The 144,179-nt window shown below is 43.3% G+C and overlaps 1 protein-coding gene across 3 annotated transcripts; it reads left to right on the top strand.

The window, feature by feature from the left end:
- Nucleotides 1-23,141: 23,141 nt before the first annotated feature.
- LOC139547726 (leucine-rich repeat and fibronectin type III domain-containing protein 1-like protein) lies at nt 23,142-143,001 on the top strand. 3 transcript variants are annotated; one of them, XM_071356746.1, is made up of 7 exons: nt 23,142-24,129; nt 84,347-84,555; nt 97,202-98,606; nt 127,846-128,522; nt 129,580-129,669; nt 130,245-130,672; nt 142,614-143,001. In XM_071356746.1, the coding sequence occupies exons 3-5, from the start codon at nt 97,225-97,227 to the stop codon at nt 129,648-129,650; spliced, it is 2,130 nt and encodes a 709-aa protein (XP_071212847.1). In that variant the 5' UTR covers nt 23,142-24,129; nt 84,347-84,555; nt 97,202-97,224; the 3' UTR covers nt 129,651-129,669; nt 130,245-130,672; nt 142,614-143,001. The 3 variants fall into 3 exon arrangements, with proteins under 3 accessions (XP_071212847.1, XP_071212848.1, XP_071212849.1); XM_071356747.1 differs by having other exon boundaries at nt 129,580-129,696; XM_071356748.1 differs by having other exon boundaries at nt 129,580-129,702.
- Nucleotides 143,002-144,179: the final 1,178 nt, after the last annotated feature.

Here is a 144,179-nt window from a genome sequence, read left to right as displayed (position 1 = left end):
CCCAGCTCGGTGGAGTGTACTGCTTAAAGTGTTCCTATGGGCAGATACTCCAAACTCCGCTGTGGAGCTCTGCAGCTCCTTCAGGGTTATCTTTGGTCTCTTTGTTGCCTCTCTGATTAATGCCCTCCTTGCCTTGGCCCTGAGTTTTGGTGGGCGGCCCTCTCTTGGCAGGTTTGTTGTGGTTCTTTCCATTTTTTAATAATGGTTTTAATGGTGCTTCGTGGGATGTTTTTTTATAACCCAACCCTAATCTGTACTTCTCCACAACTTTATCCCCGCTTGCTTGGTGGTACCCCTTGCTTAGTGGTGTTGCAGACTCTGGAGCCTTTCAGAACAAGATCATGTGACAGATCATGTGACACTTAGATTGCACCCAGGTGGACTTTATTTAACTAATTATGTGACTTATGAAGGTAATTGGTTGCACCAGATCTTATTTAGGGGCTTCATAGCAAAGGGGGTGAATAGATATGCACGCCCCACTTCCCCCCCCAAAAAATGTATATTTTTAAAGTAATTTTTTCTATTTCACTTCACCTATTTGGACTATTACATGAAATCCAAATAAAAATACATTTAAATTACAGGTTGTAATGCAACAAAGTAGGAAAAAAGCCAAGGGGGATGAATACTTTTGCAAGGCACTGTACCAACATTCTTTCTGGTAGTCTTTGATAAAGAAATGTTTTGATTATCCTGACCTGGACACCATGTACAGTATTAGAATAGCCCTCCCGTTTGGCGCAGCGGTCTAAGACGCAAAGCAAAATGCGTTGCTACAGATACAGGTTCAATACCCGTGCTGGCTGCCATTGGGAGACCCATATGTAATTACTGGTGGTCACTATACTGTAGGCCTATCGTAAGCGACATGAGTCTCGCTGGTGTTGAGTAATGTGCTGTTAAAAGTGGTGTTGGTCTTATTTATTTAAAGAGCATATTGAAGTTAGAAGCAATAGGATTTGAAGCAATAGCCTCCCCGCGTGGTCAACTATTTTAGCACCGTTTCATGCTGCTCTGAAACAGGCATGGGGACTGGTCTTGATAAATCAATGAGATTTGTATTTTCACTGAATTTCCGTTTGGGTATTGGTTAGACTTCAATTATACAATTAGGGTGTGGAAATGTTATGCTCTTACTTAGTACTGTAGCCTACTCCCGACTGTCACGTTGTACAGCGCCATTTTCCCCAGTCCATCCTAATGGAAACCCAGAGGGTTTTAATTTTTATTGGAATAGAAACACCATAATATTAATCATATTAACTTCTCTGGGATATGTGGGACGCTAACGTCCCACTTGGCCAAAAGCCAGTAAAAATGCAGAGCGCAAAATTTAAATAAATACATTTATAAATTGAAATACTACAAAAATCTAACTTTCATGAAATCACACATGAAAGACACCAAATTAAAGCTACACTTGTTGTGAATCCAGCCAACATGTCTGATTTCAAAAAGGATTTACGGCGAAAGCACACCTTGCGATTATGTTAGGTCAGTACATAGCCAAAGAAAAACACAGCCATTTTTCCAGCCAAAGAGAGGAGTAACAAAAAGCAGAAAGAGATAAAATGAATCACTAACCTTTGATGATCTTCATCAGATGACACTCATAGGACTTCATGTTACACAATACATGTATGTTTTGTTCGGTAAAGTTCATATTTATATACAAAAATCGGAGTTTAGGCGGTATGCTACTGTCTCACTTGGCCAAAAGCCAGAGAAAATGCAGAGCGCCAAATTCAAATAAATTACTATAAAAATCTAACTTTCATTAAATCACACATGAAAGATACCAAATTAAAGCTACACTGGTTGTGAATCCAGCCAACATGTCAGAATTCAAATAGGCTTTTCGGCGAAAGCAAACAATGCTATTATCTGAGTTGGCACCATAGTAAACAAAGAGAGAGAAGCATATTTCAACCCTGCAGGCGCGACACAAAACGCAGAAATAAAAATATAATTCATGCCTTACCTTTGACGAGCTTCTGTTGTTGGCACTCCAATATGTCCCATAAACATCACAAATGGTCCTTTTGTTCGATTAATTCCGTCTATATATATCCAAAATGTCCATTTATTTGGCGCGTTTGATCCAGAAAAATACCTGTTCCAACTTGTGAAACGTGAATACAAAATATCTCAAAAGTTACCTGGAAACTTTGCCAAAACATTTCAAACTACTTTTGTAATACAACTTTAGGTATTTTTTTACGTAAATAATCGATAAAATTGAAGACGGGATGATCTGTGTTCAATACAGGATTAAAACAAACTGTAGCTAACTTTCTGGTCACGCGCCTCTGACTAACAGGACACTTCCAGTGACCCTCATTCAAGATGCCTGTACTTCTTCATTACACAAAGGAAAAAACCTCAACCAATTTCTAAAGACTGTTGACATCCAGTGGAAGCGGTAGGAACTGCAAGAAGGTCAATTAGAAATCTGTGTTCCCAATGAAAACTCATTGAAATGAGAGTGACCTCAAAAAATAAAATCTGAATGGTTTGTCCTCGGGGTTTCGCCTGCTAAATAAGTTCTGTTATACTCACAGACATGATTCAAACAGTTTTACAAACTTCAGAGTGGTTTCTATCCAAATCTACCAATCATATCTTATCTTCTGGAGATGAGTAGCTGGCAGTTGAATTTGGGTATGCTTTTCATCCAAACGTGAAAATGCTGCCCCCTATCCTAGAGAAGTTAATTAAGAAACATTTCTTAAAATCAGTCCCATATACTTTGTTCTTACAAAAAAAAGTTTTAAATTCTCTAGTACAGCCACTATTGAAGGCTATCAAATGCTTCTCAAAGATGCCCTCTGGTGGTCAAACTAGCACTAGTGGTCAAACTAGCATTAACATTAATGGTTACAATGGCCGACACTTAAATAACATGCCATAGAATTCTGCGGCACCATGCAAGCTGTGCTGCAGTACGCTGCAACTGTTAAAGGATGAACCACTGTAATCATGATCTTCAGTTTAGAATGCAATTTGATTAATCAGCTGTGTTTGCTAGGGATGGAGAAAAAGTGTGACACCAATCAGGCCCTCGAGGACTGGAGTTGCCCACCCCTGGGTTAGAGGGAAAATAGGGCCCTGAGTACCAGGTCAAAAGGACCTGATGGTCGTTAGAAAGTTGGGTACTACCAAAGCATGTCCAGAGTGCATAAAAGGAGATTACTGTGACTCAATGGTCACGTGGGTTTTTACTACTGACATGACTCATGACTGCCAGGGTGGTGGTAATACAGTCACTGCAACAGCACTAACTATAACCTGTTGTTGAGAAAACATATGTTTTACGGCTTTTCAACCTCTGCCATATTGTGGATTCAGAGCTGTCTATATAATAGAACTCAGATTTTTTTTTAATGGAAGCCACTCTTAATGTCAAATATGTAGGGTGTGTTGTACCGCAGGGCAGCTCTCTAGGCCCTTTACTCTTTTCTATTTTTACCATTGACCTTCCACTGGCATTACACAAAGCCTGTGTGTCTATGTATGCTGATGCCTCAACCATATGCACTACCGTTCAAAAGTTTGGTGTCAGTTAGAAATGTCCTTGTTTTTGAAAGAAAAGCACTTTTTTTGTACATGAAAATAACATCAAATTGATCAGAAATACAGTGTAGACATTGGTAATGTTGTAAATGAGTATTGTAGCTGGAAATGGCTGATTTTAATGAATATCTACATAGGCGTACAGAGGCCCATTATCAGCAACCATCACTACTGTGTTCCAATGGCATGTTGTGTTATTTAATACAAGTTTATCATTTTAAAAGGCTAATTTATCATTAGAAAACCCTTTTGCAATTATGTTAGCACAGCTGAAAACTGTTGTACTGATTAAAGAAGCAATAAAACTAGTTGAGTATCTGGAGCATCAGCATTTGTGGGTTTGATTACAGGCTCAAAATGGCCAGAAACGAAGACCTTTCTTCTGAAACTCTCATCAGTCTATTCTTGTTTTAAGAAATTAAGGCTATTCCATGCTGGCTAGACTGGTTCTGGAGCTGGATTACTCATAAGCCTTTAGGGAAAACATGACCACAGATAGAAACCAGTATCTTTGACTTTGCCATATATTGTTAATGTCCAAAGTTTTGGCATCTTTCATTAGAGCCATGCATTTTTGTACATTGTAGGTAGGCTGCTGACAGGCTTTGTCTGTGGTACAGCAAAGCCAAGTCAGCCCCTGCTCATGGTTCTCACAGGGGAAGTGAAATGATAGGCTAAAATGACTTGATGCTCATGATGCATGTTGAAAATGACATGTAAAAACACCCTGAGCACATCGGACACGAAACACCAATACAAATGTAACAACAGCACAAAAAAAATAGATAAACATTAGATACATTATATTTTGTGGGTACCTGTTCATTATAGGATAGACACTTCTAGTTTAGCTGTACCAATAAAAGCAGTGAAGACTTAAATGGTCAAAACCATTCATCTTGGGGTGATGGGGAGCAGAGTTGCAAAATGCAATCATAACATGCAATTATACCATTTATAATATTGTCAGATATACAGTATATATGTTTTAATACAGACTAGCTCAAAATAAGTGAACATTTACAAATTATACAATGGATTATCTTAATTTTCCTGAGAAACAAAAGTGGAGGTGGAAAAACACAAGTTTTGCAACCCCTATTTTAATTTTCTCCATGGCTCAGGTGGCCAAGTCTAAGCTACAGCGAAAAGCTATTTGGCTCAGCTCAGTCGCAACTCGCGAAGCGGAAAGAACTTGCAGATGTTTCTGATTAATTAATAAAAAAACGCCATGCTGATGGGTGGTATCATTCAAATAAGACCCAGCATTGAAAATAAATGTTGACTGGAAATAATTAGCATGTTACAGTATATCACAGTCCCCACTTCGGATTTTCCTCTTCAAGCACAAATATATCTTTGACTTTGACTAAAACGATATTGACTTCAATCGTTGTGCAACATCATGGGTAAACTCTGAGCATTGTTTTTCACCTGAGAAAAAGTTCATTTTTGCTCTTTTGGTACTTTAAAGTAGCCTCTAAATTTTAACTGCCTTGATAACCTTTCTGCTGTTGTTGTTTTTCCCCAAGTATTTTTGATCTTGCTATTATTGTGATGCCATGTTCCTTTTTTTGTAATGCACTTTATTTTAGATATTATATGTTTTACTTTGTAAGTGTCCTTGTGTATCTTGAAAGGCGCAAGTAACATGTATTATTATTCTATTTATATAAAAACATATTCAAATGAGATCCACATGGGTGATTTTCATTTCAAGAGGTGTAATCCTTCTCCTCCACCTCTCTGTTGCTGTCTCTGATTTCAACAGGCACAGTCAATCCCTCTCAGGTGGTGAAGACAAAGTTAAACATCCATAAATCACAATGGTTTGGGGTCAGCATTTTTTTTACTGGCGAGGACGATGTAGTTAATGGCTTGTCATCAGTGGTATGATGGATTTGGAAATGTGTGGGATTTTAAACGAGAGTTTTAATCCGTCATTGGGAGACTTGTGTAACCGATTCTTTTTAATGTAGCTGCTTTCTTTTTGTCTTTATTACCCTCCCCTGACACCCCTCCCTCATTGACCTGTGTCCCCCCTGGCCTGCTCGACACCCTTTTGCCATAGTGTTTGATCCGAGAGTGACGGGCTGTGAAATTAAGAGTCACAATAATGCAGCTGAATGGTTCCCTGTCTAAGAGAGATGAGTGTGGGATAATTCACAGCATTAATTTGTGTCTGCCCTCTTCTAATGGTTCTTTAAATGATGTTCATGGCTTTGAATTAACACAAAAGGAATTTCAGAATGCTTATAGGGACGTGACAAAAACAGAGCAGGGTTGACACCACCAATTTCCTTAGCCGGTGAAGCCTCAGTCAGAAACATGGTTAAGGAGTAATCTGGCATTGATGCGATGATCGATTGTGTTCCGTTTTATTTGTTTTGCCAAATGGATAATGGAATCTTTTTTTTAGTGAGTAAACATGAAATCATTTTCTACACATATAATTAGAATGGCCCGCCTCTTATGCTGCTTGGTGATGCTGATGCCTTTTCTCACCCGTCTCTGTCTTGGCTGAATTTGCATGTCCCCAGCACTAACCCACACTGTCAGAGCTGATACATTACCAAAAGGTCAGCATCGGGAATCTCCCTGGGCACAGCAGTAAGTGCCGCTGACTTTCCCCGGAATGCAAAAAACTGCCAACAATACCCCGGGAAGCCTGGGAGTTACACTAAGACTGCCTTTCTCTGCCACCTAGGCTGCTGACAGCATCACAACATTGCCCCGCAGGCCCCGAAAGAGCCGACTCAGGGATTCCCATTATAAATGTAAATAAAAACAACTTGGGTCATGATTCAGTAAACCCCTGTGTCGGATTCAAATGTTCCTCATTAACATTCCCTGCATGACTGGTTTTTAGCATCCATGGCATTACTGAAATCCAAAGTGAATTCTAAATATTATGTGGGACAAGAGATCATTTCAGATGTGCGGTCAAAGTTGCATTGCTAGTCCTGTGTTCGTTTTCTCTGCTCTTACCTCCTATTTGGGATCCATTCTTTGTTTTAGGTGACAGCACTGGCTTACCCCAACAGACACCAAATTGTGCATTAAATGAAGATGTAAAATCGTGACTCAGTAATTAGAGAAAGCTCAGTTTGTTATCCGATTAGGTGTTTGAGCAGTGCGTTCTCAATTAGCTGAGATAGAGGTGGAGAAGAAGCTTAGACAAAGTGTAATCAGCTGTGGCTGTGTCCATCCCACGTCTGCCTCAGTCCCTTCACTTCCCCCCGGGATTATTCCAGAACAACGCGTGGAGTGTGAACCACGGCAAGACATATCATTGACTGGATGGGAATTTTGATTCAGGTAACAGAACGTTTTATATCTGACATTACTAAAGATTGCAATGGAGTAAAAAGAGAATAGGCTTCTTGATGACGTCCACCAACAATTTTCAGAACCTATTGAACCAATTTTCAGAACCTAACTCCAAATAAAGTGAAGGCCTTTAAAAGTCCAACTAGAGCATAATGCATAAATGAACAGGCTCCCAAAGCAGTCAAAGGTGTACACGAGAACGCTTCCTTATTTGGTTTTAGCATAACATCAAATTTTTATATGTATGTATTTTATATGTATATTAACTGTTTTTATGGAAATGTGTGACCTGTTATCAAAGAAGGTATGCAAATTTGACTAATTAACATTGTTAAAGCCATAATACATACGCATGAAACCTTTGAGCATACCTTGAACCCTCCCAGTGACAGAACTCCCTCTGGTGTTCCCAAGCTCTTAGAGAAAGGATTTAGCCTGACATGCCCACCCCACCCCAACCTATATTTACCTACATTAACTTTGCTAATCAGCCTGTGGTTATTCCTCAACATGGCCACAGAGCGTTTTTGCATCTTGTGCTCATGAACAATAAATCACAAGGGAGGTTGACAACCTTAAATAATAATTTCCACGATCACATTACTGTGAAGGCCCTTGGGGTTTATCTGGTACAATTTTCCTGCTTAAATTACCTGAGATCTTGTCAGTTGTGCATAGTCTGTGAACAAAATACTGATTAACAATGATGTATTAGTATGATGCTATGTCTGGAAATGGATACGATAACTAGATTTGTTATTCCATTCTTGCTAATCCCTGTAACCAATGACTGTGGTGATGCAACCTCCAGTAATGATACCTACTGGAAGAAAAGGTACATTTAGTCAGTGCTACCCCTTCCAGACTCTTGTTTCAACTTGTAGTCTGAACCCTTGAGAGTCCCACATTGAACCATATGGATGATTCCACCCCAGCTTGGCCCGCAAATATTTTTGACAATTCTACAATAGAAACTTCATCAGGCGGAAGGATGTTTGATATGCTTTTTACATTTGTATCACAAACCATTTGTGGAAAAAAATTACCCAAAAACATGATGAATGTGGCTTTTTTAGACTTATACATGCCTCCTGTATGACGCTATGATCCGTAAATCAAGATGATGCAGACAACATCTTGGTATCATTATACTCCTTGTAGTCTGCTCTAAAATATGGAGTAGATTCTGAAGTAAGTAGTGTCTAGACTAGGGTCTGAAATACAATTATTCATATGGATTTATTCAACATTATGAATATGAACTCTAAAGCACCCTTTTCAATGTTTTTTTCATTTTTAGACATATTGTTTAAAACAAAATACTTTACAAGTACATCACATTTCCAGAGTGGGCGCTCTGCTACTTTTGAAGTAATTATCTATTATTTTAGCTCCACCAACACAGTGTGTCACGCCCTGGCCTTAGTTATCTTTGTTTTCTGTATTATTTTAGTTAGGTCAGGGTGTGACAGGGGGGATGTTTGTGTGTATTTGTCTCGTCTTGGGTGGTTGTATTGTATAGGGGGTTTTGTAGAGTTTATGGGGTTGTGTTTAGTGTAGGTGTCTAGGTATGTCTATGGTTGCCTGAGTGGTTCTCAATCAGAGACACCTGTCTTTCATTGTCTCTGATTGGGAGCCATATTTAAGGCAGCCATAGGCATTAGGCTGTTGTGGGTAATTGTCCCTGGGCACAACTGGGAGAATATCGCCGCCCCAAAGCTGAGCTGGAGGCAGCGAAAGCAGAGAGGCGGCACGGAAGCAGGAGAAGGATCTGGGCTATACAACCTGGGAGGAGATCGACAGGTGGGCGATCGACCCAAGGAGAGTGCCGGAGCCCGCCTGGGATTTGATGGAGCAATGTGCGGAGGGATACCGGCGAATGGAGGCAGCACGACGAAGCGGTAGGAAGCCTGTAAATCAAGCCCAAAAATGTCTTGGGGGGGGCTAAAGGGTAGTGTGGCGAAGTCAGGTAGGAGACCTGCGCCAACTTCCCAATCTTACCGTGGAGAGCGCGAGTACGGGCAGACACCGTGTTATGCGGTAGAGCGCACCGTGTCTCCTGTACGTGTGCATAGCCCGGTTCGGTACATTCCAGCTCCACGTATCGGCCGGGCTAGATTGAGCATTGAGCCAGGTGCCATGAAGCCGGCTCAACGCGTCTGGTCTCCAGTGCGTCTCCTCGGGCCGGCATACATGGCACCAGCCTTACGCATGGTGTCCCTGGTTCGCCAACACAGCTCAGTGCGGGTTATTCCACCTCCCCGCACTGGTCGGGCTACGGGGAGCATTCAACCAGGTAAGGTTGGGCAGGCTCAGTGCTCAAGGGAGCCAGTACGCCTGCACGGTCCGGTATATCCAGCGCCACCTCCCCGCCCCAGCCCAGTACCACCAGTGCCAACACCATGCACCAGGCTTCCTGTGCGTCTCCAGAGCCCTGTTCCTCCTCCACGCACTAGCCCTGTGGTGCGTGTCTCCAGCTCGGTACCACCAGTTCCGGCACCACGCACCAAGCCTCCTGTGCGTCTCCAGAGCCCTGTTCCTCCTCCACGCACTAGCCCTGTGGTGCGTGTCTCCAGCCCGGTACCACCAGTTCCGGCACCACGCACCAAGCCTCCTGTGCGTCTCCAGAGTCCTGTGCGTCCTGTTGCTCCTCCCCGCACTAGCCTTAAGGTGCGTGTCCTTAGCCCGGTACCTCCAGTTCCGGCACCACGCACCAGGCCTACAGTGCGCCTCAGCCGGCCAGAGTCTGCCGTCTGCCCAGCGTCGCCTGCACTGCCCGTCTGCCCAACGCCGTCTGAGCTGTCCGTCTGCCAAGCGCTGCCCGTCTGCCTAGCACCGTCTGAGCTGCCCGTCTGTCCCGAGCCTTCAGAGCTGCCCGTCTGTCCCGAGCCGTCAAAGCCGCCCGCCAGACAGGAGCCGCCAGAGCCGTCCGCCAGACAGGAGCCGCCAGAGCCGTCCGCCAGACAGGAGCCGCCAGAGCCGTCCGCCAGACAGGAGCCGCCAGAGCCGCCCGCCAGACAGGAGCAGCCAGAGCCGCCCGCCAGACAGGAGCAGCCAGAGCCGCACGCCAGACAGGAGCAGCCAGAGCCGCCCTTCAGACAGGAGCAGCCAGAGCCGCCCGCCAGACAGGAGCAGCCAGAGCCGCCCGCCAGACAGGAGCAGCCAGAGCCGCCCGCCAGACAGGATCTGCCAGAGCCGCCCGCCAGCCAGGAGCAGCCAGAGCCGCCCGCCAGCCAGGAGCAGCCAGAGCCGCCCGCCAGCCAGGATCTGCCAGAGCCGCCAGCCAGCCAGGATCTGCCAGAGCCGCCAGCCAGCCAGGATCTGCCAGAGCCACCAAAGCGGGTATTAACTATGGTGGAGTGGGGGCCAAGTCCCGCACCCGAGCCGCTGCCGTAGGAAGGCCCACCCGGACCCTCCCCTTCTGTGTCAGGTTTTGCGGCCGGAGTCCGCACCTTTGGGGGGGGGGGGGGGGGTACTGTCACGCCCTGGCCTTAGTTATCTTTGTTTTCTGTATTATTTTAGTTAGGTCAGGGTGTGACAGGGGGGATGTTTGTGTGTATTTGTCTCGTCTTGGGTGGTTGTATTGTATAGGGGGTTTTGTAGAGTTAATGGGGTTGTGTTTAGTGTAGGTGTCTAGGTATGTCTATGGTTGCCTGAGTGGTTCTCAATCAGAGACAGCTGTCTTTCATTGTCTCTGATTGGCAGCCATAGGCATTAGGCTGTTGTGGGTAATTGTCTATGTTGAACGTTAGTAGCTTGTGTGTGCACTTTCGTTTGTAGCTTAACGGTTGTTTTTGTTTAGTTTGTATTAGTGTTCGTGTTTCGTTTTCATCTTCAAAAATAAAAGAAGATGTATAATTATCACGCTGCGCCTTGGTCCACTCTTTCACCTCAAGACGATCGTGACACAGTGAATGGGAAAATGAATTTGTTTAATGTGCAATCCTAAAGTAGGGCTTTGATTGGTTAATGACCTATAATGTCAATTCCTATGTATAAAATTGTTCCAAACACTATGTTTAAAAATAAGCTAAATCAAAAAGGATACTTTTGAGATATGCATATTCATATGTTTAATGTTTAATAAATGTATGTATCTTCTGAATCTAGATATACTCCATAATTTAGAGCACACTTTAAGGAGTATTATGACACCAAGATGTTGTCTGTATCATGTACGGTTCACAAATTATAGGTTCTTACAAGAGGAATGTATGCAGTGCAGTCGGATAGGATTCAGACCCTTTGTAACGATTTTCGTCTGGAGAAGGAGAAGAGGACCAAAATGCAGCGTGGTAAGTGTTCATGATAAAATAATTTAATCACAACTGAACACTACACAAAATAACGAGGAAAAAAACGAAACAGTTCTGCAAGCTGACATACACTAAACAGAAAACAACCACCCACAAACACATGTGGGAACAGGCTACCTAAGTATGATTCACCCTGACCAACCAAAATAGAGACATAAAAAGGATCTCTACAGTCAGGGCGTGACAGTACATCCCCCCCAAAGGTGCAAACTCCGGCCGCAAAACCTGAACCTATAGGGGAGGGTCTGGGTGGGCATTTCCCCGCGGTGGCGGCTCTGGTGCGGGACGTGGACCCCGCTCCACCTTAGTCTTGGCCCACTTATACCCTTGCAGCGGGCCCCGGACAGGAGGGCGACTCTGGCTGCTCCGGACAGGAGGGAGACTCTGGCTGCTCCTGACTGAAGCCCGTCGTTGGAGGCTCCGGAATAGAGGGGGTCGCTGGAGGCTACGGACTAGAGGGCGACGCTGGAGGCTCCGGACTAGAGGGCGTCGCTGGAGGCCTCGTGCCATAACTCCTCACTGGAGGCTTCGTGCCATGGATCTTCACTGGAGGCTTCGTGCCATGGATCTTCACTGGAGGCTTCGTGCCATGGATCCTCACTGGAGGCTTCGTGCCATGGATCCTCACTGGAGGCTTCGTGCTATGGATCATCACTGGAGGCTTCGTGCCATGGATCATCACTGGAGGCTTCGTGCCATGGATCCTCACTGGAGGCTTCGTGCCATGGATCCTCACTGGAGGCTTCGTGCCATGGATCCTCACTGGAGGCTTCGTGCTATGGATCATCACTGGAGGCTTCGTGCCATGGATCATCACTGGAGGCTTCGTGCCATGGATCATCACTGCAGGCTTCGTGCCATGGATCATCACTGGAGACTTCGTGCCATGGATCCTCACTGGAGGCTTCGTGCCATGGATCATCACTGGAGGCTTCGTGCCATGGATCATCACTGGAGGCTTCGTGCCATGGATCATCACTGGAGGCTTCGTGCCATGGATCATCACTGGAGGCTTCGTGCCATGGATTATCACTGGAGGCTTCGTGCCATGGATTATCACTGGAGGCTTCGTGCCATGGATTATCACTGGAGGCTTCTTGCCATGGATCATCACTGGAGGCTTTGTGCCATGGATCATCACTGGAGGCTTTGTGCCATGGATCCTCACAGGAGGCTTCGTGCCATGGATCATCACTGGAATGGAGAGACACACAGGAGGCCTGGCTCTGGGAGAAAGCACAGGACTCACCAGGCTGGAGAGACATGCAGGATGGTTAGAGCTTAGCACAGGCACAGGGCTCACCAGGCTGGGGAGACATGCAGGAGGCCTTGTCCTTGGCCGAGGCACCGGATACACTGGGCCTTGGAGGTGCACTGGAGGTCTCGGGAAAAAAGCCTGCACAACCCGTCCTGGCTGTATGGTGACTTTGGCCCTGCACCTGCGGGGCGCAGGCACAGGACGCACTGGGCTGTGCAGACGCACTGGAGACCAGATGCGCTGAGCCGGCATCATCCCTCCTTGCTCGATGCCCACTCTAGCTCGACAGATGCGAGGAGCTGCGATGTAGCGCACCGGGCTAAGAACACGTACTGGAGACACCGTGCGCTCCACCTCCAAACACGGTGCCTGACCAGTACGACGCTCGCCACGGTAAGCACGGGGTGTTAGCTCAGGTCTCCTACCTGACTCTGCCAATTTCCCCGTGTGCCCCCCCCCACTTCTCCTCGAGCCAACTCCTCATAGCGTCGCCGCTCCGCTCTAGCTGCCTCCAGCTCCTCTTTCGGACGGCGATACTCTCCCGGCTGTGCCCATGGTCCTTTGCCATCCAAATTTTCCTCCCATGTCCAGGAGTCCATGTTCCCACGCTGCTTGGTCCTTTGTTGGTGGGTGGCTCTGTAACGATTTTCGTCTGGAGAAGGAGAAGAGGACCAAAATGCAGCGTGGTAAGTGTTCATGATAAAATAATTTAATCACAAATGAACACTACACAAAATAACGAGGAAAAAATGAAAACGAAACAGTTCTGCAAGGTGACATACACTAAACAGAAAACAACCACCCACAAACACAGGTGGGAACAGGCTACCTAAGTATGATTCTCAATCAGAGACAACGATAGACAGCTGCCTCTGATTGAGAACCATACCAGGCCAAACACACAGAAATACAAAACAAGGACAACATAGAACACCAGACATAGAATGCCCACCCAAACTCACGCCCTGACCAACCAAAATAGGGCGTGACACCCTTTCCTTTTTTCACATTTTATTACGTTACATTATTCTAAAATGCATTAAATAAAAAACAATTATCATTAATCTACACACAATACCCCATAATGACAAAAAGAAAACAAGTTTAGAAAACTATTTACATGGGTATTAAGACTTGGTTGGAGTCCACCTGTGGTAAATTCAATTGATTGGACATAATTGATCAATATAAGGTCCCACAGTTGACAGTGCATGTCAGAGCAAAAACCAAGCCATGAGGTCAAAGGAATTGTCCGTAGAGCTCTGAGACAGGATTGTATCCGGGCACAGATCTGGGGAAGGGTACCAAAATAATTCTGCAGCATTGAAGGTCCAGTGGCCTCCATCATTCTTAAATGGAAGATGTTTGGAACCACCAAGACTCTTCATAGAGCTGGCCACCCGGCCAAACTGAGCAATTGGTGGAGAAAGGACTTGGTCAGGGAGGTGACCAAGTACGCGATGGTCTCACTGACAGAGCTCCAGAGTTCCTCTGTGGAGATGGGAGAAACATCCAGAAGGACAACCATCTCTGCAGCACTCCACCAATCAGGCCTTTAAGGTAGAGAGGCCAGACGGAAGCCACTCCTCATTAAAAGACACATAGATTTGCAAACATTTCTAAAAACCTGTTTTTGCTTTGTTATTATGGGGTATTGTGTGTAGATTGATGAGGGGAAAAATCTATGTAATACATTTTTGAATATGGCTCTAACGTATCAAAATGTGGAAAAAGTCAAGGGGTCTGAAAGCTTTCCAAATGCTCTGTAGCTCTGCAAAATAATTGTGATAAATGTTTTTAAAGAATGTCAAACATCCTTCATCCAATGAAGTTACTATGTGAGAATTGCCAGAACGATCTGAGATACCAAAAATATTTTCGGGCCACTTTGGGATGAAATCGCCCATATGTCCATAATGCTCAAGTAGATGTTTGGCGACAACACATTATAGTTTTCCATGTGTGCATGGTGAATGACTTGACTTCTAGATTACACGTTGGTTTTCAAACCTTCATGCTCACTAGTTAGCGGCCTGGTGCTGAACCATAAAGCTATTTCTGCTATGTACTTTGTCCTTGAGTTTTTTCCTCACCTTGTTGCTGTGATACAAGCTTGGGAAAGGGAAAAGTTTTGCACCTCAGGCTATTATTGTGAGCTTCAAACATCACCAAATATACAAACATGATCTTTTAAAGGCTTTAGGACATTATCATTTAACCTGTACATTTAATTGTTTCAGAATTGTTTTACCTTAGCTCTCAAGCAGAGCATATGTTGCTTGCCTGTTGCCTGTTGCCAGTTTCTTGTTTCATTAAATATACTTGTTGGCAAATCAAGACATTATACTAGTTGTATTCTCTAGTAAATCCTGGAAAGTCTTACTGTACCTCGGTCGACGTGGCCTTATACTTTCAGATCATAGTTTGTTTAATTATGCCAGTTTATTTCTGTCATTGTACATGACTAGAAGCACTGCGGCATTTACAGCTAACCAGAGAATATAGACTGTATTTTCAGTAAAAGACAACACAGATGGTACTTGATAGGGATAGTGTAGCCTTTTCAGCGGGCCTGACAAGTGTTATGGACATTGCTGTAATCAGACGGCAAACCTTGTGCAGGATGCAAAAAGGCAAGCATGCTAATTATCAGTGAAGATGCTGTTGGAGTTGGACAGGTGCAACAGGACTTGAGAACATTGGCATCGAGAGAAAGCAAGCTAACAGCCTCCACAAACGTGTCCCCTTTAATGAATCTGTCTTTCCACCTTACTGGCTCAAACCAAACACTCATCCCTTGTATCTCGAAACAATTGTTTGGAGCCTTGGTACCCTTCCCCAAAGCTCTGCCCTCAGGACATGTTCTCTGGATGCCTCAATAGCTGCGAAAGTGCCTCTCTAAAAATGTAGTAAATTAGCAAAGCTGGGAGATAAGATCAACAATGCCTTTACATTGCTCAGTTGAGAAATCAAGAGCCTTGAGCTGAAAAACAACCAGGAAAATCTACTTTGAATCTAAAGTGTAATACCAGATGAGACTGAAAGGCTAATGCTGTGAAGACATTACACTTATACTCAATTACATTTGGTTACCATATACAGGATCATCTAGCATGCTCTTTAGAGCTGAGTTATGCATTGCTATTTCAGATAATGTTTGGAAAATGTGATTATCAATTAGTTTGTTTTGATTCAGAGTATGACAGTGTGCTATAAGGCTTCACCTGTGCCCTGTATACCATTTTCTTCAAGAGACCACTCATTCAGATAGTTCCTTGTCAGTACTGACAATCACGAGTCTTCTAAGTAGTCCCCCTGATAGACCAGCAGAGACAAACTGGGCTCTATTTTTGACTAGCGTCAAACACACGGTCTTCGACAATTTTTACTTGTAAAAGCAAGCGCTCTACTATTTTCCAACCCTGGCGCCAGGTTTGGTAATTTACCTGCCTTATATCAGCTCACTTGCTCTTAGGTGGGAGGGGTGGACATATTTGAGGTGTGACCCCTTAAAACATGTGCCAATGTTCCAATTTCAGGCAGCACTGCTGATAATGATTAAGACTGGACTTAGCACTAATGCAATTGGTTAAGGCATCGATTTTGCGACTTGAGGCACACAGTAGCTTATTAATAAGTAGCCCATAACCAATGTTTTCTTAATATATCACAAGCAGCAAAACAGTCAACAGACATTCTTATTTTTTCTTTATATTGGACATAAGTTTTGTCTGTGCAGCTTCTGTGAAAAGTTTGGACTCATTAGGCCTATGTGCGATGCCCTATGAATGAAAGGTGTCAGTGACTGTGGGAAGTATGTTTAGGAACAACAAGTTATTACAATAGACTGCTTCTTGTTTTTCCTTTTTCATTTTGTAATTTCCACTTTCTTGTTGGACCTAACTGTCAAATTGCAGGAATTCCAATCGCTGTCCTTGGTGCTTGAATCAACTTGTAGCCTAGGCTATTTGCCTGTTTGTTTACCTTCTACGTGGCAAAGTCGCTAACAGGGCATATCAACAGCGATGATGTTGGACAATGTCCAATTGTCCATGGCTCGAACATGCAGTGCATTTTAGAAATGCGAATCCAATGTTTGTAGACTAATATTTCCATGTTGAAGGTAATAATGAAAAACTAGATTGGCTACAGGTTCGCAATAACTAGGCCTATTGTCGGGTTAGTGTTCTATTTAATAAACTATATTGGTTTAAAAAATAGACAGATTGTTTTCTGTTCAATTTGGTTAAGAAACAAAATTATTACAATGACTCACCATACATGGGTTTATGGTGAGAACGTACATGGCTCAAATGCATTGCAATTTTGTCTGCTATTTCTGGAAATTTGCAAATATGATCTGTAAGGGTTCATGATGTTTTTAAAACATTACATTTGTGAGCAGTATAACGGTGAGGGGACATTCCCACTGTACGATGTGCAATGAGAGTCGGGAAGCAAGTTCAGGGAGTGAATGTTTTAATAAAATAAACGGAACATAATTTAAAAAAACAAGAACCTCGAACAACGCACAGACATGAAACAGAAACACCTGAGGAAAGAACCAAGGGGAGTGACAGATATAGGGAAGGTAATCAGGGAGGTGATGGAGGCCAGGTGGGTCTGAGGACGCGCAGGTGCGTGTAACGATGGAGTGCGCCATAATAAGCAGCCTGGTGACCTAGAGGCCGGAGAGGGAGCACACGCGACAGTACCCCTCCCCGACGCGTGGCTCCATCTGCAGGACGCCAACCAAAAAGCTGATCCAGGGGATCAGGAGCGGACCGTTCACCTCTGCAGAGGCACGGGAAACCCGTCAATCCAGCGGAGACGCAGTTGCATGGTGACCTAGAGCACCGGAGAGAGAGCCTACCTTACGGGTACCCCCTCCCCGGCGCGTTCGGCTCCAGCCACAGTACACCAACCCAAGGGACGATCCCGGGGATCAGGAGCGGACCGGTCACCCCCGCTAATGCGCGGGAACCTGTAGCCGGCTGGGATGCGGGAACCTGACAGACCGTCTGAGGCAGGGGAGCCTGGCGATCCGGCTGAGGCATGAGAGCCTGACGAGCCGGCGAAGGCAAGGGAACCTGGCGATCTGGCTGAGGCATGAAAGCCTGTAGTGGCTCCCGGACCCGACGTCATTCCACCTGACACAAAAAAACAAAAAACACTCCCTGATGCTTCCCTTAGGTGATGCTTCCCTTAGGTGAGGGGAGTGACAGATATAGGGAAGGTAATCAGGGGGGTGATGGAGTCCAGGTGAGTCTGAGGATTCGCAGGTGCGCGTAACGATGGTGACAAGCGTGCGCCATAACAAGCAGCATGGTGACCTAGAGGCCGGAGAGGGAGCACACATCACACCCACTTTCTCATTATATTGGATCTTTATCCAGTTTGGATGTGCGAAAAACCCTCCATAGTCTAAGTTGGCTTGTCTGTATTATACGACCACAGGGAGTAATCATGAAGATTGCAACTGTATTTAAACATAGCCTAAGTTGTTGTTTCGTTTTATTAGAATTTGATTAGAATTATACACTGTTTTTAGTCCTTATCAATAACCTAGTGAATGTAATATTGCTTATTGACTATGTTTGGTATGTACATGTCCAGACTGCAATTTAGAGTAGGACTTTCCATATTGAAGCCACGCAATTAAAACAATGTAAACTGCAAACAGCAGGCAATTTAATGAACTAGGCTATAATGGACTAACATTGAAATTGAAGTTGATGACAATGCAATACATAAAAGACCATAAATACACAACTTGAAGCAAGCACATATTTAGCCATGGAGCATGTTCTGATTGGCCAGTGAGGGGCCAAGCCTTGACACACCCACAACGTGTTTAATCATCAAAACCCAGCCCTTTCGCACCACTGCCAGCTACTGCGCTCATAATTCTGGCTGTGGTGAGACGCCCCATTCACAATAGCTAGAGCTTGCTTGCCATGTATTTATGTGGGTAATCTGCCTTGGAACAGGTTTCTAAATATATGTTGTCATCTAGCCCCAAACCAGAGATTCAGCCAGTGCCCTCAAAGAATATCTGAACGCAGATCCTTCCAGGCATTCAATTAAAATCAGCTGATGATTTGAAGACTGTGGTCTGTTGGTCTCATGAGTAGACCATAAGAAACAGAAAACAGGCCCAAGGGTTGATGGTGTTACAACTGATTAATAACACTACAACGAGCATCTCCAACACACCTGCCCCTCCCTGCCTGGCTGCTGACTCAATAGTAATATAGTCTGTCTCTGCCCTAAGGCTCCTCTCATGACCGATGATCGTCATATGACGGACTCTTTCTCATTAAAGGAATCAATCTTGAATAACCCAGAAAAAAAAACAATTGCTGGTCTCGTGAACGTTGTCTGAATGTTATGCAAGCTAAATGTGGCAAACTCTCAGAAAGAAGCTTGTAAGAAGCTCAGAAGACATTAGCATATTGTTCTTTATGAAACTCTTTCTGTACAAAAAAATATATGTTTACCAAGAGCAGCACTATATTGATATTGTGCACTGTACTGTATAAGCTTCACATTTGTTGTCTGCATATAATGGGTTTAGGTTTGACTGTGTTTCGCTTTAGCAATATCACCTGAGATCTGTAAAGGCACCATTCATGTGCAACATTAGCAGCACTGTTTGTCTTGCTCAGTTTACATGCTCCGCGTTGGTATTGATGGACTGTAGGCTGTGAAACTGGTTTGATTACAACTGGTGCAAACTTCAGCATGTCATTCTGGAAAGCCAATTTCAGCGTGCTGTGGATGATTAGTATTTTATTGCTGCAAGTTCATCATTAACCATGATCCATTCCTCAGCTCATCTGCAGCATGGCAAACACAGGCCTTGGCTGTGACACAAAAGATGCATCTAGATTTGTGTGTGTCTACGTAAATGTAAATGTGTGCTGCATCCATGTCAATCACTCAGCATGTAAGGGGATTTTCCCTGGTACTTCATGGCATAACAAAGTACCAGTCAAAAGTTTGGACACACCTACTCATTCAAAGGTTTTTCTTTATTTTTTTTGTATTTTCCACATTGTAGAATAATAGCAAAGACTTCTAAACTATGAAATAACACATATGGAATTATGTAGGAACCAAAAAAGTGTTAAACAAGTCAAAATATATTTTAAAATCTTAGATTCTTCAAAGTAGCCACCCTTTGCCTTGATGACAGCTTTGCACACTTGGCATTTTCTCAACCAGCTTCACCTTGAATGCTTTTCCGACAGTCTTGAAGGAGTTCCCACATATGCTGAGCACTTGTTGGCTGCTTTTCCTTCACTCTGTAGTCCAACTTATCCCAAACCATCTCAATTGGGTTGAGGTCGGGTGATTGTGGAGGCCAGATCATCTGATGCAGCACTGCACAGTCAAATAGGACTTACACAGCCTGGAGGTGTGTTGGGTCATTGTCCTGTTGAAAAACAAACAGTAGTCCCACTATGCACAAACCAGATGGGATGGTGTATTGCTGCAGAATGCTGTTGTAGCCATGCTGGTTAAGTGTGCCTTGAATTCTAAATAAATCACTGACAGTGTAACCAGCAAAGCACCCCAACACTGTCACACCTTCTCCTCCATGCTTCACGGTGGGAACCATACATGCGGAGATCATCCATTCACCTACTCTGCATCTCACAAAGACATGGCAGTTGGATCCAAAAATCGCAAATTTGGACTCAGAAGACCAAAGGACAGATTTTCACCGGTCTAATGTTCATTGCTCGTGTTTCTTGGCCCAAGCAAGTCTCTTCTTATTTTTGTTGTCCTTTAGTAGTGGTTTCTGTGCAGCAATTTGACCATGAAGGCCTGATTCACGCAGTCTCCTCTGAACAGTTGATGTTGAGATGTGAAGCAACCAGTTTCATCATAGTGCTCGATGGTTTTCACGACTGCACTTTCAAAGTTCTTGAACTGTTCCCTATTGACTGACCTTCATGTCTTAATTAAAGTAATGATGGACTGTTGTTTCTCTTTGCTTCTGCATCTCAGTGCAAGAGGCGTCACTGCAGTCCCTGGTTTGAATCCAGGCTGCATCACATCCGGCCGTGATTGGGAGTCCCATAGGGCGGCGCACAATTGGCCCAGCGCCATCTGGGTTTGGCCGTCATTGTAAATAAGAATTTGTTCGTAACTGACTTGCCTAGTTAAATAAAGGATCAATTTAAAAAATGTAAATACCTTGTCACAACACTACTGATTGGCTCAAAAAATTCCATACTAGGAATTATGTAATCAATGTTTTTATTCTGTATTGAAAAATAATACACTGTATCTTTTTCCCTCATTCGAAATGCATTGTCAATCATCCCACTTTGTTTAAAGTCTGTGCCTTCCTTCTGTCTGTGACATTCATTGGAGTGAAAAGTCCTTTGCGTCTTTGGGAGATGGGGACCAGGTTGAGAAAATGCTTCGAGACAAGGTTAGAAAATGTTCCACAGTCTGTTCTGTAGCTTTGAACTAGGACATCTCATGGGGAGTCTGTGTTAGTAGTAACATTGTGAAGGTAAACAAACAATGACATGAACCGGGCATATCTGAAGGAGACGTTGGCAATGCTGATTTGGTAGCTTCAATTTCATAAACTCAGGTAACCCTGAGAGAACTGTTCTCACTCCTACGGCATCTGCACTTAATTTTTGCTGTGCTTTACCTCATCAATTACAGTACCCTTCTACACACACCCTTGTCTGGTTCTTGGGAATGTTTTACCTTTATCTTTGTAATTCTGTTTTTCCAGGTTTCACCTTATCTTCTATGTTCTCCTGGGATAATACATAATTCAGTTGGGCTAATCTTCCTTTATCTTACTCTGGTACAGAAACAATAGTGCAGTTTCTTTTTGCCACTGTCTTGAGTCTGTCTGGTTATTCACCAGGAAACCTTGTTCCCACTTCCTGATCCCAAGTCCAGTATTGACTTTTCCACACCTTTTTTATCTTCAATCAATCACTCTTTCATGGCCCTCTCTGAGATAGACATCCGCTGGCGGAATATCTCTTCCATCTCTTCGTTCTTCTATTTGCGGATCTCAATCTTTCCCTCTGTCTCTTTTTCAATCCAACGGACTCCTTCCCAGTTCCCCAGTGGTAGAATGAATGACCTGCCTGGTGAGTTATCGAAAGGTCTGCTGAGTTCAACCTCTGTGTCACTGAAGGACACCTTTAAAACAACTATTGGCTTTTCAAAGTTGGCTGATATCCTCAACATTCCCAAAGAACAAAGTTGTCTTGTGATGTATGCAGGTACACTTGCTAAACAAATATCCAGGTGTGATAACAAATCACAATACAGTGAATGAGCCAAAATTATAGACAAGGTATTTTATTCACTACAGACAATTCCTTAAAATGTGTTTGTATAACAAAAAACCTAGCTCCCAAAACTTGTGCAGACTACTGTGTAAATCAATGTGGTCAAACCTAACCTAGGCTAATTCTAAATTGAGTGATTTAAGAAGGGATTGATTGATTGGCATAGAACCTGATGGAGTATGCTAGAGACAATATGCCTGCTACTAGAGACAGATAGTTAAGTAGCTAAGTACTCCATAAGTCCAACTGGGACTTGAACCCATGTCCCTCTGGTTTCTCCCAAGCAAACATGTTCTCCACAAGAGTTAACTCCCTTGGGGGAGCGGGTAATGCCCTTATCTAGGATGGCTACACTACTAATCCCTCTTTCTGGAGCTCATTAATTTCTGCCCGCACGTCAGATGTCCTGGCAGCCTCATCCCACTTTTAACACCAATGTAGCAAATCCAAGGAAAGGACACAAATAAAAACCTCAAGAAAGTAAACTCCATTGGAGGATATTGGAACACACCTATGATGGAGTGCTTGTATGCTTCAACTACACTATACATGAACAAATGTATGTCTCCTGACCAACAATTTGGTCAAATTCCCTAAACAAAATAATCTGATTCATTCTACTGTCCTTTTGAACTTTTGCCCTTGCTCGGACTCAGTGAGTGAAGTTAACCGGCTTACTCGCTACTGACTGTGGTTGCATTTCTGAATCATCATTGTATCATCGTCTGTCGATCAGTCCCTAAAAGCAGTCATCCCTAAAATGACATCAAAATTGTCAGGATCCGCTCTGCCACAGAGGTAGCAAAGAGAAACGTGTCTGAGGGAGTGAGAGCTGTGATCTGATCAGACAGGATTTTCAGACCAAAAGCTTGCTGCTGTCCATGTTACTACTAAGTGAGGCTGAATTTCTATGCGTCCTCGGCGCTGTCCGTGGTGATGAACTGACTAGCGATATGGCGAGTTCGGGCCCTGAAATCACAGTTTTCACTGGTGCGATTGAGTCATTGTGGTATCTAGTCTTAATCAATATTAATTTAAATATAATAGCCTATATTACATGTTCGATCTACATGTATCAGAAAGGATACACACAGCCCCTCTCTGCACGATCCCCATCATATGACTCTGAAAAAAATAGTGGTTTGTGTGCACAACATTTCTTCAAATTAATCCTATAATTGCGCACGTTAAAATAATCCTATGAAATCTCAAACATGTCAATTGAGCACAGTAATCCACTCCCCGCTGTGGGTTGGTTAATGTAGACGCTTCATCAACGCGCACGCATCATCATCCTAAATGGTGAGCTTTTTTTTCTATTTGATAAGGAGTCCTCCGTTTTGCGATGAAGGCTTTAATGTCAATACGACGTATTCTTTGACAGCAGTCAATACACTGTCTCGTGCATGATTTGACAGTCATCGTTACCCTTATTTCCGATTTGTAATCCCATAAACGCAGTACCATTTTGCCAATAGAAGTCGGAGGTGGAAAGAGCTTTTTGGCCGGCTGCGGATTGTAGCTGTGGAGAGAAGGCTATGTTAATAATCAGTGCACAGAGGGGCGCGATGCATGCGTGAACTGGCTCAAACCTCTCCTCAAAACGCCCCTCACTTCGCACCGGGGACCGCTGCCGGCCGCTCACTGCCTGTCAGTGCTGCACCGGACTTGTCTGGCTACCCAGACTCCTTGCTCCGGCCAAACGGTACGCCACGCCCACGGACGTTAGTTTCTTCTCCGCGAACTACAGAGCAGCGGAATAATGTAGTGTGAGTCGTCAGGTTAGCACTGGACACCACCGACTGAACTTCTAGGTCTTCGCACCAAGGATGTATATCTGATACGGATATTCCTGCCTCAACAAGGCTACTAACGATCGAAATTTGGGCGCGGATATGCTGGACTCAGCAGATTAATTTACAATCACTGCCACTATATGGAAGGACGATTGTGTTCTGGAGAAAACATTTGGAAACAAGTCTTTTCTGTCTGGGTCGAGTCATTTGACGCTAAAACGGAAGAAATGTCATACTTGGATATCCCACGCATAGATGCTACTCATTTGTGTGATAATATACGTGGGAACTAATTGCAACGCAACTGCCCTCCGCGGTGCAAGTGAGTGTTCTTTGAGCACCAAGTCCAGAAATATTGTCTGGTTGTGGTGCTTCTTCACTCTGCTACTGGGGAAGCAGACCGGCGGCAAATCGATGCATTTCTTGCTCAAATCTACTCGGGCTATTTACCTCGTTGCATAGCCTACTGGAGATTGACAGACAACGGAGAGGTAACATCGGGCTCAGGAACAGAGGTAACCACCTATCATCATGATTTCATTGTTTTCTCATATGAAAGATTTAGAAATTCGGACAAAACAGAGTAAGAGAAAATTGATAATTGTTTCTACAGATGTACAAGTATTGTCACATTGAGCTGTTGTGTGACAGTGGAGTTCCATGTGTAATTGCATTTTATGGTAGGCTAATACGAGGTGTGGATCAGGTGTGGTTTGTTTGACGTGGTGGGGGTCTACAACAGAATGCTGTGTAATGGTCTATGGATAGGCTATTGCACCATTCAAAAGTAAAACCTCAAATCATGATCCGTTAGCAGAAAGATGACTACTCTAGTCTCGTTTGATTGTCTCACCACAAACAACCACAGGAAATGTAGATGTGGTTATTATCAAGTTTGTTTCCCCATCCAGATATTTACTCTTAACATTATTTTATCTGGTCATTCTTCTCTGTCTTGTTTTGTGACAAATACTGCATGCACTCTTACAGCGCATCAAACTGATTTGAGACTTTGTGAAATATGCGTCTTAAGTCCTGTCCTTTTCTAAATCGATTCGATTGTGTGTCAAGTGCACTATGGCCTATCGGAGATGGTAACCAAAAATGTGAAGACAGTATTGATTATGAAGAATGCATTTGGAAATTATTTTCAACCATGTTGGCCGAACAGATCCTAGCCTACGTGTTTATTTATGTTGATCCTTTTCGAAAAGAAAGAAAAAGGGCGAGACCGTGTCTGTGAAATCGATCTTCAATCACGTTGCAATTCCACAAGACTATACAGGGTTTATGTTGGGACACTTATGTGCCTCACAAAATCAATTGACACCCTGGGAGGAGGAAGTTCAGGAAATGCCTGTGCATATGAGTAATGTGATAAGTAGTGGAACAATTTAACGTCTGGTCTAGCCTTTTTTATTTTCTATTGCACACTGGTGGACCTGTGTTTCTTTAATAATTCTAAATTACTTTTAATCATTCGCTTCCATTGGCATTGCATAACGCAAGACCACTTTTAATGAATCCGTTCCACCTGAGCTAGTTGGCTGTTCGGCTAATGAACGTAGGTGAGCCTGTGCAATTCGGCTTTTGGCCGCGGTCTCTCCTCCTCATTGCCCAATCATGGCAGTGTATTTTTCCACTGATGCAGCACCTAGCACTATATCCCTTGTACCGTAAATCCAGCAAGGAGAATTCTGAATGTCAAGCTGCAGTGCCTGGGAATGTCTTATTTTGTACCGCAGGTAGGGGGCCACGGAGCACCAGCCACAGCTTGCAGGTCCCTCCTCACATGAGCTATGTCCGTTATGCTTCACACGACAATGTTCTTATATCTGTGGGAACAAAGTTAACGTGCTACTAAACAATCTAGGTCAGCTATTACATGCATGTTTGTCTGGCTAGCTACAGGTAACTGCCAAAATAACGGAAACACTTGAGTAACTGAAAGCAGATGGTTCCACAGAGGTGTGGTTCCTGAGTTAATTCATCAATTAGCATCCCATCAGGCTTATGGTCCTGCTACACTACAGCAATTGAGGGAATGCTTCCTTTGAACTTAATGAAAGCTGCGTTACTGACCGTGTTGTGCTCGCGTTGCATCGCGTCCAATGGCAGCGTCCAAGCTCAAGACTTGGCCGAGGTTCCATTCTCGATAGCTGACGCGGCAGTTCATTCCGTCTCGTGAATTGAAATACGGAGAAATAAAGTTGATTTTGGTTTGCGTTATGGCCTCGACTATAAACCACTGGTTATTTTACTAATATTTAGTCAAGAAGCTACTAGCTAACAAACTCTAGCTACCTAGCTACATTGACTATGTTCACAATGTAAACAAAAGCAACTTGTGTAATTAGAAGATCATTTAGTACAACCACTAGCAACCCTTTAATGAGTACTTGCGAAAAGTTGGACCAAAGCTATTGTACTTACACATAATGGATTAATATGGTACAGAACAGTAGGGGAAAATAGAATAAAGTCACTCTTAGCTTCTGCCCCTCTCAGCTCTCAAAACATACTCAGTCTGTGTAGCAGGTAGAACGTCGCATTGACGCGCCGCTGATGGCAAAGCAACGGAATGCATATAGTGTTGCTGATGTGTTATGGTCATGTATAAAAAATGCTGGGCGGGCCATTCATTTAGCTACCATGGCTATGCCCCCATAGGATGACAATGCCCCCATCCACAGGGCACGAGTGGTCACTGAATGGTGTGATGAGCATTAAAGCGATGTAAACCAGACCATGGCCATCTCAGTCACCAGATCTCAACCCAATTGAACACTTACTGGAGTTATCAAGTATGGTTAGTCCTATGGTATACACTGTCCAACGAAATTCTTACTTGCAGGTTCCTTCTTGACAATGCAACAACAATAATAAATAATAAAAGTTAAGACAACATTTTGGCATAAGTATAATACAGGAAGGCACAATTTACACCTGTTTTGGCGAAGGGGGGATTGGGGCGAAAGTGTTTTAAATTATGCCGTTTTTAGCAATCATAATAAGAGCGGCAGTTGTGATGTGTGTGTAGCATTAGTGATGGGGGGGGGGGGGGACATAGATACAGTTACATATCGGGATATTATTTTGGACAATATATCGTATCCTTTTGACAATTTTGCAATATTATCTTTGCGCTACTTGGCTGTACCTTCACCAAAAACACAGATTGTTTTCCATCTTCTTTTTAAAATAGGGAGCCAATTTGTTTTCCGCACTTTGATTTCCAGCACTGATCCTAACTAGTTTTCTCTTGTCTCTCTGCAGCAGACGTATGGTGACAAAATCTGTTTTTATCATGGAATCCCAATAAAAGTCCAGTATCGAATCGTGAGAATAGCAATGCATATTGCATCGGCACCTAAGTATCGTGATAATATCGTATTGTGAGGTCCCTGGCAATTCCCAGCCCTATGTAGGACGAATGTATATATGTGTGTGTATATATATATATATATGTGTGTGTGAGTGTATGTGTACCAAGGTGTGGAGAATCAGTGCAGGTGGTCAGTCCAGTTCATGTGTTCAGCAGGCTGATGGATTGTAGATAGAAACTGTCTCTGAGCCTGTTGGTATCAGACCTCATGCTCTGATACCCGTCTGCCCCATGGTAAGGGAATGAGGTGGCTGGGGTGTGTGGGGCCCTTCATGTAGATGGGTGGGAGCACGGTCCCAGTGATGATTCTGGAGCGGCGCCTGAGACAGGGTTTTCCACCAACATCAACAAAACCCCAAATTATGGAATTTCTCATGGAAGAAGGGTGTCTCATTCCTCCAATAGAGTTCCAGACACTTGTAGGATCTATACCAAGGTGCTTTGAAGCTGTTCTGGCTCATGGTGGCTCAACACCCTTTTAAGACACTTTATGTTGGTGTTTCCTCTATTTTGGCAGTTACATGTTGCCCTCTGCATTCTTGTATTGATCCCCTCCCTGTGTGTGTTAATGGGTAGGCTGATATTGGCTCTGGGTTGTTTAACAGCTGCCAAGGATCTGTGTGCATGTGTGGACTGTTATCTCCCTCCTTCTATCATGCTGCTGTGCCCTTGAGGTGACAAATAAGACTTGACATCGGAATATTGAGATACACTGACCTCAAATTGACAAAGAGTGTGTGCGCTCCCGAGGTATCTCTCGAGATCTATTAGTGCTGTCTGGCGTTCTTTGTCCCGCGATGATGGATGGATATCTGACTTTCTGCAAGATTCTCTCTCCCCCCTCCATCCCCTCTCCCACCGTCTAACCCTCTGTCTCTAAGACAGGTGACAGGCAGGGACAAATAAAATGACAGTGCCCTCCGCCCATGTAGGACATCATGCCGCCAGTCTGTGGCTGTCAGTGCCAGCATGGCTCTATAATAAGGCACATGGCTGCACCATCTGCTCCTGGTTTCGCTATTTAAATGTGAGAATAGGCCTGGTGGAGCATCCTGGCCTTGGGAGGGTTTGTAAGGATTGTCCTGAAATCAGTTGGATTTTCCAGAAATGAGATTTACAGCTATAATTGTTTTACTCGAAGACCTTAACATGTATGCTTTCATGGAATACAAATCATGTCAAGACAACAAGGAACTGTTGAGTTTTGTTCCTGAAATGTCCCAAAATGTATCTCTCTAAAATGAAGACAGTTTAACAATAGTTCACTCTAATCTGAGATCTACATCAAGATGAAAGGTGCATGCATGTTTCATGATGCATTTTGAAATTCATGTATAGTGTTATATCGCTTCTGTGTGGAGAATTAGCTCAGTCGTCATTCGTGATCGCCTGCCGGAGGGTCTCGCTAACGTTTTGGGAAAAATTGGTTAGTTCTATGTGGAGCAGAGCCTGTAGGCTACAGTAACAATGTCCCCCGAGGTGCTAGATCTCAGCAGTTTTGGACAAATCACATGATCTGTTCATAATGCAGGTGTTGGTTCCTGCTTAGCAAGCGCTTCTTAAACGGGTTTTCTTCCATTCAGTCCGTAAGGCCACGAATCATTTAAAGTCAAACTCAAAGCCATGGGTTTATCAATCAGGATGCCATGTTAGTGAGCACGTCAGGTGGGTAATTAAGTTTCAACTAGTGTGAAACCCCACCTGTCTTCGCCCTAAGGACCCAGGTGCCAGGAAAACCAAATCACGCTTCAAGATGGAGGCAAAAAGACAGAACTTCAGGAGTAGCTGTATGCTAATGTAAAATTTGATAAAGTGATGTTATCCTCAAAATGTGCAAGGGGTTTTCATCACACGTAAAAGTATGTTGAGATGGATGTGTCAGACACTTATTAATACTTTTCCTGTTTTTGTGACGAGAGCTAGGGAAGTGCTAGAGTCTCCCGTGTTTCAGCAGCAGACTGAAGTCTTATCATATACAGTACCTTGATGTAGCTGGCATCTTTGACAACGCTTCGTGCCAGCTACGCCATGAAACCTGGCCTTCATTATCTGCTCCCGTGCTGATTGTTTCACAATGACTATGCTCTTACTAGCGTGTGTTATTGATTCGATCCGTGCATCAGTTCAATGAATCTAATACATTCCTTTTGGACAAGGTTTTTCCAAGTGTGTGTTATGGTAGGGTCTTCCCCAAAAGAAGAAGGCACAGCACCAAATGGGTTTCTTTGAGGACATTTTTTATGCATTTCTCCCTGGGATTGAGACTGAAATCTCTACACTACAGTAGGCTGGTAGTCAGCATGGTGCTTTATGATGACGACAGAAAGTCTTACTCCCTGAGGAGCACAGGGAGCGTGATTGACAGGAAGTGTGTTTTATACATTTATAATTATGTTCTACAAAGACTAACATCCCAGCTAGCAACCAGATCCCTTACTTAATGACACTGCTTTCCCTGTTCGTCACGTATGTCAGCTCCTCAGTGCTCATAGCACCCCTCCCATCACCAGTACCACCCCTTAACCCCCCTCCAATCCATCCAGTACTTAACACCACTAAGCGTAGCTCTCCACAAGCACACTAAGCATTTCCACTATACTGCATCACAATGGACCTTTTTCGCTGTGGATCCACAATCAGCCCAGCATGTAATTTACCAATTGATCCTTATCAAACCCAAATAGACTGCTGTGGAAGTGTATTTGACTAAACTCCCCCATCTCTCTATTACCCCCCACTGTGATGGAACAGATGTGAAGACCAGGCTTATGACTGAAGTGGAGGGTCTGTCGCTCCCCCATCTCACTCGAGAAACCAGCCTTTACGATGGCAGCAGATTGATACTGTGCTTGAAACCTTTTTACACCTCTGAGTCTGAAAAGGCGGGCAGCAATTGCAGTGTCAATTTCTTGGGCTCTATGGTTATTGTTGGACCTGGAGCTGGCGACTGTAGCCTGCATGTTGGCTGTTACCGTGGCTATGCAAGAAAGGAAAGAGACCATGGCATCTCATAGTGTATAATTTTCAAATTTCCCCAAAACTTTTCCATTAGCGAATTCTTATTCCATATATTGTACAACTATTATTATCTCGCTCAGACACGTTCTTTTTAATTATGCCACTTGTCTATTTGACCTTTCTTATTCGTTTGGATGATATCAAAGCGAGAGGATTACGCATCTATGGCACCTCACCATTAAAATGTAACATTGTAATTGCAATCATTTGCTTGCAACCTTTAGGAAGGCTCTCATTTAATTCCTAATTACTAGGTAAGCAAACGAGGGTCTTTCAGTTCCATTGGGTTTGCCATTTTACACTGAGGTAGAGGTTAAGTATGGGAGTAATGACTTTGTGCTACTTATAAATATATGCTTACCTTATCTCATTAGGTCGGCTATAGAATATTAAATATCATTCACTGATGGAATATTGGGATTCAGAAAGTCCCATCCCCTGTTATTACACAAGTCAACCTTAATTTCCTGCTCCTCATTTATCTTATCTCAACAGTTCCTTCCTTTGACTTTATATCCTGGCCTGTATTCTGTGCTCTATTCTTGCCCGACCACCTGTCTCTCTCTCGCTCTCTCTCTCTCTCTCTCGCTTTCCCTCTCTGCTGTAACCACTGGCACAGACAGAACTAATCACTTGCCGAATCCCCTCTGGAGAACAGATCTGGCTCTGTGGGACTACGCCTCCCGGCTGCCGCATTCCGAGGTGACTCAATCCTGCTGCATCCTGCCTATCGAGCGGCCAGAATCTCAATCAGCCTGCTTCTGACCTCTGCTGTCAGGCATCTGGACCGATGCCACTCACTGCCTAGTGAGATGGGGTATTAATGGATTGCTACTGTGCTGTGCCGGGCTGGGCTGAGACAGACCTCACGGCCAGGTCTGTGCACGTCCAAAGTCACATATTTCTGCCTGGACCTTTATATTAGTCCTAGTGGGCACAGCACTTGGCCAGCAAATCAACCATGACACACAGCAAACCCTGTGAATATCAGTGTCCGTCCGTCCGTCCCCCCACCTCCCGCAGCCTAGTGCAGCCTGTCGAGTGGATTATATACAGTAAATAACTATGTTCTCTATAACCATCAGCGTCCTTTCCTATCAGACAGTGGGATCTATACAGACCTATCCGGGTCAATGTCACCAGGCAGTGCTGCCACATCTGGGCCTGTGTACATCCAACCAGCCGCATTAGCATTAGTGCTGCCAAGGTTAGTGTGCCAGTCGAGAGGATTCCTGAGCTGAGACTTTAGTGACACACATCAGGTTGGGATAAGGGCCGGAAAAGGAGGCAGATGGAGGCAGACGTGGTTGTGCCAGGTTCATGATCAGGATTATACAGGCAGGATCACATACCCCAGCTGACTCGCTACAAAGAGCCTCGAGCAGATTGGTCCTGATCTAAATATAAAACAAAAAACAGAGGATCTATTCATGAGGAGAGGATGAGGGATGGACATGCACGACTAAGGAGGAGAGCTGCTGCTGTGGAAATGTCCCATCAAAGAGCAGTACTGTACTTCAGGCTACGTTCTGTACAGTACTGTCTGTATCCCGCTTAACCCCTTCCCCCACAGTGCAACGCTCCAGGACGCTCTCCTCTCTCGTTGTTCTCCCTCCGGCTTTGCATCCAAACAGCTGTAAACATAAACAAAGCGCCTATGATTGACAGAGTCTTTATGGAACAAGATATGGTTACTGAGAGGTTCTTATCGTGACAGTCTTTTGACCCTGGCCCCGGTGAGAAATTACACGTGCTGTGATAGCACACAGGCTGTACACCTTTACAGCAGGTTAAACAACTACACAACCCGCTCCTCAAGCAGTGGTGGAATGCATTAGAGTGGTGGAGCGGCATTGTCCAAGCTGCCTGTTTACGTCTGTTTATGCAGATCTATGTGAGGATGTGGATGCTGCGCTGGCACATTTCCCTGAGTCAGGGGTTCAATGTTCTCCGTAGTATCTCTGCCACATCATCACATTGCTCCAGCGCCCTGCATATGATCCCTGTAACAGCTGTGTGGCTTGGCATGTGTGTGTGGGCACAGGGTGGGTAGACACTAGACCTACGTCAACCTGAGTGCTGTACTGCTCATATTGAGGACAACTGTGGTGAATTATTCCATGCTAAACTATTATACACTAGTTTACGTGGAGTGTGGTGATTCTACTGGGTGCTGTAAATTGCACGTCTGTAATTAGGTCCCTCATGGGCCTTGACTATCAGGCAGCAGATTACTTGTCTAGCTGGTTTGAGAAATACTTTGTCAGCATCTTTTTGTAATTCAAGTCAGTTGAAGCCAATAGCACTTTCTTGTTTTTTTCTTACCATTTGGTAATTGGAGAGAAGATGCAGTCCAGAGCCCTGAATTGAGTTAGGTTAGGTCAAGTTAGGTCAGGGCAACAGAGGTTAGGATGTCAGTAATGTTGATGAAGGCCTCAGGAAGTCATCAGGCTGATCCAGAGTATGAGCATGACTAAGTTTTACTATATAGTGCATTTTTATCCATATTTTTTACTGCATTCAGAATACATTACAGTCAATCACAGATAGTGTCTGCTAACCAAGCACAACTCTAGGTTTCCCCCTGCGAGCTAAGGTGTGAAGTTTGGGGAGACCAACTCCAGGATACATCACAGGCATTGGTATGTACAGCGCGCAGTGAGTTAAGGTACTGTCAAAGTGACAAAGATCTGTTGGCAGATATCGCTCCGCACATCGATATGGGTAATGGGGGCGCATGCTTAAACAGGCTGATTTTCACATGACTTTCATGGCCAGCCTGAATGGAGAAGCCACATTCCTTCTCCCCTTGATGTGTGACAGTATGTAATGTTTTATACTAGTTATGAATCCCACTAGTCTATTTATGTGCCCCATGAAAGCTAGTGGTGTTGTTATTGCAGTGTAAGATGCATTTAAAATAACATAGCATTTAACAAACTGAGAGCAAATAAATATTTTAACTCAGACTTATAAGCCATATTTTTGTAAGGCAAAATGGAATGTTCCTATCACGTAAGGACCTTATTTCACACGTTCACTTTTCATTTTTGTTCCCTCGGCTCAAATTAGCTGTGATAATGTTGATGGTTCATTTAAATAGGTACACCAAGTGCACTCTATCAGAAGAATACCATTTGAATCTCAAACCTTCACATCTCAACTGTAAAAGGTTCCCGCTACCTCTGGGTGGCTGTCTGCCAAGGGTAATATATGTTAATGGAGACAGTGTTACATATTTAATAAGGGCCTTGTTTTATTTATAGGGCCCTTAGATATGCATTGTTCTTGAGCAATAGGAGTGCTATTTTCTACTCGTTCTTTCTAACCCATACATACACTCTTAAAAAAAAGTTGCAATTTCTGTCTGTTGGTTTGTGTTTTTTTGTTTGTCTTGACAACAACAAAAAATATAAAAACTCGATCACAATAAAAAAAAAAAAAAAAAGTGCTATCTAGAACCTAAAAGGGTTCTTCAGCTGTCCCAATAGGATAACCCTTTATGGTTCCAGGTATAACCCGTTTGGGTTCCATCTAGAACCCTTTCCACATATAGTTATAAATGGAACCCAAAAGAGTTCTCCTATGGGGACAGCCGAAGATCCCCTATAGAACCTTTTTTTTCTAAGTATATAGTTTGTTTATTAGGCCTACAGTAGTTTTAACCAACAACATCCGCTCCACTCTCGCTGGCTTAACTCCACTTAGATATAGGTCTCATGCTGTTAACCCCCATACTTGTTTTTTTTCTTCATTTCTTCTTACGTCTCGTGTTTCATGGCCATAAGTGGCTGAATTAGAGCCGGGTCTGTCTGCCATTTTCACCATTTGAACTCTACTCTAAGTGCATGGTAACATATGGTCTATAATATGCCTTCCTGAGTGTGATCAGTGTGTCCTAACTGCTGTTATGTAAGAGTGTGTGTGTGTGTGTGTGTGTGTGTGTGTGTGTGTGTGTGTGTGTGTGTGTGTGTGTGTGTGTGTGTGTGTGTGTGTACATGACAGGCTCTCCCCTTGATGTATTCTGTTGCCTGGCTTCAAGTCCCTTCTCTCAGATGGGCTTGGCACTAACTCAACTGACCTGAGTGTGTGTAGCGGTCACATGACAGTTCTAGTTGTGCTGCTAGACTAGCAGAGATGTGATTCGTTCAGAGGGTGACATCTGTCTGCTCTGCTCCCTAGTGAGAGAGCGGGAGAGGCCGTGGTGAGAGAGGGGAAAGTACACTGTGATTTATTTCTATTTGGGGATATCTCACAGATTTTATTATTCTGTTTAATGCCCTGCCCTTTTCACAGAAATGAAAAGAAGATTGAGAAATGGATGTTGGAATGTACACTGAGTGTACCAAACATGAAGAGCACATTCCTAATATTGAGTTGTAGCCCCCCTGTTGCCCTTAGAGCAGCCTCAATTCGTCAGGGCATGGACAAGGTGTTGAAAGTCTTCCACACACGGGGATGCTGGTCCTTGTTGATTCCAATGCGTCCCACAGTTATCAAGTTGGCTGGATGGCCTTTGGGTGGTGGGCCATTCTTGATACACACAGGAAACTGTTGAATGTGAATAACCCGGCAGCGTTGCAGTTTTTGACACAAACCGGGGCGCCTGGCACCTAATACCATACCCTGTTCAAAGGTACTTAAATATTTTGTCTTGCCCATTAACCCGCTGAATGGCACAGATACATGATCCATGTCTCAATGCTTAAAATCCTTCTTTAACTTGTCTCCTCCCCTTCATCTACACTGAAGTGGATTTAACAAGTGACATCAATAAGGGATCATAGCTTTCACCTGGATTCACCTGGTCAGTCTATGTTATGGAAAGAGCAGGTGTTCTGAATGATTTGTACAGTCAGTTGATGTGTTAATGAGTAGATGATTAAGCGGTGTTGTCAGATGACTGGTTGATCATTCTCCCTAATGCAGCAACCTAGAAATGCTTAACTACCATTAAATGTATAATTTAATGAGTTTGAAGAACCTCTTGACTTTTTCCACATTTTGTTATGTTAGTCTTATTTTAAAATGGATTGAAACAATCTACACACTATACCCTATAATGACCAAACAAAAATAGGTTTTTAGATGTTTTTACAAATGTATTAGACGGAACCCAAACCGGCTGTGCGCATGCTCCATCGTGCGCTATCGTGCATGAATGTATTTTTCCCCCTACACCAAACGCGATCACGACACGCAGGATAAAATATCAAAACAAACCCTGAACCAATGACATTAATTTGGGGACAGGTCGAACAGAATTTAACATGTATGGCAATTTAGCTAGTTAGCTTGCACTTGCTAGCTAATTTGTCCTGGGATAGAAACATTGAGTTGTTATTTTACCTGAAATGCACAAGGTCCTCTACTCCGACAATTAATCCACACATAAAACGGTCAACCGAATCGTTTCTAGTCATCTCTCCTCCTTCCAGGCTTTTTCATCTTTGAACTTATATAGTGATTAGCATCTACACCTTCATAGTATTACCACGACGACAGGCAAAACAGTTCGTCTTTCAATCACCCACGTGGGTATAACCAATGAGGAGATGGCACGTGGGTAATTGCTTCTATAAACCAATGAGGAGATGGGAGAGGCAGGACTTGCAGCGCAATCTGCGTCAGAAATAGGAATGACTTCTATTTTACCCCTTGGCAACGCAGACGCTCGTTGGCGCACGCGAGCAGTGTGGGTGCAATAATTGATTAACATATATTCCTACATTTATTTTTGCAACGCTCGCGCTCGCGTCGCGAGCGGTGTGGTCAGCCTATTAGAAATATTTGCTAATTTAAAAATGAAACTTAAATATCACATTTGCATAAGTGCTTAGGCTCATTGTCCTGTTGGAAGGTGAACCTTTGCCCCAGTCATAAGACCAGAGAATCTTGTTTCTCATGGTCTGAGAGTCCTTTAGGTGCCTTTTGGCAAAATCCAAGTGGGCTGTCATGTGCTTTTTAATGAGGAGTGGCTTCCGTCTGGCCACTACCAAAAAGGCCTGATTGGTGGTGTGCTGCAGAGATGGTTGTCCATCTGGAATGTTCTCCCATCTCAACAGAGGAACTCTGGAGCTCTGTCAGAGTGACCATCGGGTTCTTGGTCACCTCTCTGACTCCCTGACCCCGATTGCTCAGTTTGGCCAGGGGCCCAGCTCTAGGAAGAGTCTTAGTGGTACCAAACTTCTTCCATTTAAGAATGATGGAGGCCACTGTGTTCTTGGGGACCTTCAATGCTAAATCAAAACTAAATCAAAACTTCAGCTGCAGAAAAGGATGCTGGGTAATATGCAAATGTTTGTGCACATGCAAGTAGGTTTTAAATATATTTTGTGGACATTTAAGTTAAATATTTTTTCGGGAAAGTATACTTAAGTATATTTTCTTGAGATATGAAAAAGTATACTCTCAGGAAGCATGTTCCTTAGCTGTGCAGTATTACTTTAGTTCCTTGTTGTATACAAGATGTACTGTATGTTTTGGAAAACATTTTATTCTGCACATTTGTTTTATTCTTTTCACTCGGTCATTTAAATCATTATTGTGGAGTCACTACAATGTTATTGATCCATCGTCAGTTTTCTCCCATCACAGCCATTGAACTCTAACTGTTTTACGTTCACAATGGCCTCATGGTACAAACCCTGAGCAGTTTCACTCCTGTCCTGCAGCTCAGTTCAGAAGGACGACTGGGTCTTTGATATGTTTAATACATAATCCATAGTATAATTATTAACTTGATCATGCTTGAGATATTCAATGTCTGATTTCATATTGTTACCTATCTATCAACCACTTCCCTTTTATGAGGCTTTCAAAAGGCTCCCTAGTCTTTGTAGTTTAATCTGTGCTTGAAATTCAATACTTGACTGACGGACCTTACAGATGTTACATGGGGGACAGAGGACTTGTTAGTCATAAAAAAAGGTGACATTCTGTGATTTGCATAGCTAAATTTTACTCCTGAACTAATTTAGGCTTGCCTAAACAAAGGGGCTGAATGCTTATGCAATGACTATATTTTAGTTATCTAATTTGTATTATACATTTTTTACTTTGACATTAAAGTAAATGACAATACAATTTTAATCCCACTTGTTAACCCAATAAAGGGGTATAAATGATTTTGCAAGGCAATGTATAGAGTTTCATTTAAAAAAAAATTATCCTTCAACTTAAAAACAACTCCAAGTGTATTTTGAATGAATATACTACATTTAAGTACAGTTTTAATTTGTGTTTTTAAGTTTAATGATAATGAGCATATAGTATACTTAAAGACTGAAAAAAACTATCAAATCTAAAGAACACTTTTAATACGTGTATTGAAGTGTGATGATGTTTTTTTAAATATTTTAATATATTATAAATATGCTATGAATATAAAGTTCACGTTTAATAAGTATGTTAAAGTGTAATAATATTACATTTATATTATATCAATGGGGTGGCATAGCCTAGTGGTTAGAGCGGTGGGCCAGTAACCAAAAGGTTGCTAGATCGAATCCCCAAGCTGACAAGGTAAAAATCGGTCGTTCTACCCCTGAACAAGGCAGTTAACCCACTGTTCCTAGGCCGTCATTGTAAATAAGAATTTGTTCTTAACCGACTTGCCTAGTCCTTTAAGACTCGCATAATGTTTCATCTGTAGGTGCTACAAAGAAACAATTGGTTTCATATGGAGCTTTACCACTTGCTATGTAATATGATTGTTGTTTTTTTAATCAATAAAAAAAAAAAGACATTAACTTATGAATATTGAAAAATGTAAACATTAATCAAATGTTTTATTTATTTAGATTTGGTCATTTTATTATATATTGTTGAACATAATACTCTATGGGCATATGAAAGTTCCAGAATGGGATCTCTGCTAGATTAGAGTTATGATTCAATTTGTAAGCGTCTATGCCATTTTGTAAGCACTATGCCAATTTCTCTCTATAAAATGGGTCATAACTTTAACACTAGCAGAGATCCCATTCTGTAACTTTGATATGCCCGTAGAGTATATTATGTTTAGGCTATTTTTTCAATATATTGTTCATCCAAAATGGTGTCTTTCAATATTAATGTTTATATTTTTCAATAGTCATAAATTAATGTGCTTTTTAAAAATCTAAATACTACTCATGTTACAGAGCAAGCAGCAAAGCTTCACACAACATGCATATTTGCTTTGCAGCACCTACAGATGAAACAGTATGGAGTCGACAGGAGGCCTGTGTAAGGCCAAAATGTCATAAATATGCAAATTCGATTACTTATTTCTTAATTATGCCTTTAGATGCAAATGTTTAACATATGTCAATAATTCATCCTCCAAAGAACTATTCTATGGATTATATTTAAGTGAAAATCCCCCAAATCATGGTCTTTTTTTGTCCTGGTTTCGTAATGAATCACTCACATATAAAGGTTAATCTGTCTGATTCAACCATTTTATATGGAGACTCTGTAAAAGGGGCACTCTGTAACTTCTGTAACCTAATTAACACCATATGCGTGTCTAGTAATGGACGCGGACATTAAAGTTTGATGTGCCAATCTACGTGGCCTTTTTTTATTGATGCACTTGATGTGGATTTAGGGTTTAGGCTGTACTTATGATTCTGAGAACTAGAATAAGCTCCGGCTGTATCTAGTTCTGTGATGGTATGACACATTCCCATGAAAAGGAAAACTCTGCTATCGTCTAGATGCTGAGATTGACAGGCAGGTACAGTGTTCCCGTGATATGGTGTAAGATGTTTTTTTTACTGTGTGTATATATACAGTATATATATATATATATATATATATATATATATATATATATATATATATATATATATATATATATATATATTTCTGACACATATATTTTCCTGTATATTTTCCTGTTTGGGTTATATATTTCAGCCACACAGATCCACACCAAATATGAACGTTCATGACACATCAGGAATTACATAAGACACATGACCACAGCTCCACTACATACACCTTAGCCAAATACATTTAAACTCAGTTTTTTACCATTTCTGACATTTAATCCTAGTAAAAATTCCCTGTCTTAGGTCAGTTAGGATCACCACTTTAAGAATGTGAAATGTCAGAATAATAGAAGAGAGAATGATTTCTTTCAGCTTTTATTTCTTTCATCACATTCCCAGTGGGTCAGACGTTTACATACACTCAATTAGTATTTGGTAGCATTGCCTTTAACTGTTTAACTTGGGTCAAATGTTTTAGGTAGCCTTCCGCAAGCTTCCCACAATAAGTTGGGTGACTTTTGGCCCATTCCTCCTGACAGAGCTGGTGTAACTGAGTCAGGTTTGTAGGCCTCCTTGTTCGCACATGCTTTTTCAGTTCTGCCCACAAATTTTCTATGGGATTTAGGTCAGGGCTTTGTAATGGCCACTCCGATACCTTGACTTTGTTGTCATATGCAATTTTGCCACAACTTTGGAAGTATGCTTGGGGTCATTGTCCATTTGGAAGACCCATTTGCGACCAAGCTTAACTTCCTGACTGATGTCGTGAGATGTTGCTTCAATATATCCACATAATTTTCCTCCTCGTGATGCCATCTACTTTGTGAAGTGCACCAGTCCCTCCTGCAGCAAAGCACCCCCATAACATGATGCTGCCACCCCCGTGCTTCACGGTTGGGATGGTGTTCTTCAGCTTGCAAGCTTCCCCCTTTTTCCTCCAAACATAACAATGGTCATTATGGCCAAACAGTAATATTTTTGTTTCATCAGACCAGAGGACATTTCCCCAAAAGTGTCATCTTTGTCCACATGTGCAGTTGCAAACCGTAGTCTGGCTTTTTATGGTGGTTTTGGAGCAGTGGCTTCTTCCTTGCTGAGCGGGCCTTTCAGGTTTTGTCGATATAGGACTCGTTTTACTGTGGATATAGATACTTTTGTACCTGTTTCCTCCAGCATCTTCACAAGGTCCTTTGCTGTTGTTCTGGAATTGATTTACACTTTTCGCACCAAAGTACGTTCATCTCTAGGAGACAGAACGTGTCTCCTTCCTGAGCGGTATGACAGCCGTGTGGTCCCATAGTGTTTCTGCTTGCGTACTATTGTTTGTACAAATGAACGTGGTACCTTCAGGCGTTTGTAAATTGTTCCCAAGGATGAACCAGACCAGGTTTTTTCTGAGGTCTTGGCTGATTTCTTTTGATTTTCCCATGATGTTAAGCAAAGATGCACTGAGTTTGAAGCTAGGCCTTGAAATACATCCAAGGGTACACCTCCATTTGACTCAAATTATGTCAATTAGCCTATCAGAAGTTTCTAAAGCCATGACATTTTCTGGAATTTTCAAGCTGTTTAAAGGCACAGTCAACTTAGTGTATGTAAACTTACTTGTGTCATGCACAAAGTAGATGTCCTAACCGACTTGCCAAAACTATAGTTTGTTAGCAAGAAATTTGTGGAGTGGTTGAAAAACGAGTTTTAATGACTCCAACCTACAGTATATCACAAAAGTGAGTACACCCCTCACATTTTTGTAAATATTTGAGTATATCTTTTCATGTGACAACACTGAAGAAATGACACTTTGCTACAATGTAAAGTAGTGAGTGTACAGCTTGTATAACAGTGTAAATTTGCTGTCCCCTCAAAATAACTCAACACACAGCCAGTAATGTCTAAACCGCTGGCAACAAAAGTGAGTACACCCCTAAGTGAAAATGTCCAAATTGGGCCCAATTAGTCATTTTCCCTCCCCGGTGTAATGTGACTCGTTAGTGTTAGAAGGTCTCAGGAGTGAATGGGGAGCAGGTGTGTTAAATTTGGTGTCATCGCTCTCACACTCCCTCATACTGACTGGTCACTGGAAGTTCAACATGGCACCTCATGGCAAAAAACTCTGAGGATCTGAAAAAAAGAATTGTTGCTCTACATAAAGATGGCCTGGGCTATAAGAAGATTGCCAAGACCCTGAAACTGAGCTGCAGCACGGTGGCCAAGACCATACAGCGGTTTAACTGGACAGGTTCCACTCAGAACAGGCCTCGCCATGGTCGACCAAAGAAGTTGAGTGCACGTGCTCAGCGTCATATCCAGAGGTTGTCTTTGGGAAATAGACGTATGAGTGCTGCCAGCATTGCTGCAGAGGTTGAAGGGGTGGGGGGTCAGCCTGTCAGTGCTCAGACCATACGCCGTACACTGCATCAAATTGGTCTGCATGGCTGTCGTCCCAGAAGGAAGCCTCTTCTAAAGATGATGCACAAGAAAACCCGCAAACAGTTTGCTGAAGACAAGCAGACTAAGGACATGGATTACTGGAACCATGTCCTGTGGTCTGATGAGACCAAGAAACTTATTTGGTTCAGATGGTGTCAAGCGTGTGTGCCGGCAACCAGGTGAGGAGTACAAAGACAAGTGTGTCTTGCCTACAGTCAAGCATGGTGGTGGGAGTGTCATGGTCTGGGGCTGCATGAGTGCTGCCGGCACTGGGGAGCTACAGTTCATTGAGGGAACCATGAATGCCAACATGTACTGTGACATACTGAAGCAGAGCATGATCCCCTCCCTTCGGAGACTGGGCCGCAGGGCAGTATTCCAACATGATAACGACCCCAAACACACCTCCAGGACGACCACTGCCTTGCTAAAGAAGCTGAGGGTAAAGGTGATGGACTGGCCAAGCATGTCTCCAGACCTAAACCCTATTGAGCATCTGTGGGGCATCCTCAAAAGGAAGGTGGAGGAGTGCAAGGTCTCTAACATCCACCAGCTCCGTGATGTCGTCATGGAGGAGTGGAAGAGGACTCCAGTGGCAACCTGTGAAGCTCTGGTGAACTCCATGCCCAAGAGGGTTAAGGCAGTGCTGGAAAATGATGGTAGCCACACAAAATATTGACACTTTGGGCCCAATTTGGACATTTTCACTTAGGGGTGTACTCACTTTTGTTGCCAGCGGTTTAGACATTAATGGCTGTGTGTTGAGTTATTTTGAGGGGACAGCAAATTTACACTGCTGTACACTCACTACTTTACATTGTAGCAAAGTGTCATTTCTTCAGTGTTGTCACATGAAAAGATATACTCAAATATTTACAAAAATGTGAGGGGTGTACTCACTTTTGTGATATACTGTAAGTGCATGTAAACTTCCGACTTCAACTGTATCTCCTCAATGCATCCTCTTTATTGCACTGTTGATCACGACAGTGTTCTTTCTTATTGTAAGCAGGCATGTGCAGAGACAGGGCTCAACCAGTGCCTGAGCGCCTGTCGTTTTGCCCTCCTACAATAAAGTGCCCACACAGCTTGGTGGAGTTTTTGAAATATATGAATTACTTTAGATTTTGTTTGTGTGTCATTTTTGTGTCTTTACATCAATGAGTTGCGCATCAAATTAGCTAATTTCATAAGCTCTTGAATCTCAGGTATGGATATGCGAGACTAGTAAGAGGCTAACCTAATGTAGCAGGGGTAAAAAAAACACTTATGGTCTTGATGAGAAAAATAAACTGTTGGGGTAGGTTTCTTCTGTACTGTTCAACCAATCCAGTAAATGTGGCCTTGTTAACTTCTTACGGCTGAGATCGGCTGAGATTAACGGGATCGACTTGACAACAGCCAGTGACAGTGCAGGGCTCCAAATTCAAACAGAAATCTCATACTAAACATTCCTCAAACATACAAGTATTTTACACCATTTTAAAGATAAACGTGTTGTTAATCCCACCACAGTGTCCAATTTCAAAAAGGCTTTACGACGAAAGCACACCATCTGATTATGTTAGGTCAGTACCTAGTCACAGAAAAACATAGCCATTTTTCCAGCCAAAGAGAGGAGTAACAACAAGCAGAAATAGAGATAAAATGAATTACTAACCTTTGATGATCTTCATCAGATGACACTCATAGGACTTCATCTTACACAATACATGTATGTTTTGTTCGATAAAGTTCATATTTATATCCAAAAATCTGAGTTTACATTGGCGCGTTATGTTAAGTAATGTTTTGCCTCCAAAATATCCAGTGATTTTGCAGAGAGCCACATCAATTTACAGAAATACTCATAATAAACATTGATAAAAGATACAAGTGTTATACATGGAACTTTAGATAAACTTCTCCTTAATGCAACCACTGTGTCAGATTTAAAAAATAATTCACGGAAAAAGCACACCATGCAATAATCTGAGTACGGAGCTCAGACACAAAAACAAGCCATACAGGTACCCGCCATGTTGTGGAGTCAACATAAGTCAGAAATAGCATTATAAATATTCACTTACCTTTGATGATCTTCATCAGAATGCACTCCCAGGAATCTGTTCCACAATAAATGTTTGTTTTGTTCGATAAAGTCCATAATTTATGTCCAAATACCTCCTTTTTGTTCGCGCATTTAGTTCAAAAATCCAAATTCATGACGCGCAGGCCAGACGAAAAGTAAAAAAAATCCATTACAGTTCGTAGAAACATGTCAAAACGATGTATAGAATCAATCTTTAGGATGTTTTTACATAAATCTTCAATAATGTTTCAACCGGAGAATTCCTTTGTCTTTAGAAACGAAAAGGAATGCAGCTACCTCTCATGGGGGCGCGCCTGAGTGAGCTCATGGCACTCTGCCAGACACCTGGTTGAAACAGCTCTCATTCCCTCATCCTTCACAGTAGAATCCTGAAACAAGGTTCTAAAGATAGTAGACATCTAGTGGAAGCCTTAGCAAGTGCAATATGACCCCATAGACACTGTATATTGGATAGGCAAACCTACAAACCTCAGATTTCCCACTTCCTGGCTGGATTTTTTCTCAGGATTTTGCCTGCCATATGAGTTCTGTTATACTCACAGACATCATTCAAACAGTTTTAGAAACTTCAGAGTGTTTTCTATCCAAATCTACTAATACCTTTCATGTCTTAGCTTCTGGGCCTGAGTAGCAGGCAGTTTACTCTGGGCACCTTATTCATCCAAGCTACTCAAGCTATACTGCCACCAGCCATAAGAAATTAATATTCCAGATGGAAACAACTTCAGAGAGTAAGCTAGCAAACGTAACGTGGAAGTCGAGTCGAAAAGCTCAAATCAAATATAAACGTGTCATGGGAAAACTAGGCTTTGTCACGCACTGATCGGTTTCACCTCTCCTTGTGCTTGTCTCCACCCTCCTCCAGGTGTTGCCCATCTCCCTATTATCCCCTGTGTATTTATACCTGTGTTCTCTGTCAGTTTGTTGCCAGAGTGTCTTGTTTGTTCAAGCTTACCAGCGTTGTTCCTTTCAGCTCCTATTGTTTCCCAGCCTCTCTTACCTCGTCTTCCTGGTTTTGACCTTTGCCTGTCCTGACCCTGTTCCCGCCCGCCTGACCACTCAGCCTGACCCTTAGCCTGCCTGCCGTCCTGTACCTTTGCTCCACCTCTGGATTACTGAACTCTGCCTGTCCCTGACCCCGAGTCCGCCTGCCGTCCTGTACCTTTGCCTTACCCTGGATTTTCGACCCCTGCCTGCCTTGACCTGTATTTGTCTGCCCCTGTTGCCACAATAAACATCGTTACTTTGACAGTCTGCATCTGGGTCTTACCTTGATCTCTGATAGTACTGTCACGCCCTGATCTGTTTCGCCTGTTCCTGTGCTTGTCTCTACCCCCCTCCAGGTGTCGCCCATCTCCCCTATTATCCCCTGTGTATTTATACCTGTGTTCTCTGTCTGTTTGTGGCCAGTTCGTACTATCAGAGATCAACAGTTGGTTCTGAGATGAGGACTAACATTCAGCCTGGGCCCCAGCTGAGCCAAGCAGTCTCTTTCTATTAGTGACAGGAGCCTAGCTCTGCACATTGACACTTCTTCTCTGGTGACGTCATCACGCTTATGTACTGTAGTGAAACAACTTAACTTATCCTGAATCAGCTCTTTTCTTTTTTTTCGTTAATGGGCATCACCGAGTGACAGTTGAAAGAGGCTAAGAAAAACTTCAAATGAGATTTGTTGCTCTACAAAGTCTACACACTGCAAACAAAGTGTTTGACATATCTTTTCTAGGTTCTTTTGACACGGCAAACTTTGCAGAGTTCTTACATTTCTCGCTGTCACAGCGTGCCAACTGCCGTAGTCACCGTGTTATTTAAAAGGGTTCCGGGTGTTGGTGGTTGGGTGGGGGACGGGGGGGAGAATGCTTCCATTGGCTGATCAAAGGGGAGGTGTGCGGTGACAGGGCCTCTGTTAGGAACCTGATCTGTTCCTGGATCACAGGGCTAGGAACAGGCTCTGCTTCCCCATGAGCCACATATGTGATTTGGGGCTAGCAGCTTCCACTGCCGTGACAGCAGTGAGGCTCCCAGGGAAGGGGGTCTGTGTAGACATGCTGCTGGGTATGCTTTTTCTCATACCCACTCAGCAGCCTGACAATCTCTCCATTTTACTGGTACGCCGCCTGGGAAAGTGGATAACTTTCACTCGCGTTCATGCTGCTTTGCAAAGCATCATGGGCACACATGCCTTGGTGCAGATAACGTGTTAACAGAGCAATGTGTTAATATTGTATGTGGCTGTACCTTTAACCTATCTCATCATTTTATCTTGCCCAACCAAGAAAAATAAACTGTGGACTGTCCCCGTCCTTCCTTCTCACCGTGTCCAGCCAAGTCAAATTAGATTTTGTGTTTCAGATGCTTTTTATCTGTCCAGTTCGTCCATTACTACTTGCAGCCTAAACCACTCAAGGTTATCTTCCATTGGCTCCTTTTAAAGTAGCACGGTTGCAGGAGAGGCTACAATAGCAGTAGATAGACAACCTGTTTTCTGGTAATATTACCATTATTACCATTATGAGACTGACTGCATCAGTTCTTCTTTTATTATAAGAAACATGAATGTGTTAAATCCCAAATTGTTTGCATAGTCAACTTACACACAGCTCTGACACACACACTTACCCCACAAGACATGCCACCAGGGGTCTTTTCACAGTCCCCAAATCCAGAACAAATTCAAGAAAGCCTACAGTATTATATAGAGCCATCATTGCATGGAACTCTGTTCCATCTCATATTGCTCAAATGAAAAGCAGACCTGGTTTCAAAAAACAGATAAAGCAACATCTCACGGCACAACGCCTCTCCTCTATTTGAACTAGATAGTTTGTGTATGTATTGTTATGTAGGCTACGTGTGCCTTTTTAAAATTAACGTAGTTCTGTCCTTGAGCTGTTCTTGTCTATTTCATGTTCAGTATTATGTCATGTGCCGTGTGGACCCCAGGAAGAGTAGCTGCTGGTTTAGCAACAGCTAATGGAATTCATAATAAAATACCAAAATAGCAAAAACCAAATCATTATTGCCATCAGGAGAACCTATAAGAGCTTGAACATGAATGCAATGAGAAACCAATGTTTTAGTTTCCCATATGCTTCTTGAACCACTGGTAGGGTAGTAGCACTCAGTGGGTGGAAAAGATTGCTCAGAATGGCTGAAATGGTATGCCAGGCACAATCTCCAATTCAAAGGAACTCAAAGGCTGTATCTAACAGTTCTGACTCTTTGTGCTGTCATGCGTATGTCTGTGTGGTCTGATGGAGGCTGTGCATACGTAGTCTGATGTGATGTGTGGACAAGAGGTTGACGTGGGAACAGAATTTTTCAGGATTCCATCAGGAATGGGAGTGAAGCTCTAGAGTCAAGTTTGGGACAGGATCGACGGTTCACAGGAATGGGCAGTACAGGTATGGTTATTTTATTTGGGGGGGATAGAAATATGTAACGTGTGGAGCATTTCTGCCACACCCTGATCTGTTTCACCTGTCTTTGTGCTTGTCTCTACCCCACTACAGATGTCGCCCGTCTTCCTCATTATCCCCAGTGTATTTATACCTGTGTTCTCTGTCTGTTGCCAATTCGTCTTGTCTTGGCAGGTCTAATCTGCGTGTTTTCCCGTCTCCCTGCAATCTCAAGTTTTGTTTCCCCGATTCTGACCATTCTGCCTGCCCTGACCCCGAGCCTGTCTGCCATTCTGTTCCTGCCTCACTCTGACCTGTTTACAAACCTTTGCATGTCCTGACCACGAGCCTGCCTGCTGTTCTGTACCTTATTGACTCTGCCCTGGATTACGGACCTCTGCCTGCCTTTGGCCTGTCTTTTGCCTGCCCCCTGTTTGGGTCAATAATCATATGTGACGCTAGCTGTCTGCATCTGGGTCTGATAGTAGAAGTTCTGATAGTAGAAACTGGCCATGACTGACCCAGTAGACACAAACCAGCTCCACAATGCTGTCTCCCTGCAAGGAGCCACCCTTGGAAGACACGACGAGTTACTGCAATGTCTTATGGAGGGACTCCATACCCTGGCAGAACGTCATAACCAGGCTGTCTATATTGTGGAGTTACGGGCCATTTCGTAACTTCCTGCCCATTAAAATCCCAGGCTCATCAAGAAGGGGCGAGTACTCCGGTGGGCCATACGGAGAACTTTTCCTCTCCCCTTACTCACACCCCTTTCCATGCCATCCTGCTGTGGGGGAACCAGTCAATCTCTCCGGGTACTCATTGACTCTGGGGCCAAGTGTTTTGGACGCTACCCTGGTGTCCGAGCTGGGAATTCCCACTCAGCCCCTCTCAATTCCCATGGACGTTAGAGTGCTGGACGGGCACTCTATAGGCCGGGTCACTCACAATACCACTCCCATCAACCTACGTGTGTCAGGAAACCACAGCGAGGAAATCCAATTTATGCTGATTAAGTCTCCTGGGAGATTTATGCTGATTAAGTCTGCCTGGGAGAAGGTTGTGGTATTGGGATTCTCTTGGCTCCAGCGACACAATCCCATCATAAACGACTGCTGGTGCCATTACGGGCTGTAGCCCATTCTGCCATCCATTGTCTGAGGTCAGCGCAGCCTTTCCCGGGACGTCTTCCTGTGGGCTCGGAAGTTGCCCCAGACCACTCCGCCATTCCCGCGGATTACCAGGACCTCTGGGAGGTTTTTAGTAAGGCTCGGGCCACTTCACTTCCTCCTCACCAACCCTATGACTGCGCGATCAATCTTCTCCCAGGCACCACACCGCCCTGGGGACGACTGTACCCTCTGTTATGTCCGGAGACCAAGGCTATGGAGACCTACATCGAGGACTCCCTAGCTGCAGGATGTATCCATCCTTCTGCCTCCCCCGCCCGTACATCAACTACCGGGGCCTCAATGACATCACGGTGAAGAACCGCTACCCGCTACCACTCGTCGCCTTCAAGCCGCTCCAGGGGGCCACCGTTTTCTCCAAGTTGGACCTGGGAACGCCAACCATCTGGTGCGGATACAGGAAGGGGACGGTTGGAAGACTGCCTTCAACACAGCCAGTGGCCACTATGAACACCTGGTCATGCCATTTGGACTTACCAACGCCCCTGCTGTTTTCCAGGCCCTGGTTAAAGACATTCTCCGCGACATGTTGAACCGTTTCCTTTTTGTCAACCTCGATGACATCTTTGTTTTCTCCCACTCAGCTCAATAACACATGATCCACGTTTGACAGGCCCTCCAGCGCCTCCTGGAGAACCAGCTTTTTGTGAAATGCGAATTCCATCGCTCCACAATCCCCTTCCTTGGCTACGTCATCGCTGCAGGGAATGTACAAATGGATCCTGGAGAGGGGAGAGCGGTGGTGGATTGGCCCCAGCCTACTTCCAGAGTGCAGCTGCAACGTTTCCTGGGATTTGCCAACTTCTATCGCCACTTTATCCGGGGTTACAGCACCCTGGCTTCCCCCGTCTGCACTCCGTTCACATGGTCCCAAGCTGCTAACTGGGCGTTCCGGGACCTCAACCACCTCTTCACGACTGCTTCCATATTGGTTCATCCTGACCCATCCCCTCAGTCTCCCTCTCCTACTGACCAGGATCCAAGAGCATCGAGCCAGATGCGCTGTCACGCCACTATAGTCCCGCGGCTACACCCTCAGACCCCGAGACCAAACTTCCCACCTCGTGTTTGGCAACGGCAATCAGCTGGGGAATATGGAAGCAGGTCCGTGAGGTTGAGCATTCCCAGCCGGATCCCGAGGGGGGGCCCAGATATCCAGATGTTTGTGCCTGACGCTGTCCGCTCCTCGGCTCCCATCGCATCCTGGCCTTTGTGCGACAACGCTTTAGGTGGCCTACCATGGTCCCGGATGTTTCCGCGCTCGTCGCCGCCTGCACAGTCTGTGCGCAGAACAAGACTCCTCGCCAAGCTCCCTCTGGTCTTCTTTAAACATTGCCTGTCCCTCACCATCCCTGGTCTAACATATCACTTGACTTTGTCACGGGTCTTAACTGGTTTTCCAGAGCCGCCTACTTCATTCTTCTCCCCAAGCTATCCTCTGCCAGCACGTCTTCCGGATCCATGGACTCCCGGTGGACATGGTCTCCGACCGGGAACCTCACTTCTCATCCTGGTTCTGCATGCTCATTGGGTCATCGGCCAGCCTGTCCTCCGGGTTCCACCGGCAGCCCATGGCCAGTCGGAGCGAGCCAATCAAGACCTGGAAACGACTCTTCGTTGCCTTGTCTCCACCAACCCCACCACCTGAATCCAGCAACACCCTCCCCTGCTCTGCCACTGGGCTCTCTCCTTTCGAGTGTTCCCTGGGGTGTCAGCCCCCGCTCTTCCCGGAGGAAGAAATTGGCATATCCCCTTGGCCCAGATGTTTGTCCGCCACTGTCGCCATACCTGGAAGAGAGCCTGGTAGGCTCTTCTCAAGTCAACCTCCGGGTATCGACGACAAGCGGACCGCCACCGGACCCTGGTTCCCCGGTATCGTCTCGGGCAGAGGGAGGGTATGGTTGTCCACTCATGACCTGCACCTCCAGGTAGAGTCCCGCAAACTTTCCCCTCGCTTTCAGCCCTTTCCTTATCTCCAAAATCATTAGCCCCTTTGCTGTTTGTCTTCTGTTGCCCCGTACCCTCCGTATTCATCCTCCGTATTCATCCCACTTTTCATGTGTCTAGGATTAAACCTATGTCTCACAGCCCTTTGTCTCCGGTTTCCAGTAGAAGGACTGCCTTCATTGCCAAACTCTCCTAATTTGTTATCAGCTGTGTGTGCAGGCAACTGTCTCATGATCGCTGAGCAGCAGACAAACAGAGCAGTTGCTATGGCTGCTCACACACAGAGCAGACAGACAGATGAACGGCTAATGAAGGAAGTTATTTCTTATATCTGTGTGTAAAAATTTGAACAGGGTGGGACTGCAGGCAGCCTAGCATAAGAGCATTGGGCCAGTAACCGAAAGGTTGCTGGTTCAAATCCCCAAGTGAACTAGGTGAACAATCATCTGTCGATGTATCCTTTAGCTAGGCATTTAACCCTAATTGCTCCTGTAATTCACTCTGGGTAAGAGTGTCTGCTAAATGACAAAACATTTTAAATGACTGGAGTGATTTTTATCAGGACGGGACAGGAAAGTTCCGGGGTTATAGAACTGATGGTTATCAGGACAGTATGGGAAAACATTTCGCAGCAAAAAATAAATAATTAACTCCCGTGGATATAGTGTTGACTAGCTCAGAGGGATTATGTTTCATGTTTTCATCGTGTGTTTACTATTGGCCTCATTTCTCAAACAAAGATATGTTGTTTGCAGTCTGCTGCAGCACTAGCCTAAACAGTTGAAGTCGGAAGTTTACATACACTTAGGTTGGAGTCATTAAAACTCGTTTTTCAACCACTCCCCAAATTTCTTGTTATCCTCTCTGGAATATGTGGGACGGTAGCGTCCCACCTGGCCAACATCCAGTGAAAATGCAGAGCGCCAAATTCAAATAAATTACTATAGAAATTTAACTTTCATGAAATCACACATTCAATATACCAAATGAAAGCTACACTTGTTGTGAATCCAGCCAACGTGTCAGATTTAAAAAATGCTTTACGGCGAAAGCAAACAATGCTATTATCTGAGGATAGCACCCCAGCTAACAATCACAGACCATCATATTTCAACACTCCCGGCGCGACACAAAATGCAGAAATAAAGATATAATTCATGCCTTACCTTTGACGAGCTTCTTCTGTTGGCACTCCAATATGTCCCATAAACATCACAAATGGTCCTTTTGTTCGATTAATTCCGTCGATATTTATCCAAAATGTCCATTTATTTGGCGCGTTTCATACAGAAGAACACCGGTTCCAACTTGCACAACGTGACTACAAAATATCTCAAAAGTTACCTGTAAGCTTTGTCCAAACATTTCAAACTACTTTTGTAATACAACTTTAGGTATTTTTTTACGTAAATATTCGATAAAATTGTAGATGGGATGATCTGTGTTCAATACCGGAGGAAAACAATGTGTAGCATGCTTTCTGGTCACGCGCCTCTCAAACAGTACACTTCACTGGAGCCTCATTCTGAACATGGCTACTTCTTCATTTCTCAAAGGAAAAACTTTAACCAATTTCTAAAGACTGTTGACATCCACTGGAAGCGATAGGAACTGCAGGAAGGTCCCTTAGAAATCTGGATTCCCAATGAAAACACATTGAAAAGAGAGTGACCTCAAAAACAAAAATCTGAATGGTTTGTCCTCTGGGTTTTGCCTGACAAATAAGTTATGTTATAGTCACAGACATGATTCAAACAGTTTTAGAAACTTCAGAGTGTTTTCTATTCAATAATAATATGCATATATTAGCATCTGGGACTGAGTAGGAGGTAGTTTACTTTGGCACACTTTTCATCCAAATGTGAAAATGCTGCCCCCTATCCTAGAGAAGTTAAGAACCTATAGTTTTGGCAAGTCGGTTAGGATATCTACGTTGTGCGTGACAAGTCATTTTTCCAACAATTGTTTACAGACAGATTATTTCACTTATAATTCACTGTATCACAATTCCAGTGAGTCAGAAGTTACATATACTAAGTTGACTCTGCCTTTTAAAAAGCTTGATAATTCCTGAAAATTATGTCATGTCTTTAGAAGCTTCTGATAGGCTAATTGATATAATTTGAGTGAATTGGATGTGTACTTGTGGATGTATTTCAAGGTCTACCTTCAAACTCAGTGCATCTTTGCTTGACATCATGGGAAAATCGAATGAAATCAGCCAAGACCTCAGAAAAAACATTGTAGACCTCCACACGCCTGAAGGTACCATGTTCATCTGTACAAACAATAGTACGCAATTATTAACACCATGGGACCACGCAGCCGTCATACCGCTCAGGAAGGAGACATGTTCTGTCTCCTAAAGAGGAATGTACTTTGGTGCGAAAAGTGCAAATCAATCCCAGAACAACAGCAAAGGACCTTGTGAAGATGCTGTAGAAAAATGGTACAAAAGTATCTATATCCACAGTAAAACGAGTCTTATACTGACATAACCTGAAAGGCCGCTCAGCAAGGAAGAAGCCACTGCTCCAAAACCACCATAAGCAAGCTAGACTACGGTTTGCAACTGCACATGGGGACAAATATTGTACTTTTTGGAGAAATGTCCTCTGGTCTGATGAAACAAAAATAGAACTGTTCGGCCATAATGACCATCGTTATGTTTGGATGAAAAATAGGGAGGCTTGCACCATCCCATTCGTGAAGCACAGGGGTGGCAGCAGCATGTTTTGGGAGTGCTTTTCTGCAGGAGGGACTGGTGCGCTTCACAAAGTAGATGGCATCATGAGTCGGAAAATTATATATTGAAGCAACATCTCACGACATCAGTCAGGAAGTTAAAGCTTGGTCGCAAATGGGTCTTCCAAATGGACAATGACCCCAAGCATACTTCCAAAGTTGTGGCAAAATTGCAAATGACAACAAAGTCAAGGTATTTGAGTGGCCATCACAAAGCCCTGACCTCAATCCTATTGAAAATGTGGGCAGAACTGAAAAAGCTTTTGCGAGCAAGGAGGCCTACTATCCTGACTCAGTTACACCAGCTCTGCCATGAAGAATGGGCCAAAATTCACCCAACTTATTGAGGGAAGCTTGCGGAAGGCTACCCAAAACATTTGACCCAAGTTAACCTGTCCTGGACTGGGGTTCAGGGCGCCAAATTCAATCAACAGAAATCTCATAATTCAATTTTCTCAAACATACAAGTATTAGGCACCATTTTAAAGATAAAATTCTTGTTAATCCACCACAGTGTCCAATTTCAAAAAAGCTTTTCGGCGAAAGCAGAACTTATCATTATGTTAGGTCAGCAACTAGTCACAGAAAGCATACAGAGATTTTCCAAGCAAAGAGAGGAGTCACAAAAAGCAGAAATATTGGTAAAATTAATAGCTAACCTTTGATATTCTTCATCAGATGACACTCCCGGGACAACATGTTACACAATACATGTATGTTATGTTTTATCAAGTTCATATTTATATCCAAAAACCTCAGTTCACATTTGGCTTTGCCTCCAACACATCCAATGAATTTACACAGAGCCACATCAAATCACAGAAATACTCATAATAAACATTAATTAAAGATACAAGTGTTATTCACAGATTTAAAGATATACTTCTCCTTAATGCAACCGCTGTGTCAGATTTCAATTTCTTTTAACGGAAAACGCAAACCATGCAATAATCTGAGTACGGCGCTCAGAGACATACACAACCCAAGAAGATATCCGCCATGTTGGAGTCAACATAAGTCAGATATAGCATTATAAATATTCACTTACCTTTGATGATCTTCATCAGAATGCACTACCAGGAATCCCAGTTCCACAATAAATGTTTGATTTGTTCCATAAAGTCCATCATTTATGTCAATTCCTCATTTTGTTAGGGCGTTTAGTAAACAAATTGAAACTCACGAGGCATTTCGGCATACATTTACACACATACAGTACACATGCTATTATACACACACATGTATGCACACTGACACACATACACTGAGTGTTCAATACATTGCTCTTTCCATGACATAGACTGACCAGGTGAAATCTATCATCCCTTATTGATGTCACCTGTTAAATCCACTTCAGTCTCTGTAAATGAAGGGATGGAGACAGGTTAAAGAAGGATTTTTAAGCCTTGAGACAATTGAGGATTGTGTATGTGAATGGGAAAGACAAACGCTGCTGGGGTTTTCACGCTCAACAGTTTCCCGTGTGTCTCAAGAATGGTCCACCACCCAAAGGTCACCCAGCTAGCTAGACACAAATGTGGGATTGGAGTCAACATGACTCCAATCCCACAGCTTCCCTGTGGAACTCTTTCGACACCTTGTAGAGTCCATGCCCCGACGAATTGAGGCTGTTCTGAGGGCAAAAGGAGGTGCAACTTAATATTAGGAAGATGTGCTTCTACACCTACATTGCTTCCTGTTTGGGGTTTTAGGCTGGGTTACTGTACTTTGACATCAGCTGATGTAAGAAGGGCTTTATAAATACATTTGATTGATTGATGTTCTTAATGTTTTGTACGCTGTGTGTTTATGCAAACAGACTTGCAGAGAGGACCTGCCATCAACACAACACGTGAATTGTTATCAGCTCATGGTAACACCCCAGTCGCATCAAGGTGGTTGTTACTCCCTCAGTACCACAGAGACAAGCAAAAATAGCTTGAATAAATAGCTAGCTACAGGCTATATCCTGTTGTCGAAGGCTTGAAGTATGTTCAAGGTTTCACATGCTTGAATGTTGAAGTGTTCCTGTTGGATACAACATCAAACCTAACAAGTAGAATGGTAGAATACATAGCCCAGTATGGTCTTCTTTTCGCTATCTACCCTATCTTTCTATTACCCTTTTCTCTCTCTTCCAACCATTCACACCTCTATATCAGAGCAGCCCTTGGACGGGAGGGGAGAGGTGTTAGGAGGTAAGGGGGAACGAGGAGTGACAGAGATGGAACAGGAACACTGCTATTGTCTCGAAACATTGTATAATGTTCAAGGCCCTTGTCGCCAACCGGCACTTTGTGTACATCTGTCTGTCATGTGTTCCTTTCATCCTTGCATCTCCTCCCCCTCTCCCCTCTTTATCCCTCCTCTTCCCACTGTGTCTCAGACCCAGAATACCATTAACCTTTCACTAATAGTGCTCCTCCAGAACCTGGAACACATTGTCAAGCCACAGTTATTGTGTCTGAAATACATTTCCACAACACTCTGTAGTCGCTTAAATATTCAGTGCATCTCACATGCCTCTGTTGAAATTGTAGCACACTGTTTCTCCAATGCTTCTGCCATGACAAATTTGGCATGTGGAACATGCATGTGTGGACACAGAGCATTTAAGTCATTCAAAAAAGTAACTAATTGATTCCTTTCAGGTAAGTCAATAATGTGGGATTGAAAAGGTCAAGGTAGCTTAGCCAACCCAATTAAATATAAACCAAATTTGATCACATTTACATTTTCAGAAGTTTATTTATGTATTTATAGCCTATTTATTTGTGTTCCTAACCAGGTATAAATAAATAAAAAATGAATATATGTATATAACATTACCACCTTAGCCTGGCCAAAGGGGACAAGGCACATTGACTGTAGCATAGCAGCTGCGGTGGTAATCAGTAGTCTACAGTTGATCAGACTGAAAAAAATCTTCTTGTTTTCATCCCATACAGCATGTCAGATCGATAATGTTTAGGTGTAGGCTGCTGCAACATTTATTTTGTGGGAGTTGCTGTGCCCTACCTTTCCCCTTTTTGTGAGTCAGACACAAAGAAACAAAAGCCATGGATCCAATTAATAAATCATAGAGGAACAAGGACAAGGACAGCTCAGGGAGATTGCTAGTATTGTTGTTTTGCCATGTCTTGCCGTGGTTGCTGTCTGCATCACCACACCTTTAGTAGCAATCAAACACTTCAAATGTGATTGATCGCACCTTTTCCCACAAGCCCAGAGCTGGAGCCAGAAATATCAAAGAGAAGGAGCTCTCTACTTCAAACAACATGGTCTCCCTTCTTTGTTCAAGGGCATCTGTTGGACATGTAGTTTTAGTCAGAACTAGAAGCACAAGCATTTCGCTACACTCGCAATAACATCTGCATGTGACCAATAAAATTTCATTTGAATAGATTTGAATGTATCTGGTGTAATTTTCGAGCAAATACAAAGGTGATTAATATTCAACACTTGTTTTGGGAGAATGAAGAGGTCTTTTCGTTAGAAAGTAAATGTTAGGAAATGAAAACCGAAGGGAGATATTTATTTTGGCTTAACCAGCACTCAGTTTTCCAGCTCTCTTATAATGTTGATTACAAGCTTATTATACCCACCTAGGGACATGCGAGAGTTGTATTTCACCATGGTCGGTTTTTAATGCTTTAAAAGGAAAGGTTCACCCATTTTGAATGTTATATTATTTTTGTGCATCTCTGAGTGATGTTCTATCAATTCCCTAGGTCATTCCCAGTGGCGATTTTAGCATGTGAATCTTGGTGGGGCAAGCAAACCCCCCAAAATGTGGATGCAGGCTAGCAAAGCCACTACAGATTGCAGACTCCTAAATTGATAGCTGTAACTTCGCCTAAAGAAACTGAACTAACTAGCTACTTTACCTGCTGATATTGTCTTTGGTATTATTGTGTGTAGCTACGTTTGCTAGCTACAGCCAGCTAGCCAGCCCATAGACAGAGAGCATTGCATTGTGTTTGTATTACTTGAGCTGCAACATATTTCCAAAATGATTTTCCATGTTGCTACCAACCTTATTATAACACCAAAATGGAACATTTGTTCACAGAAAATATTGTTATCACATACTGGTGTTATTTAACATTGTCAATTAAAGGTTTGAGTCGTTGTTCGTGGATTTCTCCTTTAAAAGGTACAGTACATTTAATAGGTTTGGAGTGAAGCCGCTAGATTTAAATAAGAAGACTTATCTACCTGAGCTATCAAAGATGGCGGCGGTTATCACGTTGCAGTTCCTCCTAGATTGCCTGTCACCTCACTGATCAGTCCCAGAAATCAGCCGGGCTGGAGGAAGATCAGGTGAGAGCTCTCATTTCCATGAGGCTCCTGTGGCTGATGGATGAGAGGGGGTGAGTAGGTAAGTGCTCCCTAGCACGGGTATCCACAGGAAAATGTTATTTACCCAACTTTTTGTGGCGTCGGTAGGTTCTGTCGCTTTTATTTTCAATCTGGGAAGCATTGCACGTGATGCGTAATATGTCAACTATAATCAAATGTAACCGAATGTAGTCAACTGAAGCACATTCCGTCGCAATCAGCTGGAAGTGTTTGCGGTCCGGTTAGGCTCGGCCATAATGTGCAAGTGTTTGTCACTTGCAAATTGCATCAGTATTAAAGCTAAAAACCGGAAATACAAACGATATACAGACCAGCATACTGAAGGGTGGGTTGCTAACACTACTCTGTGGATATTTTGTCTCACATTCCTACCTGCGAAATGACCAACAATACGGACAACCAGTAAAGTATAATTGTATTCATCATTCTGCCTTGTAGAGCTTGTGAGAGCAAACTTTCCTGACCCAAATGCTCATTTCTGCCCGACGTAGAATTCGATGCAATTCAACGTCAGGTCTTCAAGCTAGGGGATCAAGATGTGGATTGTACTGTTATGGAGGGGATGCTTGGTAGGGGCGAGTAGTGTAGGGGGCAATGGTGAGAGAGAAGAGGTTATCATAGTGTGAGTTCAAGGAGAGCGGGCTCAGCAGTGTATGGTACGTGAAGGTGAGACTGAACAGGAGGCTGCTACTCCTTTGCTGCTGCTACTCTTCCCCGCACATTGACACATTGACTCTGTACCGGTAAACCCTGTATCTAGCCCCACTATTGTTATTTACTGCTACTCTTTATTTATTTGTTATTCTTATCTCTTACTTTATTTTGTGATTTTCTTAAAACTGCATTGTTGTTTAAGGGCTTGTAAGTGAGCATTTCACTGTAAGGTTGTTGTATTCTATTGTATTCGGCACTTGTGACAAATACATTTTTATTTGAAGGGAGGCAAACACACACACACGCAGGCAGTGGAGAGGCTCACTCTGACTAATGATTCTCAGATCACATGTGAATCCAGCCCCTTTGAAAGGAGATCCTATCTCCTCTCCTCTCCCCCATCCCTCACTCACTCTCACTCTCTGGTCCTCTATCATTGTGCCATAAAGGCATGCTGTTCAAACCGGTCTAGATGAGCATTTATGAAATCTCCCAAAAGAGATTGCCACTTTAGTCATTTCGAATAATTGATCCATTGCTGATTACCATAATCACATATCAGTGATATTGATATTGATCGGTATCAATAGATCGGTCCAGAGTACAAGAGGATAAGATCAGACGGATTAACTATTAACATATCCACTAACAGATTACCGATCAATAATTTACTCTGCAGCCCTCATGGTACTGAAGTGGCCAAATCACAATATACAAATGGAAGTGCTTGGAAGACATGTGACGCAACGGATTAGGTAAGCATATTGAGTCAGTAGATGGACCCAAATCTTTCTCGCCTGCCACAGATGTCATGTCTGACAAACTGTTGACAAGTGGTCCAAGAATTAGCTCAGCAAGCTCAAGTCCCGGAGCAGCAAATCGATTAGAGGAGAAAACAGAAACAAACCCAACGTGTCTTCTTTTGTCCCATTTATCCTCTTCTCAGGGGGAAGACAAACTGTAGCCCATTTCTACAATTGATCACAGAGTCGAAATAAAGAGTACAACATCTATTTTTACTTCATATCAGTCAAAAATAATCAAACTCAACTTTTTTTCATCACAAAGGCACAGTTGGGCCTTGGATGCGTACATCTAATACACGCAGGTGTGAGCCATGCCGTAGATCCACAACATTACCGCAGGTGTCACTGTGTAAGTTGCCACAGGCTATGTGTCAGATACATGTGCCTTAGTGATTGATTGCGTCATTACATGTCGTGGATTGATTGGCCCAGGCAGACCCATTGTGCATGTTTTGTCATTGAACATATTGCAGTAAAGGAGTTGCTGGATCATAGCAGGTATGTGATGCTAGCTAGTGAGTCAGGCAGGGGAGAATTTCTAATTAATGACCTGAATTAAAACATCTGTGCCTGCAGCCATCTGTATCCGTGAAGGGACACCGGTGAACCTAATAGCTCAGGAGGATCACACCGCAACTCTTTCAAAATGGTGGACAGGGTGAAGCCAGAAACAAATGATGTACAGTAAATTCACATATGGATGGTATGGGCATGGGGTGGTGAGTCAGATGAGTCAAAAGCCGTCAAATGGCGGCCAATGAGGGATGCAGCGTGCAATATCAACTCCTGTATTCCCATTGGAATTGCTCCGTCATGGATGTCTATTGATTTCTGTAGTCTAATGCTGTATCCAGTTTGTGCAGCCATGGAGGGTCTCCCAGCAGGGTGTATTTCTGTGGTGCAGCAAGGCCCCGAGGACTGCATTAAGGAAGTTGGTGTGAAGGAAAAGAAGACGGCTGTTATGATAAAAATATAAAATAATTGATGGATGAAACAGTCCATTGAGGCTGATGTGCTGCCGCCCTGGTTTCAGGCTTGAATAAGAGAACACGGAGTCATTATACAGTGACTTGAAGAGTCATTGTCTGCTCATTGTCTGTTTTTTTTCAATAACCTCTTACTATGCGGTGGAAGTATGGTCATTAGTAAAAGAAGATGTTGTCTTTAACATGCAGAAGTGTTGCGAGCCTGAGTGCACGGGACATGAACTGTAATTATTTTGTGAATGATGTTAATTATTGTGCTAATCATCTATCACAGGAGACCAGTGTTTACTTAGCACCATTTATAATGCTGTGTGAATTTCAGTACTGTATCTGTTGCATGTATACAGTGGGGTCTGAAATGATTGACACCCTTGATAAAGATGAGCAGCAATTAATGTATAAAGTAAATAATTCAAATACTGAGCTATATTGTGTGCTCCCCAAAAAATGGGAAATTATATTATTTTATACTAATACAATTGCTCAAATGTAGGGGTCAAAATTCACACCCCTGTTTACAATACGTATCAATATCTCACGCTGCGAGGAAAACAGCACGGAACCTTTTTCTTCAATGTTTTCGGAGTTGAGGAACCCATTGGGAGGGATCTTAGCCATTCCTCCATACAAAATCCTTCCAGATCCTTTATCCTTTGTCTCTAATTCAAACCACAGGTTTTTAAAGGGGTTGAAGTCCGGACACAATTTTTTGTTGTTGTTGCTAATTAACCATTTCTTCGTGTATTTCGATGTGTGCTTGGGATTATTGTCTTACTTTACTCTACTGACTTTATTGACCCCAGGGGGAAATTTTGTTGCAGTGTCATGTACACGTTTAAAGTGTTGTTTTAAATACAAAACAAATTGACAATACAACTTTCATAACAGTTACATGCCAATAAAAAGAGACTAGCCCGCTGGCCTTACTGGGTCGGTAGGAACATTAGCCCAAGCTATTTAGGAGGATTATCACACCTGGCACAAATGATTGTCTAGTTCTGTTTTTCCTGCCAAGGGGTGCCCTGTACCTGCGCCCAGAGGGGAGTAGTTCACAGTCCGGGTACAGGGGGTGGCTTGGGTCTAAAATGATTTTGAGCCTTGCAGAGGACACTGACCATAAAGTTCTCATCCAGGCCTGTCTGTTTGATTCCAAGCTCCTTGCTTGCTGTGCTGATAAGCCTTCTCAGCATATTTCTCTGGCTGACAGTGGAATTGCCAAACCAACAATCAATACAAAAAGTTCAAATACTCTCAATGAAAGATTTGTAAAACAGAGTCAGTATAGTGCAATTAACATTAAAAGATCCCAGCTTTTTGAGAGAGTATAGTCTCTGTTGTCCAAGAGGACACCCAGATATTTGTATTCGTCTACAATCTCCATGTTCTGACCTCTGATAGATGTTTCAGAGGTAGGTGTTGTATCCTTCCTGAAGTCTATGCAAATCTATTTGGTCTTATTGGTATTGAGGACCAAGTGTGATTCATCACACCACTCTAAAAAGTCATTTAGGCCCGGGCCATGGTGTTCCTCGTCATCCTGCAACAGGCTGATCAACGCAGTGTCATCAGCGAACTTAACAAATCAGCGAACTTGTCTTGCTGGAAGTTTCAGCCTCCTAGCAGAGGCAACCAGGTTTTTGGCTAAATCCTCATAAGTTCATAATGATGTTGACCTTAACAAGGGCCCCAGGGAATTATCAGGAAAAAGCAAAAGAGACCCATAACATCAAAGATCCATCACCATATTTTACAGTAGGTATGGTGTTATTTTCTTTTCATTGGTGTGTGTGCGTGGCCAAAGAGCTCTATTTTCATCTAACCAAAGCACCGGTTCCAATCCAAGTTCCAATGCCTTTTAGCAGACTCCAGAAGTTTCCATTTGTTGGATGACATGAAAATAGAGCTCTTTGGCTATGCACACCAGTGGTGGGATTGGCGTCTAAATGAGAATGCATGAGCAGAAAAGAACCCCATACCTACTGTAAAATATGATGGTAGATTCTTGATGTTATGGTGCTATTTTTATGTTATGGGACTACATCTAGAAAAATGTATAAGCATGCAGGTGTCATCTCAATATGTAATTTAGAGGAAATTCATGCAAACATATCTTTCCTCTCTGAAAATATCTACTATCATGCAAATGAAGTGGTAAAAGGAGGATAAATATTATATCAGCAGAGGCCAGTCCCATAGAGGCACCACTCATCCTGGAAGCATGTGTTCCTTTGCCAAAGCATTCCCTCCTTCCCTCTCCGCTCTTACTGTAGCTTGTTTGGAAGTGAGTAGCGGAGTTGCAGACTGTCACCGGGATGGGGATTCTCCATTGAGAGCGATCACTTGAGTGGAACACTTTCTCACTACATCTGATTTATCTCTATATCCAGCCCCTACACGCTCCACCCTCCCCACCTCTGCTCATACTTCTTCACCTCCCAGAAGGAAAAGAGGAGCAAAAAAATATTATTAGTCTTGTGGCAGGAAGGTAACAGGACAGATACATAATGCAGGAAGCCTGGAGTTTGCCAGAGAGTCTAACGATGCGGGGCTGCAGTCAAACTAGTGATATTTAAAACTAGCTGGCTGCTGAGAGAGAGTGAGAGCCTGGCTGCTGACAGATGAAAGCTTAACACCGGCCCATCAGATGTTCTGCATGAGCCTCAGATCACCTACTGTTAGAGATGGGGCTCAGTCTCAGCCCACAGAATGGGCAGCACTGTGACTTTTGGGGGGGGGGGGGTCAAGAGATAAGCTTCTGACCATTATAAAAGGTGCAAGGAATACGTATCGCTTCACAGTGAAAGGTTTGAGAAACAAAAGGAGGATAATATGCTCAGAGGTTTTAGTGTTGCCACATCTGATATGTCTCCCGAGCAAGCTTGACCATGGGTTGAAGGTTGAACACACCAGCTAAGAACTAGCCTAAGTCTCACACAGCCTCAACCCCCCCCCCCCCCCCCCCAAGCCATCCTAGCTGATATGTGAATACATCCCTCCAGAAGAGCATAATGGTTCAGTCCTTTCAAAGTGAATGCAGCCCAGCTGTCTGTGATGTGCAGACTGCAGTCGTAATCGAACTCCAGGGGGGGGATTTCTGGTTGCGGATTGTTTCCATCCCCGTCGGGGTCCCTTGATGAAACAGGTTGTTTTCTCTCTGTCTGCTTCACTAATCCCACTGAGAGAAATAGTCTGTCACCTCAGTCATTTTCACAAACAATCTAGAATTTTCTGCCCCTTTTGTCACTGACAGCAAGCAATTCTGTGACATTAGCTAACCTTGTTGTTTTCTAGACATCAGTCTAATATTGCCACTGTCACTTGTGAGCAACAAGAGCAGACAACAAGAGCAGACATGCTCTTATTACATACACCCATACACATGTTTGTGTCTGTAAAAATTGCAAAATGTTCCATCTCTTAAACATATCATTGGGTAGTCTGTAAAATTTTGCTGGGCCAAAATTGCCATTGGGCGTATTGTTGTGATCTATTGAAGCAGTGGTTATATGTGGGAGTCGTAAGAAAATCATTATTTTTCATTGATTGCAGGTAGATGGGGGGTGAAGACCCCTGTAACTGCTTCCCATTACTCTGCTGTTGGATGAGATTTCGTAGGTTTCATGAGTTATTGACAGCTTGTGGGTATAAATATTGTCTAAATTGTGTGTGGTCCCTTACAGCCATTCTCTTAGGCGGGGGTGCTCATGTCATTCCTTTTCCTGAACTGGCTAACAATTATCATGGCCTCAGGCAAGGTAGCAGAACTCCACCGCAAAGCTGCTGAGGCATCACTACAAGTTATGTTTGCTTGTTGATGAATGGCATGTGCTTTAAGGAAATAAGTACAGTCCACCGTATGTGTTCAGTGGGCCTATGATTCAAATTCAAGTGCTGAAATAGATTTTGACATCCACTCTCAGTCCTTTCCCGCCTCCCTCTTTATGTAACAATGTCATCCCCAAGGAGATGGACTATAGTTATGTGTGTGTACGGTAATTGGCCATCTCACAGGGATACTGGATGTAGACACTTTTAGCGTAAGGCATGTTGATAAAGAGCTTTTCAGATGTGACAAGGTTGGAGGGTTTTGGAAGACTGTGCAATTTCAAACGGCATATTCTGTAATAGAGGTTTAGTGGATGTAAATTGTATGTGGCTTTAATGGCTGTTTTATGTATGTTCCAACACCGCAGCCCATTATCGTGTCTGCTCACGTTGCTGGTCTGTAATGATGGGGTGCCTCACCAGGGTGCCCACTCTTCTGCCTGTCAAAGTCCCTATTAGTGGAGCTGATTTTGCTGTACGTGCGGCAGAGGGCACAGAGGCAGGAGGTAGAGAGACACAGGGATGTTCATTAAGCAACCACTTTGTTACACTGTCTAGAGCATGCCGGACTGTGAGCTGAAGTGGTCCATCAGTCAATTTCTTGGGCTACTATACCTATTTTGCCAATTGGCCTGGACCCTTTTACTACACGGACCCCTGCTGATCCACCACGACTGGTCTGCCAACGTAACCGCACGAAGAGGCTACAACAGACGTCTTCCGTCGCAACGTCCCTCTAAGGCCCTTCTGCTAGCCTGCTAGCCCCGGCCCGCTAGCTGTCTGAATCGCCGTGTCTCTAGCCCGTCCAGCTACTCATTGGACCCTATGATCACTCGGCTACGCATGCCTCTCCTTAATGTCAATATGCCTTGCCCATTGCTGTTTTGGTTAGTGATTATTGTCTTATTTCACTGTAGAGCCTCCAGCCCTGCTCAATATGCCTCAGCTAACCCTCTTGTCCCACCTCCCACACATGCAGTGACCTCACTTTTTTTTATTGATGTCTCTAGAGACAGTACCTCTCATCGTCACTCAATGCCTAGGTTTACCTCCACTGTATTCACATCCTACCATACCTTTGTATGTGCATTATGCATTGAATCTATTCTACCGCGCCCAGAAACCTGCTCTTTTTACCCTCTGTTCCGAACGTACTAGACGACCAGTTCATATAGCCCTTAGCCGTACCCTTATCCTACTCCTCCTCTGGTGATGTAGAGGTTAATCCAGGCCCTGCAATGCCTAGCTCCATTCCCATTCCCCAGGCGCTCTCATTTGTTGACTTCTGTAACCGTAAAAGTCTTGGTTTCATGCATGTTAACATTAGAAGCCGCCTCCCTAAGTTTGTTTTATTCACTGTTTTAGCACACTCTGCCAACCCGGATGTTCTAGCCATGTCTGAATCCTGGCTCAGGAAGGCCACGAAAAACCCAGAAATTTCCATCCCTAACTATAACATTATCCGACAAGATAGAACTGCCAAAGGGGGCGGAGTTGCAATCTACTGCAGAGAGAGCCTACAGAGTTCTGTCTTACTATCTAGGTCTGTGCCCAAACAATTTGAGCGTCTGCTTTTAAAAATCTACCTTTCCAGAAACAATTCTCTCACCGTTGCCGCTTGCTATAGACCACCTTCTGCCGCCAGCTGTGCCCTGGACACCATATGTGAATTGATCGCCCCCCATCTTCCGGCGCCGACCGAGATGGCCGCCTCGCTTCGTGTCCCTTGGAAAATATGCAGTATTTTGTTTTTTTACGTGTTATTTCTTACATCGGTACCCCGGGTAATCTTAGGTTTCATTACATACAGTCGGGAGGAACTACTGAATATACGATTAACGTCAACTCATCATCGTTCCTACCAGGAATATGACTTTCCCGAAACGGATCCAGTGTCTTGCCTTCCACACAATACAATGGATCTGATCCCAGCCGGCGACCCTGTGCGACGCCGAAAAAGGGGAAAACGTGGCGGTCTCGTGGTCAGGCTTCGGAGACGGGCACATCGCGCTCCACTCCCTAGCATACTACTCGCCAATGTCCAGTCTCTTGACAATAAGGTTGATGAAATCCGAGCACGGGTAGCATTCCAGAGAGACATCAGGGATTGCAACGTGCTCTGCTTCACGGAAACATGGCTAACTCAAGGGACGCTAACGGAGTCGGTGCAGCCAGCTGGTTTCTTCATGCATCGCGCCGACAGAAACATACATCTTTCTGGTAAGAAGAGGGGCGGGGGGGTATGCCTTATGATTAACGAGACGTGGTGTGATCATCATAACAACACACAGGAACTCAAGTCATTCTGTTCACCTGATCTAGAACTCCTCACAATCAAATGTCGACCGCATTATCTACCAAAGGAATTCTCTTCGATCATAATCACAGCCGTATATATTCCCCCCCAAGCAGACACATCGATGGCCCTGAACGAACTTTATCTGACTCTTTGTAAACTGGAAACCACACACCCTGAGGCTGCATTCATCGTAGCTGGGGATTTTAACAAGGCTAATCTAAAAACAAAACTCCCTAAATTCTATCAGCATATCGATTGTGCTACCAGGGCTGGTAAAACCCTGGATCATTGTTATACTAACTTCCGCGACGCATATAAGGCCCTCCCCCGCCCTCCTTTCGGAAAAGCTGACCACGACTCCATTTTGTTGATTCCAGCCTACAAACAGAAACTAAAACAACAAGCTCCCGCGCTCAGGTCTGTTCAACGCTGGTCCGACCAATCTGATTCCACGCTTCAAGACTGCTTCGATCACGCGGATTGGAATATGTTCCGCATTGCGTCCAACTACAACATTGACGAATATGCTGATTCGGTGAGCGAGTTCATTAGGAAGTGCATTGACGATGTCGTACCCACAGCAACGATTAAAACATTCCCAAACCAGAAACCGTGGATTGACGGCAGCATTCGCGTGAAACTGAAAGCGCGAACCACTGCTTTTAACCAGGGCAAGGTGACCGGAAACATGACCGAATACAAACAGTGTAGCTATTCTCTCCGCAAGGCAATCAAACAGGCTAAGTCCCAGTACAGAGACAAAATAGAGTCGCAATTCAACAGCTCAGACACAAGAGGTATGTGGCAGGGTCTACAGTCAATCACGGATTACAAAAAGAAAACCAGCCCCGTCGCGGACCAGGATGTCTTGCTCCCAGACAGGCTAAATAACTTTTTTGCCCGCTTTGAGGACAATACAGTGCCACTGACACGGCCCGCTACCAAAACCTGCGGGCTCTCCTTCACTGCAGCCGAGGTGAGTAAAACATTTAAACGTGTTAACCCTCGCAAGGCTGCAGGCCCAGACGGCATTCCCAGCCGCGTCCTCAGAGCATGCGCAGACCAGCTGGCTGGTGTGTTTACGGACATATTCAATCAATCCTTATCCCAGTCTGCTGTTCCCACATGCTTCAAGAGGGCCACCATTGTTCCTGTTCCCAAGAAAGCTAAGGTAACTGAGCTAAACGACTACCGCCCCGTAGCACTCACTTCCGTCATCATGAAGTGCTTTGAGAGACTAGTCAAGGACCATATCACCTCCACCCTACCGGACACCCTAGACCCACTCCAATTTGCTTACCGACCCAATAGGTCCACAGACGACGCAATCGCAACCACACTGCACACTGCCCTAACCCATCTGGACAAGAGGAATACCTATGTGAGAATGCTGTTCATCGATTACAGCTCAGCATTTAACACCATAGTACCCTCCAAACTCGTCATCAAGCTCGAGACCCTGGGTCTCGACCCCGCCCTGTGCAACTGGGTCCTGGACTTCCTGACGGGCCGCCCCCAGGTGGTGAGGGTAGGTAACAACATCTCCACCCCGCTGATCCTCAACACTGGGGCCCCACAAGGGTGCGTTCTGAGCCCTCTCCTGTACTCCCTGTTCACCCACGACTGCGTGGCCATGCACGCCTCCAACTCAATCATCAAGTTTGCGGATGACACTACAGTGGTAGGCTTGATTACCAACAACGACGAGACGGCCTACAGGGAGGAGGTGAGGGCCCTCGGAGTGTGGTGTCAGGAAAATAACCTCACACTCAACGTCAACAAAACAAAGGAGATGATTGTGGACTTCAGGAAACAGCAGAGGGAGCACCCCCCTATCCACATCGACGGGTCAGTAGTGGAGAAGGTGGAAAGTTTTAAGTTCCTCGGTGTACACATCACGGACAAACTGAATTGGTCCACCCACACAGACAGCGTTGTGACGAAGGCGCAGCAGCGCCTCTTCAACCTCAGGAGGCTGAAGAAATTCGGCTTGTCACCAAAAGCACTCACAAACTTCTACAGATGCACAATCGAGAGCATCCTGTCGGGCTGTATCACCGCCTGGTACGGCAACTGCTCCGCCCACAACCGTAAGGCTCTCCAGAGGGTAGTGAGGTCTGCAGAACGCATCACCGGGGGCAAACTACCTGCCCTCCAGGACACCTACACCACCCGATGTCACAGGAAGGCCATAAAGATCATCAAGGACAACAACCACCCAAGCCACTGCCTGTTCACCCCGCTATCATCCAGAAGGCGAGGTCAGTACAGGTGCATCAAAGCAGGGACCGAGAGACTGAAAAACAGCTTCTATCTCAAGGCCATCAGACTGTTAAACAGCCACCACTAACATTTAGCGGCCGCTGCCAACATACTGACTCAACTCCAGCCACTTTAAAAATGGGAATTGATGGAAATTATGTAAAAATGTACCACTAGCCACTTTAAACAATGCCACTTAATATAATGTTTACATACCCTACATTACCCATCTCATATGTATATGTATATACTGTACTCTATATCATCTACTGCATCTTGCCATCTTTATGTAATACATGTACCACTAGCCACTTTAAACTATGCCACTTTATGTTTACATACCCTTCAGTACTCATCTCATATGTATATACCGTACTCTATACCATCTACTGCATCTTGCCTATGCCGTTCTGTACCATCACTCATTCATATATCTTTATGTACATATTCTTTATCCCTTTACACTTGTGTGTATAAGGTAGTAGTTGTGGAATTTGTTAGGTTAGATTACTTGTTGTTATTACTGCATTGTCGGAACTAGAAGCACAAGCATTTCGCTACACTCGCATTAACATCTGCTAACCATGTGTATGTGACTAATAAGATTTTATTTGATTTGATTTGATCTATTCTCAGAGCTCGTGCTGTTAGGTGACCTAAACTGGGACATGCTTAACACCCCGGCCATCCTACAATGTAAGCTTGATGCCCTCAATCTCACACAAATTATCAATGAACCTACCAGGTACAATCCCAAATCCGTAAACACAGGCACCCTCATAGATATCATCCTAACCAACCTTCCCTCCAAATACACCTCTGTTGTCTTCAAACAGGATCTCAGCGATCACTGCCTCATTGCTTGCGTCCGTAATGGGTCTGCAGTCAAACGACCACCCCTCATCAATGTCAAACGCTCTCTAAAACACTTCAGCGAGCAGGCATTTCTAATAGACCTGGCCCGGGTATCCTGGAAGGATATTGACCTCATTCTGTCAGTAGAAGATGCCTGGTTATTCTTTAAAAGTGCTTTCCTCACAATCTTAAATAAGCATGCCCCATTCAAAAAATGTAGAACTAGGAACAGATACAGCCCGTGGTTCACTCCACACCTGACTGCCCTTGGCCAGCACAAAAACATCCTTTGGCGTATGGCATTAGCTTTGAATAGCCCCTGTGATATGCAACTTTTCAGGGAAGTTAGGAACCAATATACACAGTCAGTTAGAAAAGCAAAGGCTAGCTTTTTCAAACAGAAATGTGTATCCTGCGGCATAAACTCAAAGTTCTGGAACACTGTAAAGTCCATGGAGAATAAGAGCACCTCCTCCTAGCTGCCCACTGCACTGAGGCTAGGAAACACTGTAACCACCGATAAGTCCACAATTTCAATAAGCATTTTTCTACGGCTGGCCATGCTTTCCACCTGGTCCCCCCTACCCTGGTCAACAGCCCTGCACCCCCCACAGCAACTTGCCCAAGCCTCCCCCATTTCTCCACCCAAATCCAGATAGCTGATGTTCTGAAAGAGCTGCAAAATCTGGACCCCTACAAATCAGCAGGGCTAGACAATCTGGACCCTCTCTTTCTAAAATTATCAGCAGAAAATGTTGCAACCCCTATTGCTAGCCTGTTCAACCTCTCTTTCGTATCGTCTGAGATCCCCAAAGATTGGAAGGCTGCCGCGGTCATCCCCCTCTTCAAAGGTGGAGACACTCTAGACCCAAACTGCTACAGACCTATATCTATCCTACCCTGCCATTCTAAGGTCTTCGAAAGCCAAGTTAACTTCTTTGAGGTACCCCCCTTCTCAATTTCTGCCTAAAGACATACCCTAATCTAACTGCCTGTAGCTCAGGCCCAGAAGCAAGGATATACATATTCTTGGTATAATTTGAAGGGAAACACTCTGAATTTTGTGGAAATGTGAATTGAATGTAGGAGAATATAACACAATAGATCTGCTAGAAGAAAATACAAGGAAATAAACATACGTTTTCTGTTTTTTATTGTTGCTGCATCATCTTTCAAATGACCAAGAACAGCCAAACATACAGATATGATGCTGTGGATGATTTGAATGAAGAACATAAGATGGCAACAATAGCTGAGCAAAGGTTTAGACAGATAACTTCGAAAATGAGCGAGAAACATGTCTTCTGCCTGGGAGTCAAAACTAGCTTCGCTGAAAGATTCATCTTCCTGAAGCAACTCGGTCTCACTGTCTCTATCAATTTCCTCTATAATTTGGGTTAAATCTGTATACCTAGACTTTGTTTTAGCTTTTCCTGATTTATTCGCCATAATTTAAATATATAAACTTGTTGAAAATGCTATTTAATATGTACTGCTATGCGTAACACTCGTGGCTCCGTCAAGTAGGATTTGCAATGGCGAATTAACCTCTTTTACGCCAGAGTTTACGACAAAGGCTGGTCATCGAACGTATAACCATTATATATTGCTGTTTACCTCAGCTCATTGGCTATCTTCCACGCTAGATTTCAATTGATCATTGGGCCAAAATACAGTCAGTCAATGATAGATCGGTTCTACCATTGGTGCGCAATGAGGTCATTGATAGGTGTCTTCAAACTGGTTTGTTTCGGTCAATACTTCCCGGGAAAAGGACCATCAAGTATGGTTGTGTTAGTAACAACCAGAGGATTGCAATGAAACCTACCATGACTGGATAAACGTTTGTTTAGTGTGTGGAATTACCACGAACGCTTCGTCCAAAGTTGAATGAGACGGAAATCACGACGCAAGCGGTTTACAAATGTTTCGTGTTAGGTTATAAAAATTGATTTATCAAACAAAACGAACATTCACTGTGCAGTTAGGACACTTGGCATTGCCACCAGAGGAAGATCTTCAATGGTAAGCAATTTATTTTATTGTTATTTCTGACTTTCGTGACGCTAATGCTTGGTTGGAAAATGCTAGTAATACTTGTGTGTGCGGGGCGCCATCCTCAGAAAATCGCATGTTTGCTTTCGCAGCAAAGCCTTTTTGAAATCTGACACAGCGGCTGGATTAATAAGACGTTCATCTTTTAAATGATGTAAGATACATGTATTTACAAGAATGTTTAATATAACGAATGGTGTATTTAGAATGTTAGCTTTCTGCAGTTTCACCGGATGTTGGCCTGGTGGTACGTTAGCGTCTGTTTCAGGCTTGTATTCTGAAAAATGAGAGCGTAAGACCACTCTGAATGAGTGGACCCTACAGTGTCCCAGAGGTTTTTCATTTGCGCGACCGAGAGCGTGCCTATCTTGTTTACCTTTTATATTGACAACGTTATTGTCCGGTTGAAATATTATCGATTAACTAGGCTAAAAACAACCTGAGGGTTGATTAAAAACATTGTTTGGCATGTCTCTACGAACTTTACGGATACTGTTTGAGCCTGTGGATTACTGAACAAAACGCGCAAACAAAAGGGAGGTTTTTGGAAATAAACAGGGACTTTATTGAACAAAACTAATATTTATTGGGTTAATGGGAGTCTTTTGAGTGCAACCATATGAAGATCATCAAAGGTAAGTGATTAATTTTATCGCTATTTCTGACTTGTGTAACTCTTCTTGGCTGGTAACTGTTTGTAATGATTTGTCTGTTGGGCGCTGTTCTCAGATAATCGCATGGTATGCTTTCGCCGTAAAGCCTTTTTGAAATCTGACACCGTGGTTGGATTAACAAGAAATTAATCTTTAAACCGATGTATAACACTTGTATTTTTTATAATGAGTATTTCTGTTTTTGAATTTGGCGCTCTGCAATTTCACTGGATGTTGGCCAGAAAAACAACGAAGGGCGTGCACTCGGTCACGTGCGCAAAACAGCACTGCATGATTCTACAGTCCACTGACAGAAAGGTCTCATTCTACTTCCTTTTTCATAAAACAAGCCTGAAACAATGTCTAAACACTTTTGACATCTAGTGGAAGCCATAGGAACTGTAATCGGGGTCCTAACCCATTAGATACTCTATAGGCATTCAATTGAAAACTACCCACATCAAAAAAATCCCACTTCTTGGATGGATTTTCCTCAGGTTTTTGCCTGCCATATCAGTTCTGTTATACTCACAGACATTATTTTAACCGTTTTGGAAACTTTAGAGTGTTTTCTATCCACATCTACCAATTATATGCATATCCAAGCTTCCGGGCCTGAGGAACAGGCAGTTTACTTTGGGCACGCTTCTCATCCAGACGTCGAAATACTCCCCCCAAGCCATAAGAAGTTTTAAGCATCTCCAAACCAAAATTAAATCTAGAATTGGCTTCCTATTTCGCAACAAAGCATCCTTCACTCATGCTGCCAAACATACCCTTGTAAAACTGACTATCCTGGTGATCCTTGACTTCGGCGTTGTCATTAACAAAATAGCCTCCAACACTCTACTCAACAAATTGGATGCAGTCTATGTGCCATCGGTTTTGTCACCAAAGCCCCATATACTACCCACCACTGCGACCTGTATGCTCTCGTTGGCTGGCCCTCACTTCATAAGTCTTTGCTAGGTAAATCCCCGCCTATCTCAGCTCACTGGTCACCATAGGTCGCGTTCCTGCAGGTATATTTCACTGGACACCCCCAAAGCCAATTCCTCCTTTAGCCGCCTTTCCTTCCAGTTCTCTGCTGCCAATGACTGGAACGAATTGCAAAAATCACTGAAGCTGGAGACTCATATCTCCCTCACTAACTTTAAGCACCAGCTGTCAGAGCAGCTCACAGATCACTGCACCTTTACATAGCTCATCTGTAAATAGCCCATCCAACTACCTCATCCCCATACTGTTATTATTTGTTTTGCTCCTTTGCACTCCAGTATCTCTACTTGCACATTCATCTTCTGCATATCTATCACTCCAGTGTTTAAATTGTAATTATTTCACTACTATGGCCTATTTATTGCCTGTTATTGACGTTTGTTTATTCCATGTGTAACTCTGTGTTGTTTGTGTCGCTTTGCTTTACCTTATCCAGGTCGCAGTTGTAAATGAGAACTAGTTCTCAACTAGCCTACCTGGTTAAATAAAGGTGAAATTAAAATAAATTAACACCACGATGCCCTACCAGGTGGAGAGGATAGCGGCTCGTCACAAAATAAATAAATGGATAAATGAGTACAGGTGCAGCCAGAGGGGAGGCTGATGCGAGGGATGGAGCGGGTGAGGGAGGGCCAGGATGTCTCAAGGTCAAGCTGTTTGCTGGAATGAGAGACTGGGACCCAGGAGGGAGGGAGAGCGGGAGGGAGGGAGGGAGGGAGAGAGAGAGATGGGGGGCCTGCTTAAAGGAGGAACATTGTTTTGTTGTGCCAACGTTGAGGTGAAGGGGTTTCAGTCCTAATCAGCCTGAGGATGCAGGCTAGCTTAAGTCTTCCACCCTGGTGCACTCGGGCTGTCTCGGAGTGGAGAGAGTGAGGCCAAGTTTCTGGCATCCAGCGGCCACAGAGCTCCCGAAAGGTCAGGAGGATTTGCTATTAAATATAGTCCAGGCTGGAGGACCTTGTGCCCCGTCTGATCGAATTAAGTCAATTTAGTGGAAAAATATCACAACACAATGGCAAAGCACCTCCCCAACAATTTCATGGCAGAGAAACTCAATGAAGAAATATAGTCCTACTTCCAAGTGCCTGAAAAGATAAATGGTTTCAAGAAGTTAAAGCTAGAATTGTTCCCAATCTCTGGTCTGTATTGTACAGATCGACTGAGTTCTCTGTGTCTGGTAGAAGTATAACCTTAATTGATTTCGAAATTGAATCTAGTTCATTCTGCTATTACAACTTAGGCGTGTCTCAACAGTAAGTTGAAAGACCGACTGAGTTCCCCAAAAATGAATTAAAAAAAACCTGGCCTATTGATTATAGCATATAATCATCTGGTTAAAGAGCGACTGCTTTTAAAAAGCAACAAATCCCTTTAAAACTGCCTATGTGGCATCAATATGAGTCAGAAACAGTTATTCTATCATCACAATTGACCAGAAAGTGTAAATGTAATAATTTTTGCCATACATTCAGTCTGATCTAAAACAGAGTTTTGAACATCCGTGATTTGACGATGTCCATTTGCCCACTAACATGGAGTGAACAGCTGCGGAGATTGCACTCTATCCAATATCATAGACAGTGAGACAGACCTGCCCAGCAGCTCTGACTGTTTACATAAGAACACCTCACACATTTTTTTACTTGAACTATTGCACCAAACACCTTAGTTAGATGTAAAATTGCGCAACTAAAACTGAATGAATGCCAGATTTCTTGAGTTATCTTATCATTCTGGGGATTTTGAGGAAATGAAATTGGCTTCCGCATCTACAGTGTCTCATGGAGGACAAACATCATTAACCAAATGCAGAATCGGTCAGGAAACACACCTCCAAGACTGAAACTTTTTTTTCTAATGAGCAACAGAAAAACACGTGCCAATCGCGGTACTCAGTGGCTCTTTAAGGCTAGTTTATACATGGTCTAACAACATGTCTGTAGACAATTAGAATGTGACAAGTGTCGCTGGTCAAAACAAAATGTAATTTATACTCCAGTGGAATGACTGTAGACTGCGACTGATGGTTTTCCATGTCTCAGATGCATAAAAAAAAATTCAAGTTTGACCTTGTCTCAGCGTCTGTTGTCATGGTTACCAGCAACGAGTCAGTGCACACCCATAAAGAATGATAGAGGCCTCGAATGACCAGAAGGCCGTTTTAGCATGGGCAGCGCCATTGAGGGCTTCCACCATGCTTCCGCCATTTTAAAGTAGTCAACTTAGTTTGGATATCTAAGCATTGTAGCCTTAATGGTGCTGCCCATGCTGTCACAGACAGTAAAATACTTGTGTTTCTAACTCCAACAGTGCAGTAATACCTACCAATAATAATAAAAAAAACAATATACCCATAACCCAGATTTTTAAAATCTAGTCTCTAAGGTGCAGGGTAGTGTCCCAGGTGGTAGCTGGCTGGAACAGTGACTAAGGTTCAAGGCAGGGTACTGGGCGGAGGCTGGCTAGTGGTGACGGTTTAACAGTCTGATGGCCTGGAGATAGCTGTTTCTCTGTCTCTTGCTCCCAGCTTTGATGCACCTCTACTGTCTCCATATGCTAGATGGTAGCGCGGTGAACAGGCCCTGGCTCGGTGGTCGAGGTCCTTGATGATCTGTGACACCGGGTCCTGTAAATGTCCTGGAGGGCAGGTGGTGTGCCACTGGTGTTGTGTTGGTCTGAGTGCACCACCCTTTGGAGAGCCCTGCGGTTGCGGACGGTGCAATTGCTGTACGAGGCGGTGATACAGTCTGGCAGGATGCTTTCAATGGTGCAACACTATACGTTTGTGAGGGCCTTAGGTGCCAAGCCACATTTCTTCAGCCTCCTGAGGTTGAAGAGGTGCTGTTGCGCCTTCTTCACCACATTGTCTGTGTGAAGAGACCATTTCCATTCATTATCTATCATTATCATTCGGCTAAATATGTGTATACGACCAACAACATTTGATTTGTTTTGGTTATCTATCATTATCAGGTCATTATCATTACCTTGTAAATGATGACCTTGTTGTGATTTATCTTCCTGTAATAATTAATACAAATTAGTTAAGATGTCAGCTATGCTCTGGTCATTATTTGAACTAGCTAATCTTAGGAGATTCCCTAAAAACACGCCACTTTGATACAGCTGTGACTGGAAGTGACTTTTTTATAACAGGTTAGGATAACTTATGCAGCACATTAGGATAATTAGGTTAGGAAAAGGGTTAGCGAAAATGCTTTCCTAACCTGCTACGAAAAGTCACTTTCGGTCGTAGCTGTATCAAAGTGGCGTGTTTTTAAGGAGGGCTAGCTAGCTAACAAGCTAGAAACTAACCAAACCATTGTTTAGAACGTTGCTTTTAGTTGCCTGGCTTGCTACATTGACATATACTAAATTAAAATCCAGCAATTATGTTAGTTGGACCACCATGCTGTTGACATCATCCAGCCTGTCATATTTGTGTTTGTACTTTTACATAACAACAATGACAAGTTTGATGTTGGATGGCAATAGCATGTTCATGATGTCACTACGACAACTGTATACAGCAGAGATGGGAACGGTGTAACAGGAACACCCAGGTGTTTAGAAGATTACATCTGTCTCCGCCAGACGTTCTGGATTGACTGCAGTAAGACCCAGAGCCCTCTGTACTCTCTAGCAGAAGAACAGAGAAACAGGCAAACGTCTCTTTCTTTTTCAACTCTCTTTATTTTCTCTTTTAATGCACCTCCTGTGCTCACATTTTCCGTTTCTTCCTTGATCTTTGACACAATCGTCAAACTAGCAACCAGCAAAGACTGAGCCTTTCACTCAAACAGCATCAATCTTTTCTCCACACCAAAAGGTCTTATTATTCTGCCTGCTGTGGAGTTTTAATGAAATGGGGTTTAGATACATGGGTCTGGTGTGGGGCTAGAGCAGGAGATGAGAAAAGCAGGCAGGCAGTCCAGGCAGGAAGACAGAGAAAGGGGTTATATATAGACTAAATCATTAGTGGTGCAGTCAGAGTGAGAGGAGAGGCGATCTGGGCCTTGCTACAGCCACTGTTGAGACAGACAGGGAATAAGCTGAGGAGAGAGACAGTCCACTGCTTTGTCTGAAAACAGTCCCGTACCTCATAGAGGTGTCAGAAACCATCCACACATACATCTGGCAAAGGACAGCCACAAGGAGGGAGGACATTAACTTGAAATAATCAGACCTAAAATAGACGCCAATAAGCCTGAAGTTATGCCGCTGGAATGAAGGTGTGTCAAGACCATTTTGCATACTCGTAATGAGGAGCAAATGTGATGCCTTTGCTAAAAACATAGCTAAATTGTCCCCCTGCTTGCAAAGTAGATTATTATCTGTTGGCAGTAATGCCGGGAATTGTTCCCTTGGGATTTAGCTAGGCCCACATCTGCCGGTCAGATATCAGCTGTCTTGCATCTGTCGCCTTGGTACCAAAGCTGGGAAAAAACGGAGAGAAAAGATAAGAACGGACCATTTGCATCGCATGCGTTCGTTCACAGGCTTTTTAGCGTGACTTATTTGAAGGTATTATAGGGAGCACTAACCCATCCGTTTCACACCGAGTGCCTCACTCCTCAGGTTGGTCAGGCGGTAGAGGCGTCAGGGTGGTGTGACTTGGAACGCTGCTGTAATACGAGTGACTGGATTCGCATCACGCTGAGGCCATCGCTCTCCATCCCACCGATCACGAGAGTGAGCTCCAATTACAAAGCCTTCGTTTTGCTCAACACAAAGTAACATCTCTGCATCCATCTCCCCGCAGTGCTTCACAATGCTTCACCCACTGTTCTGGAATATACCATTGGACTGGCTAGAGCCCTCTCCAATCTGCAGACCCGTGTAGGGAGCCTTGATGCACTCAGAATCATAATTGTCTCACTGACTGCCATATCAGAACCAACATGGTTTATCTTTGATGTATTTAAGTGTGTACTATGCATGGACACCAGCATTGCTTTTCAGTAGTATTCATGTGACGGACTGATTCCTTTGTATGTTAAGATCTAAATCTATAATCCTCTCCGCATGATCAGCTGTGTGAGGTCAAAAAATCTGAGTTAATATCAGCACTTTCAGAGGGTTCGATTCTCACACAGCGCTGCATGTCCCTATGGACAGATAGATTAACCTCTGAGAGTGCTGATATATTAACCTTGATTAACCAGGATTGGTGTCCCCCCCGTGGGATGGTTGAGCTAACATAGGCTAATGTGATTAGCATGAGATTGTAAGTAACAAGAACATTACCCAGGACATAGACATATCTGATATGGGCAGAAAGCTTAAATTCTTGTGAATCTAACTACACGGTCCAATTTACAGTAGCTATTACAGAGTAAGAATACCATGCTATTGTTTGAGGAGAGGGCACAGTTATCAACTTGAAAATGTATCAATAAACCAATTAGGCACATTTGGGCCGACTTGATACAACATTTGAACAGAAATGCAATGTTTCATTGGATCAGTCTAAAATGTTGTGCTACCATCTAGTGGCCAACATCTAAATTGCACCTAACTGGAATAATACACTATGGCCATTCTCTTGCATTTCAAAGATGATGAATCCCCCCCCAAAAAACATGTTTTCTTTTCTTTGTATTATCTTTTACCAGATCTATTGTGTCATATTCTCTGATTATTATCTTCACATGGTTCCATTCAAATTGTATCAGGAATATGCATATCCTTGCTTCAGGTCCTGAGCTACAGGCAGTTCGATTTGGGTATGTCATTTTAGGCAACAACAAAAAAGAAGAAAAAAAAGTCAGATCCTTATTAATCATGGCTAGTGAAGAGCCAGTGAGATTGATTGTGAGATGCATACACGTACAGTACCAGTCAAAATTTTGGACACAACTAGTATATATATATTTTTTTAATTGTAGAAAATTAGTGAAGACATCAAAACTATGAAATAACACACATGGAATCATGTAGTAACAAAAAAAGTGTTAAAGTCAATATATTTTATATTTGAGATTTGTCAAAGTAGCCACCCTTTTCCATGATGACAGCTTTGCACACTCTTGCCATTCTCTCAACCAGTTTCCTGAGGTTGTCACCTGGAATGCATTTCAATTAACAGGTGTGCCTTGTTAAAAGTTAATTTGTGGAATTTCTTTCCTTCTTAATGTGACCCAGAGTTACCTCTGCTGCAGAGGATAAGTTCATTAGAGTTAACTGCACCTCCGATTGCAGCCCAAAATAAATGCTTCACAGAGATTAAGTAACAGACACATCTCAACATCAACTGGTCAGAGGAGACGATGTGAATCTGGCCTTCATGGTCGAATTTCTGAAAAGAATCCATTACTAAAGGACACCAATAAGAAGAGACTTGCTTTGGCCAAGAAACACGAGCAATGGACATTAGACCGGTGGAAATCTGTTCTTTGGTCTGATGAGTCGAAATTTGAGATTTTTGGTTCTAACCGCCATTTCTTTGTGAGACGCCGAGTAGGTGAATGGGTGATCTCTGCATGTGTGGTTCCCACCATGAAGCATGGAGGAGGGGGTGTGATGCTGTGGGGGTGCTTTGCTGGTGACACTGCTGGTGATTTATTGAGAATTCAAGGCACACTTACTTAACCAGCATGGCTACCACAGCATTCTGCAGCGATACGCCATCCTGTCTGGTTTACGCTTAGTGGGACTGTAATTTGTTTTTCAACAGGACAATGACCCAAAACACACCCCCAGGCTGTGTAAGGGCTATTTGACCAAGGAGCGTGATGGAGTGCTGCAGATTAACTGGCCTCCAAAATCACCCGAGCTCAAACCAGTTGAGATGGTTTGGGATGAGTTGGACCGCAGAGTGAAGGAAAAGCAGCCAAAAAGTGCTTAGCATATGAGGGAACTCTTTCAAGACTGTTGGAAAAGCATTCCACATGACGCTGGTTGAGAAATATTAAATATATTTGTTTAACACTTTTTGGTTACTACATGATTCCATATGTGTTATTTCATAGTTTTGATGTCTTCACTATTATTCTACAATGTAGAAAATAGTAAAATAAAGAAAAACTCCTGAATGAGTATGTGTGTCCAAACTTTTGACTGGTACTGTATGTGCTTTGTACACGTACCCAGTCATGCGCTCACACACACATGCACGCACACACATTTTAAATACTTTATTTGAATCCACCAAACAAATTTACAAAAAAAGGATCCAATCATTTCAAAGGTCCCTGTATGCATGGCACTCAAGGGTACAGAAAGCACCTCCTTCACCAAAGAGCTAGGCTGCCCACAACAGCTAAAACAGAGCAGTACCGAGCCAATTGCTTTGCCCTAGTTTTTGTCAGGCCTGAAATGTGGAGGCCACACACTGCAAGCCTGTGTACGTGGCCGAGACTGCCGAATATCAGCGCCACCAGCTTGCACCTACACCAGAGGCTGTCCAAGAAAGCCACGAGGGGCTGGTACTTAAGCAGCTTATTGGCAACGGCCTGCTCCATATAGCCGTCAAATGAACAGCCCACTTCCAAAATGAGCACCTCTTCCTGGCCTCCTCCTCAACAACATCTGCCGTATTTGGCACACAGGAAAACACATCATCTTCAACATCGAACCGGCTTCCCCTTCCCCTTATGCATATGTGCGGTTGGTGAGACCACTTTTCCCAACTTGCTGGCTATCAGGTCAACAAGATGGTCATGTTTAGCAATGTACAAATCCTTGTAAGAACAGCAGACATTCACAACATGGGCAATGGACTCCATTACATTTCCCTCATGTAGAATAGAAAATGGGTCATGGTTTGCAGGGTACCAGAGTGCTAGACTATATTTTGTTGGTAGAACTTGCAGCCTCGCTTTAACAGTAAAGGTGAGAATGTCCTTGCCAATGGCAGCATTCTAGTACATGGAATGAGAGACAGAGTGGTCAGCACAGTCCACACACACACAGTCTCCCTTCCCTACTGTGCAGTATCGACCCATGCTGAAAGGCTGCAAGACCGTAATGGAGAATTCGTAGAAAAGAGATGGTCTCGACTGGCTTAGGAGAACCAGCCCACAACCAGAGGTGCTTCTAGAAGCTTACGCTTAGGCATGGGTGGCCAGAAATCCATCAAGGCTTTTTAACCCAGCTTAATGCGGTCTCTATTTACTCAGGATTCTCGTGCCTAAGTGGATATTTTCATACTGTCTCACAGACCCATGACAGGCACGTTTACCCAACACTCTCCACCCACGCTCCTCATCCACGTACAGTAGCTGCCAGTATTTCCTGTCTGATGTTTGTGTTGTTGTTGTGGAAAATGAACATATTTATTGTCTGATCAAAGTAACCCAACGGCATTGTTATTCTGCTGGTTGACAAGGGCTCTTGAGCTGACGGTTACATCTGATGAGCGGGTGATAAATCACTCACAGCTCCACCGTGACAGTGTGCTCATCTGGGCTAGGTGAATGGTCCCAGATTCCTGTGTGTAACGTGTGCCAACGTTAGGCCAGGTCTGTTCAGACAAACAGAGCACATATGGCACAGACACACGGCTAGCCTGGGTATTTTAGTTCACCTGACACATTCAGCTGTTTTCAGCTCCATTAGCTCAGTACATGAAGAATAAAAAATTCAGGAAATGGTAGATCAGGGAAATGTGAGCTATCCCTTTACACATGGCTATAATTATTAGTTATTATGAATAATACTATATGTAGTGTCTTCTCCCTTCCGCTCCTAATTTTGTTGTATCTCCGTAAATGATGGCAATGCTGTTTAATGGCAAACTCCTGTGACGTTGGATTGATTAATGTGACGCCTGCTGTTCATCGAATGATTAACTGTTTATAATTACGTGATTAAATTAATCAGGTAATTATTAACTCATTAACCTGGGGGCTTCATGGGAAAGTTTGGGCTTTGAGTTTCTATTTCCCAAATTAACTCAAAGAATAACAGAATATCGATTTTACAACAGTCGCTAATTAATTAATTTCCTCTACAGTCTCATTCTGAACGTCGCATAATCCGTGAATCTGCACAAATCCGAGATTCACTAAATAAGTCCGTACCACACCAATTGAGTTGATTATTTATTTACTAACAATCTAAAATGATAATATAAGATACGCCTATGTAGATATTCCATAATAAATCAGCCGTTTCCAGCTACTATAGTCATTTACAACATTAACAATGTCTACACTGTATTTCTGATCAATTTGATGTTATTTTAAAGGACCAAAAATTGTCTTTTCTTTCAAAAACAAGGACATTTCTAAGTGACCCCACACCTTTGAACGATAGATTACACAAACACACAGTCTATGATATTGATTAGAACTTAGTACAATGAAACAGGTCCCTAGCGAGCCAACACAATATGACACGTGTTACACAAAATAGGGATTTCAAAAGAGAAAGAAAGAGCGAGAGTGCACGAGAGAAAAGCACACTTTGGTACATTTGTAAACTATGCTTAGTTTAACCCTGACCTTGCCACGAACTGCCACTCTTATGGGTCAGAATATAATGATATAATTACATTTCGAAGGTCTCCGATGGGGTCTCTCCTCGTGGACCAAGTTCCGACCTCTCCTCTGATGGCGACACTTCTGTTGTTACCGGGTGTAACTCTCTGATTGTCCACGCGATGTCAGTGTCCTTTCTCTTAGTGGTCTGCTTCCTCGCCCTTGTTCTGAAAGCGGGGTCTTCTGAGGATGGCTAATCGGCCATATAGGTGGTTCCAGCGTGGGAATGAAAGCAGTGTAGACACACGATTCCTTGGAGAGAATAACCGGGTGGTCCTGCTTGAATTCACCCTCTTAGACACAGCTACTCATCCGTAGCATAGATTGTTAAAAGGTTGCTTTGTCTTCTTCAACCTCGTGTTTCGTTTTGGGGTTACAACTAATCGGACCTTGGCTGCAGCTCGTGGTCCCTAGTCATAATGTTAATTCTTAACTCACATGTTTTACACCCTCGGGTCAGAAATGGCCATTTCCGCATTTAGGGTAAGTTCTCTGGGTGTAACTAGTTGCGAGGCAAGGTCTGGATTTTACTCAGATCCAATTTAGACAACTAACTTCACATTTCATCTTTATATAAATGTTCTCTTTGATCTGGACATTTTCCACACAACGTACAGTATGCAAACATCAAGTGCATATTGTGAAAACTCTTCAAGTTGCAATATTTTCGTTATAACGTCGTCATTTAACTTTTTAATAACATAACAAAAACGACGTTCATTTTCATATTCCATCTATCGTCATTACTACCATTTTGTCTGACAAAACATATTGTCCCAAAGTCCATTTATTGCATGTTACTGTTCAGAGGTAGCTTCTCCATAGACCCATCGGGGCGGCAAGTAGCCTAGTGGTTAGAGCGTTGGACTAGTAACCGAAAGGTCGAATCCCCGAGCTGACAAGGTAAAAATCTGTTGTTCTGCCCCTGAACAAGGCAGTTAACCAACTGTTCCTAGGTCGTTGAAAATAAGAATTTGTTCTTAACTGACTTGCCTAGTTAAATAAAGGTAAAATAAAAATCATGCATTCCATACTGAGAGGACGAAGGGATTTTGTCTGCTCCCTTAAGATTTACAATGGACGTTGAGGTGACATAAAACCCACCCACCTCCATACCTCTCGATCTCTCCCACGCTGGTGGGTGTGAGAGATATCTCTGTAGGATTATGGTCCACGGTAGCCTGAGCCGCACAGGCCAGTCATGACACTCTGCAAGTACCTAGCCTCTTGTTAGATCATGAAACCAATGAGAGCATATGGGGTTTTAATGAAAAAGGTGTTTTTTTTATTGCAGATGCTAATGAGTGGTTGTTTAATTATGTTCATATTGATCAGAGAGGGAGAGAGGAGAGAATAAATATAGAGGGAAGGCGGGAAAGAGGAAGATAGGAAGATATTTGTAGATAAATACTCCGATTAAATCAAAACACAATTCCTTCCTGTCTAGTTTGAAAGCAGGCCAGTGATGTAAATAACCCCAGAGTTAACCATCCGTCTCTTTGTTTGGGTTGTGTGCGAGTGAGTGTGTTATTTTCCTCTCCCTTTTTAAAGTAAGGACTTGACAGTGCATCAGTGTATTATCATGCACGGTTTTTCTGCTCTGCATATGCAAATGAGGTCTGATACCCCCGGGCATTTTTTCCGACAACATGTGCAAAAGTTCGAAGCAGGAGTGCAAGGCGGCGAGCGGGGCTGATTTGGAGTCGGCGCAGAGTTGAACTCGGCTCTCCCGCTAAGGTCAGCCGTGAAGGAACGGTTTAGAGGGAGACGTAATCTGTCATGTACTCTAAGATTATACTGTAAATAGAATAGAATAAAGTTGAGAATGCTATAGTTAAGTCGAGCATATCATATAAATTGATCAAATAAAACAGGATTTTATACAGGCTGGTGTAGCGTTGAATCAGTTTGCTACTCCATTGTGGAATGTGTTTCATCACACCGCATAGCTGTTCTCCCCGATTTTGATTTCACTGTTGTCTATAACTTACGCTATCTTAGCGTATTTTCTCTGAGGGGTTAGGGTTAGTGTACAAAACATTATGAACACCTGCTCTTTCCATGACGTGGACTAAGTCCACGTGAAAGCTACGATCCCTTACTGAATACACTTCAATGTGTGTAGATGAAGGGTAGGAGACAGGTGTATTAAAGAAGGATTTTTAAGCTTTGAGACCATTGAGACATGGATTGTGTATGTGTGCCTTTCTGAGGGTAAATGGGCGAAACAAAAGATTTAAGTGCCTTTGAACGGGGTATGGTAGTAGGTGCCAGATGCACCGGTTTGTGTCAAGAACTGCAACACTGCTGAGTTTTTCTTGTCAACAGTTTCCTGTGTGTATCAAGAATGGTCCACTACCCAAAGGACATCCAGCCAGCTTGACACAACTGTGGGCCAGCATCCCTGTGGAATGCTTTCGACACCTTACTAATTGAGGCTGTTCTCAATATTGGAAAGGTGTTCCTAATGTTTTGTACACTCAGTGTATATAATGCTGTGTCTCTCTCTCTCTCTCACCCACAGGTCAATGGACATCCTCCACAAGGGACCCAGTTGTTTCCTTTAGTCCCCAGTTCCGACACCCAGATGCTGCTTAGGTAGTCACCATTACCCCCTGCTCAGCGGCTCCCTGACCACATGTAGCTTCCCATGTCTGCCCTTCTCTGCTAGGCCAACACAGCCCACACAGTCTTCATGAGGATCACGACCCTGCCAGACCATACCAGATAGAGGTATGTATATCAGTGCAGTGTACCTCGATACATCTCGTATTGAACAGCACTGGCAATCTTGAGATGTTACACAGTGTGCGTAACGGACAGACTTTCTTTTGAATATTGTAATGAGGCAGCAGTGGCTTGATGGTGGACAGCTGTCTTGGTCTTGATTTCAATGGCGTGAAGAGGCATGAAGGGGGAACGTTGACATATCCAAGACAAGATACAGCTCACTCACACTGCCAATCTGCTGGCCATCTGGCCCATCAATAGGGATGATTTAAGTCACAATCGAAATCCACGGACCTAACCCTAAACCACCAGTTGGTTTTTCGGGATCTAATTTCCTAAGAACTGATTTGATAGAATTTAAAGAAAGCCTTTCCCATTCCTGTTCATCTGAGGTTTAAGGGCTGATATTTACTTTTCACAACCGGTTGCCATGGCAGCACCTGCTACACCTTCCCTCTGGGGGAAGAGCTGTCCTTAGTGTCCTTAGAGCTGTCCTTAGTGTTTAGAGGCTACGACACTGACCTTTGACCTTAAACCTCTATCAAGTACACCTGCTGTAGCCTGTCCCCTGAGACAGCTGCCCCTGTCTGGCCTGGGGTCAAAAGTCACCCTAACACAAAGTGACAGGCATTTTAACAGGAAGTAAAACCTACCACAACACCATCACAACACCATACATAAGTAAAATCTGCTAGTCCATTAGCACAAACTAAACTACTACTTGTAACGTTGGAAAGAATACTGTAGCTGTGCCTATGTGCAGCCAGGGATTTATTTTGTGCCAGCCCATGCAGTCTTAATTCATTCAGACACTTTCAATGTTGCTTTAAAAGCCAGAAACATTGACGCTCACCCTACATTTAGCGGTGAATCGATCACTGAACTGGCTGTAACAAAGAAGAGAAATGGGGATAATGCATGAAGAAAACACAGTATGCAGTCTGAGTGAGTCATTTTGTAATTTGCCTGGATAGGTCTTGCAGAATTTCTCAGCTATTCTGAGACCTTGACATTTCTGTAAAAACAAGTAACGGACCTCAAAGTGCCCTTTTTGTATTTGCATGTTGTTACGGTTTTTAATTTAAGGAAAACACTGCGGTAGAAATGCCAACAGGTCATTTGGGGGCAGGTGGTGGTGTTAAATGTGCATAAATTGATATTTATGCTTCTTTGAGTTAATGGAGAAAAACAGAGAAGAAAAACAGATTCCCTTGGAATGATTTGAATATTGATTTTGATATTGACATTACAGAAGGGTGGCTGGTTGGGTGGCTGGGTGGTGTTTAGGATGGATGTATGGGTGGGTGGGTGCATAGGTGAATTGGTGGAATGGTGGATTGATTGATGTGTAGTAGGTAGGGCAGGTGATGGAGATCAGAGAGAGTAGGATAGCAGGATCCCATATGGAAAAGGTATAGAAGAATTTAACAAGATTCCTATATGTTCTACCTGGAACTTGTAAGTAATACATGTGGCAGCAAGTACACTTAAAAGATTCTTGTAATATCTGACTTATACTGGTGGTTAAAATGTAGACATAACAAAAATGTTGCATGTATTATATAAAAACAACATACATGAGACATTAAGCTAAGCCTTCTAAGGTCTCACATACATGTGTCATACACACGTCAAAGCACTTGCATACCACTGTCTGACATCATTGAAGCATGTGATGTGACAAAAAAAAGAATCAACGTCCTCAGCGAGGAGGAGCAGAAGGAGGAAAGGGGAAAGCAGAAGGAGGAGAGGAGCAGGAGAGGAGCAGGAGGACGAAAGGGGAAAGCAGAAGGAGGAGAGGAGGAGAATGGGAGGACAGGAGGAGGAGAGGGGAGGAGGAGCAGGGGGAGAAGAGGAGAGTTGGGGGAGGAGGGGAGAGGTGGACGGGAGGATGAGAGGAGGAGGAGAAGCAGGAGGAGGAAAGAGGAATGCAGAAGGATGGGGATGAGAGGAGAAAGAGGACGACAGAAGGAGGAGGAATTACTTTGATTGCAGCATTGAATCTATTTAGTTATTAAGTAGAGATTTCACAAAAGCCATTCTCATGATAGCACGTTGGTAGTAGTCAGTGACAAATATCAAACCTAAGTAGGGATGGGCTTGGTTAAAACCCTGATTGGGAGACCAAATGCATAGTTGTAAATAAATCAACTGTCCAGTAGGAGGTGCTGCCTAACGTTAACCATGGAAATTCCAAACATGAAAATGTACATACAGTGGTTGCTCCTTTAAAAGTTGCGTCATACTGCAGCACACCTTGCGGGCTGCTGCAGCATTCTGTAGCATGTTATCTAATTGTCAGCCATTTTTTCTGTTAATGCAAGTTAGTGCTAGTTTGACCACCAGAGGGCATCTTTGAGAGGCATTTGATAGTCTTCCATATTGACATTACCGGAGAATGTAATACCTTTTTTGTAATAACATAGTATATGGGATTTATTTTAAGAAATTTGCCTTAATTAATTTGATTAATATTGTGGTATTTCTATTCCGAGAAAAACAAAACCCTCATGGTTTCCATTAGGATGGAATAGAAAACATGGCGCTGTACAACGTGACGGTCAGGAGTAGGCTACAGCATAAGAGGATTGGAGGATTCTCTAAATTGTTTGCCTTCATTAGACATATTTTTTTCCAATATTTCTGTAAATCAGTTATATTTATTAACATAGTAATTCGTTATGGATCCATAACTAAATCAACATCTGCATTTTGAAAGAGTCTTTTTATCATTATTTTATTAACGAAAGCATGAAGATGCTGATGAAGAAATATGGTACTGTACAGTACTTTTATATTTGGATAATAAAGTATTTAAAGCATTTTGAAGATATAAGCCACCTGCATTTGTTTATTAGGCTACTGTGCAGTCTGACACACAAACATAGCCTACAATACATACTGTAGTAAACATGGGAAAGTGCCTAATTCCTTACATAAGGGAGAGCAAGCATGTCTGTACTACAGAATTCTGGCACGCGGGAGACCGGGGTTCAATTCCCCGACGGAGAGGAAGGGGTAGGCTGTCCTTGTAAATAAGAATTTATTCTTAACTGATTCCATATGTGTTTTTTCAGAGTTGCGATGTCTTCACTATTATTATACAATGTAGAAAATAGTAAAAAAATAAAGAAATTTTGGAATGAGTAGGTGTGTCCAAACTTTTGACTGGTACTTGCTTAATTAATTTGATTAATATTATGGTGTTTCTATTCCAAGAAAAACGATAAACCCTCTGGGTTTCCGTTAGCATGGAACGGTAAATATGGCGCTGTACAACGTGACGGTCGGCAGTACAGTACTGGGCTATTTAGCTTAATAATTCCTGTGTCGTGCGTGCAGGGCACGCGGGAGACCGGGGTTCAATTCCCTGATGGGGAGGAAGAAGTAGGCTGTCCTTGTAAAAAATTATTTGTTCTTAACTGACTTGCCTAGTTAAATGCAATATGGAGTGCCTGGGCTCATAAATTCAGAGCGTTGTCAGTTTGTAAATTCAGATAGTTTTGCTCTCGGAGCGTACACTGGACGTTTGGGCCGAGGAGTAGGGTCGATTTGAGTGTTCTGGCCTTACAACGCCAGTCAAGCACCCAAGTTAACATTGGCTAGCTTGCTAACTACTTCCAGACACAAATGAGACCCCTCTGACCATTGTACTCGCCCTAGCAGAGCTGGTTAGGCAGTTTTTGTGTTTACCAAAGGGTTGGTGACTGTAACTGTGCTGCTGGAAACAATTTAATTACGCTTTTTTGCCGACGTTTACTGACACTGGCCATATTCAACGGGTGTTGAGCGCTCGTAAATTCATTATTCTGCGCTCTGGTACACTCAGACGAGAGTGCTCTGAAATCGGAGTACTGTAGATCGCCAGAGCGAATTTAAGAAAAAACCCGAATGTCCACTGAGAACGCACAATGACTACACCCCAAGAACACAGTGGCCTCTATCATTCTTAACTGTAAGAAGTTTGAAACCACCAAGACTTTCTAGAGCGGGCCACCTGGCTAAAGGGAGGTGACCGAGGGAGCGGAGGTGACCAAGAACCCTATGGTCACTCTGACAGAGCTCTAGAGTTCCTCTGTGGAGATGGGAGAACCTTCCAGAAGGACAACCATCTTTGCAGCACTCCACCAATCTAAGCCTTTATGGTAGAGTGGCCAGAGAGAAGCCACTCCTCAGTAAAAGGCACATGACAGCCCACTTGGAGTTTGCCAAAAGGCAAAAACACTCTCAGACCATGAGAAACAAGATTCTCTGGTCTGATGAATCCAAGATTGAACTCTTTGGCCTGAATGCCAAGCGTCACATCTGGAGGAAACCTGGCACCATCCCTACGGTGAAACATGTTGGTGCTAGCATCATGCCGTGGGGATGTTTTTCAGCGGTAGGGACTGGGAGACTAGTCAAGATCGAGGGAAAGATGAACGTAGCAAAGTACAGAGAGATCCATGATGAAAACCTGCTCCAGAGCGCTCAGGACCTTTCAACAGGACAACGACCCTAAGCACACAGCCAAGACCTTCGCAGGAGTGGCTTTGGGACAAGTCTCTGAATATCCTTGAGTGGCAAAGACAGAACCCGGACTTGAACCCGAACGAACATCTCTGGCGAGACCTGAAAATAGCTGTGCAGCAATCCCTATCCAACCTGACAGAGCTTGAGAGGATCTGCAGAGAAGAATGGGAGAAACTCCCCAAATACAGGTGTTCCAAGCTTGTAGAGTCATACCCAAGAACACTCGAGGCTGTAATTGCTGCCGAAGGTTTTTCAACAACGCACTGAGTAAAGGGTCTGAAAACTTATGTAAATGAAATATTTCTGATTGATTGAGAGGACATTAGTATTATTTTTTTTTATTAGAATAAGGCTGTAACCTAACAAAATGTGGAAAAAGTCTCGGGGTCTTTCCGAAGGCATTGTAAGTCAACACATATACAGATACACCACTGATATATAAGGCAACACATTCTTACCAGATTATTATTAGATTACTAATTAGATGTTTTACAAATCATCTTCTTCTGCCATATACAATTCTTATTTGATTTGTATGATTCTTTTTCATATGGGATCTTATGTTGGAGATTATGATGGATGGATATGGGAGTTGAGGCAAAGGTGATAGAGGATGAGAGATATGAAGGAATGTACTGTAGATGAGGGACATGTATAGATGGGTTCAGTGGGGCAGTGGGAGGAGGGTCTTGGAGACATGGATGAGTCTAGGCAGATATACCCAGAGAGGGAGTGTGCCTTCTACAAGGGTAATTCACTGGGAGTTGCTGTGAAATGGACCAAGTCTGCTGAAGCTGACAGATTATTCAAACATTTTCCCGGGGAGTTGTGACAGAAGAGAGTGGTTCTGAAATCAGACTCAATCCATAATGTACTGGGTCCCATCACCGACTGCAGAGTTTTCCCTTGGGCACCCATGCAGCACAACTATAATCAAAGAAAACAGGAAAAAAACGAAGGATATTTGCTACTGCGGGACAGGGGAGAATTCATGCGTTCTCTATGCATTTTGTAGGTTTAGAAATACTAGTCAAATAGCATCGATTTACATACGGTAGAGCCTTGGACTCCCTGATTTCTGCTAGATTTGCATAGGAAAGTTTGATGAAGCATACTCAAGTGGATTTTATAATGCTCCGAGGCTGAAGGACTAGATGTTTTTCACATGACGGAGGGATAGGAAGTCGGCAAACCGACAGAGAAATGCCTACTTTTTAGTCCAGCGTCACATGGATAAAATTCCCAGTTGTTCAGCCGCAGAGCAATTTGAAATGTTTGCTTGATTCCCATGTACGGTAGTTGTAATACCTCAATGGTTTAGAGCATGGTTCTGGCAACAGCAGCGTTGTGTGTTTGATTCCCACATGGCCTAAATACTGTATATTACATACAGTTTGTCTTAGTCTTGACAACTTTGAAGTGTCTGCTAAATGACCATATTTTTGGGATAGCATAGCATCATAGGCTATACACCATATGCCATATACCACCATATTCACTGTTATTTTTTGATCCTCACTTTATGCAAGCTACAGTATTGTATCTGAGAGAACCATACAGTAATGCAGGGCTGTGGCAGTGCAGATAAAGACTTCAAAGACTTGTGTCTTTAAAGGAACTGTGAGATTTGAGGAAGGATCTGACCATTCAAAACCATTGAATATGTCTCACTATCTTTCATCCAAAGGAATAACAGTACTAGTGTAACAGATGAAACAGCACACGGATTTCAAATATAAACCTATTCAGCAGTCTGAAACTGTGTGCCAGTTACGCAAAAATCCGTATGATTGTAATATGCAAATGTAACCATGTCTGATTCAATGTAAAACTAAAACAAAAACAATATTACATATATTTCACAATTCTACTATTTTCCTCTAGTTCGTCAGCTACGTATGATGCCGATGCTGGCACATTGCGATGGAGTTGATAACCGCAACGTAATTCGCCCAAGAGGGGATAAATGAACGGAATATTCAAACGAAATAAAGCAGCATATATCTTTTAAACAGTTTATCTTATCTCTTCAAATAGAGGAGCCCTAGAGGGACAGCTGCATGCAGTGATCATGAATGGAGCTCAGTTAGTACTGCTGACTACCAAGTAGGGCCCCCGCCTCGCCTCTTCCAGCCAAAAGGGTCTTTCAAAGGGAACCCGGCTTCCCAGTGTCACCACGTAAAGTCCACAGCCAACAGAATATTTTCTTGATGCTTTGATTTCACATTCATTTAAGGCTTGCTGTGATGACTCTGCAGGAAATATACACACCCATAAATTATGATCAGTTATGTTAGGTTACGGTTGTAGTCTGCGTTGCGGTTGTAGGATGCTTTAGAGGTGTTGTGAGAGACTCATTCAATCGCAGTGCTATGCGTTAGAGGCTGTAGCCCCATTAGACGCACTGAATTGCCTGTGTGGCTTAGATCTTGGTAGTGATCCCGGCCAGTGTGGGATGTGTGGCGAGGGGTCCGTCGTCTTTGAGGTATAATGCTGATTTTAGGGATTCACAGCAAAATATTTGATCTCTAAGGCTCCAGTCAAAGCTTGTTCTTTGATGGCTTACTGGGTTTATGGTACAGTACGTTTACTAAACCCAGAGGATGTTTGCCTTGCAATAATCAAGTAATGTTGTAATAATGTCTAACTTAACCGCTGGAACACGCTGAAAATGGCTCCAAAATGCCCTCTAGGAAAGTCTTCACAGTATCTAGCATCAAACAACACCCAGTTAATGTGCAGTCGGTGCCTTATTCCTTTTATTTGACGAGCACAGATTATTTATTTGACGAGCACAAAACAGCTCTGTTTTCCCATTCATACTGCATAATTGATGTCACACAGCAAAGTTCATGATTTAAAGGGATACTTTGGGATTTTAGCAGTGAGGCCCTTCATCTACTAGCATTAGCACAATTACTGGAAGTCTATGGATATCTACTAGCATACTGTAAATGTACTATATAGAATAGATTGGTATGTTGCCCCTCTGTGTTTGTGTGTCTCATGATATAACTCAGTAGCTGAGGCAGTGTGTCAAATGATTGATTCTCTGCGGTCTCCCTCCTTCTGAGCACCGCCGCAGTCCGTCTCAATCCTCGCAGACCCAAGCACAAACAACACAAGTCTCCAAATGTACAATATACTGGCTTTTGAAACCCAATCTCCTTCTCCTAGACCCCTAGTCTGCCTGTTCATCTGCGGTTGCTATGAGACAAACACCTTGGAGCATGCCTTGAGGGTCACCCTGACCAATAATAGAGATGCATGGCTCAGCGTCTTGCTGAAGCACTTTGTTTTCTCTCGTTCCTGTCCATCCCTTTATCTGAGGAAGAGAGTGGTGGTGCGTAATGGGGTGTGTAAGACAGGCCTTTGGTCCAAGGCACTAATGGATAAGCTCCAGACCAGAGCCGCCTTCTGAACAAACGCACAAACCAGAATCGTCTATTTATCCCAAAACAATTTAGAGAATATCAGCGTCATACCGTCAAGTAGGAAAAAAACCCTGCTGTGATATTTAACTCATTGCTTGCCACAGAAGACAATAACATGAGCGCACATCAGTCAAAACGTGTCAGCCAGACACGCAGGATGTGGTTGCCACGTTGATAAATGAACGTTTCATGCGACATGATTAATATCACGCAGCGATACGATTGTCATAGCAATTAAGTTATTGGCAAGTTGAGACGACAAACATCTGCATGTGCCAGATCTTCTCAGTCAGTTTATGTGATAGGCCCTTCTGAGAAGGAGAAAGAATCACGCTGATGTATTCCTGTATCAGTCCTCTTCGTAAGGTTATTGGTGTACTACTGTACTACGCTCTACCAGGCTCCTTTCATCTTGCCTGATGTTTCACATTATACTGTAGAAACTTGGTAATTTATGTGACTAAAAACGAATGAAGCTCATGTTTTAACTACTTGGTATTTACACACGCCTGTAGCCTGTCTTGTACTATCAAGACCAGAATACATTAGTGCTCTTGTACAACTCTTCAGCATTAAAGTGAAAACATACTGACAGTAAGCAGAAGCCCGATTCCCTGAATAACTGAAGGACAAGCGATCCCATGTTCTGTTTATCTTAGAGTGGAGGAAACAGCAGCCATCAAGTGTCGCCCAGGCGGTCTTTACTCCATGCGTAGTGAACCGCCCTGGGTCTTGCTCCTATTCTCTTCTCCCTCAGCCCAATCCCTTAGATGGTGGGGCAGCAGGTCTCATTGACTGGGCCCTCCCTGGGCCCCCGGGGCATTGCAGGCCGTTCCACTCCACAGCCGACAGCCTAATCCGTCTCCATTGTGGGGAGGCATAGGAGTCAGAGAATTCTGTCTGAGCAGAGCAGAGTGGACACTCATCCTGTAAATAAGCTCTGGGATGTCGACTGTTTCCAGTCTCCACACCAAGATTCCCCAGAGAGCTGACGGCTAGCTGCTTGCCATTTCAAGCCCTCTACCTTGGAGAGTTCTAGCCCATATACTGTAACGATGTTTCCCGCTACAGCTGACAGGGCTGTGGTTTTAGTAAACATGATATGAGAGGAGCTGGAGATCAGGCCCTCATTCTATGGGCAGTTTTTTTACCTTTAGATGATGGCAGATGGTGTTGTCTTACAACAACTTAGCCTGAGTGAGATGGGGAGAGTGAGAGAGTGTGATTGTGAGAGAGAAATTTAACAGCATCCATGTTATTTTGTCATTTACCTTAATTTCCTCTTATCAAGTTGAATGTGGCCTGACCGCCATTCATTCAACAACGGAGCAGCATGTTCCTTGTTAGTCTTTATTTTTATGTACTGTATTTCTTTGTTCCTTCCCAGCGAAACGGCAATTTACAGTTGCTAATAGCTGTTGGCATGTCTTTAAAAGGACCGTTTTTTTCTGTTGTCTGGCAGTACAGTTAATTCCTTTTTAATTAGAGAGCCAGCAGATAAGTGTATTTCAGAGCATCCATCATGCTGGCCTTTTTCATCCGTTACGGTATGTACGGTATGGTGGCCTATATGTCTCACACAGTGATTTGACCTTGAGAGTAACCGCACCAGTGCATACTGCACCTCTATTCACAAGATCAAATGCGTTGTAAGAACAAAACAACAACCAAAAAAGGCTTCCAACGTGGCTTCCGTGGCTTTACGTTCGTTTGGTATTCATCATAGCGTTAGCCCCATAATCCAAGGTACAGCTGTGAAATGGCTTGGTGAAATGAGATGCATATGGGCAGCTGCTCTGTTTCTGTTGACGCTGCATGGCTGATGGCCACTTCGTCGCACGAGAGAAGCCATACAATAGCCTCATACATCTCCATTCCAATTCCATTCCCTGGTTTTATTAAATTCACAGCACAGACAGGAAACAAAAAGGCCTATTTAATGGCAAATCCCATGCAGATCCTGGTGTATCAAAACAGATAGAGCGTGTGTGTTTAAGGTACTTCGGCATGAACAAGGAATTACCACGATAAAAATACTAAAGTACCGTTTCATGGATATGCCCTCATATGAGAGAGAGAGAGAGAGAGGAGATGTATATACAGTGGGGAGAACAAGTATTTGATACACTGCCGATTTTGAAGGTTTTCCTACTTACAAAGCATGTAGAGGTCTGTCATTTTTATCATAGGTACACTTCAACTGTGAGAGACGGAATCTAAAACAAAAATCCAGAAAATCACATTGTATGATTTTTAAGTAATTAATTTGCATTTTATTGCGTGACATAAGTATTTGATCACCTACCAACCAGTAAGAATTCCGGCTCTCACAGACCTGTTAGTTTTTCTTTTAGAAGCCCTCCTGTTCTCCACTCATTACCTGTATTAACTGCACCTGTTTGAACTTGTTACCTGTATAAAAGACACCTGTACACACACTCAATCAAACAGACTCCAATCTCTCCACAATGGCCAAGACCAGAGAGCTGTGTAAGGACATCAGGGATAAAATTGTAGACCTGCACAAGGCTGGGATGGGCTACAGGACAATAGGCAAGCAGCTTGGTGAGAAGGCAACAACTGTTGGCGCAATTATTAGAAAATGGAAGATGTTCAAGATGACGGTCAATCACCCTCGGTCTGGAGCTCCATGCAAGATCTCACCTCGTGGGGCATCAATGATCATAAGGAAGGTGAGGGATCAGCCCAGAACTACACGGCAGGACCTGGTCAATGACATGAAGAGAGCTGGGACCACAGTCTCAAAGAAAACCATTAGTAACACACTACGCTGTCATGGATTGAAATCCTGCAGCGCACGCAAGGTCCCCCTGCTCAAGCCAGCGCATGTCCAGGCCCGTCTGAAGTTTGCCAATGACCATCTGGATGATCCAGAGGAGGAATGGGAGAAGGTCATGTGGTCTGATGAGACAAAAATAGAGCTTTTTGGTCTAAACTCCACTCGCCGTGTTTGGAGGAAGAAGAAGGTTGAGTACAACCCCAAGAACACCCTCCCAACCGTGAAGCATGGAGGTGGAAACATAATTCTTTGGGGATGCTTTTCTGCAAAGGGGACAGGACGACTGCACCGTATTGAGGGGAGGATGGATGGGGCCATGTATCGCGAGATCTTGGCCAAAAACCTCCTTCCCTCAGTAAGAGCATTGAAGATGGGTCGTGGCTGGATCTTCCAGCATGACAACGACCCGAAACACACAGCCAGGGAAACTAAGGAGTGGCTCCGTAAGAAGCATCTCAAGGTCCTGGAGTGGCCTAGCCAGTCTCCAGACCTGAACCCAATAGAAAATCTTTGGAGGGAGCTGAACGTCCGTATTGCCCAGCGACAGCCCCGAAACCTGAAGGATCTGGAGAAGGTATGTATGGAGGAGTGGGCCAAAATCCCTGCTGCAGTGTGTGCAAACCTGGTCAATAACTACAGGAAACGTATGATCTTTGTAATTGCAAACAAAGGTTTCTGTACCAAATATTAAGTTCTGCTTTTCTGATGTATCAAATACTTATGTCACGCAATAAAATGCAAATTAATTACTTAAAAATCATACAATGTGATTTTCTGGATTTTTGTTTTAGATTCCGTCTCTCACAGTTGAAGTGTACCTATGATAAAAATTACAGACCTCTACATGCTTTGTAAGTAGGAAAACCTTCAAAATCGGCAGTGTATCAAATACTTGTTCTCCCCACTGTATATATATCTCGGCCATAGTCTGTTCATAGCACTTCAAATCTGTCCCGCTACCGCAGATATTTTTCTATTTGTAATAGGACTACCAATCTTTATTTTAAAGAAAAAACAGTATCTGCCATACCTGGAAGCAGGGTAGATATGAGACACTGTGTGTTTCTGTGTTTGCATGTGTGTGTTTCTTTTAGAGGATATGAAAAAAAATGTGTTCGTAAGTGTGTGGGTGGATGACTGCGTGCTTTTGCTACAATTGTATATGTATTGCCAGTTGGCGTCTTCTATACGGATACATTTCTGTTTTCACTCATATTGGAGATGTATGCAGCTATTTAAAAGACTGGCTTTTAGAGAATCCACAGAAGGTAGACCCACTGTGATAAACCCCTTATTAAACTGTGCAGCCAACTAACTTTGTCCGGGGATTGCATGTTGAGTTAAATGATTTGCTAAGCTATAATTACACAAACCTACACAAACCTTCTCTCTTCATTGGGCGTATTAGCACGACATGTGTATAATTCCCTAACATCTTAAAGAAGTTCCTATGCAGAGGAAAATAAGATACAAGCTGTTAAGAAAATTGGCTCTCTTGAAACATCACCTCAACCTTATGCCTCAGTCTGTGCTAAACATTTAATTCAAGGTATTGCACTTTCAGTCTGTGCTAAACATTTAATTCAAGGTATTGCACTTTCAGTCTGTGCTAAAAATTTAATTCAAGGTATTGCACTTTCAGTCTGTGCTAAACATTTAATTCAAGGTATTGCACATTCATTGAAATGCATGCACATACATTTACTGGCTTTAATTATCTGAATGTACTTCAAACACTGCTTTTTTGCATCCTGATCATGGCTGATAGAGATATTTAATCTCAGTTTAACCACTGTGATAGCTAAACGCATAGATATACATCTTGATTCACCTAGTGAATTCCCCACCTAGCGTCTCACGTCCTGACATGTTCTGACCAGTGCCTCTCTCCTTTGCCTTGCAGTTTCCCAGAAAGCCGGAGGGAGGATGGACCGGCTGATCTTCTCCTTGTTGATGCTGGCCGTCTCCACCAGGGGGCAGCTGTGCCCCAAGCGCTGCATGTGCCAGAACCTGTCCCCCTCGCTGGCCATCCTCTGCGCTAAGACAGGCCTACTCTTCGTGCCCACCGTCATCGACCGGCGCACCGTGGAGCTGCGGCTCACTGAGAACTATATCACAGCCATAAGGAGGCGGGACTTTGCCAACATGACTAGTTTGATCCATCTGACGTTGTCCCGCAACACCATAAGCCAGATCATGCCTTACACCTTCGAGGACCTAAAGCGGCTGCGGGCGCTGCACCTGGACAGCAACCGGCTGAGTGTGATCAGGGATGACCACTTTCGGGGGCTCACCAACCTTAGGCACCTGATCTTGGCCAACAACCAGCTGCACAATATCTCTCCCCACGCCTTTGATGACTTCACAGGAACCCTGGAAGACCTGGACCTGTCCTACAACAACCTGGTGGACATCCCCTGGGAGACCATAGGTCGTCTAACCAATGTCAACACCCTTAACATGGACCATAACCTTATAGAGCACGTGCCCCAAGGGATCTTCACCAACCTGCATAAGCTGGCGCGTCTGGACATGACGTCCAATAAGCTTAAGAAGATCCCACCGGATCCACTTTTTCTGCGCATCCCTGTCTACGCGAAAGCCAAAGGATCTCCTCAGTCGTCATTGGTGATGAGTTTTGGTGGAAACCCGCTCCACTGTAACTGTGAGCTGCTGTGGCTGAGGAGGCTGACCAGAGAAGACGATCTGGAGACCTGCGCCTCTCCTCCAGACCTCACAGCCAAGTACTTCTGGACCATCCCCGAGGAGGAGTTCATCTGTGAGCCTCCGGTCATGACCAGGAAGTCTGCCAAGACCTTCACCATGGAGGGCCAGCCTACCAGTCTGAAGTGCAAGGCCAATGGAGACCCGGACCCAGAGATTCACTGGATTTCCCCCGAGGGCCGTCTGATCTCCAACACGTCACGGACTGTCACCTTCAGCAACGGGAGCCTGGACATCAACATCACCTCCCTGAAGGACTCTGGAACCTTCACCTGCATTGCCTCCAACGCAGCGGGGGAGTCCACGGGCCAGGTGGAGTTGGTGGTCAACCTCCTCCCCCACCTGGCCAACAGCACCAACCGGCTACGGGAGCCCGACCCTGGTCCGTCAGACATCCTCACCTCGGCCAAGTCCACCTCAACCACGGGCAATGACACACGGAGGAACCAGGAGGGAAGGGTGCTGATGGCGGAGCTGACAGCTAGCTCAGTGCTGATCAAATGGCCATATCAGAACCACGTTCCTGGGATCAGGATGTACCAGGTCCAGTACAACAGTTCCCTGGATGACACGCTCATCTACAGGTGAGGAGGGATAGGGATCTAAACAGGGGTGATGGGGAAATGAAGAGGGGAAATAGCTTCAGTCTCTTGGTTAGAATGAGTTAATAACTTTGAACAGTTTTTTTTTTTGTATTAATGACCTACTCAAGGTTTTATGATTAAATACCATTTTGACTCACAGATGTACAATTACAAAATGTCTATCAGTAGCAATCATAAGAACACCAGAAACATTTCATCTTGTACAAATGTATGTCATTATAATGAGATGATAATTAGGTGGTAATTACCCATCATTATTTGCAAGAGATAAACAAGGACACTTTTTCATTTGCTTTGAGAAAATGTTTCCTCTCTTCTCTTGTTCCAAGGTAATACTTTTTTGTTTTGATGCTTCCGTCATTGCAGACGCCAGGTCCAACATCAATTTATATCAATTTGTAGAGTTTGTATCGCTCTGATGGATGCTGATGGATCGTTCTGTTCCCGCTCATTAATTATTTTGGTCCTCAAAAAGTATTGGTTTTCATTCAAGTCTCCTCACGTCTTCTTACGGGGGCTGGCCCAGGGCTGTATGCAGGCAACTTTTTATTTTTCTTCTCTGATCAATGACAGCAGTCACCAAGGGAGAAAATTGATTTAGGATCTCATTTAGGGCGTCCACGCCGAGATTTTGGTGGCAACTCTCAGTGACCAAAGATAGGCAGGTCTGTCCCACTGTAGAAAATGCACAGCCACAGTGAGAGAAAGGGAGAACTTTTCAATATTTGTTTCAAGGGAAACGTATTCCCCAAGCGGTGTCTGTTACCACGGGGAGTTGGAGGGATGATTTTGAATGCTGAACACGTAGAGGAGCGTTGTGCACAGAGAGGCACAGTTTGGATTGTGGATAGTTTTAGAGCAGGTACACAGTTTATAGACTGATGCTTCTGTGCTCTGATGCACTCTGTCTCAGCAGATAGTGTGGGGAGCCTAAACGAATGAACACGGCAGCTAATTAACTGAGTGGACAGGAGAGATGTTAATGTAGGTGAATTTATCTAGTACTAAGGACTTAAACCTGGCTCCCTGATTATTGTTCCTCATTGACTAGTTGACTGATTTGTTTATTTGGTGTGGGCAAGCAGTGAGCACACACACACATTGCACGCTCGCGCGGACATACACACATATGCGCGCGCACATACATACACACACACACACACACACACACACACACACACACACACACACACACACACACACACACACACACACACACACACACACACACACACACACACACACACACACACACACACACAGTTATGTAAACCTAGCATATTACAGTATGTATCTTGCACTTGTCTACACACCCACTGAAGGGTATGAGCACATAGTACACTCAAAGGCATTCAATACACTAATACAAACACACACCCACACAAACAAAGCAAGTACAGTACAGTACATTTCTTAAACAACTCATCATAAAAAAAACATATTTCTTTGTTTTAGATGAATCAGAGGTTTTGTTCGACTCTAGGGCAGCAAAGCTTGCTTAAATTCAGCCTCTGTCTTCCATATTGATTTGGAAGAAGAGAAGAATGTGCATAAGGGACATGTTTCGGAGGCGAAGAGCTCAAGCTAGCAACAACACCCCGAAGCTGTAATTTATAGACATTTTTCAAAAGCTGTGCAGAGCAATGGCGTAACAGCCACTGCCAGCTCCCAGTACACAACACGCCGCAGCCCAAAAATTATTACGAGCGAATCAGTATAATGCCCACAGGAACTGGGTCGACCAAACGAATGGTCCAGCCTGCCAGCTCGCTACGCATTAGGGCTATGGAAATGTCTGCCGGTACCCTTCTGCTGATTTGTCCCTTTGCAAATTAGCTGCTATGTTCACTTTGCTCTGTTCCAGCTCCTACTCAAAATGTGTCCTTGATCATTTTAGCCATTTCTGTAAAAAAAAAATACGAAAAAACATGTCATTTTGGCCCAATAGGGCTTGATAGTCCTTCCCTTCATGTCCGTGGATCTGAAATGACTTGACAAATGCATTTGATACAGTGTAAATCAATGCCCTCTTTTTCACATCAACAGTCAGAAAAAAAATGGACTATTAAAAGGAAGCCATCTGACAGTATTGGGACATGGCCCCTACCATTCCTCTGATGTAGGAAGTGATTAATAGTTTATATCAGAAGCACCTGGGGCCCGGCTGTGAGGACCATTGAGTTCCACTGTATATTTGCTGGCACAGTCACTTGGGCGGTACCCATCGATGGCATTGCTAGTGTATCCATGCGGGGTGTCACCAGGAAACAATGGGACCCAGCTGGACTTATGCAGTAGTCACACTTCCTCAACTCCCCTTAACACCTCTGATTTACAGGACTATTTGCCGCACTGACACCACCGAGCTCCTCTCACTCCCTCTCTGGGGTGGGGCCCCGGTGAATAGAGGCCCCACCACAATAGAATAGCACCGTCGTACACACGCACACTCCTTTCATGCTCTGCTTTTTAAATCACCTCTGCATGAGGTTCTGTTAGGCATGGGCGGAAGAGCACTGTAGGGGGAGACGGGAAGAAGTGAAGAGAGAAAGAATGAGGGAACCGAGATTTTAGTCGCTGTGATATCATGATTATCAGCCAAACTATATTACTAAGGGATGGAAGTTTGTTCAGTCATTTTAAATCGAGGAGCAGGCTCAGAATGTGTAAGTGCTTCTACTACTTCTTCTACAGCTATAGTGTTCACAGTTGAATAGACTGCTAATCCACTTGCGAGCAAGTGGACTCATGTGAGAGGGAGGGAGGAAGGAAGACATTTACTGTTTGCTCACTTATACCATTGGTTATTTTAATACTTTGTGATGACCAATGAGCTCACCGATCTACTCGCTTGACAGACTTGGGTCTGTTTATACTTGAGTGATTATTAGTATACATACAACATTCATCACCTATTTATTTGGAGCCTTTGTTGGCTCTCTGAGCTGGCATGGGTTTTTTGGGAGAGACAAAGCCATCCCGTTGGGCACACACTGGTTCAACCATCGTTGCGTCCACGTCATTTCGATGAAATGACGTGGAACCAACATGGAAGAGATGTTGAATTGACGTCTTTGCCCAGCGGGATCATTGGTATGCAACAATTTGCCCACTTGAAGTGTACCTGCGATATCTCTCAGACAGTCCTTATAAGGACTATATATAGTCAGAACAAATGAAAACACTGAACATTAGGGATTCTTCTAAACAAAGGCTTGGCAAAGTATGATGCGTGGAGCAAAACGGAGCATTGCGTAAGTGAATTCCCCAAATGATGGTTTTGACAAGACTCGTTTGTCATCAAGCTCATCCTATTTTCAAACGTGACGGGTCATTTCATTTTGGTGTTGTACTTGAAGGCCCCCGGCAAAGAGGGCACAATGACATGTTCACAGCATTGCCTTGTGAGAAATCAAAATAGAATCAAACAGGAGAGCATTACATTGCTGTACACCGCTTCTCCTGAGCAATGGGTATACCATCAACGTAGTTGTCTCACTGTGCATGATGGTGCAGCATATCGCCTGTACAGAGATGGCTAGATAGACAAAAGGCTAAATATGTAGGTTTTCCAGTCCACATAGTATGTAAGATCAGATCTCGCATGGAGATGTCGAATAGGGATCCAAGAAAGACAATGTCGTTGCCTATTTCAACAAAGAATGGCAACATAATAATGTTTTGTTATCAGATGCCCACAACTGTAACATAAACGGTAAGACAAACGCGCCTTGTATAAATCGACCGTCGAAGACTGAGTCAAAACACAAACATCTATTTAAAAGTAAATTAAATCTCTATTATTAATCTCTAAAATTGTTGGTTTTAAGGCCTGCCAACGCAAATGAAACCAGGCGTTGAGTGGAGAAGGTTGGTGTGGGACAGATGGTTATCCCAACCTGTTCTTCCTTGTCTACCTGCCCACTTCAACGCTTTCTTCAAGGTTATACGCCGGGACGGCATTTAAGTAATGTACAGGAAAAAGAAGGTGGGGATTCTGATAGGCTGCCATCACGTGTGATATCTCATTCGTATGCATACAGAGTGCTGAAGCTTTCAACTGGTGTTTGTGATATCACACATAATATGCTCAGCTGCACATTACCATGTGCACTACACTTAAACTCAGGGACACAGGCGTACAAGTGTGCAGACTCTCTCTCTCTCTCACACTCACTCACTCATACACACACACACACACACACACACACACACACACACACACACACACACACACACACACACACACACACACACACACACACACACACACACACACACACACACACACACTGCTCTACTAACTACCATGCAACGTCTGACTCTAAATCTCTAAGCTTAGCCTTTTTCTTTTAAGTGTTCCTTCTTCTTCGTTGCTCCCATTTTCTATGACTGGCCTCTTAGAATCCGGTGATGTTCCCCTTTTTCCAGGTTTATCCATCTTAGTGGATTCTCCTCACGTATGTCTCTGTTGGAAAGGGCAGCAAGGGGCCGATTGGCTTTATCCCCTACCAGAAGCACCAGACATGAACCCATCTGGTTGTCTCATCTCCGCCCCCCCCAAAAATCTCAGCTCCCTAAATGTATACATGCATGCTACTCCGGCTGCATATCAATCAAATCAACTTACTTACTTGACTATCATTATGCTGGAAAATAAATAATAGACACCTCTCTAACTTGTTATCATATATTTTCAGACGACTAGACTGCTGAGGATCAAGTGTTTAAAATCAACATGAAATGAGCTGGAAATATGGACCGATTCCTTTGAATTCTGATGTGGGTGATAGAGGATATTTTCAATTTGAAGCCAGAACTTTATCTCATGTGATATGAACTGAGCCAAGACGAAGCATGAAGACGAGGAAGTACAGTATGTCATTAGGCTCCAAGTAGTAGTACTGGAAGCTGCAATCCATCAGAGGTGATTGGCAGATGGTTAATGTGTGAACCGGGATATAGCATGGAGAAGAGAATAGCCTAGATAGATAGTCTTCCCCTCCAAGCTAGTGACTCCCCCATCGTGAATGATTGATGGGATGAGAGGACTTCTCCTTGCTGGAAGGCTGCAGGGTATGTACTATGTGGTCGGATGACCCATAACACTAAAATCACACACTGGTATTCCTGTTTCAGCTCTGGTATGATCCAATTTTATCCTGAACTTAAGTTTATAGAAGGAATGTTGTCATTCTTAGGGTTGCAAAGGGAGGATGTATTTATGGAAACATTTGAGGTTTACCAGTAAACTACCAGCATTTTTGTATCTTTCAAAGATTTTATGTAATATATCACAAGACATCTAGCGGGCCTTTTTGGGTACGTAAGATTATTACGGGTGTCTGTATTTATCTCTGGACATCTGTGCATTCTTATCGCATGTAAAATATGTAAAATCATGAAATAATTTTTTTAAATAAACGCTCTAAAATATTATCCTAAATATAAACCATGAACTTTGTGAATGCCGTCGGGGTTTAATATGAGGGTCTCAGCATGAAATATCCTTTATATTATTCTTTTTTACAACCTTTTATTTATTTTACTATGTCAATATGTATTTGTTGCCAATGTTTTGGCAAATTGGTGGCAGTTTGTCAATAGTTGGACGAGTTGCAGAGGGAATTAAAAATAGTGCCATTGTTGATTAGATGCTTTTTTAAAACCCTCCCGTTGGGTATGTTTCATGTTAATTAATGCTGTGTTCCCGGTCTAAATTGACCTCCCCATTTATAGCTGATTTATAAATCCATAAGAGTATATATATTATCACCTAATGTTGTGTTAGATCTTTTTATCGACTTAAGTTCTTGTGAACATTACAAGTTTTGAACTTCTATTTGCTATTTATGGCCTGTAGGCCTCATTGACAAAACGTTTTTGAGTAAGAAAAGCATAATGTATGGAATATTTTGACTATAACAAATACTCAGATGAAACTGTCAGTTTCCTGGCGTCTCTCCTCCTCACCGGTGTCATGATCAAAGATATGATCGTGAGCCTCATACAGTATATCGTTTGGTCATTGTGCTGCCACAGAATGAATTGTGAGCAAGGCCTCAAATAGCTTTATAAACCAGGGCTGTGAGAAAAGTTCTATATATTATTGAAACAATGTTGCGATTGTTTGTGAGAATGCCAACAGGTGTGGTTCCCGTGGGGGAAATATTCTATTGGGGAAGGTTGCCATGGACGCCAAGAAGGGGAGTGAGGTGTGTGTGTGTGTGTATGTATGTGTGTGTGCTCAAACACACATGCATGTGGTGGTCTGGGAGAGGAAGTGTCCATCTGGTTAATGGGCATGTGCCTGAACTCAATTTTATACACTAATTGTAGTCTCACCCATTAATTTCTAATGACCGGTGATTTTTGACCAGGAACACCACAGGTGTACAAAAGTTAAATAAAACACCCAAAATGTAATGAAAATCATCCAAATGTATTTTATGTGTTCAGATGCTCTGTGTGGACAAAGTCATGGAACCTTATGGCAATCAGATTAAATTAACTACATTTTTCAGAGCGCGAACTTGAAAATCGGTCCAATTTGACCGGAACACAACAGGAGGGTTAAATTAATTAGGCTATTTCCTTTTGAACCATATGGTCTATCTACTAGAAACTCATGGACAATTATGGACACAAAGTTATAGAACTATAAATTACCAAACTTACAATAGATTGCCAAAATTACCGAAGATATCGGGTAACTTTGGTAAATTTCTGGTAGCTTTGTAACCCTAGTCATGGTAAGTTTTATCGGTCAATGGGAGAAAGCAGTGGGTTTCTCCCTAACTCTTCTACTGAGCCTGAGTCCTGCCAGTTGTTAGTTCACTTACGGGTAATGCCTTCCTTATTTACTTTGTTTGTAATTCTCTACTAATATGTGTGTACACACATGTGGCATTACGCACTTAGCTAATCATTAGGCCATTGTCCTCTAATTCAATGATTCACTTAGTATTAACTAATTGGATTACACCCCCTAACATCAACTGGGCATTCACACAAGTACCAAATACCTGCTTCAATGACTGCCAATTATACTCAACCCATGAAAAATAATTCATGTTATCAAGCGCTACAGTTCAAAAGAGTCACTTCGCTCTAGCTAGTTACATGGGCGTGAGTGAGGCCCTTTTGTAATGCACAGTTACCGCAGTACTTTTTCCATTCTCTCCTCCTCTGGTCCAAATCTAGCTGTGCTCAGCAAAAGGCCCTGTCACCTCCCCAGACCCATACTGATGTGCTGGTCCTTGGCATCTTGCTCAGAGTTTTCATCATCCTCCCCAAGCCCCAGACCATTTTTTTATTATGGGTGTTGACACGGCCCCCCCCCCCCCATCTCCTCCATCCCCGAGAGTGTTTAGATTAATTTAGCAGACAGACATGCAACAGCCGTAGCGATAACGAGGGAGGGAGGGAGGCGCTGGCCCAGTTAGTGATTTTAATCACCGGCAACAGGTCACTCTTTTTTTATAAAGGAGTGAAGGCAGCAGAATGTGACAGAGATGCTGCTGAGTTACCTATTGATGGATAACGGAGGCGACTACGTCATTGAATGAGGAGGAGGGATCGAGTTGATGCACCGGAAATGATGGGCAAAGGCCATGCGTTTGTCATTACCGTGTTGTAATATGAACACTGTTCCGTGTCTTCATGAACAGTCCATCATCTGAACGCAAATATCAAATTCACACACACGTGCACAAACGCACGCATGCACACACACACACACACACACACACACACACACACACACACACACACACACACACACACACACACACACACACACACACACACACACACACACACACGCACAGTCACATGCTCTTTCTTTCTCATGAGCACACACACACACACACACACTCAGTCACATGCTTTCTCGCTCTCTTTCTTGCTCAAACTAAGCATTACATTAATTTGGTTAGCAGGAATGTTATGAGAAGCATTAGTAAAGTATGCTCCTGCTCTTTTAAGTGCAAATCCATCACAGAAACAGTTTGATTGAAATACTAATTTCTTTGGAAGCACTCAAGCCTGCACTGTGAAGTAAAACAAACAAAAATAACTTAACTGACTTTGTCCACTTGTCTTCTCCGAAAACATGTCTCACAATGATTTTAGGAAGTTTTCCAAGCAGATTTAATTCCTGAAATACTCAATTATAGGAAGGCAATGTAAGCCAATGCCCGGTGATAGTAGATCAATTCCCATAGGCTCTTGGAGTGTTTCCGGGTGCTTCTTCTCAAAGCCTGTCGCTAAGCCCCTTAGTGATTGTGGATAACTGGGATTTCTCTGAAAGGCATTAAGGTGTTCTGACCCCCCCCCTCTTTCTTCAACTCAGAGCCACTTCAAATAATCGGGCAGATTTGAGGAAGCGTGGCAAGTGCCATATTTATCCCCCATTTATCAAATCTATCGATCCGCAACACGTCCACAGAGAGACGTATGCTGTCATTGTGTTCTATGTGTCCGAGCGGCTCCTACTGTAGGTTTGCGTTTCATTGCGGGTTGAATCTGCCGTTTTGCAGTTATGTCTCAACGTATTGTATGTTTGGAAACAATGAGAGAGAAATAGTCTCCATCTTTGGGCTCTGGTAAAATGTATGGGCAGTTTGAGATGGCTGGAAGGATTTAGTTTCAGGAAACTAGGTTCTGTCTGGTGAACATGCAAATCATAAGACTCTGAGTGGTGGCAGGAGTGTGTACCATAGGTTGAGGGCAGCCTAGCAGGGAGTCTCTCTGCCATGTGTTAACTGATGGGCCACTTATATAGCCTAAGCCAGATGGCCATCAGTGTAAGTGGGCTGAACTAGCCCTGTCTGCCACCTGAGGACCCGACAGAGGGAAGCAGGTGGCCTGGACAATTGTGTGTGTGTGTGTGTCTGGGTGTGTGTTTTCCTGTGAGAGTGTGTGTGTGTGTGTGTGTGTGGCACACAACAAAGACCTTCTGTGACTCTCTCTCTCTCTCGCGCACACACACACACACACACACACACACACACACATCAAAGATTGGGGAAGAGTAGAACTGTATTAACTGCCAGAACTACTAGACCCAGTGTGACTCAGGTGCTGCAAAGACCAGGTCCTGACGTCAACCAAGGGTGGTCACATGGCCACTGTCATGTTTCCAGTCAGATGTTTCTGGGGCTTCTTGCCCCCTAGTGGTCAGATTGTCCTTCCTATAATTGACTCATGTCATGTGACAAGGTTAGAGGCCTTTTAGAGGGAGTGTGATAACACGATGGCATAATGGTCAATTCAGAGGTTTGTCACTTGACTACATACCTTCGTCTCCTGTATGCAATCCAAGTTATCTTTTAGGTCTTCTTGCTCTCCTGAGAATCTGGAGGCTCTTGAAATGGAGTTGGTCGGCAGTGGTGAGCGCTTTTGAGGAAGAATTGGGCCGACCTGCGGTCACAGTCGTAGTGGAGGCTTCTAACGTTTGCCCTGAGAATCCTACCAGAGATTATTTTGGACCGGTTGGAGTGAGAGTTTTGGAACGAGTGCTTTCCTGCTTTTAAACCGACCTATATGTTGTGTCAAGCTGGGTAAAGGACAAACTGGGAATGGTTACATCTGTGAAAGTGTCGGGGAATGGAATTATTTTGATTTTTTTTGTTGAGTATCTACCGCTTAGAGGAAGCGGGCGCTTTGAGTCACGCTGCGGGCGCTTTGAGTCACGCTGCGGGCGCTTTGAGTCACGCTGCGGGCGCTTTGAGTCACGCTGCTCGGGGCTCAACCTGTGGCATGTTTTGCTCTCCAGGGCAAAGCACCGCTCAAAGAAGTGATCCGTGGGCTAGCGTTGAGGTGGATCAAATTAAATGGATTATTCCTAGTGTTTGTGAGCCCGCCGTTTGGTGAGACGTAGACCCAATGGCAAGAAGGCATAGTCAGAGGGTTGGGATGGAGAAACTACTGTGTGCCAACTGTGGGGGAGAACAAAATGTGCAATCCGCACTCCAACCTGTGAAAGGCAGCAATACGCAACACGGCGTTTATTCTGCCAGAAAGCCAAAGAAAGAAGAAGAAGAACACAAGGTTAGAGGTCATTCAAGTACAAGATGGTGCAAGAATATGCACATTAAATGCATTGATTGACATGGTAATGGACCAATAGTATTCGAGAAAAGGTGACAAAACGTACCCCTCTGACACTGTCGGTTACTTCGTGACGTCTCACGATGTAACGTAGGGCGCGCATAATGCAACTCATTGTGTGCCGTACAGCCTCTCTCCACCAGGGGTAGCACTTCTCTCGCCGTTTAAAAACAAGAAATGATCGATGGTGAATGTAAAGTTAAGTACTCGTTAGTTCATCAATAGTTAATTCAATCGATAGTACATTTTCATCATGACTCTCAATAGCCGTGACAGCCGCAGTTTACTTGTGGAGATAACTTTAGCGCCACCCTAAAAACTCTATTCAAATTCGACACAAACCTTCAAATAGGTACGTAATGACACATTATATAAGCTCTTTATGGTGTTTTATAAACATTTTAGAGGTGATACGTTTGACAAGTCGGGTGAAAAAAGTTGTTTCCCCACACGACATATCTCCCCCTTTCACTATCACTCAGTAGCTCAGAAGGTAATGGAGCTCCATTACCTTCTTCAATCATGTAGAGACGGGCAGCATGAAGGGCTCGTCATTGATTTTGCTTGATTGTGCTTTACAATGGTATTCATATTACAGTTAACCTGGAAGTATTACATGTTTGGGGCGCTAAAGTAAGGTCATATGTACAGAACACTGCGATGTACGGAAGTTTGCTAGTTATCACCAAGTCATTGGACGAAGGTGTTTTCTGTAGGGGGGGGGGGGGGGGTTGTTAAATCCCGGTCAGAACGTTAACATGTGTCACTTGCGGTACGGTTTTGGAAGTATAAGGACTTCATATTAGGGAGAAATAATTTTCAAAAAACAAAAGGTTAAATGAATACACAACTTTATAGGGTTAGTTAATGTTCCCACACGGCCATGTCTCCATGTTACAGCGCTTGTTTACGGAAGACAGACGGAAGACAGAGGGACCACCTGTGCTAATTAGCTACCTAGCGGGCTCCGAAAACTTGTGTGCAATGGAAGAAGGCCGTCAGAAACGTGTTGTCACTGAAAAATTCTGCTGGCTTCAACTGTGATGAAGCCGTTTAAAACAGTGTAGAGCATGCGCATATTTTTGCATTTGTGAAATGATTCTGCTGTGACATGAAAGTAGAGGGCGTTATGTTTCTAGAACCGCATCGCAATTGAGAATCCATGGAGTTTTAGCTGCCAGAGCCAGTCTATCTCTGAAAATAACATAAGATCCTTGGACCTTAAGGAGTAACGGTAGGCTCCTTAAGAGTACATCTTGGGCTGTTAGACTACATATACTGCATTGTGTGATGGCTCTTTCTTTTGTATCGTGACTTTTGGAGTTTGAATTATGAATTGCTCTGTATTTACACATGAACTTCTTAATTCTCACTCATATTTGATGGGAGTATTTTTAGTTTCCTCCTGAATCATTAAAGTGGACTGCGATGATCTTGACTCCAGTATTATGATAAGGCATTTCAGTCATATCATAACGTGAAGAGGACAGAACAGACACAAGTTCTGCCCATAGCAATTACTGTACACCATGCCAACTATTCAAGGTTAAAGCTAGACATTCCCCCAACCTGCTCACTGTACCCTCAGGGGTCTCCTGGTACATTGTATTTTTCATATGGTTTGGTAATGTCCGGAGGTTTTACGTTTCTGGAGTTGTGCTTCATCCTGTCTCTCTGGTATAATGTGTAGAAATGTACCGTGTTCACCATCTATGTTATTGTTAATTGATGATACTACTGTAAACCTATCTGTCAGACGGCGACGTATTTGGCTGGCTGGATTAACAGCGGCCAAGAAGTTGATAGCCTCGCGTTGGCAGGCTCCTCATTCTTTAAAACAGACAGCAGTGGCTGCTATCATTCATGGACATTGTAAACATGGAAATGTCTGTAGCGCGTACGCATGGGCCCGAGTGAAAGAAACATTACTGCTCTTTCATCAGCGTATGACTGTAAAAAGTTAGCTATTGTGAACTACTAGTCCTGCGGGTGGGGGGTGGGATGGGAACTGTATGTGTTGTTCCGTCTTGTCACTTCTTTGTCCATGTGTACCTTACTAAAAACAACAGAAACATTTGATCACAAAAAGAACAGACACATTAGTAGTGTATGCAATGGTAACTGCATAGTAAGCAGAAAACGAGTACATGGCGATGAGGAGTACTGTAAGCCGTAAAGTGATGTTAGCTATATATTAAGAGAATATTTGCTATGCTTTAATGGCGTAGTGCATCACCTAATTCAGGGTCTGATGTGTTTACACAGCTTAATGGCATGCAAATAAAGTTTCCTCCCTGTATCGTGAAGCGAGGATAGCCAAATGCATTGTCAGCAGGGTCTCTTGCATGCAGTACGGTACATGCGGACTCTAATTGCATAAATGTGCCCTCTTACCATGACCGCCTACAGCGATTGCAGAAAGGAAAGATACATTACTTTCATACCCTCTGTTGTTCTTAATCTCTCATCCCGCCGGTATGTACTGTATTCTCCATTTTATCAGCCACCACACAATTAGCACTTACACAAATGTCCTCCTCTTCCAGTGGAATAAAAGCAGGAGATAACACCGTCGAGAGCTACCGCATTCATCACTAGCCATTACTAATATGTCATGCTGTGGTGGCGTACAATCCATTAGAGACAAGGAGCGCTACACTAACGGTTTTACAAAAGGTATAATTAGTTGTTCATTTTAATGAAAACGAGAGATCATATTATTTTGCTTTTTACTCTAGCTGCGGGTGAATATGCATTAGACAATATCGAGGGTGCACGGATGACGATGGATCTGATGAAAACAACTTTATTAATGGAGTTTTCATATGGCGGTGACGGTCATGACGCCTGCGATGATGGTAATTATTTGGCTATTGACGGTGACAACCAGAAGCATGACATAGATGACAGGCTTGAAAGTAGTGACTGATATCAGTAATGACATTGGCCTCTATCATTAGGATGATGACGATGGCCATGACAATTATCCCAAGGGATTACCAGCCAACTCTCTCTGACTTGCTCAGAGTCTGGCAAACCATTCTGTGATTCTCCCCTCTGTATCGGTAACCTGTCTGTCCGTGGCCGGTGACGCGTGACGTGTCTCTCCGCCCTCTGCAACATGCTTGGAAGAGCTTGCATCACACCACATTAGCGAGGGAGTAAAGTTAACTCTTATCAGCGTTGCGCGAGCCCGCAGAACCTCCGCAATCTCAGTCCATACATTATTCACACGGAGGGAGGGCAGGAGTGACACTGGCAGATGGGCAGCAACACACATCCAACCACACATCTTCACCCAGATCCCCCAATTTTAAGATTAGCAAAAGCGCAATGTAAATCCTTGCCTTTGCCAAAGTCCCCTACTGTAACCAATGTGCGCTTTTGTCTTTCACTTTGTGTGCCATTGTCATCACAATCCAATCCGTGTAGCCCTGTCTCCTGGTCTACTGTGCCAGTGTGCTCTATGCCCGGGTGTTCCACGTGTTTGTCACTGAGGGGGCTTCTTTAATTCCCTCAAATGAGTCTGGCTGCCCCTGTGAAGATACGAGGCTAGTGGAGTTGACGCCACACTCTCTGCAGCTAAAAGGATCTCGCATCCTCCACAGGGGTCTTATTATCCCTTCCTCTTCCATAAAGACAATGAATTAGCCCACCCCAACACCGGGGTGAGGGAACGCAGCAGTGCGGGAATATAAATAGCTCCTAATGCTGAGCACTGATATCAAAATTCCATTCATCCTACCTTTTGATTCTTACCCAATTCGTTTTAGCGAGATCCCCGACGGTCGGGTTTGTTTTTCGTTAGAGACAGCGACTGACAGTGTCTCATCTGGGGGATAAAACGCTGAATGACAGAGAGGCTGCTGGGTAAATGGAGATGTTTTGCTGTTAATGGTGGTAGACTGTGGGATCTCAAGGCTAATGCATATGTGTCACTGGTCTCTGATGTTTAACACTTTCTGGTTGGTTGCATTGCAACAGCATGGAAATGGTCAAGTTCGTGTTGCATGGCCCGGTGCCCCGGGTAGGCAGCGTTTCCATTGGTCCTAAAGTGAAATCTTCACCCACCTGGAGCACCGAGCCATGCAAAACGAACTCCACCACTGATTCAAAGGCTACATGGGAATGGGCCTTCCAATGGATCCCTATATATATATATATATCTCTGGTGCTTTTATCTTCTGGTGCATACTAAAGGAGTGCATAGTAGGTACTTCATCTGCACTGGGAATGGGACACACAGCGATTATGAGGTTCGTACAGATGCCACGTTAAAATCCGGTTATACCTTGGATAGATATTTACTGCAGTGTTTCCCCATTTGAGAGTGTGTGTTTTTAAGACATAAGCAGTATCTGTGTGTTTTACAGATGAGGTGAATGTTTTATTGCCGACGTCACAGGGATAGTAAAAAGAGAGACCTCTGGGTATTCATCTGAAGTCTTTTATCCACTCGGTGCGAGATGGCTCTAGTACACAGAAAAATAAGACAGTCAACGGCTCTGTCTTTTAAGATGCACTGCGGGAGAGTCAGGGAGGAGAAAGAGGTGGTGTGGAGAGAAATTGCAGCATCCTGAATAGCCTGTGGGAAGAATTACAACATAGCTGTTTAGGCTCATATACAATAACATAGCATTCTCACACTTACCGTCTGCATGGCCAGAGGTCTCTGACACACCACTCTGAGGCGGACTGACAGAACCAGGTTGCAGGGCAAAGGTCAGCGTGCAACCATTTTGTGTTGAGGGCTGCGGAAATTAATTATTCACACAGATTCATTTTCTAACCAGTCATGTTTATTCCTATTTACCTAAAGCGCATGTTGTAGAGCTTGAAGCGCCCTGTTGTCGACCCCTATTTAGTATCGCTCATCATATGATGCAGCTCTGAAGCGCACACTCTGATTAGCATGGTGGGGAAACCTAGCATGGTTTCCAGTGCTTCCTCTCCACCAGGTAGAGGGCACCGAGGTTAGCTCATGAATAAATGATGAAATAATTGCTGTCTGTTTGAGAGGCTGGTCATGCCTGTCCTACTCTCCCCTTGCCACAGTTCTCTCTGCTTGGCTGAGGCGCCGGCTCAGGCAGAGAGGCCTTGGGCGTGTTCTGTGCTGGCTAATTTCTCGTGGACGTTTAAAAGGCTAGAATCTGTCAAGACCCATGTAGAATTTTGTGATTATGAGCAGCAGTAGTTATATGTACCTATATTTGTGGTGTGGTTTTCATATGAACCCTTTTGGGCTTCCAACCTCACCTGCACACCATTTTTTATTTGTACTGTTTTGTCTTTCACTTCTTTTCTTTGGTGCGAATAAATAAAACCTAAAACCTAGTTCCTGGTTTTGTGTTTTATTCATTGATTATTTGGATGGATATGGATTAGGCAAAGGCAGTGCTTAAACTAGGGAGATGATTTCAAGCCCTGTGCGCAGTAGTTATTGTACCTATGGGGAAACACTGAAGACGGACCATTCGTTCTACATTTATATTTTCATTAAATGTCATGTTTCACATTAACACCCCCAAAACAATAATGTGTAGTGCATATATGTATCAATATGATATGTCACTTTTTTTTTTTTTATTCAAGATTGGACATTTGAAATTAAAATGATGCGGCTGTGCCGATGAACAGCTCTGGAACACTGCACCAGGTGGCTGTATCCCGAGTGGGTTGCTTTTTGACAATAAGGTACCAGACTGTCTACAGACATAATGTTTTTAACCTAGAAGAAGACCCAAATGACAGGAGTAGGCACGAAGGAGTCGATCGGGATTGGCAAGAAGAATGTGGAGTTGTCCTGAAAGCATGGTAAGCCAACGTTAAGGAGTAAGTGTCAGGCTAGCTACAGTAGCTAACGTAAACCCTCTCACTTTTGTACATCACCTTGGTCCGTACAATTGACCTTATTTTAGCGCCCCAAAAACGTAATACTTCAAGATCAACTGTAATGTCAACACCATTGTAAAGCACAATTTCTCCCCTTTCCAACAGAATCAATTACAGGATCCCCACGCTGCCCGTTTCTGCATGATTCAAGAAGGCAATGAGCCCCGTCGGGTCTTTTTAAAAATGGCGGGTGGGGAAGCGAAAACTAATGCGTGATAGTGAGAAGGAGAGATTTTTTTCACTTGATCTGTCCACCTTATCGCCTCTAAAATGTAAATAAAACATTATAAAGAGTTTATATAATGTGTCATTACATACCTATTTGAAGGTTTGTGTCGAATTTGAATCGTGTTTTTAGGGCGGTGCTAAAGTGATCTTAGAAGTAAACAGCGGCTTTGAGAATGATGATCGCATGCAGTGATGACGCAAAAAATGACTAGGTATCCCCCCCTTACCTCCGTCACTGTCCATTTCTTGTTTTTAAAGGATGAGAGACGTGCTACACCTGGTGGAGAGAGATTGTAAGACAGAAATAGTTGCTTTATGCGTGCTGTACGTTACGGAGGGTCCGTTTTTTCAACTTTTCTCCAATACTATAGAGCCATTACCATGTCGATCAACGCTTGAATAGAAACGTAGTTCACACCCCAGATTTTGAAGTCAACACAGTCGCTACAGTCCCATTAGTTTTCTTTGTAGCCTCGTTTGAATGTTGTGGTTGCGCACATTTGTACGGAATGGGGTGAGTTTACGTTAGCTTATTGGTTAGAAATCTAGCTAGCTAACTTGTTGCATTTTAAAGGCAGACTGTCAGTTTAACACTTAACTAGCTAGATAATGAACTAATCTGCAATTATTGTAAACCATTATCTTGCTACCTACGGTAGCTATATCTGTAAGATGTATAGCAAGAAGGATTGTGGCATGTGTCAGAAGCAATTAATGTTGATTAGCTACCTCACGTTAGCTAGATCCCGTTAGCCGTCTATATCCTACAGATGTAACTCAGAGGTGTAGCCTACTTAAGCAATAGAGTAGATACTTATAGAATTAATAGGGTTGTCACTTAGCTAGCTAGGCCATATTTGAGTCAGTTTGGCTGCAAAGTTGGGTCTCAAAAATCAGTTATTTAAGTTAACAGCTAGCTACAGTAAAATAAGGAGGAGCATGATGCTATGGTGGAATGAGTCGAGGTAGCATAGGTTCGTGATATGAGACTTGGTGCCATAATATAATTCACTTGGATACTGTCATCTTTTTTTTTTAATTAGCTCTATTGTTGTTATTTACAGACATGAATCAGGAAATAGGCAAACTGATACATGAATCCTAATTGCAGTTTCAATTTTCTTTTGTTTATCTCTGCAGGTTTGTCACATGATGTCGTGGAGCCTGGTGGAGATAGATACCACCATTCTACAAGGCACATATGTATATGCATCCAGGTTGAGGCTTGCTACCAGCAGGAACATGGAGCACTATGTGTTAGTTAGTCATAATATTGTTTTCCTTTACATTGCATGATTGTACTCTTGTAATAGTAATTTTATACTCCTGTATAATCCTGGAGTAATTCTCTGTCAGAGAGGCTGTGATTAGAGGGTTATGCAGGAGGACCTGTGCCCGTGGGAGGTCAGGGGTGAGGATTGTAATTTCAACTGTATTTCAAGCCCACCTCTATCTGTTTCTCTCCAGGTGATACAGAGACAGAATGGTCCAAGCAAGGACCTCTAGAGCCTTCTGACAAATTACCTGCGATCTCTCCAGAGCGCAGAGAAGTAAGCTGGACTCATAATAGTATACTTGATGCACTCTGTTGATCTCCTTTACTATGGACGTCTGCCTGTGTGATCACATAGCATATTGTCCTGGGCCACTGGTTGGATTGGATTTAATGTACTCACTCAAACTCATTCTCTCTCCTCCCTGTAAAAGTCTCACATATTTGTGTAAAAACTAACTTGTGTGTCCATCCCCCTGTCCCCAGGTGAGTCTTCTGGGCTATGGAACTCTAGAACAGCAGATCAAAAAACCTGCCACCCTGTTGTCCCCTATCCACAGACGCTTCCTTTAAGAAGGATGCAACCATTTTAATTAACACATTTTGGGATTGACCAAATGCAATTAAGTTTTGTATAAGCAATTAATTTTCCTTTTTCAATTGTTAGATTAAAAACAATGACTTGTTCGTAGCATGTTTGTCACATTGGTCTATTTTTTTTTACTCCTGTGTTAACTTCAACATCAAGATAGCGCTTAGAGTTTGAGGCAAAAGGTCAAATACTTTTTAATGAATGTATATCGGACACATCACACACACGTGTGTCAACTAAAATATACTGTATATCCCAGTCAAGATTGAAGAATGGGTCAAATGGACGAAGTGAATATAAGTCAATGCTTTTGCCCGTAGTACTTCGTATGAATTTGAGAGGAGACATACAATACATGTTGACAGAATGGCTGTGAGAGAGAGCCTGTAGCTGTGCTCCCAGGTAAGGCCCTGGCTTCCGGTAGCACTGAAGGCCCCAGTATTCAGTCAGGCAGCTTGAAGATGTGTGTCACTATCCAGGCCCATGAGACGGCATGACAATAAATACATGTGTACCTTTCATCAGCAAAGCCATTTTAGAAATTACTGCACATGTTGCTGAACAATTCAACCCATTTGTTAGTGCCACTGATCCACTGCATATGAAAATTCCCTTCTATGCAGTTCATAAGCATGGACTGTAATACCTCTATGGTCCTGTGGTGAAACAACTGCTGTGTAAGGTATTGGGCAATGGCTTTATTCCAGGGCCCTTATTCAGTGTCTTCAGAGTATGAATGGGTGATCTAGGACCAGCTCCCCCTTGTCAGTGTAATCATATTCATTGTGATATAAAAGCCAAAACTGATCCTAAATCAGTACTGCTATTCTAAGATGCTTTCTGGATATGGGGCCCTGGTCTGCCTGCGGCATCCTGCTTTCTGTGACCCAACTCCCTCGCCACCTGAAATGCAACAACAACATGAATAAGAATTAGCCTAGTCAGTCAGTAACTTAGCTAATTAACGAAACACTAAGGTAAATGTGCACATTCCCAGTCAGCCAAAAAGCAAGCCTATTGTTAGTAAAATCTGGAGAGGCATTTATCAGTATTGGCAACTTTTTCAGTCTCAAAATGCATCAACAGGCAGGGGAATTAAGTAGTTTGACAAAAAGTGTTTCATAGTCAGTAACTAGTCTTTTTAAAATATAGCTAGCAATTATATAGCTAGCTAGTTATTTTCTAGAAGCCTAGCTACAGTCCACTTCTCATTGGTTACTGACATCCAGGGGAAGGCGGGTGCAGTTCATGACGACCCATAGGATGCATACAGAGTTTTAAACTGATCCTAGAACAGATTCAACATTTTCAGATTTTGCAGTACCTATCAGGAATTTCGCTGCCAAACGAGTTCTGTTTCACTCAGAGAAATAATTCAAATGGTTTTAGAAACTAGAGAGTGTTTTCTATCCAATAGTAATAATAATATGCATATTGTACGAGCAAGAATTGAGTACGAGGCAGTTTAATTTGGGAACGCTAAATGTCGAAGTTGAAACAGCACCCCCTGTAGTGTCAAGAGGTTTTAAGGATCGGGGTCGCGCCAGCGGGACAACTTCCGGTGAAACTGGAGGGCGCACAATTCAAATAAATTCTAAGAAATATTATGGATTTTAACCTGTCTAGGGCTGGGGTTCCACTAGCCCCTCGCCAACAGCCAAGGAAATTGCAGGGCACCAAATTCAATCAACAGACATCTCATAATTCAATTTTCTCAAACATACAAGTATTAGACACCATTTTAAAGATAAAATTCTCGTTAATCCAACCACAGTGTCCGATTTCAAAAAAGCTTTTCGGCGAAAGCAGAACATATCATTATGTTAGGTCAGCAACTAGTCACAGAAAGCATACAGCGATTTTCCAACCAAAGAGAGGATCAACAAAAAGCTGAAATATTGATAAAATGAATCATTAACCTTTGAAATTCTTCATCAGATGACACTGCTTTCGACAACGTTACACAATACATGTATGTTTTGTTCAATCAAGTTCTTATTTATGTCAAAAAAACTCAGTTTACATTTGTCTTTGCCTCCAAAACATCCTGTGAATTTGCACAGAGCCACATCAAATCACAGAAATACTCATAATAAACACTGATAAAAGATACAAGTGTTATTCACAGATTTAAAGATATGCTTCTCCTTAATGCAACCGCTGTGTCAGATTTCCCCCCAAAAAATCGGAAAAAGCAAACCATGCAATAATCTGAGTACGGCGCTCAGAGACCAACACAACCTAAGAAGATATCCGCCATGTTGGAGTCAACATAAGTCAGAAATAGCATTATAAATATTCACTTACCTTTGATGATCTTTGTCAGAATGCACTCCCAGGAATCCCAGTTCCACAATAAATGTTTGATTTGTTCCATAAAGTTCATAATTTATGTCCAAATACCTCCTTTTGTTAGCGCGTTTGGTAAACAAATCCAAACTCCCAACGCCCGTGCAAGTCCAGCGGAACGTACGGACGAAAAGTCCAAAAAGTTATATTACAGGTCGTAGAAACATGTCAAACTAAGTATAGAATCAATCTTTAGGATGTTATTAACATAAATCTTCAATAATTTTCCAACTGGATAATTCCTTTGTCTTCAGAAATGCAAATGGAACGGGAGCTACCTCTCATCTGACTGTGCGTGACCAGCTCGTGGCTGCTGGCAAACCTCTGACTCATTCCCCTCTCATTCGGCCCCACTTCACAGTAGAAGCATCAGACAAGGTTCTAAAGACTGTTGACATCTAGTGGAAGCCGTAGGAAGTGCAACATGACCCATATCCCACTGTATCTTCAATAGTGGCTGAGTTGAAAAACGACCAACCTCAGATTTCCCACTTCCTGGTTGGATTTCTTCTCAGGTTTTTGTCTGCCATATGAGTTCTGTTATACTCACAGACATCATTCAAACAGTTTTAGAAACTTCAGAGTGTTTTCTATCCAAATCTACTAATAATAGGCATATATTAGCAACTGGGACTGAGTAGGAGGCCGTTTACTCTGGGCACGCTTTTCATCCAAACGTGAAAATGCTGCCCCCTTTCCATAAGAAGTTACATTTAGGTACATATAAGTGTCTTATATTGGCTGAAAGCTTAAATTCTTGCTAATCTAACTGCACTGTCCGATTTACAGCAAAAAACATGCCATGCAATTGTTTGAGTACGGCGCCCCACATCAAAATATTTGTCCACCGGCACAGGATTAAATATTCACTTACTTTTTGAAAATCTTCCTCTGATTTGTCATCCAAAGGGTCCCAGCTATAACATGTAGTGTCGTTTTGTTAGATAAAGTCCTTCTTTATATCCCATAAAGTCTGTTTACTTCGCACCATCAATTTGAGTAATCTACTTGCAGAGAAAGGAATCCGAAAATCTACCCCTAAACTTTGTTTCGCCAAGTCAAAATCTGTTTCTATTTTCTCCTCAGATGCCATAAAATTTTATCAAACTATAATATTTATTTCGGAAAGAAGTATGTTCAATAGGAAACCGATTCTTCATGGCGCGCTCACACACGGATTTCCAAGACTGTGTCCTACCAACATTTTTGAAGTTACAAGCCTGAAACCTTGAACATAGACTGCTGACACCCCGTGGAAGCCATAGGAATTGCGTCCAGGGATAATTTACAATATGACCTTTCTCTTGCATTTCTAAGAGGATGGTCTCTCAAAAAAAAGTATTTATTATTTTAACATTTCCAGAAACTTCAAAGTGTTTTCTTTCCAATGGTACCAATTATATGCATATCCTGGCCTCAGGGCCTGAGCTACAGGCAGTTTACTTTGGGCACGTCATTCAGGCGGAAATAGAGAAAAAAGGGGCCTAGTCCTAAGACGTTTTAATGGCATTTTTCTCAACTTTTCTCAATCAGATGGATAGCTAGCAAATATTTTTGTTTTCCCTAACATCTACAGTAAAGTTGCCTGATACAGCGGGCCAGTTGATAGTAATGTAGAATGAATGATACAGCTAGCTAACTGCAATGCCAATGGCTAGCCAGAGTTCATCTGAAATGTATACTTACCGGTGAACAACAGTACACGCTTCGTCCACTGCCAGTCCTATCAACCGCTTGCTGAACATGGTTGTTTGAAGACATTTTCTCCATACATCGCTTGGTGTATGTTGATAGTTTGCACGCTAGCGAAATCGTCCTCTTTGCCAGTCAAACATTTTACGCACAACTGTTGCAGTGGCTTAAACGACGGGATGGAGTGGACACTGCTAAGATTCAAAATATCTGTGTTGAAAACATTCAGTACTCACTCAATCATCCATTATTACTGCTTTGCACCTGTCCACCCGGATCATAAATACAGGTAATTAGCATAAGGGAGGGGCGTGGCCGAGAGTTTCCTTATGCGAGGGAAGCGACTTCGCTTCTTTCCTTCACACAACGGAAATCACAATTTCACATTCCCCCCAGAAGTTTAACAGGAAGTGATAACTTTTATTTCTGTGTAACCAAGATTATGTGCTGGCTAACTGTCTCTTCTGACTGCTCCTCACCGCAGTGGGGGCCAACCAACGTCAATAATGCATCAGACCCCTGCTTACAGGTGAAGGGAGAGCTTGGCAGGCAGGAGTGGGCACTTCCCTTTCTGCAGATATTTTATCCATGACCTGCTTCCTCACCACACACAGGCCCTTTTAGTCAAACACACAACATTATGGGCAGAATTCAGTCTGTGCTAAGGATCAGGAGGGTAGAGGCCTAGTTCAGAAGGGAAACGAGGAGCAGATATAGGCTCTGCTACACACAGACTGATTGTCCCTGCCTGTGCTCTTTGTTCTGGGGCCCGGGGGCAGCGTTTTCCCTGATGTTCTGAGGAGAATGAATAATGGGGCGTGGCACGGAGTCTCTGTGGCAACCAGGCCTGTCGGCACAATACAGCCACTTTCACGCACTTAGAGAAGCTGACAGGCAGCTGTGTGTGTGTGTCTGTGTATATGCATGTGCGTTCATCCGCACGTGCATCTTTATGTGTTTGTGTAGAGGTATGTGTGTAACCTTGAGAGCAGCGGCACCAACAGTATTTCATTTTTTACTATTTTATCAATCAACTTCTATTTGAATCATTGACTCATCAGTATTAAATGGATGTTTGTAACTAATTTAAAATGCAGTGGAAATGCAGCCTGATGCGTGGAGATTTAAGAAGGGATTAGTGTTTGTGTGTTGGTTCTAATCTGTCCCCAAACAGAGCTTCTCAATGACCCCAAACTGGCTAAGGAAATACCAGGGGAAAATAAGTTCAGCCCCATGAATCAAAATGTAAATCCTCAAACTGAAACTTTGCTCAACAATTTTTATGAAGAATCTTGTCTCTCTCTAATTGAGTTCACCTCTGGCTTGTCTATTCTCCCAACCTGGTATAATGAATCCTGTCAAGCACATTTATTTTACAAAGAGCATTACATATTTCCCATCTGAATTCCATTCTGGGGCCACCTGACGCGTACCTGATATCAATGGGACAACACAGAGAGTCAGAGCAATTGACTGTCACTTATCCTCAACCTTCCTTTTGGAAAAGCCCATTTGGGGAAACTGGTAGCACAGCCTTGGGAGAGAGTGTGTGTGTGTGTGTGTGTGTGTGTGTGTGTGTGTGTGTGTGTGTGTGTGTGTGTGTGTGTGTGTGTGTGTGTGTGTGTGTGTGTGTGCAGTGATTCAAAGTTGCATGCACTACCACTCTCCCGAACCCCTCAGTCAATGGGGGCTGGTTAGTAACCTATTCAGGTGTGCCTGAGACGACAGCTAGCTCTGATAATTGTATAAATAAATGAGCATGGTGTGTAAGCATACACACCTCACTAGCGATACGCCTTTAATTCCCACTGCTTCCTCGATACGCCATCATCCACCATGCAATTTTTTAGGTCAGCGTTTCTCCGCCAGACTGCATGCCAATCATTCAGGAAATTATACAGTGCATCCCTACAGATGGGATTATGTGGGAAGGAAATGTCATTTTTTGTAATATTTTTGTGTTCATACTTATTTCTCTTGAGAAAACATGGAGGCTGATTTTAGTAAGAGCTACTACCAATATTAAAAAACAGTGTATGTCACAGGTAGAAAGACTGCATCTGTAGCACAAATTAATTATCACCCCTCTAAAGATTCCAGACAAAGTACAATATATAGATATACGATACCAGTCAAAGGTTTGAACACTTCCAACTCATTCAAGGGTTTTTCTTTATTTTTACTGTTTTCTACATTGAAGAATAATAGTGAAGACATCAAAACTATGAAATAACACATATGGAATCATGTAGTAACCAAAGAAAGTGATTTAGATTCTTCAAAGTAGCCATCCTTTGCCTTGATGACAGCTTTGCACATTCTCTCAACCAGCTTCACCTGGAATGCTTTTCCAGCAGTCTTGAAGGAGTTCCCAGATATGTTGAACACTTATTAGCTGCTTTTCCTTCACTCTGCAGCCCAACTCAACCCAAACCATCTCAATTGGGTTGAGTTTGGGTGATTGTGGAGGCCAGGTCATCTGATGCAGCACTCCATCACTGTCATTCTTGGTCAAATAGCCTTTACACTGCCGGAAAGTCTGTTGGGTCATTGTCCTGTTAAAAAACAAATGAGTCACACTAAGTGCAAACCAGATGGGATGGCGTATCGCTGCAGAATGCTGTGGTAGCCATTCTGGTTAAGAGTGCCTTGAATTCTAAATAAATCACTGACAGTGTCACCAGCAAAGCACCCCCACACCATCACACGTCCTCCTTCATGCTTCACGGTGGGAACTACACATGTGGAGATCATCCGTTCACTTACTCTGCGTCTCACAAAGACACGGCGGTTGGAACCAAAAATCTTACATTTGGACTCATCAGACCTTAGGACAGATTTCCACCGGTCTAATGTCCATTGCTCGTGTTTCTTGGCCCAAACAAGTCTCTTCTTATTATTGGTGTCTTTTAGTAGTGGTTTCTTTGCAGCAATTCGACCTTGAAGGCCTGATTCACGCAGTCTCCTCTGAACAGTTGATGTTGAGATATGTCTGTTACGTCTGTTATGTCTGTTACTTGAACTCTGTGAAGCATTTATTTGGGCTGCAATTTCTGAGGCTGGTAACTCTAATTAACTTATCCTCTGCAGCAGAGGTAACTCTGGGTTTTCCTTTCCTGTGGCGGTCGTCATGAGAGACAGTTTCATCATAGCAATTGATGGTGTTTGCGACTGCACTTGAATAAACTTTCAAAGTTATTGAAATGTTCCGGGTTGATTGACCTTCATGTCTTAAAGTAATGATGGCCTGTCATTTCTCTTTGCTTACTTGAGCCGTTCTTGCCATAATATGGACTTGGTCATGAAGCTGGTTGAGAGAATGCCAAGAGTGTGCAAAGCTGTCATCAAGGAAAAGGGTGGCTACTTTGAAGAATCTCAAATATAAAATATATTTTTGATTTGTTTAACACTTTTTTAGTTGCTACATGATTCTATATGTGTTATTTCGTAGTTTTGATGTCTTCACTAATATTCTACAATGTATAACACAGTAAAAAATAAGGAAAAACCCTTGAATGAGTAGGTGTGTCCAAACTTTTAACTGGTACTGTAATTTAAAACATGCTCTTTCATACCTGTCTTAGGGGATCAAGGCCTCTATTACTATAGGCCAATGTTGTATACTGTATGTTGTTTAGAGTATGCATATGTGGTGCATTTAAATAATTATATTAGGAAATTGGTTTTTAACACCTACCAAATAAGGATTTATCAATATTAGTGATCCAATGATGCATTTTGGGATCAACAAGCTGATTGTCGTAGTTATTTACCAAGAAGCAGCATTTCATTTGCATTCCATTTCAAGCTTCATTCATCTCATCAGGCTCTTCACTTAGAGATTTCAATCAGCCTCGGAGGAAAAAAAAGAATAGCAGTTTCATTTCTCTGCCCTAAATTTCCCACAAAGAGAATAATTTGCTTCCCTATTCACAATCGGCACCAGGCTTCATTGTGGAGTAATTTAATTTGGGGTATCTGCCGCAAGGATGTTTCATGAATCAGAAATCAGTCCCCCTGCATCGCTCCAATAACTTTTTTCTATTCCTTTTTGTAGCTATGTTCATGTGTTTTACACCTAAAGTGTCTCATGTCTGATAGCCTATTCCAGAGCTGCCATGTCCATGATAAATCCCGCAATAAACCAAAGCACAAAAACACCAGATAAAGGTCCTCTGCACAGCCCAGATCAAGGCGACTTTGTTCAGCATTGTGCCATGAGGATTCTCCGTAAAGGCAGTCTGGATGTCATCCCTATACAGAGAGAGAGAGACAGAATGAGGCAGACTCTGGGCTTCCAGTCAAAAGAACAGGCAACGGTGAGGCAAACAAGAGGACTTCAGAGCACTTTTAAAGTGGCTAGTCATAGAGCTCCTCCTTCTCCCTGCCACACTTTAATAGGATCCAGGATTGAGATCTACTTTTTCCCCTACAGACCATAACATTAACTATTAAAGGGGAGAGGAAGAGAAAGGGGGACAGAGACACAGAGAGAGAGAGAGCGACACACCGAGAGAGACAAACATAGGGAGAGAGAGAGAGATGAAGAAAATTGTCTTTGCTGACTCGTGGACTAATTTGAAGACTTTTCCGTGATCCTAGTTGGATTAGGATAATTCTTCCTCAAACAGGTGCTCTCGTTTTAGTAGTCGATAGGTTGGAGGAGTTCCCAAGCAAAACGGCCACCTCAGGGGATCCGCAATTAATAAACAAACGTCTTCTAGCACTGTCTTTCACCTTTTAATAGGAATACACTCAACCAATTTCCGGCCAGTGTAAGTCTGATAGTGATTCGAACACAAGAACATTGACCAAGATAAATGGAAGAACATTATATCAGCTGAAACCTATTGATATTCCTATATTCTCCAATCCCCGTTAAGGCCTTCGTATTACATGTGAAAGAGGAATTCCCTTGGACTCAGACATCTGATAAGATTGTCTGTAAGAGCATTAGCTACAATGACTCTTAAAAAATTGAGATAAGGTTATGGTTGGTTGATTGTCTGAATGGAGAACGTGGATTTGAACCTTTCATAACCTTGTCGTTGACACGTCACTTCTCTAGCTGGTACTGAATTGGAAAAGCCTCTAGAAGAAGATGCAAAAATAATCTGGGTGAAAAAAGATTAGGAAGAGGATGCAGTGGCAGCAATAACATTTCTGGCTGGATGTCAGGGTTACGATTATTGTTACTTTTCCCCATGTACTTCATTTTGTCAATTCACATAAGTGAAATCATTTTCTTGTATGCACTAGATTTTTCGGAAGTTGGTGCAAACAACTCAGAGAATATTTCCTATTTAATTATGTCTGGTTTGCGTAACAGCTTTCTCTGCTAGTAGAACATGTATTTGACAAATGAAAATGACATTTCCATTATTATATTTACAATTTTTTTCTGTCCTTAGTGTACATGTTAAACTTCCATCCAGAAAAGTTAGAATATTTCTTGGTTTATATTGAATAGGGGTTCTCATGATCGCAGGCTCAAACTGGAGGCACCTTGTGATTTAACACTGTACTGAGCAATGCACATTCTCAGTCACTGTGTCTCGGTGGAGGACATTTCGGGATGGACAGTAACAAGGCCCTAGCCAAAGTCACCCATTCTTTCAACCCTGTCAACAATGTCTTCTCTACGTCTTCAAAATAATGGTTAACATTAAATGATTATAATTTATTTTAACAAGTCCAGGAGAGTTTTCTTAACTTAAGTGTTCTACTGTGTTCTACCTCAAGCAAGGCGGCTTAATGAGATGACACTGGGCATTGTTTACAAACTCAGCTTTTTGAACAGTTGAAGTGAATTTAAATGTCAAGACTTGTTAGCCAGATAATGACACACACGTAATGAAAATGGGAGATTTGGAAGCTTTTTGGAGTTAAGCGAATGGAGACTGACATTTAATCACAGCTCAAGATGTCGCCGGGATCACTTTTAATGACCGTCATCCTCTCCTTTTTCCCTAGTGAAAGAGTTCCGGACGTATGCGGGAAAATATCACTGCTCACGTATACTGTCAGAGATCACACGCGTGACCGCACACTATCACAGTGCATTTCAGCGGTCTGTACTACGGTGTTGCCAACTTTGTCCTTTCTGTCACAACAGTCTGCATACTGTTGTCATTGTAAAGGTCGGATTCACCAGATTATTATCACAGGGAACGGTGTCTGCCGACGACTACTTGGTTTTATTGTCTCTTTGTTCATTTTTTTTTTTTCCCCCCTGACCTTGCCCTCATGATAGTGCTGCACAGCTGCAGGAATGGGACAAGATCATTGACATAATCTAGGAAAAGTGGAGCAATCCTGAAAAATTACCTGACAAATGGAGTCCAATCATATACAGTAATTTCAGTTTGGTGCTGAAAGGGGTGATTTCAGAATGAAAAGGTATGGTACCTAAAGGAAAATGAAATGGCTTGTGTTGGAGCAACATACAGTACCTACTGATGTTCATAGGCTCACCAGTGCTTCTGAAGCCTACTTGCACCATATTATCTGGTAGTATTGGCACCTAATGGGCACATGCTTTACTCCTTGGATGGACATTGATCTCAATATGGTCTTTCTCTACAAACTCATTGGACCAGGGTTAGATGATTGACTGTGGATGTAACTCACAAGCTCTCTGCAGAGTCAACATTTCAGAGAATCCACAAGGGACCCTTATACGGATTACTTTCATCCATAATATATTCCATGTTATGCATTTCTGGTAAATCCATTTTATGGCCCTTGAATATTGATTTTGAGGTTTGTCATTATGATGGTCCCACTCGTGAGCCCAATGGGCTGTACCAGTTTGATCGCACCACTCATCTCAAACCAAGGGGTGTACCATAACACTATTATAATACTGTGGAACAATTTCTTAAGATAAGTATGTCTTAGCGAGTAACTATCCATATCGATTCACATAGCCCTCTAGACAAGTCCAGTATCTACACTACTTTTTGTTACTCAGAAATTGAAAATTGAAAATATATCTAAATATCTACAGATTATTTGTTCCTGTATATATATCGTGTCAGTCATCAATCCTAAAACAAGTTCCTCTCTCTAATCAATAGAATGATCCCGTCCAGCAGTCAGGACTTCCTGGTTCGTGACCTGGTGTCAGGGCGTGAGTACGACCTGTGTGTCCTGGCGGTCTACGACGACGGCATCACCTCGTTGACGGCCACGCGGCAGGTGGGCTGCGTCCAGTTCATCACAGAGACCGAGTACAGCCAGTGCCAGGCCCTCCACAGCCAGTTCCTGGGCGGCACCATGATCATCATTATTGGTGGCATCATCGTGGCCTCCGTGCTCGTCTTCATCATCATCCTCATGATCCGCTACAAGGTCTACAGCCACCAGGGCATGGACACAGGTAAGGTGGGCACCCTGGACAACATCTGTGCGCAGACCAACGGAGGACAGGCTGGGGGACAGGTGTCCCACTCTGGGTCTAAAGTTACAGAGAGCCAGGAGGAGCAACAGGCTCATGCCTTTGCTGGGGTGGGAGGGGGGCCAGGGACAGGGGGAGGAGGGGGTGTGAGTGGAGCGGCATCGCCTAATGCCACCCAAAAGGACTCTAACACCATGGCGCTGGTGGTTGACTGTGAGAAGGCGGTGCAGATATCAGACATGACTGCTGAGGACCTGCTGTCACCTAGTAAGAGGCGTCACTCCAGGACTGCCATCGAGATGAAGAGGAGAGCTTCGCTCACACCCAAAGAGGCCGCCAATGTGAATGTGGGGGGAAGTAAGTATTTGAGCGATAGAGACAAATACAAATGGTTGTGAATGGGGTTAATGAGAGAGAATGGCAGTGAATGACCCCATTTTTTTACCGTTTTCAATGTGGTATCTCTATGGCATGTCTGAAACATCTGGCTTGTAATTCATTTTTATTCCTTCTGTGACCTACAGTAGGTATCGGTAGTTAGAGCTCTGCCACTGAACATGAGTCCATTGCATAGCCCAACCCAGCACACCTCATTGCAGCACATAAAACGCCAATTCTGAGACATGTAATTGTGCTATTCTACTGACTCAATGGGCCACAGACAAGTATATTTTAAAGAGCCTCTCCAGAGTGAGAAGCTTGGATACAATGTTCCAATTGGATAATTGCACTTTCTGAATGAATGGCCATGGATTTAGCATTGTAAATCACTAAATCAATACGGTGAATTAAATCAGGGTCAGGGAGAGACAGGCCCTCTCTTTCAATAGCGTCAATCACTCAGTGCAGCTGCAAAATACATTTTGGTTGAAATTAAGGGACATAATGAACCAAAATGATCAATCTAGACTGAGGATAATTTGTCAACGAAAACGGTTGAGTTTGGCTGCCCTTGAACCTGACCAAAACCTTTGTAGCCAACCACATTCTCACAGTCATTGCTGTGTAATGCACACTTTGCACTGCAATGCAGATAATGAATTCCCAAAAGGTGCTGCAGTGAACAATCACTCTATACATTTACATTCTGTAATGATCATTTACTTTCACCAGTAGAATCATATGCGACACACAACCAGTAAGTGCAAGGCTACCATGAGATCGGAGTCACTTTGCCGGATCCCATATCAGATCTGTGCCAAAAACCTGTGTAGCTCCCCTGTGTGAGACAAAACTGTGCCAATTTGGTACAGATGATACCGGGCCATGAATCACATTCCCACGGCCATGTCCGCAGGCTCCCGAGTGCTGTGTCCCTGAGACGAAGGGTGAGGGATGCACTGCGCCGCGTCCAGCCTGGCTGTCACTAACTCTACCCGCCTCATCTCTCACCTCTATTTGTCTCTTCCACCAGACACGCCGGCGCCCGCGGCTGCCGACGACGACAAGAGGGCTCACAGAGACTGGAGCGACTTTAAAATTTGATGACTCCTTCTGCTTCTCGGTGAGGAGCAGCCATCAACCTCCAAGAGTAATGGTGCCCTTCTTTCCCTGTTCCTCTCCATTAATCTACTTGAGAGAAGAAGATGAGAGAGGGGGGGTCTTTAGTGTAAGATAGATGAATAGATACAAACTGAGACGGAGAGATGGCCGTGTCAGGGAGAAAATATCACTTAGTCAGAGCTAACATATTACTAGCCACGTTACTGCCAGAGACCTCCCTCAGGAGTCTGTTCCCACACATATGCCATATTCAGCGAGACTAATTGCAGAGGACACACCCTTAACACTCAGTGCTGCACTTTGATAGCAGCAGACATCCAAACAACATAATGCAAAAAACATGAATTACAATTACTTACATTTTCGTCCTACACCAACACACTGTAGCGGCAATACAAGACCGATCATAGCACAGTGGCAATTACAAACAAACACATCTGATCCACTAACCAGTCAAAATCATCATTATAAGTCAAATTACCATTCAAACAATTGCAAATTTTTTCATGATCAGTTGTGATTAATGTCATGCATTCAACTCAATCAGTAACCATCACTCATGTTTATGTTTTTCAGAATATTCCAGGGTTCCAGGAATCAAGGAGATTAGATTATAAATCAGGAACATTTTTAGGACTTCTGTCGGACTTCCTCCTTGCGACCCCGGAGTTCACACTGTATCCATGGACCCTTCCATGAAAACACACCTAGATGGACTCAATAAGGACTCAATTCACCATCATAATCTATGGGAGTGGAACTAGATGGGCCAAAGGCCTCGCCGGTGGCTTTTGAAACGTATTGCCTTGTATCCCTTTGTGGCTGACTGTCTGTGTATCCGCTGTCATTACCACAGCACTACTACTGTTCCTGGACCTGTACTTGGACCAGGACTTGCCAATACCTGGACCTGTTCATGCACCTGGATCTATTCCTGGACCTGCTCATACTGTACCTTACTTTACCTGACTGTCTTCAGACTCAGGATGGGGACCCAGCCTAAGGTGAGTGTACACAGGATCATGTACTCTATGTGGGTTGACCAGGAAACACTCCCTGGTCGGGTCACAAGGTCAGCAAACCCCCCAGGACTTATTCATGATTTAACCAAGTTGACCATATATTTCAATCAAGCCAGCCACAGATACAGTGGCTTGCGAAAGTATTCACCCCCCTTGGCATTTTTCCTATTTTGTTGCCTTACAACCTGGAATTAAAATGTATTTTTGGGGGAAGTTTGTATCATTTGATTACACAACATGCCTACCACTTTGAAAATGCAAAATCTTTTTTTTGTGAAACAAACAAGAAATAAGACAAAGAAACTGAAAACTTGAGCATGCATAACTATTCACCCCCACCCCAAAGTCAATACTTTGTAGAGCCACCTTGGGGTATGTCTCTATAAGCTTGGCACATCTAGCCACTGGGATTTTGCCCATTCTTCAAGGCAAAACTGCTCCAGCACCTTGGATGGGTTCCGCTGGTGTACAGCAATCTTTAAATCATACCACAGATTCTCAATTGGATTGAGTTCCGGGCTTTGACTAGGCCCTTCCAAGACATTTAAATGTTTCCCCTTAAACCACTCAAGTGTTGCTTTAGCAGTATGCCTAGGGCCATTGTCCTGCTGGAAGGTGAATCTCCGTCCCAGTCTCAAATCTCTGGAAGACTGAAACAGGTTTCCCTTAAGAATATCTGTGTATTTAGTGCCATCCATCATTCCTTCAATTCTGACCAGTTTCCCAGTGCCTGCCGATGAAAAACATCCCCACAGCATCATGCTGTGGGGATGTGGGGTGATGAGAGGTGTTGGGTTTGCGCCAGACATAGCATTTTCCTTGATTGCCAAAAAGCACAATTTTGGTCTCATCTGACCGGAGTACCTTCTTCCATATTTTTGGGTAGTTTCCCACATGCCTTTTGGTGAACACCAAACGTGTTTGCTTATTTCTTTCTTTAAGAAATTGCTTTTTTATGGCCACTCTTCCGTAAAGCCCAGCTCTGTGGAGTGTATGGCTTAAAGTGGTCCTCTGGACAGATACTCCAATCTCTGCTGTGGAGCTTTGCAGCTCCTTCAGGGTTATCTTTGGTCTCTTTGTTGCCTCTCTGATTAATGGCCTCCTTGCCTGGTCCCTAAGTTTTGGTGGGTGGCCCTCTCTTGGCAGGTTTGTTGTGGTGCCATATTCTTTCCATTGTTTGATAATGGATTTAATGGTGCTCCGTGGAATGTTCAAAGTTTTGGATATTTTTTTATAACCCAACCCTGATCTGTACTTCTCCACAACTGTTTGGAGAGCTCCTTGGTTTTCATGGTGTCATTTGCTTGGTGGTGCCTCTTGCTTAGTGGTGTTGCAGACTCTAGGGCCTTTCAGAACAGGTACACTGAGATCTTGTGACAGACCATGTGACACTTAGATTGCACACAGGTGGACTTTTTTTTAACTAATTATGTGACTCCTGAAGGTAATTGGTGGCACCAGATCTTATTTAGGGGCTTCATAGCAAAGGGGTGAATACATATAAATGCACCACTTTTCCATTATTTAAAAACAATTTTTTTATTTCACCAATTTTGACTATTTTCTGTATGTCCATTACATGAAATCCAAATAAAAATCCATTTAAACTACAGGTTGTAATGCAACAAAATAGGAAAAACGCCAAGGGGGATGAATACTTTTGCAAGGCACTGTAGCTCTGAGATGAAGGAGGGTGATAAAAAATGAAACTCAAATCAGAAAGCTAATTTAGGGTTGTGTGTGAGAGTGTGTTCTGTGTTGTATTTAGCCAACCATGTTAGAAGATCCAGACAGTTCCAGTCTGATTAGCTTGTGGTTACAGACAGGAGAAGGAGGGTGTTTGAGTGTAACATGTGGTTATTCTGGAGGAGGAAAACCACTCCAACCCAATCTTTCTCCCAGAGACATCTCATGTTTGCCTCCCATCTCCCCCCCGTCTCCTCCCTGCCCATTCCACTGGTTCCTCTGGCTTAACTAAGAACCTGGCTAAACGGACGGGAGATAATTATGGGTAGACAGGCAATTAAGGAATCAAATTTTGTAAGCGATCAGCGCAATTAGGTCCTGAACACACTGATGGAGGAACACAGTGGGAGAGAATCCTAGACGCATCACTAAATCTGTCTGGAGCTAATCCTACTTTCTCTTTCAACTCTTTTTTAAATGTATTCATTTATTAGGATGGCCATTGGCTGATGCCAATGACGGCAGCTAGTTTTACTGGGGTCCGACCCATAACAAGAAAGACAGTTACACATACATGTCAGTACATACATACAACAAGTAGGTTACATGGGGAAGAGGCGTAGTGCCATGAGGTGTTGCTTTATTTGTTTTTTGAAACCAGGTTTGCCGTTCACTTGCGCTATATAAGATGGAAAGGAGTTCTATGCACTCATGGCTCTGTATAATGCTGTACGTTTCCTTGAATTTGTTCTGAACCTGGGGCTTGTGAAAAGACCCCTGGTGGCATGTTTGGACACACCTACTCATTCAAGGGTTTTTCAGCATATGTGTGAACTCCTTCAAGACTGTTGGAAAATAATTCCTGGAGCATGAAGCTGGTGGAGAGAATGCTAAGAGTGTGCAAAGCTGTCATCAAGGAAAAGGGTGGCTACTTTGAAGAATCTCAAATATATTTAGATTTGTTTAACACTTATTTGGTAAATGAAAATAAAGAAAAACCCATGAATGAGTAGGTGTGTCCAAAATTTTGACTGGAACTGTATATACATATCGACCTCAATTGCATATACCCCTGCACTTCGACTCAGTACTGGTAACTGGTAACTTTTGACTGGTACTGTACAGTCGTGGCCAAAAGTTTTGAGAATGACACAACTATTCATTTTAACAAAGTCTGCTGCCTCAGTTTGTATGATAGCAATTTGCATATACTCCAGAATGTTATGAAGAGTGATCAGATGAATTGCAATTAATTGCAAAGTCCCTCTTTGCCACGCACATGAACTGAATCCCCCCAAAAACATTTCCACTGCATTTCAGCCCTGCCACAAAAGGACCAGCTGACCACATGTCAGTGATTCTCTCTTTAACACAGGTGTGAGTGTTGACGAGGACAAGGCTGGAGATCACTCTGTCATGCTGATTGAGTTCGAATAACAGACTGGAAGCTTCAAAAGGAGGGTGGTGTTGGAATCATTGTTCTTCCTCTGTCAGCCATGGTTACCTGCAAGGAAACACGTGCCGTCATCATTGCTTTGCACAAAAAGGGCCTCACAGGCAAGGATATTGCTGCCAGTAATATTGCACCTAAATCAACCATTTATCGGATCATCAAAAACTTCAAGGAGAGCGGTTCAATTGTTGTGAAGAAGGCTTCAGGGCGCCCAAGAAAGTCCAGCAAGCGCCAGGACCGTCTCCTAAAGTTGATTCAGCTGCGGGATCGGTGCACCACCAGTACAGAGCTTGCTCAGGAATGGCAGTATGCAGGTGTGAGTGCATCTGCACGCACAGTGAGGTGAAGACTTTTGGAGGATAGCCTGGTGTCAAGAAGGGCAGCAAAGAAGCCACTTCTCTCCAGGAAAAACATCAGGAACAGACTGATATTCTGCAAAAGGTACAGGGATTGGACTGCTGAGGACTGGGGTAAAGTCATTTTCTCTGATGAATCCCCTTTCCGATTGTTTTGGGCATCCGGAAAAAAGCTTGTCCGGAGAAGACAAGGTGAGTGCTACCATCAGTCCTGTGTCATACCAACAGTAAAGCATCCTGAGACCATTCATGTGTGGGGTTGCTTCTCAGCCAAGGGAGTGGGCTCACTCACAATTTTGCCTAAGAACACAGCCATGAATATAGAATGGTACCAACACATCCTCCGAGAGGAAATTCTCCCAACCATCCAAGAACAGTTTGGTGACGAACAATGCCTTTTCCAGCATGATGGAGGACCTTGCCATAAGGCAAAAGTGATAACTAAGTGGCTCAGGGGAACAAAACATCGATATTTTAGGTCCATGGCCAGTAAACTCCCCAGACCTTAATCCCATTGAGACCTTGTGGTCAATCGTCAAGAGGCGGGTGGACAAACAAAAACCCACAAATTCTGACATACTCCAAGCATTGATTATGCAAGAATGGGCTGCCATCAGTCAGGATGTGGCCCAGAAGTTAATTGACAGCATGCCAGGGTGGATTGCAGAGGTCTTGAAAAAGAAGGGTCAACACTGCAAATATTGACTCTTTGCATCAACTTCATGTAATTGTCAATAAAAGCCTTTGACACTTATGAAATGCTTGTAATTATACTTCAGCATTCCATAGTAACATCTGACAAAAATGCGTAAAGACACTGATGCAGCAAACTTTGTGGGTATTAATATTTGTGACATTTTCAAAACTTTTGGCCACGACTGTACGTTTTCTCAACTACCGGTTCTTGTCAATAATACAGTACAGCACTCACAATCGTCTTGTTATCAATTTCTTTCAACCAAACATGAGTAATTTGTATCAGTGCAGTACATGTTTACTGCCCTTCTCTATAAGCATTCTGAAAGTCTGTTGTTCATTTGTTTACAGAGAAGTATTTGGTCAAACACAATTTGCTAAGAGCTGGCAGCAAGCTGATAGGACATACTGTTAGAACCAGTATAGGCCGCTTTCCACTCTTGGGTAACGGAATAACTGTGGCTTCCCTCCAGGCCTAAGGACAAAGACTTTCCTCTAGGCTGCAATTAAAGATATGCCAGATAGGAGTGGCTATAGAGTCAGCTACCATCCTAAGTAGCTTTCCATCTAAGTTGTCAATGCCAGGTGTGTCATTATTGATTGATAACAATAATTTTTCCACCTCTCCCACAATAACTTTACAAAATTCAAACTTGTAATTATTTTCTTTCATTATTAGTACAATGGCACACTGTTAGTTGTTGGCATTTCCTGTATATATTTGCCCACTTTGACAATGAAGTAATCATTAAAATAATCTGATTCAATGAACATTTTTGTTGAATTAGCCTTTCTGCCCCCTCCCCCCAAAAAATCATCATTTTTTATATCATTGATCTTGACTTCATAATACAGTTTCTTCTTCTTTTTATTGAGTTTAGTCACATCATTTATTAATTTGCAGTAAGTCAGCCAGTCAGATGTGCAGCCAGACTTATTAGCCACTCCTTTCGCCCGATCTCTTTCAACCATACGGTTTGTCAACTCCTCATCAAACAGGTGCATGTTAATTAATAATTGGAAGAAGCAAATTCATCAAGTGCCGTGCCTGAATGCTCCTTATTAATCACATTAGACCAACAAATATTTTTAACCTCATCCACATAAGAGTCACAGCAAAACATTTTGTATGATTTTATACACTATTTTAGACCCAACTGTTGGAACCTTGGCTTTCCTGGATATAGCCACTATATTGTGATCATTGCATCCAAAGGGTAGGGATACAGCTTTAGAACGAAGTTCTAGAGTATTCGTAAAAATGTGATCGATACATGTGGATGATCTTGTGCCTGTAGTGTTTGAAAACACCCTGGTAGGTTGATTAATAATCTGAACCAGATTACAGGCACTGGTTACAGTGAGGAGCTTCCTCTTGAGCGGACAGCTTGATAACAACCATCCAATATTCAGGTCCCCAAGAAAGTAGACCTCTCTGTTTACGTCACATACACTACCAAGCGTTTCACACATATTATTTAGATACAGACTGTTAGCACTTAGTGGCCTTTAGCAACACCCCAAAAGAAAATGCTTTAGATGTTCCAGGTGAACCTGCAACCACAACACTTCAATAACACTTGATATGGCTTTGAATATATACAGCAACACCTCCCCCGTAAGCATTCCTGTCGCTTCCATAGGTGTTATTCTTGTATTGCTACTGCTGTATCATCAAATTAATTATCTAAGTGAGTCTCAGAAATGACTAATGTATTAACATTATCTGATGTTAGCAAGTTATTGATTTAATTAACCTTATTTCTAAGGCTACATATATTAAAATTGTCTATTTTCCGGCCCTTTCCTGGGTAGCTTATCAGAAATAGACGTGATATGCACAAAATAACATTCGGCAGTCCATTAATAAGTTGGTGTGTGTGTGCTGCGGGGTTGAAGCCACAAACCCGTAGGTTTGGCTCTATCATCCCTTCCAGGCATTTGGGAGGGAGGGTGGACAATGAGCCTGTCATAGCAGATGTAAGCAATGTTCCCACGCGGTCTGAAACCTTTCATGGTTGGGATAAGTTCTTTCCTCTTCTGGCGCACAGCTTCAGGATTGTTCTTGTTGAGGAAGATATACGTTTCTCTCAAGTTCTTGACTCTTTCCAGAACAGCTACCTTGTCCTTGAACTTCAGGAACTTGACCACTATCGGCCTGAGCCTGTCACCTGGACCTCAATCTTCCTGTGGTCCATATTCAGTTTCTCAGAGAATTTCCCTCACATTGTCCTTAGACTTCATCCAGGTCTCATGTGGAGATTCTGCATTTCTGTCCATAACCATGTTTGTACGCCTTGATTGTCCCTCGAGATAATCTGATTTCTCTGTCATTGTTATCATGATTCACACACAGAACTGATGTCCTCTCTCAATGACTTACAGATTGTTGTCATCTTGCCGTTCTCCTGTTTAAACTCACCGAGCTGACCCTGGGAGAACTGCAAACTGTTCTTCAGATCCTGGACCTCTCTGATCAAGTCGTCCATGATTTTATTAGTTGACTCCACCGGTGTTTGGACATAACACTTGAAGCTATTTTGTTGTTGTTGTAAAAACTGCTTGTAGCACATATATATATATATATATATATATATTTGTTTGTTTGTTTGTTTAAAAGATCCTTCACCTGTGATAGAAAGACACCGCTGTCCTCAACAGCACTCCTGCCAGCTTTGGTCTTTGTCATGGTAGCAACGTAGGTTATGCTGTTACTCCTCGCAGTTCCAAAAGGGCAGGTCGCAGGTAAGATTGAAAACAACAACTAACAGCAGAGATCTAGACAGCCACAAGCTCAGCTTTACCGTAGCATGTTTAGTAAACCAACCAGTAGAGTTCCATGCTGAGTGCAGCTATGGCTGTGTTCATTAGGGTAATGGTGTGCTTTTTGTGTTTGGCTTTCCTGACTCGAAACGTTTTGTTTACTTAAGTCAATACATACGTTTCTTGAAGGACATGCATGTGGTTAGTCATTTCCGGGACGCCTTACGAGATCATACTTGCTTATTCTCACATCAAAGATAGGACTGTGCTTTCTAGAGATTTATCCAGTCATCTTGTCATAGCTTAGGTCTATGTTATCTTAGATCACTGCAGTGGTCATAGTATACCATTGTACAGTCAACCACAGATGAATCCCATTAACGTTTGATCCCACAACTCATTGAAGTTGATTTCTTACCCTCGCCCACCGTGTGTTCAGACAGGCTTGTGTCTCTGTGATGGCACTTCTACAATTTGTACAACAAAGTGATTACACAGTGATCTGGCCCTATCGTGTGATGGAGAGGAGGGATGTTGCAGTGAAAGGGCCTCTGCTATTACGTATCGGCTTCCTGAAACCAAGCAAGGGAGGTATGCATAATTGATAATAGCAGCTAGTTCTCGCCTCAGACGTTAACCTTGCCATCAATTCCCCTGTGAAGTATTTCTTTTACCTGCTAACATCTGAGAGCACAGAAGCGTGTCGAGAAGGGAGGCTAAAATGAGCAGGACAGTTCTGGAGCATCGCTGTATGTCCTAACAAATAGTTTCATCATACTCTTACTCGGATGGCTTTAGCCTTTGATAGTTGAGAGTAAACTCACCCTTAATATATTTTATCAGAAAACTAATGTTGTGCCTGTCTGATTAATAAAATGTCAGTGGCGGGTGGACAGGTGCTTTTGTTTTGTGTTCTTTGTTGGATATTAATGTGGAGAGGGTTGAGGTGTAGTGATGTGTGAAATCAGGGGACCCCATTCTTCTTAGCCCTCACCATTCCCCGAGTGGACAGGGACAAATGGAAAGGCTCAGTCGGCCGTCAGCGCCAAGGCCTGGGCCATGAAATCACTATTGATCAACCCATATCTCACCATCAAGCAGGAGTTTGAGAAATTAGACTGGTTTCAGGTTAGACTTGAAAGAGATGAGATGAGGCGAAGATAGATGTGTGTGTTCAAAGAGCCTGGTGTCGTGAATATTCTGTCTCACAAAATAACACGAGGATTGGAAAACAGAACCAATGTAAAAGGATCGTAACCCTGCTGCTGGTGTAATTTCATAGTTAGTGTTTGCTATTCAAGCAAGGGAGATGTAGAGACAATCTGTAGGATAGGTGTGCGGGCTGTGTGTGTTTTCCTACATGCATGTGTGTGTGTGTGTGTGTGTGTGTGTGTGTGTGTGTGTGTGTGTGTGTGTGTGTGTGTGTGTGTGTGTGTGTGTGTTTTGTGAGAACATCATGCCTCTCAGATTTACACAAGAGTCCATCCTACAAAAAAAGACCACACAAACAAAAAGCAGATGATGCTTACATAACCACAACCACTGCCAAATGTAATTAATTACTACTGTACCAAGAGGCCGGCAAATGTCAGCAGAGGAATTTATTTTGCTAATTTTGCAGCTTTCTTTATTGCCGTTGCTGTGTGTTTGCTTTGATCGAGGCCGTAGTTTCTGCTTTCTGTGTGTGTGAGGCACTGGGCCTCGGGGCACACTGCAGCTCAATTTAAACTCCGCACTAATTCCAAACAATGGCAAAGGCATTGATTCTGTTTCTTTTTGTCACACAGCCCGTCTGCGCCCAGAAAAATATGTTTGTATACCGAGTGGCAATTCCATTCTTGTCTCTTCGCGTTTGTATTGAGCGAGAACAGAATTGAGTTAGGGGTTGCCGTTTTTCTGCCTCTCCTTAAAGTTGTATTTTCTAGCTACGTGTTCTATGATCCTTATTGCTCTGGAGACAACAAAAAAAATGATCACAACAACAATCAAAATTCATCACGGATTGAGATCACAACTAGTTTTAGGTTGCTATCAACATTTTGCTAAAATAGGCCTTGGAGAAATCAATGATGGCTTGATGGCGCCCATCTTCCAATCCTCCCACACTTAGCATTATGTTTTGTCAAGTCTCCAGCCTCATTTCTCTGGCAATTAGAGGATAGCTACGTGGCTAATCATTGCTCCATGCTGATGACGCAGCGATGAGCATGTTACCCAATGTATCAGCAGCGGCATGGCGCGTGATGATCACAGGTCCCTGGCATCAATAAACAGGTTGTTTTGAGTGAGATCACAGAGGTCTCCCCACGAATGGAAGTCAAGAACAGCGGGCTAAATGGTATATGCTGAACTGTCTGAAAGCTCAACTATGGCATCACTATGCAGACATTATGCAAACAAGTTCTTTGTTGTTTTTTTGGGAGACCGAATGATGTTCGACTCAGATATCATGGGGCAGAACCGAGGCGGCAGGGGACATTAGGTTGTAGGCTCTATTTGTTTTCACTTTGTCACTTTATCATGTTCTTCTGAGCAGGGCAAATGCAGAGGAGGCTACTGAGATTCACAATACCAGAGTTATGGTTTTATTAAACAGACGTTGCCGGTTCTGGTGACTAAGAGGCAGACCTAAAACCAAGGGCAAAATACTGTTGATGTTATCACTCGCCCTCTAGTCAGACAATGTGAAACAGCAATAACAACATCCCACGTAAAAAGGTGAGATGATGAAAGTTGGTATGGAGAATAAATTATGGTCTCCCCCTGAACAGTTTATGGGTTGGCCGGCAGAGGATCGCAGTGGATGCCGTTCAGAGAGAGATTTGTGTGGCAGACACACTGAGGTGATTCATATCAGATGATGATTGGGTGATTGCCCCGGGGGAGGTGTTCACTCCATAGTACAGCCGGTCCCAATTGATTTCTGCTGCTCAGGCCACATTTAATTGCATAGTCAATATGTGATGATGGGAATCATAATCAGCATTGCAAAATAAGAGTCGGACAATGTGTATCGCACTGACCCCTCCATGGAATACACTTTCTCAGGACAGGAGTGCCGCCATGCCGTGACCCTGAGACAGCAATGCTGGTCCAATATCCTTTCTCCTGGATGGTGAAGAAGATCATATATTTAGCTCAATAGTGCATACTCATGCTCAATAGTGAAACATGCTTTGTTTGTAAATAGCTGTAAATTAAGCTATTTCACATACAATCGCTGTCAATAGCGTTTCTAGAGATCGTGTGTCATGCAACACCATGAATGATTTGCAGCAGGTGGCAGATCTAATGGAAAGTAAGCTACAGTATGATGCTATAGTTCAGTGTAAAAATAGGTCTCCTGTACTCGGTTTGATACGTAAACTTTTAAAGTGGTTAAGGAAATACAGGACTATATATTTCTGCACTTTTGCTGAATCCAAGCACTTCATAATATGTGGTTGTGCTTTAAGAGAGACTCTCCTGCTGTGCCAACAAGACAGTAGTACAGATGGGCAGGTTCTGCTTTGTGTAGACGCTAGCTGAATTTATCAATGCTCCCACGCTGGGAGGGAGAGGCAGAGAACGCCCATGGTCACTAAGGTTCTGGAGCAGATTACATCACAACTTAAAGCCATACATTTTTCACAGGATAATACCCGCTATAGACTAGTCCCGAACATGTATTGAATGTGACTGTAGAATGTATTTTGTTCAAGTCACGTGTTACAGTACACTTTGCTATTGAAAAGCAAATTGTTTGTTTGAATGGGTTGTGGTGAAGGACTAATGGCCCCTATGTTTTCGAATGGACAATCTATTTCTGCCTTGTGAAGTCAGCATAAAGTGCCTGAAAACACTTTCATGCAGTTGTGTTTTTTTGACATAAACATCATGCTAGTACATTCAGCCAACTGAGAAGCAAAAATAAGTACCCTCTCAACTCCTCCACTTTATAGGCCTCAGTCCACTCAGGGCTTTCAGCGTCAAACATGTTAGCTTGACACAAGGGATCAGCATTTCCAAAATGGCATCCATCGTTGTAGCTCTTGCTCTTGCACCTGTTCAGCCTCTTCTCTTCTCCTCTCCAATACAAACCACCTGCAGTGCCAGCTAGTCAGCTATATCCAGGTGCCATACATGTCCACCAGAGAGCCTATATCCAGCACCATTTGTCAACGTGCCTAGTTCCATATGTAGATGTAAGCCGAAGTATTATATTTAAAAATGTCTGCCAGGCTTGTGTTCAGCTCACCACCTGCCATGCATCCAGAGCCATGATATGCCCAACCCGAGGGAGGCTTAGTCAGGCTACCGTGAGGGCTGGGCTGTCTGAGCTGACCGGCTTAGCTCCTATCACTCTTCTGTGGACAGTGCGTGAGACATTGAGGATGAGTCTAAGGCCGAGGAGTCCCAAATGTAATCTTGCACTATACTGGAAAAGCATCTGTTCACTTCAATGGCTGTTTAATGGCACAGGGTTGTTGTTTTATAATCCTGTTTCGTTTCATGGCCACGTAGGCAGGCCCGCCACGGTTTGGCCAGTGCTGTGAGGGAGGCTGCCAGTCATTTACATTTGCATCAAACAGCAGTAGAGCAGGACACGGATCCAAACAGAGGACATTGTCCAAGCACGGTGGTCGTATGGCTGCCAGTGTTTGTGAAGCTTCCTGTGTTTGTATTAGACACACAGGTTATTCAACTGATGTACTTTGGTCTATTGTCATTATGGAAATGTTTGAATGTTCTCTGTTTCATTAAATAAAGCCTTAGTTTGGCAGGGATTCAATGACTCGAACCCTGGTCAAGGAGAAACAGTATCATCAACATACTTCAGGGGCTACAATGTTGGCTGATCTTCATGAAGCCCTTTCAATGATCAACCTGGATTAAGTGGACTTGTTTGTGTGGTCAATCGTAAACGGATGAAAGGGCAAAATAGAACATATTCCTCACTGATTTCGCTGTCTCTCTCTTCTCTCTGCAGGTATGGGCCGAGTTTACCCCATCCGGACTCCGAGGACAGAAGGATATAAAGGAGGAAGAACTAACAGGGACTAAGCAAACTGAACCGCATGTCTGTGCATCACCACCACCTCTTCGTCACCATGGTCTTCATCACCCTGTGTTGCGTTTTTTTTTTCACCTTTGAGCCGAACCCAGTGAGAACGGAATCAAACAGGCAGACTCAGACAAAACGCTCAGACCTGGGGACTCACCTTCTTCTGTGTTCTCCGTCACTTTTTAATTTGGCTTTATCTTTTGTATCTGTACATAACGCAATTCCAAATCTTATAGTTTTGTACATGTAATTTTTATGGTGTGTGAAATTTTTCTAATAAAATATAAAAGTGGATTCATTCCCTAGAGACTAACAGGCCTGTTTGTGGCTGATGATTTACCGTCTGTTACACCTACTTCTCTCCTCTTGTATTCCCCCTATTCAAACCTAGTACTCTACACCCACACCCTATCCCCGCCTCGCCTATCTCTGCTTCATGGCACCACAAAGCCAATAACTTGTTACCTGGTGGTTGTAGCACAATAGCAGTCAATCCAAATTACTTTAGAGGGAGAAAGGGATCCCAGAAGTAAAAATAAATTAGGTTTGAATCATCCCATAGCGTCCAGCCCTTTATATATATTACCCCACCTGTCCTACAGCCTTCCCCATATAGAGATATTCAGCATCAGAGTTAGTCTCTCTCCCCCACCTAGTAGGCTTTAAATTCTGCCAACTCAATTCCACTGACTTCTTTTTATGTTTTTCCCCCTGACCCTCAAAGCCGACATGAATTTCAACACTGCAATTTGCACAGAATCTCTTGTGGTGGTTTTCACCATCTGGTGCAGTGAATCTGATCCAGGTCAGGCATTTAACCAACGGAATGCTTTGCGTGAGTTGGATGTCTTATTGAAAGTGCTAAAGCCTGGCTTTCATGGCTGTTTATAGCTATCCCAAAGTCCTCCTAAAGGCTTGCTGGGAGATGTGTGCCATGAGAGTAATGACTGTTTGCCATTGTGCTAAATCATCATTTTGCTGTTATTACATACATCATAAAATGGAGTAATCATCACTATTTCCTCATGGCAAGAGATCGAATGATTTCACTGTCATTAATACAGTGGAACATCGAGGTGCAGATGTTCCCAGAAGAAATTAAATGTTAACATCAGTCACTCTGTGAGTTAAAGTGAGTTTGAAAATGTCACCCTTATACGTATTTCAGTCAGGAAACCCTCTTTTGGACTCTTTCGCATACACCATATATTTTACCATTTCTTTTTTTCCCCCACCACAGACAGTACTGGTTTCCAGTCGATGGAATGTGAGACAGAAGTGATGGTAAAAGGCCTTGTCTATTGGATTTCTTGAGTAATTCATTTTTTGGGTCGATAACAGTACTTTTGTCATGTTCACTTCTGCAAATGTTGGCAATGGTCATAGAGGAAATCTGCACTTATCAGCTAACTGGAGAAGTCCGTCTGTGAAACGGTACATTTCATTCTTGAAAGTGATGTTACACTCGGTAGCATACCTACAGTTGGAGTC

This window comes from Salvelinus alpinus, chromosome 21, assembly GCF_045679555.1.
Source record: "Salvelinus alpinus chromosome 21, SLU_Salpinus.1, whole genome shotgun sequence".
In the NCBI taxonomy this organism is placed as follows: Eukaryota; Metazoa; Chordata; class Actinopteri; order Salmoniformes; family Salmonidae; genus Salvelinus; species Salvelinus alpinus.
This window is presented reverse-complemented; position numbering and strand designations above follow the sequence as displayed.

Bases quoted from the DNA above. Each gene is read 5' to 3' on its own strand.
- LOC139547726 (XM_071356746.1), top strand. From the start codon at position 97,225: ATGGACCGGCTGATCTTCTCCTTGTTGATGCTGGCCGTCTCCACCAGG. The intron at 98,607-127,845 runs GTGAGGAGGGAT...TCTAATCAATAG, and splicing joins GATGACACGCTCATCTACAG to AATGATCCCGTCCAGCAGTC. The intron at 128,523-129,579 runs GTAAGTATTTGA...CTCTTCCACCAG, and splicing joins CAATGTGAATGTGGGGGGAA to ACACGCCGGCGCCCGCGGCT.